At 37.4% G+C, this 144179-nt stretch overlaps 9 protein-coding genes, 2 long non-coding RNA genes and 2 pseudogenes across 18 annotated transcripts in view; 8 read left to right on the top strand and 5 right to left on the bottom strand.

Annotated features, from left to right (window-relative positions):
- Positions 1-2484: 2484 nt before the first annotated feature.
- Positions 2485-9607, bottom strand: LOC109059531 (F-box/WD repeat-containing protein 9-like). Its single transcript, XM_042721367.1, has 7 exons — positions 9267-9607; positions 8828-8949; positions 8525-8672; positions 6989-7733; positions 5687-5835; positions 5267-5597; positions 2485-3365 (listed from the first exon to the last, which is right to left on the bottom strand). Exons 2-7 carry the CDS (start codon positions 8932-8934, stop codon positions 3265-3267), a joined length of 1581 nt encoding a protein of 526 aa, XP_042577301.1. The 5' UTR covers positions 8935-8949; positions 9267-9607; the 3' UTR covers positions 2485-3264.
- A 7027-nt stretch (positions 9608-16634) lies between these two features.
- Positions 16635-19295, top strand: LOC109059515 (myeloid-associated differentiation marker homolog). Its single transcript, XM_019076707.2, has one exon. It carries the CDS (start codon positions 16955-16957, stop codon positions 17798-17800), a length of 846 nt encoding a protein of 281 aa, XP_018932252.1. The 5' UTR covers positions 16635-16954; the 3' UTR covers positions 17801-19295.
- Positions 19296-19468: 173 nt separating this feature from the next.
- Positions 19469-20883, top strand: LOC109059533 (myeloid-associated differentiation marker homolog). Its single transcript, XM_019076723.2, has one exon. The coding sequence runs from the start codon at positions 19737-19739 to the stop codon at positions 20595-20597; it is 861 nt and encodes a 286-aa protein (XP_018932268.1). The 5' UTR covers positions 19469-19736; the 3' UTR covers positions 20598-20883.
- Positions 20884-22192: 1309 nt separating this feature from the next.
- Positions 22193-26657, bottom strand: LOC109059509 (annotated as a pseudogene).
- A 2563-nt stretch (positions 26658-29220) lies between these two features.
- LOC122136483 lies at positions 29221-29978 on the top strand. The gene is made up of 3 exons (XR_006154164.1): positions 29221-29312; positions 29502-29631; positions 29731-29978. It is a non-coding gene; the product is annotated as an uncharacterized LOC122136483 (long non-coding RNA).
- A 4-nt stretch (positions 29979-29982) lies between these two features.
- On the bottom strand, positions 29983-36968 carry LOC109059510 (N-acetylglucosamine-6-phosphate deacetylase). The gene is made up of 12 exons (XM_042719676.1): positions 36778-36968; positions 35867-35985; positions 35474-35610; positions 35189-35328; positions 33881-33935; positions 33170-33382; positions 32996-33084; positions 32655-32799; positions 32426-32533; positions 31759-31827; positions 31523-31624; positions 29983-30634 (listed from the first exon to the last, which is right to left on the bottom strand). The coding sequence occupies exons 1-12, from the start codon at positions 36946-36948 to the stop codon at positions 30561-30563; spliced, it is 1422 nt and encodes a 473-aa protein (XP_042575610.1). The 5' UTR covers positions 36949-36968; the 3' UTR covers positions 29983-30560.
- Positions 36969-42405: 5437 nt separating this feature from the next.
- LOC109059534 lies at positions 42406-47492 on the top strand. 2 transcript variants are annotated; one of them, XM_019076724.2, is made up of 11 exons: positions 42406-42524; positions 44233-44325; positions 44404-44505; positions 44626-44683; positions 45730-45785; positions 45908-45991; positions 46059-46154; positions 46641-46730; positions 46824-46883; positions 46964-47044; positions 47126-47492. In XM_019076724.2, the coding sequence occupies exons 1-11, from the start codon at positions 42494-42496 to the stop codon at positions 47197-47199; spliced, it is 825 nt and encodes a 274-aa protein (XP_018932269.1). In that variant the 5' UTR covers positions 42406-42493; the 3' UTR covers positions 47200-47492. The 2 variants fall into 2 exon arrangements, with proteins under 2 accessions (XP_018932269.1, XP_018932271.1); XM_019076726.2 differs by lacking the exon at positions 44233-44325 and having other exon boundaries at positions 42417-42524.
- A 2234-nt stretch (positions 47493-49726) lies between these two features.
- Positions 49727-55168, bottom strand: LOC109059536 (elongation factor Tu, mitochondrial-like). The gene is made up of 10 exons (XM_042719671.1): positions 55035-55168; positions 54463-54509; positions 54013-54151; positions 53767-53933; positions 52498-52767; positions 52195-52327; positions 51966-52070; positions 50686-50837; positions 50478-50597; positions 49727-50388 (listed from the first exon to the last, which is right to left on the bottom strand). The coding sequence occupies exons 1-10, from the start codon at positions 55153-55155 to the stop codon at positions 50218-50220; spliced, it is 1425 nt and encodes a 474-aa protein (XP_042575605.1). The 5' UTR covers positions 55156-55168; the 3' UTR covers positions 49727-50217.
- Positions 55169-56238: 1070 nt separating this feature from the next.
- Positions 56239-121762, top strand: LOC109112423 (hsp70-binding protein 1-like). Of its 3 annotated transcripts, none has more exons than XM_042719673.1 (5): positions 56239-56254; positions 56418-56562; positions 56665-56851; positions 56929-57153; positions 57806-58800. In XM_042719673.1, the coding sequence occupies exons 3-5, from the start codon at positions 56668-56670 to the stop codon at positions 58066-58068; spliced, it is 672 nt and encodes a 223-aa protein (XP_042575607.1). In that variant the 5' UTR covers positions 56239-56254; positions 56418-56562; positions 56665-56667; the 3' UTR covers positions 58069-58800. The 3 variants fall into 3 exon arrangements, with proteins under 3 accessions (XP_042575607.1, XP_042575606.1, XP_042575608.1); XM_042719674.1 differs by lacking the exon at positions 56239-56254 and adding an exon at positions 121649-121762 and having other exon boundaries at positions 56370-56562; positions 57806-57961; XM_042719672.1 differs by lacking the exon at positions 56239-56254 and having other exon boundaries at positions 56363-56562.
- LOC109112019 lies at positions 70091-115785 on the bottom strand (annotated as a pseudogene).
- Positions 101037-108498, top strand: LOC122136482. Of its 3 annotated transcripts, none has more exons than XR_006154162.1 (3): positions 101037-101281; positions 107468-107609; positions 108064-108497. It is a non-coding gene; the product is annotated as an uncharacterized LOC122136482 (long non-coding RNA). The 3 variants fall into 3 exon arrangements; XR_006154161.1 differs by having other exon boundaries at positions 101038-101281; positions 107471-107609; positions 108064-108494; XR_006154163.1 differs by lacking the exon at positions 101037-101281 and adding an exon at positions 106043-106995 and having other exon boundaries at positions 107471-107609; positions 108064-108498.
- Positions 121763-124938: 3176 nt separating the features above from the next.
- Positions 124939-129821, top strand: pglyrp6 (peptidoglycan recognition protein 6). The gene is made up of 5 exons (XM_042719670.1): positions 124939-125084; positions 126105-126914; positions 128993-129194; positions 129275-129569; positions 129695-129821. The coding sequence occupies exons 1-5, from the start codon at positions 125030-125032 to the stop codon at positions 129707-129709; spliced, it is 1377 nt and encodes a 458-aa protein (XP_042575604.1). The 5' UTR covers positions 124939-125029; the 3' UTR covers positions 129710-129821.
- Positions 129822-132387: 2566 nt separating this feature from the next.
- The window catches only part of LOC109047439 (protein Wiz-like), a 19487-nt gene continuing 7695 nt past the window's right edge, over positions 132388-144179 (top strand). Inside the window, exons 1-11 of one of the 3 annotated variants that reach the window (XM_042719668.1) lie at positions 132388-132740; positions 133265-133419; positions 134413-134590; positions 135043-135127; positions 135282-135424; positions 135561-137048; positions 137881-138069; positions 138406-138855; positions 138991-139359; positions 141894-142037; positions 143945-144179. The exon at positions 143945-144179 is cut by the window's right edge and continues 341 nt beyond it. In XM_042719668.1, the coding sequence (XP_042575602.1) occupies positions 133315-133419; positions 134413-134590; positions 135043-135127; positions 135282-135424; positions 135561-137048; positions 137881-138069; positions 138406-138855; positions 138991-139359; positions 141894-142037; positions 143945-144179 (3386 nt within the window). In that variant the 5' untranslated portion in view covers positions 132388-132740; positions 133265-133314. Of the gene's footprint in view, positions 132741-133238; positions 133420-134412; positions 134591-135042; positions 135128-135281; positions 135425-135560; positions 137049-137880; positions 138070-138405; positions 138856-138990; positions 139360-141893; positions 142038-143944 lie in introns of all 3 variants that reach the window. The other 2 variants (XM_042719666.1, XM_042719669.1) reach the window with 2 other exon arrangements.

Below are 144179 nucleotides of genomic sequence, written 5' to 3'. Positions count from 1 at the left end.
GGGGAACAGTTTAGCGTATCGCGTGATCTAGGACATATTGCCCGCAACTAACAAGTGTTAGACACACTAGGTAAGTGGTGAGCGCCCTCTTTGTACTTTGGTTTGGTAGTTAGGGTAGTTTAGTTGAGGCGTCGCATACGCCGAAGATTTCGGGTTTGTTTTCTACCTTTTCTTTTGGTTAGTTAGGTTAAAGGGTTTTGAGAACTTAGTTTAGGACCTATTTGTGTTTTATTCATTTTGTTGATTTGGGCGCCGCCCTCATTCCCTGTTTCCCCTTAACTTAAAGTATTTTTCTTTGTTTTTTTGCTTTCTAATATATGCATTGTACATTTTGGAAATTAAAAACATTTAATTGGGGTTAAACACATAGTTGTGTCTGGTTCTTTCTACAATCTCCACCATCACAGCAATATAACTAAATGTTGTGTTGCAACCCATGGAACTTTAAAAGTTCGTAACATGGACTCATATGCAGTCCCCTACACAATATCTTGATATTTTTTTGATTTTGATATCTTTTTAAAAATGTTGAAATTTTTTTTTTTTAAAGAAAATTCTCAAGTTCCTTAAAACTGAAATTCACTCAAAACTCAGATAGAACACACTATTTTTGGAGTTTTGAATCTTAAATATTTTAATTGGATTACATCCGTACAGATTCAAATTTCAAGTATATTTGTATTGCGCTTTTTACGATACAAATCGTTGCAAAGCAACTTTACAGAAAATTAAGTTTCTACAACATTTAGTAGTAGTTTATCAGTGGTAACTGTCAGTTTATGTGCATATGGCAGACATGTACGGAAACATCAATGAAAGACGTAATCAGTAAAACAGACGATGAAGTACTCAACACAGATTACTGTCAGACTTTCAAAATCACTTTAAATTAAGAGTATAATCATTTAATTTTAAAGCTCAGCCACTACAAAATAAGACTTTAGCAGCTCTTTTTACTTTGAGATCATTCTGAAGTGAAATACAGATATAAAGTCGTGACAAGAAAATAGTTTAATAGCTATGATGCTGTTTTTGAAATCAAATCTTTGCATAACTTTGCATACTTAGTTTACTCTACAACAAATCAGACATTGGTATTTACATACAGGAGATAGAGGAGATGGTTAAGTGGTGCAATAAGCATAACTTGATCCTTAATGTTAATAAAACCAAAGAAATGATTTTTGACCCTAGGTCTATAGGCGATCAAAGCTTTATTATAATTGAAGGAGTACCGATTGAACAAGTAACAACATATAAATATTTAGGAATTCAGTTAGACAAACAGTTACAGTGGTCAAATCAAGTGGAGTATGTTTCCTCAAGAGTATGTCAGCGTCTATATTTCTTGAGGAAACTAAGAGTTCATGGTGTTGACATGGATATTATGTTATTATTTTATAAGGCAGCTATTGAGTCTATTGTCCGATATGGTATGGTAGCTTGGTTTGGTAACCTGTCAGTTAAACTAAAATCACAGCTCCAAACATTGATAAAAAAGGGCGGGAAAAATAATTGGACGAGGGCCACCGACCACTCTTAATGAGCTTTTTGAGGAGGCGGTGAGGAAACAAAGTTTAAAAATTACTAACGATCCGAATCATGTCCTCTACAGTGAGTATGAGATGATGCCCTCAGGTAGAAGGTACAGGTTACCAAGCTGTAGACTGAATAGGTTTCAATTTTCATTTGTACCACTTTCTATTAAAATATTGAATAAGAACAAATAAGGGGTGTGGGTTGGTGGTAATTATGTGTAGGGGATGTATGTTGTGTTATATGTATATTGTGTGCATCTGTTATACCGAATGCCCAAGATAAATTTCTCAATCAGGAGACAAAGGCAAATCAAATCAAATCAATTGTATCTTTTTGTTATGAGTGCTGTTTTTGAAATCAAATCTTTGACAGTTAATCTTAAAAAATAAAGCATACAAATAAACCCACCTATTCTGTGTACTAAACTCCTGGTGTCTCATAATTTAGAGCAGCCAATGCAATTTATAAAAGAAATCAATTAAATCTGTGTGTGTGTGTGTGTTGTGTGTGTGATGCGTGTGTAAGAGAAATATTCACATGTAACCCCTTTTGTAATCATTAACATATTCATATTTACTGCAATTTAATTACACATTTTTGTCAGTAACTTTAACTTATTACAGTTACATTTTGTAATTAAATGATGTAATTCTACTAGTTAGTCCCCAACACTGCAAGTGACCTTTTTTTCCTAAGAGTGTGTACAGTAAAGGAACATATAGCGTTAACCAAATAACAGATTTCCACCATAGCATTTTATCATTAAATTACGATTTTTACAGTGTAATGTATCTCGATCATATCATACCATACGCATGTGTGTGTGTTAGATTTCGTCAGCAGCAGAGCAGCTTGTTCAGTACTGTCAGGAGCACAGGAGAGCCGACACGCTGCTGACCGGGATCAACGCCTCCTCCAACCCGTTCAAAGACAAGAAGACCTGCGTCTGCAGCAGTCGCCCTTTTTATTTGAAGCGTTAAGAACGACATGCTGACAAATCCAACTGAATCATCAAATTTTGCATTTCTAAAGCTTTTTAAAAATCAAAGAGAATTTGGACATTTACAGGACATTCAGTCAGTCACAGAACAATACAACAGCACTGTCTGCAATAACTATTAATAATTCATAAATATAAATATTTAAAATTAGGATATTTAGTAGATTGCTCTGGTCGTGAAGTGCATACATTTTAAAGCATTGTGCCTCATTTGTAAACTGTATACTTGTGTAAGTATACTGACAAGTATAAAAAAACTGAACTTAAATCACGTTTTTAATAACTGAGTTGGTGTACTATATAGAGAGCTAAATACTGAAAAGCAAGATATTTTTTGATACTTGTTTGTACTTTACTATATTATACTGCATGTGTTTTAGAATTCACTGTATTTTCAGGCTTAGTATATTATTAGCATCAATTTTGTTGATATGTTCAAGAGATGATCACACAAATCATAAAAGTTGTTCCTGTGTTACGAGGCACTGAAATGTTTTGTACTCTGTCTGTGCAATCGTAGTGTGACCACTACAAGAAGAATGACAGAAAACTAGGAATGTCATATTTTTGTTTCTAGAATCACTAGAAACATGTATCAGACACCTAAAACATTCATTTTCATCTTTTTTTCTCATTAAAATTAAACAAATTAAAGCATAATGCATTGATAAATTCCTGGAAATGCAGAGTTGAGGAACTGTATTGGTTCTTATTGTTCCCTGCTATCATATGCTTTCAGACTCTTCGCATCTGTGCCTCCAAACTTCCACATTCATGTCACCAGAAGCGATGGCCAGTGTTCCTCCTTCAATACTTAACTGAGAAGAGAAAAAAATCATTAATTTATGATTTTATAAAAGAGCAATAGTGGTATCATCCAACAGAAATATTTATGAGACATACAGTAATGGCTTTGAACGTGGCTCAACCAATCAGATTTATGTGTTTATGAGTTGGGTCCTATGTTTATAATTCAAGTGCTATATAATGTGAAGCTCATTCTGCATTGATTACAGACATTCATTTGTTTTGAATAATCACAGGGTTTTTTTTTTATTATTATTTTTTTTTTTTGGTTTGCAGCCATCAAATTCTAAATAAAAACAGTATATGATGAAATGAGATTAAGTATCTTTCATTGGATAAAACTATTTGATTCAAAGGATTATCAAAACTAGGCATAAATAAATAATAACAAAAAGGTAAATGCACACCTGAATACTAAGGTTCAAGTTACTAACAAATTATATCAACAAAAACAAAGTATAACTGCATGACTTGACCAATAGGTTTTGTAGATAGATAGATAGATAGATTTCTGACATAATATAATTATTTTATGTATAAATAAAAGTTTTTGTTGAATTCCCAGAAAACAATAACTATAATGTAATGAACAGATCTAAGTTGATTTTTAAAAATGCAATAAAAAAGTCATACAGTAATAATAAAAAATATTTGTAAAATATCATTACAATTAAAAACTATTTTCTATTGTAATTTATTAGTGTGATGCAAAGCTGAATTTTCCGCAGCCATTACTTCAGCCAGCCAGTCTTCAGGGTTGGGAATCGAAAATCAATTCCAATTCCAGGATCCGACACTTGTTGTAAAATTTCAATTTAAATTCCTGTCTGTGCATCTTTTATTTAGGTGGCGAAAAGGGGCTGTTAAAAATGTATTTGTCTTTGAATCATTCATTCAAGTGATTCATTCAAAAACACTGATTCATCCAGTAAAGTAAATCTTGAGGGAGTCATTGAATCATTCCATTCATAAATTCCATGAGATTTCGTTGAATTGTCTAATATATTTTTCTTCAGAATTGTGAGAGAACAACAACCTCTGTTTAAAAAAAAAAAAAGTCGAAATTTATCCAGAATAGTACAGCTCTATTTTGTACACCAACAGCTCTTTATTAATTTATTAGTTTATTTGTAGAGATCTGTTTTTTGTTCATGGTGTTCTTAGGTGAAGTTGTATTTTCTATGTAGATATGTTTTTTTTGTTCTTGGTTTTTTTGTGCATATTGGTATTGTTGCTTGTTATGATTATGATTCAGAATCGATAATAAAAATCAGAATCCCAAACCTAGTCTTCAATGTGAAGAAACATTTCTTAATATTAAGAATTAGAAATTGAATTCTTATTATTAAGAACTTTTTCAAAGTTGTAAATAAAAACTAAAAATTATTAGAGTGCACCTTACAAGAAAAAATTTTTCATTTTTTTCTTCACAATTTCAACATGTATTACTTGCCATTTCTTTGTAGTTGTTTGTGTAATTTAATAGTGATCTCTGAGTGAAATATGTTCCTAAACCATTTTCCCCCCAGTGTATCAATGTTGAAAACAGCTTAACTGCTTAATATTTTTGTGGAAACAGTGATACTTTCATTACAGGATTCTTAGATGAATAGAAAAGTTAAAAGAACAGCATTTATTTGAAAACAAAAACAAATCTTTTGCAACATTATAAATGCCTTTACTGTCATGTTTGATCAATTTAATGCATATCTGCTGCAAAAAATATTAATTTCTTAACAAAATATCTGACACAATTTTTTTAAACACTAGTGTATAAGATATAAGATTTTGGTTATATCGCCCACTTCTATTACCACTTGAATATAAATATATAAGTTTTTGGTTATTTTGTAAATTTCTATTTCCACTTGAATATACAAAAAACAAGAATATAAAAAAAAAAAAAAAAAAAAAAACAACGATGGTGAAGGGTGAATAGTGTATTGGGTGGTGATGATGGAAGGTGGACCTGCATCCAATAAGAGATGTGAGCTGCCGATAAGCTTGGATAAAGATCACCTAAACTCTTTTTAACTGACAGAAGACTTGCCTTGATAGTGCGGTCAGAGGAGCACGTGTATAGAGCACCAGGAGAGTAGTGAACACCGGTGACCAGTGACCTGTGGACGGTAAACTGGGATACAGGTGTCAGGGAGCTGTTGTGCATGGAGAAGGTGTGCGCGAGTCCACGGTTATCCCCGGCCCACACCTCTCGACCGCTGTAGGACAGAGACAGCAGGTACGAACTCAGCTGTAGACGTGTGGAGAGGACGCAGAGAAGTGCATCAGCTGACTGTAACGTGATTTATTCTTTTATCTGTAGCTTGTGTTTGTGTATACCTTAACTTTCTGCAGGAGTTTTCCCGCCCTGCGGTCGAACAGAGCGACGGTTCGGTCTTTACTGCCTGATAAGATGTACTGGTCATCAGCCGCCAGGCACAACACAGCATCACCGTGAAGATGAAGACTCTTGACCAATGGATCTGCAGCTACATCACACGAATGAGGGTTGTCAGCAAATACAGTTACAAATGATTTCTAGTGTCTGAGTGGACTTCAAAGCGTATACAGCACGTGTGGTTTGAAATATACACCATTCAAGGTTGGAGACTTTTTGATGTTTTTGAAAAACATCTCTTATGCTCACCACGACTACATTTATTTTATAAAAATACAGTAAAATCAGTTATATTGGAAAAAAAAAATACAGTTTGAAATAACTGTATTCTACTGCAATATATTTTAAAATGTAATTTATGCCTGTGATGTAAAGCTGAATTTTCAGCATCATTATTCCAGTTTTCAGTGTCACATGATCCTTTTATTCTGCTATTTTTTTTTTTCTCAGTACAAAGCACAGAAGCTTTGATATTTTATTTAATGCAAATACATTTATATACATTTCTAATTGTAGCTAAATTGTGTAGCTAAATTTTTGGGCCCTCTGTACATGTCAAAAACAACCCAAATCACTTATTTTCTCATTAAACATTGCAACAGTCTTGTATCTCTAAGTTTAGTGTTTAAGTTTTAGGTATGAATATTAATTAACATAGATATTTAAAAAATGTGTGTCAAAAACAACCCAAATCACATGCATATATATATTTTTATATTTATTATTAAAAAAAAAACTTAATTGAACAAATAACAATAGCTTTCGGTATTATTAAAAAAAAATTTAAAAAATGTGACAATTTTGAATCACTGATATGCAGTTTTGCTATCATTAATATTATATTTTTAATATTATTTTTTGGTATTATAAATATATATTTTTTTTTATTATTTTTTTAATTATAGTTGTATACTTACTGTATATATTAAATTATACTTATATATTATACTTAAATATACTTAACTTATACTTAAAAAAACCTTAAAGCCTTATTACAACTGCTAAAACTAAAATACAAATAAATTAAAGCACATATCAAAATGACCAAACCTAAACTAAAATTTTAATGAAAACTGACATTATAAAAATTAAAGCTAATTCGAAATATTAACAAATACTACAGTAGTATATAAATAATACTAAATCAACACTTTTCACATGTGAATCATTCACAACCAATAAATCATCCACGATCAAACAAGGAACATGATTTAAGAAAATAAATATTCTGATCCTCGACTCACCTCGGGTGTCAAAGATGCTTAATTTTTGATCATGTGACCCGGCCAGCACCGTGTCCCTCTCACAGGACAGACATAATACTGCAGCTTTGCACTGGATGAGGCGCCGTTCTGCTCCTCCGGCTTCAAGATCCCAGAGCCTGATGGTGCTGTCAAACGAGCCAGACGCCAGCAGAGGTCCGCTGGAGGCCAGACACCACACCCAGCCCCGGTGGGTACTAATGCTCCCGCATCCCGTAAGAGTGTGCATCAGCTTGCCTCTGGGACCCTCTCGAAGGTCCCACAGGTTCACATTTCTGTCCCTAGAGCCGGACACACACAGCGCCTCTTCTCCACCCAGAAGGAGGACACAATTCACATCTGCAATGTGGCCAGAGGGAAGGATGATGTGCTCCAATGGCGAAGAAGTGCTGGATGACGCAATCAGATGGGGACTATCAGAGGCATTCTGGGATTGAACTTGCACGTTCTCTTCTCCCGCTTCCGCTGCACCGTTTAAATCCACATCCAGCTGCATATCTACCAAGTTCTCACTGTTCACGCCACCAGCTGCCTCTTCCTGTCTCTCTGCCTGATTCTCATGCCCGGTCCAGCAGCCAATCAGCTGCTCCATTTCCAAGCATGCCTTGGACCAATCAAAATCCTCCTTTGGCCCGACTGGGAAAGACGCTGCAGGACCCGAGAGTTTTTGAGCCCGAAGCTGCAACGCCAAGCGATCCTCACCAAGCTTTCCCAGCGTCTGACATACCTAAACACAGGCGAACAGTGAGCGTTCAAGAGGGGTTTTTTGAAAGAAATGAACACTTCCATTCAGCAGGGATGCATTAAATTGATCAAAAGTGACAGTAAAGACCTTTATAATGTTACAGAATATTTCCATTTCATGCTGTGCTTATGAAAAGGGTTGCCAGGTTTTCACTGCAAAACTGCCCAATTGCTACTCAAAACTAGCCCAATCGTGTTTTGCAGGAGAGGGGGGAAACCGCAGACTTTCTATTCATCAGAGGATCTTGAAACAAAATGTATCAGTTTCCACAAAAAACAAGAAGCAGAACAACTGTTTTCAACATTAATAATAATAAATGTTTCTTGAGCAGTAATTCAGCACATTAGAATGATTTCTGAAGAATCATGTGACACTGAAGACTGGAGTAACGATGCTAAAAATTCAGATTTGATCACAGAAATAAATTATTCAGTTATTTTAAATCGTAATAATTTTTCACAATATTCGCTGTTATTACTGTATTTTCGATCAAATAAATGCAGCCTTGGTGAACAGAAGAGACTTGTTATTATTGACCCCAAACTTTCAAAACAAAAGGTTTAAAGTTTATAGGGTCTCTGAACACAAAAACAATTGTTTATCATATAAAAGTAAGCAAACATTCTTAAAATGTATTATTATTAATAAAAATATATAAAAATGTATGAATATTAGTACGAACTGCATACTCATTTAATGAACGAAGCATGCCCTGAATAGAAGAAAATATCAATTTTGGCTTCTAAACGTCTCTTGGATTTGAAGATGTTTACCTGCGTAGGAGAATTTGTGAGGTTTTGTGCTGGGAGATGTGAGGCTATCTGGGTAACTATCTCCCATGGCAACGACAGGAGGCCTGTTCCATTGCTAGAAGGGGAGGGGCTTGTCTCCACAGCGCTGACGGGTGGCTCCAAATTCAGTCTGTGAGGGAGTACGTCACAATGCACAAGTCTGACTCTGACATTTAAAATAAAGTTTGCAAACATGCAGAGCTCAGGAAAAGGCACTGCAGTCAGTAATAAACCATACAGTAAACTATAATATACAGTGAATGTTGAAACAACTCTAATACAGACCTCTCGGGTAAGGAGTGTGAGGTGTCTGGGGTGAAGTGGGGTGGACTGGCACCAGCAGGGCATCTCTGCTTCTCCTCGTCCTCCAGGGCGACGCTCGTTCTCGACATCCACTGAATCACGTTCTGTTATCCACATTTATATTAACCAATTTACTCCAGAAGAGATCAGTACTACATATCTCACCCTGATTACCTCCAAGCTGAATAGTAACCAACATGGCAACATTATGTTCTTCTAAGCAACTAACATATGATAGAAAAGACAACAACAATTTGCTATAGATACAGATTATATATTACAGATGCCAGTTGTCGCATTTTTAGATGCTTACTGTAAAAAACGAATTAATTAGGAATAGATAAATGACCGTATAATGCTGTATATATAATAGACAATATAAACAGGATTTAGGTAAATATGAGATATGGTGGGCACATACCTTATTTTAATCGCAAATCCTTGTATTCAAAGGGTAAACAATCCACATTTCTAATCCACCTGGTTTTTGTCATGAATTATTGATCATTTTGATATGACACTGCACGATCATCTGTGTCTTTATATTCCCTTACGTATGCTAAAGATGAGCACTGATGTCAGACGAAAGAAAAATCGTAGAAAAGTGAAACGGATTTTTGATCATCCTCATCGGAGAAAATATGACTAACTTACAGTTCTGTTGACATCTCTGTGACTGGCACCAACAAAAACTTGTCAACACTACACTGCTCCGGCACACACTATTTGCGTCATCGGTGTTTCAGCGTCGCGCGTCGTTTCGTCTTCTTTTTCTGCTTCTTCTTGGGTTTTAACGACGGCTGGCACCAACGCAAGTAGGTGCATTACCGCCACCTTCTGCTCCGGAGTGTGGAACAGAGTTCTAAATTTTAACAACCGCGTCTTTCTTACAAAATCAAAGAATACTTTACTATTTATTTCACTTGCCCATTTTATTAAAACCTTAAAATCAAGATCCTGAATTCCATTTTTCCTTATTTCTACTATATTTTTTCCTCCATAGGCTACTACTACATTCAAGAAATACATGAGGTATTGTTTTTTCAACATGACATTGTTCCCTATTATTTTAAGAGTGCTATTTAAATTTGAGTGCCCTAGCAATATTCTCTTAAAGATAATCTTTTCTTTCCTTGACTTACCTATACAGTACACTTTATATTATGACTTACTTTGTTTATTAAACTATGAAGGAATCTACCCTTTTCCCCATTGTTCCACTTAACTTGCCATTCTTTAATCACTTTACTCCATATTAAAACCTTAATCTCTGATTTACTTTACAGTTTCTATCTGTAAAGCTTGCTCTGCTAATTTATGCACTTCTTCATTTCTTCATTTCTTCATTTCACTTCTTCCCCTTATTCCTGTGTGTGCTGGGACCCATATAAAACTGATTGATGTATCATTTTGAACAATTCTTGAATGTATTTGTAGGATGCTAAAAAGAATATCATTGACACATGATTTAAAAGATTTCAAACTCTTTAAAAATGAAACGGAGTCAAAACAAATTGAAACATTCTCAGGTTTGTGTTCTTCAACCCACTGCAATGCCAAGATCATTCCTATCATTTCTAGAGTATAAACTGCCAAATGATTTGAAGTTCGCTTTATTCCACTGATCATCACTGTCTTGAACTAAAAAAGCAGCCCCAGTTATTTGACGTTCTGGATCTTTTGAGCCATATGTATACACTTGTATAGGGGTATTGGACATATTGATGCTATTTACTTGTATTTCTTCTGCATATATTTTACTACTCCACCCAAAACCTGTTCTACATCTTTCATTTCGTTCCCAGCAGTTCCGTAAGATTTTTGTAGGATGTTCATCTTTATGCCACTGGAGGTTAGCCCAGTAATTTACAGTGTTGTGGAGCAGTAATCCCAGCAGTTCCGTAAGATTTTTGTAGGATGTTCATCTTTATGCCACTGGAGGTTAGCCATTCGCCAGAAATCAGAAGGAAAAATTTGATTTTTTAAGGTTTTATGGGTTTTGTTTTTACTGCTCCACAACACTGTCTCATCTTTTGAGCTTGAACTGTACGTTTTTCCAACAGTTTTTTTTTGTGGCAGAACCATATACCACACAACCTGTAGTGTATATTATATATATATATTTTTCCAACAGTTTTTTTTTGTGGCAGAAAATATCCTATTATATATGTGCTATATAATTATATATATATATAATCACAAAATAATTTTACATCACTTTAAGTGTGAGGGTTGTTTCCGTTCTCTTACTGAACGTCGTAGACCCCCAGTAGGTACAATTTCAGGGTTTTTTACTTCTGCAATTGATGTCACTTCAGGAATGGTAGGAGCACTAGATAATTCGGACAACAACCAACTGGAAGACTTAGTTTGCAAATTTTCCAGCTCCTTTTTCTCAGGAGTAACACCCAAAGTTGGTATTATGGAAGTACTGGCTGATTTGGGGACTTGAACATCAGTATCCTGAGACCCAATTTCAGCGTCACATAACTGAACATCCATGCTCGGTTGGAAATCAGTTAACATTTCTTTTTGTTGGCGACTAAATAATTGATCTACACGACGTCGCACAATTTGAGCATTCCCCAAAGCTACTGTATAAGATACAGGTCCTGTAATGTCGTGGATTACTCCATGCACCCATTTTGGTCCATACTCAAAGTTTTGGATATACACAGGATATCCAATCTGGAAATTACGAGATTTCACATGTTGATCATGATACTCTTTCTGAACTTGTTGTTTCCTTTCCATTTTACCAGTGAAGATGTATCTTATCTAAAGTGCAATGCAATTTTCTTCCCATCAGCAATTCAGCAGGAGACAGTCCAGTTATAGACTGGGGTGTAATATGATAATTAAACAGAGCTCTATGTAACTTGGTCTCCAGCGTGTTCCCCAAGCTTTTTTTCATTAGGTCTTTAAAAGTTTGAACTGCTCGCTCTGCCAAACCATTAGATGGGGGGTGATACGGTGGAGAAGTAACATGGGTTATTCCGTTCTTAGTCATAAAGTCTTTACTTGCTTCACTTACAAAACATTGGCCATTATCAGACACTATCATTTCAGGAAACCCATGTACACTGAAACTTTTTCGCAAACACTCCCAAGTAGCTGCTGTTGCTGTTGAACTTACAGGATAGGCATCAATCCACTTAGAATGAGCATTAATGATAATTAAGAACAATTTACCTAGAAAAGGGCCTGCATAATCCATGTGAATTCTCCTCCATGGTTGTCTAGGCCACTCCCATGGGTGAAGTGGGGCCCTCACATGGGATTTGCGCTGTTCTTGACAGACAGTACAAACTCTTACTCGAGTATCAAAATCAGTATCCACATTCGGCCACCATAGGTAGCTCCTTGCAAAACCTTTCATCTTGGACATGCCTGGGTGGGATTGATGCAACTGTTCAGACAAACCTGAACGTCCCTGTTCTGGAATAACAACACAGGCTCCCCACAGCACACATCCATCCTGAACACTGAGCTCTTGCTGTCTCTGTTTATAAGGTACAAATTCCGGGGTATCACTATGATCAGACCAGCCTTTAAGCACATACTCTTGACAAAACAGGATCTTTAGAAGTCCAGTGCTTAATTTGCTCTGTGGTCGTCAAGGGACCAGCTATACTCTCCAACATCAAGACATGCTCCTTCTCTGGTTCTTCCTCATAAGGTTGTGAAACAGGAAGATGACTGAGAGCATCAGCATTATCATGATCTTTACCAGCTCAGTAAAAAAATTACATATTCATAGGCACCCAACATTACTGCCTACCTTATAATTCGTTGAGAATCCATTTGAGGTAGAGCTTTTAATTCATTCAATAAACTGAGTAGAAGTTTGTGGTCAGTACAGATTACAAATTTACGACCATACAAATATTTGTGGAATTTCTTGACTCCAAACACAACAGCTAATCCTTCTTTCTCTAACTGGTAGTAGTTCTTCTCTGCAGCTGTTAGTGTTCTGGATACAAATCCAATAGGTCTTTCCCTTCCATCCCTCATACGATGTGCTAATACGGCCCCCCTCCATACACTGAGGCATCACAAGAAAGGATGAGTTCTTTTTTTTTCATCACAGTGGATCAAGACACAATTAGATTGCAACAACTCTTTGGATTTCTGGAAGGCTTTTTCTTGGTCTTTTTCCCAACACCAACAAACATCTTTCCTCAAGAGCCTATGCAAAGGAGCAAGCAGGGTAGAAAGATTTGGAAGAAATCAGCCGGTCAAGTTCAGCTTCCACCTTCTCTCTCATTGCAAAAGGTAATGAACGTGATTTAAAAAAAATTAGGCTTTGCACCACTGGTTACATGATTTTTGGCTGTGGCTCCTTTTAATGTTCCCATTTCTTCTCTAAAAACAAATTCATGTTTCTTTAAAATGTCTTGCAACATCTCTGAGCTTGTTCGGATTTTATTCACCTTTTCCCAGTCAAGATCTAACTCAGCAAGCCATGATCTTCCCAGCAAGTTAGGACCAGATCCTCCCACTAACACAACTGAGAGGTTTTTAACTAATCCGTTATGCTTGACTTGAACTTTGCTGGTTCCTAGAACATTCACTGATTGGCCTGTATAGGTATTCAAATTTAGAGAACTTGGTTTCAATTGAGGGAGTTTTTCTTTAACTTCAAGTCTGCCATATTCCACCTGTGATAACACAGTTATATTACATCCAGTGTTGATTTCGAATTTCACAGGATACTCATTAACAAATAAAACTTGAGTAAAAGGAGGCACAGGAGACTGGGCTGTTTGTATGCTTTACATGGTGAAAACTTCACACTGCTCTTCCTCTTCCAGATAATTAGCCCTCTTTAACTGTTTTCCTCTCTCCCACTTTACAGTTTTCTTGCCTTTGTTACTAGCAGTTTCTTTTGGTTTAATTCTGTACACTCTTTTCACATGTCCAATTTTACCACACATGTAACATTTTTCTTTGGATAATTTACAGTCTTTCGACATATGGTTAGTTCCACCACATCGATAACACATTCCTACCCCCTTTAAATTATTTCTTTCTTCAGTGTCCATCTTAAAAATAGTAGTACTCACACGATTTTCTTTCTCTCTGTGCAAATCTGCCATATCATTATTTGCAGTTTCAATAGCTTGAGCTTTCTTCACTGCAGTTTCAAAAGTTAATCCATCCTCATCCAGTAATCTTCTTTGTAAACTGTCATCATTAACACCACACACTAATTGGTCTCTCAGAGTAACTGTGAGTGTCTCCCCAAAATTACAATCTTGTCCAAGTTTTCTTAATTCAGCCATATACTCTACTATGCTTTCATCATGGTGCCCGTTTCTTGAATTAAACTTCCACCTCTGAACTATTTCAATTGGCTTTAGATTAAAGTGTTTTTTATTAAACTCACCAATTCTTCAAAACTCTTTGTACCTGGTTTGTCTGGACTCAGCAAATTCCTCATCAGTGTGTATGTCTGTGCTCCAACACAACTTTACAATATGGCTCGTTTCTTCTCTGTGCTTTCAACATTATTTGCCACAAAGAAATGATTTAATATTTCACGATACTCTTCCCATGATTGTGACTTACTATCAAATGGCGTCACTGATCTGACCATTCCAGCCATTGTTTCTTCAATCAGTCATTCCACGTGTTAGTGGAATACTTTGCAGGCAGCGTTTTTGCAAGAAGGCACCTCATGAAACTGATTTTGGACAGGCTTCTGAGGTAGAGTAATGGTTTAATGATCTACAGCAAAATATAGGGAGCTTTGGTGATAACTAAGTGGATATTTCATTACTGCAATATTAATTTCTCGCTAGAAATGACATAAAAAGTGGAAAACGTTGATCAAAAACATACATTTACACGCAAACTGACCACTGACCGCAACTTTCAGACGCCATCTTTATTTTTTGGTTTAACTGTCACAGAATGGAATGCACAGGATTGTGGGATATCAAAGGCAGCGAAGGATACATCTATGCTGCCTTCAAAAATCAGCCAGATGAAGGCATCTCAGGAGACAGGAACTGAAGCTAACATTCTAACATCTATATAGACCATAGCAGTGCTATATAGAAAGTTTTTAATGAAGAAAAACTTGCCCCCCATTCCACTCCACTTACACATCTCATGATGTTTAACACCTTCTGACATTTCTCCACTATTTTATTTATATGTTTAGCCCAAGTAAGTTTTGCATCAAAATAAATACCTAAAAACTTAAATAATGATTGAAGTTTCTAATGATTTCTCATACATCTTTAAACTTGCTTCTAGAATAACCCTCTTCCTAGAGAAAATTACTGTTTTACTTTTCTCCACTGAGAATTTAAATCCCCATTCATATGCCCATTCTTCTAATTTCCTAATTGCCTCTTGTATCCTCCTATTAATATATAAAATATTCCTTCCCTTTTTCCAGAGAGCCCCGTCATCTGCAAACAGAGACCTACCTATATCTGGTTCTACTTGATTAAATGAATCATTTATCATTATGCAACATGCCCAAACCGTTGGCAATTAAAACGTCTTACTGGTCCCGGTATATACTCTCTTACAATGTAGCTCATCACACCCATCATTACTCATTTTGGAATTTCATCCTCTTGAAATTCTATTACTACTGTTTCAGTGTCTCTTCTGTTTCCATATGCACCTGATTTAATCCTTTGCGCATTTATTATCTACCCTCCCTTTAAGTTACCTTTAAACTCTTCCATACCTATATTAAGAGGAACACAAAAAATTAACCCTTTTCGGCCCCTATTTTGACTTTTATCTCCAACTCTGTCTGTGCTGACAACTTTAATCCTTCCTATTTCCTTAAGTTTGAGAGTTTTATTTGCTTGCTCTTCTTTATTACATCCAACTAGCAAATTCTCATCAGAGAGAACTTTAGCGAAATCAATATTTCCTATATCTCTATTTACGATCTTTGTCAGTTTTAACGGATTAATTTTGCTTACCCCAATCTGATCTCCAAACCTTACATTGCACCTTATACTTTCTCCACTCTTTTCATCAGACTCTTCTACATCACTATTTTTCTTCTGTTTTTCTCCCCGATTACTCTTTACTTCTTTCCAGCAATTACCTAAAGATCTTTCACTTTCCCCTTCACTTCCTACATCCATACTCCCTTCACTATCCCCCCACTCAAACCTCTCTGCTCCATTCACAGAGCAGTTGTGCCTCACCGCCATTCCTTTCCGACTTCTCGCAGAAGCTTCCGCCATCGACCGTCAGGCCATTCTACACTTCCAGCCCTGTAGACATGGAACACAAAAGTAAAGTAACTAATGATACCTTTAATTAAACGATAACCCTTTTATTTTAAATTGGATCTTATCTTCATGTTAAACAAGACTGTGAATATATTGTGGGTTGTTAAAGAGATTATACCTATTATGTCTGTAAAAACAAATGTAATATCTCTAGTGGCAGTTCAGCATTTAAATCATCAAGAAAATGCTGTAATGCAAATGTGAAGTTGTCATAAAACATAATTTATGCTGTAGTGAATGCAAAATATCTGGAAACATGAGATAATGCAATATTTTAGGAGAGTTGCGAATTTTTTTTCCCATTGATATCAATAAAAAATATATAGGTATAGTTAAATGCACTGAGATTATTTACTCCATACTCATATATTTAACATTATATATTGAAGATGAAAATATATGGCTTAATTTTAAAATGAGACAGAGCCTTTCTAATAGTTTATGTCTGTGTCAATAGGTGTGATTTGACTCTGTACACAATTACAGGAAGTTCAGCACATTTTGTCTGTTTCTCCAGTACATCCCTGTTGTTTGCTTTTCTATTGCAATATTCAAATTCACTTCTACGATACAGTAGTTTCAGGGTCCACCCAGTAGAAGTTTCTAATGCTGCTGACAAGTTGATGAGTAAAGACAGAATGTGGCCACTCCCTGGACCGCTTTCCTTCTGGGTGAGGTTAGTATGTGAAGACTTACCTGGAGTTGATACGGAGAAAGCAACCGAAAAGACATTTAGAGAGTATGAGAGAGAGAAGTCAATGAGAAGACAACATTTTGAAGGCTGAAGGCATCAAAATCAAGGCTGAACATTTAATTTTAAAATTTAAGCGACATCATCATGGTAACCCTGAACACTAAATCTCTCACCGTGCCAGTGGGAATAATCCGCCTCTTTGAGTTCGCACTAACGCTCATTACCTTCAGCCTGGTGGCTTCTGAAGGACACGACAGCACTTCATTCTGGGCCTGGTGCATGTTCACCTGGTCCTTCTGCTGTTTCATCAACCTCCTCATCATCCTCCTGGAGCTCACCAGCCTCAACGCCAAGGTGCCCATTTCTTGGGATGACTTCACAACGGCTTTTGCGATGTTGTCTACGCTTATGCTGTTGGCCGCTTCGGTCATCTACCCCACGTTCTACGTAAATTACAGATATTCGGTCAGAATCGCAGCCACAGTGATGTCCTTCGTGTGCTTCGGCCTGTACTCAGCTGAGGTGGGACTGACCCGAGCCAAACCCGGGGAGATCAGCGGGTTCCTGTCCACCGTGCCGGGCTTGCTGAAGGTTCTGGAGGCGTTCGTGGCCTGCATCATCTTTATCTCTCTGAATTCGGTCTTTTACAACTGGTTCCCTGGTCTCCAGTGGTGTGTGGCCGTCTACTCGATCTGCTTCATCATTGCTCTCCTCATCATCATCCTCACCATCGGCAGGTTGTTGCCTCGAATCCCCATCCCGCTGGACAAATGTCTGATGGGGTACAACATACTGGCGGTTTTAATGTACCTCACTGCTGTGGTGATATGGCCAATCTACAGTTTCCAGAACAATCCAAGACCAGCAGGCTGCTTTGTCTGTTACTGGGATAGCCTGGTTGTAGTGTCCTGCATGACTGGCATCAATCTGATCGTCTACATCGTGGATACAGTTTACTCAGTACGTCTGGTGTTTGTTTCACCTGCCTAGAAAGTCACAATGGTTGTGTGATAAAGTGCTTGTGATGTAAGTTTTGTAACCATGTAACCAGATTATGGCATCAGCTCGGATGAGAAGTACAGTTGTTATACAGGCAGTTTTAAATATGCACATACTGATTTTGTTATCTTATTATTATATTAAACTTACTGAAAGTTTATTGATATTAATGCATTCTAAACAATGTTAATGAGAATTATGAAAAATAAAAAAATATGACAAACACATAATAAATAATCATTTAAACATGATTTATTATGTATCTATTTTGGTTTCACAGACTTGTTTTCTGGCATCATAACTGTAACATTTAGTGTCAGTGTAATTTTGACCTTTGATCCTAATGTTGACTCTCATGTTTCATATGCTTACAACACGGATAATGTTAATGTACTAAAGGTTACGTGGAGTGCTGAGAGATGTTGAAATTCTTAGTGAACAACATTCTCATCCTTAAAAAAACTCATGAATTTTGTTATCAGTGGTGTTTCAGGACTGGAGTAACCAACACAATCCACTGGAAATACACTCACTAACATTATCCACTTAGTTCCCTATAGATAAATCAAACCCACCCTATTTATTTTCATCCAGAATATATGGTTTCATTTAGAAATGCATGACAGTATAGAAGTAAAATGACTTGTGAATGCCATTTCATGTTGTCTGAGGTGATTAAATTACCTATTTCTTATAACCTCTCTGCTCTATTTCACATTCGATCAAATTATAGTTTGTCAGCTAGTGCAAGTATAATTTAATTTCCAATAACATTTCTATTTAAAACTAAGGATAATGTACAGTCAAGCTCAATGCCAAGTATCAAGTATTTTTTGCTGTTGTTTTTTGAGTTTTTAAAAGTTGTTGTTGTTGTTTTGTCTATCTACAATTATATTTTAACCTGGATTTTAACATGAAAATAGCAGCTGGCATTTAAAACAACACAAACTAGATTTGGTCGGATTAAATGATAAAACATTAGAAGAGGAAATCAAAATGAGATCAAGAAGTAAAGTGACACCTTCTGGTTGTCAAATGCTAGTGAAAATTTTTAATTTGATGGCCTCATAACTTTAATGTTTCATGTCATAATTCACCTTTTTATTTCATAATTATCACTTTATGTTATAAATTTGACTTGTGTCACCATTTTATTTCAACTTTTTGTCATAATTTCAATTAATGTCAACTATGACTTTTTTATCTCATAATTTCAACTTTTCATGTCACACTTTTGAATTTTTACCCAAACATGGTTAATTATTATTATGGGCTTCAGTATCAAATGAAACTGAAGATGTTGAGCAATGAAGATGAAAGCCGTAGAAAAAGAAAGAGTTCTGCAAGATTGTTTGCTTTACCTGTAAATCATTCTTGGTCTATATAACCTAGTACTCTACATCATGCTGTAATCAGGACAAGTAAAAGCATAATCCAAATTAAACGTTCCTGTAATTAAACCAAAAGGTATCTTGAGGTGGGACTGAAGCCAATAGGTGGAGGTGATTAGAAAGAACCTGGCTCTAGACCAGAGTTCAGGGTTTGGAATCAGCTCATAGGACAAAAGCAGACCAGCAACCAATGAGAACCAAGGGAAAGGTCATAAATGCGATAAGCTCGAAAAGGCTTCTGTTCTCTTGTCAACATGATCAAACATGTTTGCTGCCACATGAGAAGGAACTGAAGTTTTACTACAAAGGAGAACTTTTGGCTACTGGTTTTTAAAGAATCCCTGTGGAATAGAAAAACCAGAGGACAACGTGAGGAGAAAAACGAGTTTGACTGGATTTGTTATGGATTTGTTGACATTTGTGGCATGGTGAAACTGCACAAAGGTCCTCTGAAGAATGTAACGCAGTTTCTTAAAACCAGAAGCATTGGAAATCTGAAAAAACAAAGGCTTTGGGATTCCTGAAACAGTTTCATCATGTTGCATGTGGATTTCAGATCACTGATTCTGCCTATTGGCATAGTTCGGATGGTGGCGGTGGTTCTAACATGCATCTGCTTTGCATTGGCGGCATCAGCAGGAATCCCAAATGAAGCCAAGTCCCAATGGGCTTGGTGCATGTTCTGCTGGTGCTTCTGCTGTTTCACAACCCTCCTGATCCTCATTTTGGAGTTTACCAACCTGAACACCAAAGTGCCCATTTCCTGGGAAGACTTCACCATGGCTTTTGCTATGTTGGCTACACTTATGATGGTCACCATTGCAATCATCTACCCCACGTTCTTCGCCTGCTCCTCCTGCTCCAGGCAGATCGGGGCGTCTGCGGTGTCCTGGTTGTGTTTTGGGCTGTACGCCGCCGAGGTCTGGTTGGTCCACAAAAGGCCTGGTGAAACTAGCGGCTTTCTCACCACCGTTCCTGGTCTCCTCAAGATCCTGGAGACATTCGTCACCTGCATCATATTTATGTCTTTGAGTCCCGTCGAATATAGGAAGTTTCCGGGAACTGAGTGGTGCGTGGCCGTCTACTCCTTATGCTTCATTTTTTCATTGCTGATTATTTTCCTCACCATCGCCAAGCTGTCTTTCATCTTCCCATTTTCCTTTGACTATGTGGTCATTAGCTTCAACATTCTGGCCGTGGCTATGTACACTACTGCTGTTGTTATCTGGCCGCTCTATGCGTTTGAGAATAAGTCACGTCCAAAAGATTGTAAACGCTGTCCGTGGGATGATCTGGTGGTGGTGACCTTCATGACTGTCATTAACTTCTTAGTATACATTGGAGATATGGCCTACTCTGTTAAAACAGTATTCTTTACACAACATGGGCAAGAGTAACCCATGCCATATCTTTGGTTTAACATGAAAAAATAATGTATGTAACATGAGTAAGGATGTTATTGTATACGGAGCGGACATATTGACTGGATTTGCCATTCAAAGGTAAATATGGCCGCACCCTATTCAGTCACATTATGTAGAGAATGCATATGAGTTATTAATTCCCAAGTCGCACATGGTTAATATTTATTAGTATATCATGTTTCATGGGTTAATTTTGAAACCTATTAGCCTGCTACTGGTACAACAGTAAGGTATCGATTAAAGTCACTCCGCAATAATATACTTGACTGTAACTTTGTACAGTGCTTTTTATTTTTGTCTGTTGTTGTACATTTTCACAGAAAGCCGAAAGGTTGTATGATGTGAGAAATATTCAGAGACAATTAGTTTTTGAGATTTTGCAGCTGTTTTTAATCTAAAGCGTAAGTAGTGACACAAAAAATGAAGAAATTATTGAAGTTTACCATGTTGATTTTTTGATTGATATATATATATATATATATATATATATATATATATTATATATATATATATATATATATATATATATATATATAATGAAATCATATTTTTACCTTTTTGTCTGTGTTTCATTTGTTATAATATTAATGAATTTTTATGTTAACATTTTTTTTTTTAATTAGCTAACATTTTTATTAACCTTAACCTTGTCCATTAACATTGACATTTTTTGGCTTTTTAACGTTGTTGAAGAATCTTAATCTAACTAAAGATAATCTAATAATTAGGAAAGTTTTTGCATTAATTCATTCTTCAAACATTAAAGCAGAACAGGACAACAACAAAATTTTAATAAAATAATTTTATTAGAAAAAATAGTTTTTGATTTTTTTTATCTTACGTCACCCATTTGTTTGCCATACACTTTTGTAATATGAAACCTGTGTTTTTGTACATGAGTACACAGGTGTAAAAGTAAAAACAATAAGATCCTCGGAAAAGAGTTTGTTTTTACTAATGTCAATGAGAAAGTACAAAAAAAAAAAAAAAAATACATAAATATGGGCACAAATAAAGCCAGAGTAAAAGGAAACATGGAGGTTCAAACTGTTCCAAACAATATTCATCCATCCGTTAATATGGAACATAAATATTACAAAAATTCAATCCATAAAATATTTTCATAGTATCACAGGGATATTTGTAGCAATAGCCAAAATACATTGTATGGGTCCAAATTATAGATTATTATTTTATGCCAAAATCATTAGGATATTAAGTAAAGATCACGTTCCATGAAAATATTTTGTAAATTTCCTACCGTAAATATAAAAAAACATATTTTTTGATTAATATGCATTGCTAAGCACTTCATTTGGACACATTTTAAGGTGATTTTCTCAATATTTAGATTTTTTTGCACCCTCAGATTACCGATTTTCAAATAGTTGTATCCCTGCCAAATATTGTCCTGTCCCTAACAAACCATACATTAATAGAAAGCTTATTTATTCAACTTTCAGATGATATAAATCTCAATTTCGAAAAATTGACACTTAAGACTGGTTTTGTGGTCCAGGGTCACATCTGACCATTCACTGTTTAAAAACCTTAACAATGACATAAAACACAAACACAAACAAAAACCCTGAAATGAAACTGTAGAAAACAGATGACTGAATAGTTCATGCACCATATTGAGTATGTATTTGAAATGTTTTTGAAATGCAAAACTGCAAAGTTAAAACATTATGATTTCCAGTGTTATGTATACCAGCAATAAAATAGATCCTAATGCAGAGTGAAAACCAAAACATACAGACATTATGACAAAACTTACATTTTAAATCTTAATATGTGTAACAATGGTTTTCCAGTCTCCAGCTGAGAGAGACAAGAGGTAGAGTTCACTGTTTTATGTAAACGGGTAGATTTCAGCTGATTGTTCAGTTCAAGGCCTTAGCAGAGCGAGTCAGAGGTAAAAATGTGCCTGTATTTTGAGAGCAGCTACTGGTCCCTCTTTACTTTACATCTTAATACATCTACACACCATAAAACACACACTGAGTTCCATCTGATGATCTAAAGTGTCTCTCAAGGACGTCTGTGGGCTTCCTCTGCTCACTGGCTGCTCTTGAGGGTGACAATGGCATTGATGAAGAACTTGTACCAGGAGAAGGTGAAGCCTGTGGACAGAGCAGCTTTCAATAGACTGGGGGAGAGACCCTTAAAGAAACCTAAAATTACTAAATTACTAAAAAAAAAAAAAAAAAAAAAGGAAAACTAAATAAATAAATAAAAACAAATTAAAATGTAAAAAAAAAACACAATGAATATCACTAAATGTTTAACTAGAATAAAAATGATAACTGAAAATATAAAAATAAAAGCTAATTGGCTGAATAAGAAAACAAACAAATAAAGAAATAAAAGCTAATTCAAAATATTAATAAATATCATAATAGTACATACAAAACTAAAATAACACTGTTTAAAAAGCATGCTCTGAGCTTTAGATTTGATGTCCTGGGGCTCCAGAAGTTTCTTCAGGATATTCAGGATAAAAGAAAAACTGCAGGCCTGTGTATGGAAACACAGCCGCTAGGGTGGGTGTGAGGCCCCTGTAGAAGGTGAAGGGCCCTTCTGTGAGGAACATTGTGGCCACGGCATGTCTGAGGTTGCGATACAGCTGTACATATGAGAAAACCTTTGAATTGTGGGAAGTTTCTCATTAAAGCCTACCACAGAGTGGAATAATAAATGACCTTTTTTTTATTTGATTTCTATTACGCTTCGTCCACCCTTTCAGATGCATTCAGACACAGCACATTTAAAATATGTAACACGTCATATCACACTCCTGAGGTTTGATCCCTGACCTTGGGTTCGCCCTGAGCAGCGAAGCGTGTGTGGAGGGTGTCCAGCGGCTGGCAGGTGACGATAACGGAGCAGGCGGCCAAACCGCCACAGATGAAATGCACTCCTGGTGTCTGGCTCTTATAGCTCGTCTTCTTATGGACCAGCTCGGTCAAGGCTTCAAAACTCGCAAACTACCACAAAAAAAAAAAAGACAAAGAGAAACAATGAGGTTTAAGGGTATATATCAAATATCTACAATTGTGTAGGATAATGACAAATGCTTGATCTATCTTTCTAAATTACAAAATGGAATTGAATAGAATATAACAAAATTGATTAATTCCTTTATTTCTACAAGATCAAAGCAGAATATAATAGAATATAACATATATTTATTGTATTGCTACATCAACAGACCAGCATTATTCATAACTAAAACTATTAAACTATTTTATAGTTTAATGTATTATTGATATTTAATGTATTAATATTAATTTAAATAAAAAATTAATTATTTGATGTAAAAAATTTTTTTGTTAGATGGTGAAATATATTTTTTTATGTTTATGTTATTAAAATGACTAAAACAAAAACTGAAATAAAAATGAATTAGAAATTGAATAAATCAAATAAAGAAAAAATAAAGAAAAATGACACAAGCACATTTATATATATATATATATATATATATATATATATATATATATATATATATATATATATTCAAAATTAACAAATAAAACATTGAAATAAAAAAGAATGAAAGCTCAATTAAACATAAAACAAATAAAAAATGATAGAAGTACATAATAAAATCATTAAAATATTTTAATTAAAATGAAAATAAAAACTAATTTGAAATATGAATAACTACTATAGTAGTATATAAATAATACTAAATTCGGGACCAATTTATATTTATTTATCTCAACAGAATATAATAGAATGAAATAGAATAGAACAGAATATTTTTGCAACAAAATCGTTGCAGAATAGAAGAGAAGAGAAACTTTTTCTACCCTTACAATAGGATCAGTTTACAATTTCAAGTTCAATTTAAGGTCAAAAACATTTTTTATGTGGCTTAATAATTAAACAGGAAGATGATTCAGGCCTCATGAAAATGTTACATATATTATGAATACATATTATTTATCTCCACATACCTGAATTGCCCCATTAAACACAGACAGCAGCTGGGCAGGAATGTGACCTTTCCAGAAAGCATGAAGTCATTTACTGAGTAATATTAATTAAACACATGTATTTACTTGCATGTAATTACGCAATTTTTTTAATTTTTTTTATAAAAGTACATGTCACGTGAAACAAGGACACCTTAAAATTAAGTTTGCCATTATTTTATATTTTGTACTTTCAAAATATAAAAACGTTGACAGCAGTTGACATAAAACACAACTGCGTTTCAAAACCTATTGAGCTGCCCATCTAGACAGTACTTAGATGCTTTCATCTGGAAAGTGCCTATGATGCCCAAAATGTTGTCTTGGTAAACAGCTCTTTATGGTTTGAGACACAGCCAGTGTTGCGCTGCTACTACTAAAGTTACACACACTAAGCAGACCCTTACAAATACAGACTCCCGAAAACGTAAACATACCTTTCTGGTGAGCACTTTAGTGTGCACCGAGTTCCACTGTAGAATCTGCTCTTGGTGATGTTCTCTTATAAGTGCATAGCAGCAGTGTGATGTTGGAGGACCCCTCCACATGCTCCTTTGCTGGACACATGACAGAGCGAAAACCAAACAAATACACAAAAAAGACTATTTTTTTGTCTATTACTTGAACTTGAAATAATAGAAAACATGTAAATGCAAAGCAGATTAACAATTATTTAAATATGATAAAATAGTGTATATATATATATGTGTGTATGTATGTATGTATGTATATATATTTGTGTGTGTGTGTGTGTGTGTGTGTGTGTGTGTATATATATATATATATATATATATATATATATATATATATTTATATGGTGTTTATGTTAAGTATTAAGGACTTGTTGAGTTTTTTTCTTTCAAAAATATTGAAGTAATTTGTTATTATCATTTAAGTTTATTTTTTTTTCCTCATTAATGTACACACAGCACCCCATATTGACAGAAAAACACAGAGTTGTTGTCATTTTTGCAGATTTATTAAAAAAGAAAAACTGAAATATCACTTTGTGATTAGTATTCATTCAATTTGTTGTGAGAATTGTGTATTTAGGTCTGGTGTTGTGAATTTCTTCTGATCATCCTTGAGATGTTTCTCTACACCTTCATTTGAGTCCAGCTGTGTTTGATTTATACTGATTGGACTTGATTAGGAAAGGAAATTAAGGAAATGTCTGCTGCACTTAAGGTTCCTAAGAGCACAGTGGCCTCCATAATCCTTAAATGAAAGACGTTTGGGACGACCAGAACCCTTCCTAGAGCTGGCCGTCAGGCCAAACTGAGCTATCAGTGGAGAAGAGCCTTGAGAGAGGTAAAGAAGAACCCAAAGATCACTTTGGCTGAGCTCCAGAGATGCAGTCGGAGATGGGAGAAAGTTTGTAGAAAGTCAGCCATCACTGCAGCCCTCCACAAGTCAGGGCTTTATGTCAGAGTGGCCCGACGGAAGCCTCTTCTCGGTGCATGAAAGCCCGCATGGAGTTTGCTAAAAAACTGAGAAATAAGATTCTCTGGTCTGATGAGACCAAGATAGAACTTTTTGGCCTTAATTCTAAGCGGTGTGTGTGGAGAAAACCAGGCACTTCTCATCACCTGTCCAATAGAGTCCCAACGGTGAAGCATGGTGGGGGCAGCTTCATGCTGTGGGGCGGGTGTATTTCAGTTTTCAGGGACAGGAAGACTGGTTGCAATCGAGGGAAAGATGAATGCGGCCAAGTACAGAGATATCCCTGGACAAAAACCTTCTCCAGAGTGCTCAGGACCTTAGACTGTTCCGAAGGTTCACCTTCCAACAAGAAAATGACCCTAAGCACACCGCTAAAATACCGAAGGAGTGGACTTCACACACAACTCCGTGAACTGTTCTTGAATGGCCCAGCCAGAGCCCTGACTGAAACCCAATTGAGCATCTCTGGAGAGACCTGAAAATGGCTGTCCACCAACGTTTACCATCCAACCAGACAGAACTGGAGAGGATATGCAAGGAGGAATGGCAGAGGATCCCCAAATCCAGGTGTGAAAAAACTTGTTGCATCTTTCCCCAAAAGACTCATGGCTGGTATTAGATCAAAGGGTTGCTTCTACTAAATACTGAGCAAAGGGTCTGAATACTTAGGACCATGGGATATTTCAGTTTTTCTTTTTTAATAAATGTGCAAAAATGTCAAACAATTCTGTGTTTTTCTGTCAATATGGGGTGCTGTGTGTACATTAATGAGGAAAAAAAAAAGAACTTAAATGATTTTAGCAAATGGATGCAATATAAGAGTGAAAAATTTAAGGGGTCTGAATAATTTCCGTACCCACCGTACAGTATATATATACATATATATATACATACAAACTTTCATATGCATAAGGGTGGGAAAGTAATTAGAAGCAAACTAATACTTACAGTCATTAATTATTTATGAATGTTTACAAGATGAATACAAAGATTTTTATTTATTATATTCATTATTGAGAACATATTACCCCCCAAAAAACCTTTTTATCAATAAAGGAACATTTTTATTATACCAAAAAAATGGTAAAAGAATAGGTAAAAAAATGGTAAAAGCTTAACAATGTTAACTGGTTAAAAGAATAAAATAGAATAGAATAGAATAGAATAGAACAGAACAGAATAGAAAGGCGAGTACAACACTGAGATCAGAGATGTGAACTCAATAACACACACACACACACACACAGTGGGTAGGAGACTGAGATCAGAGATGTGAAATAAATAAAAAAAAAAACACACGGGGGTAGAGATTAGTGTAGGGTAAGAAAAAAATAAAATTGTAGTGTTGGTTTATTTTATTTTGTTTTTTTATTTTTGGTTAAGTTTGAATTTCAATGCATTTTTTTTTATCCTGAAAGCAACAACTATCAAAAAGCTACTTTTAATAATAGCAATAATATAAATGGCATTACACATTATAGCATACGTAGATTAATATTTATGTAATTCTAATGTATTTTTCATTGTATTTTACAGGTATGCTTATGCAAACCCAGTTATACTCAGAGGACTCACAGATAACACAGTAAGAGTTGTGGTTATACTGTATATCAGGTTTATTCTGTTATACTGTATATTCCTTTTCTAACAGTGCTGTGTTGTGATTGGTTGTTTCAGAAGTTCCGTTTCCTGTGTTCCAAATCCAATCTGTTGAGAGAATAGGGAGGGAAAAGGTCCGTCTCAGCACAGCCAATACACACTCATACAGGAAAGGCATGTGCACACTTTGACATATTTGCACAGTCTTTCCATGTGCATGGTCAATAAAATACACACTCATACAGGAAAGGCATGTGCACACTTTGACATATTTGCACAGTCTTTCCATAAGGAAGAACTCATAGCAGGCGCGCTTAAAGGTTTGAGGTTTTGACTGTAAAATGTCGTCTTGTTGTGTTTTTGGCTGCCAGAATAGAAGGAACAGCACTTTTGGTTCAAAACTAAAGTTTTCACCGGATCCCGGCCGGCATTCCTTCACAGAAATCAAGAAAGACACAATTGTGGTTTGAATGCAATACAGCGTACAGACTAGACAAGAGACGATCATAAATAATACTCGTGTTTGCTGTGCACACTTCATATTAGGTACAATAATATATGCATATGTACTGGTGTGTTGGTGGTTTTATCTAGTACAAATCAGCAAGTTTATGTTTTATAGGTCAAAAGTCGCCTACCTTCAGCGCACTAGCTAGCTTAAATGTTAAAACAAACATACAGCGATAGATGTGTGTGCCATCCTTTGAATGGTCTCTTAAAATAACACACATTGCTAATCATAGTTAGCCCAGCGATAGGTTACATTAGACAAATAAGCCTTGACAAAATTCCCCAAACCCACCCGAAAAGTAATTCATATGTTGTCTAGGAAATATCCAAAACTGGGTTAAAATGTTTCCAATGAGAACAAGATACAAGAACGACACCAGGCTTAGCTAAAAATAAATAAAATTAGGCTACTGTAATGTTATCCACTCGTCGTCATTATATTTTGGTCAGATAACCAGTTTGGTCAGTGAACTGAGTGATCAGCTGAATTAATTGATAAATGTATGCTAACTCCCACTGTTTTTTTTATTTTATTATATTTTTTTGTCACGGTCCCGCAGCGTCAGTGACTGTACATATTCGGACAGTTCCGAACCTTCTTCTGCATCCATGTTTAATAAATCCCTTCTAAAACGTGCTAGAGTACGCTTGTCAACATTGCGTCCGCGCCTCTTTTTGCCTCCAGCTAAGCCCCCCCCACCCGGAGACGTTGCAATGTTTACAAACTTTTAAGGGGTCTATATGAATAAAATCAAACTGACCTTTGGACTTTAGTGTTTGTTTTAAGTTTTTTTTATATTGATCTGTCTGTATAACTTTCGACGTTACTGTAAGTGTTCATGTTTCTGTGAGAGTTTGTGACGTTCCTGTTGACCCCTCAGCCTGAAAAACACACTAGGCAGTGGTCAGCTCTCTCTCTCTCTCATCTCATCTCTCTCTCTCTCTCTCTCACAGACACACCAAATCAGCTCATTCTACAAGCTTTCCCCACTGTACATAATTACTTCATAATGTGTGTCACACACACACACACACACACACACACACACACACACCAAATCCTTCACGGAGTGGCATTCTTTGTTTGAGGAGTATAAAGCACCACCTTTTTCTCTTCCACTCCTGCAGCCTGCATATAGCTTTGGGATTGCCAGTATGTACAAATACATACTCTCCTATCCAGCTAATAATTGTTTTTTGGAGTGCACACACTTTCACCCATTAAAGGAATAGTATAATGCATTGATTATTAGACCATGTAAGATGTAAAAATTTATTATTTACAGCTTAAGTACAGATGTAATTTTCCCTGTCTATATACTGATGTGCTTGTGTTCTCCAGCGTTGGTTTCTTTACCCCTGATGAGGCACCTGAGTTCCATCCCAACCACACCACTCTCTCCTGGGTGTCTCTGTCCTACCCAAACCTGGAGCTCCACCAGAGGCCCCTGTACTCCATACGACCCGAAGAGGTGAGGTTAACCCATTTACACACTTAAATAGTGGGCACAAACTGTCAGAGTAATGTCAAAATCATGTATTCCAGAAATAAAACCACATGTTTTGTGCAGGTGCTGTATTTTCCATATCGTTGGTGACACCAGCGTCTTCATTTTAACATTTCTGGGGTGAAGACTGATATGGTGGACACACACCATGTGCATTTGACTTGAAGGACCGGACAAGGATTCGGTGTTCAGAGGAGTTTGACTCAGTTTGAGCAAAACAGAAAGCCAAGCCATTCATCCATTAACTTGAGCAATGTTTTTTTTTTTAATAGAAGCTGCTTTTTATTGTGAGATTGAGATAATTTAACAAAAACATGCTTTGCTAGGTTTTATTGTTGGGTTTTTGAATGTTGAATTTTAAAGATGCACTGAACTAAACAGATAATCAATTCAAGTAAGCTGGATATCTTTAATACATTCATTATATGTGCGTCTTCCTCATTCAGACTCACAAAAATACATTTTTATCAATAAAGGAACATTTTTATTATAATGAAAAAAGGATAAAAGCTTAAAAATGTTAACAGGTAAAAAGAATAGAATAGAAACATTATTGAAATCAGTTGGTTAAACTGTCCAGTTTTACATTAGATTGAGGGCATTGAATTATGTAGGTCATTACTGAAATAACTGGACCCTTGAGATTTTTATTACTTTTGGGTTTCACATTTTTAAATGCCCCAAGATACATTCTGCTACAGTAGATGAGCATAAAGAGTGTCATAATAGTGCTTGAATATATATTTGGAGTAGTTTTTTATATTCAGGATGGAATTAATCAATAGATCAATCAGTTTAATGAGAATAACACCTTTTTGCTGATCCAAGTCCAGAGAAAGAAATTCTAACCAAAAAAACTCTTTAATGATCCCAGAAGAGTCCTCCAGATGATGTCACTTCCTCCAGACCTGCTGTCCAGCAATGTAGGTTTCCCTGACTGTCAGTGTGTCATCAAGCACTACAAAATCTACAAAACAACACATTACTGTGCATTTCATATCAAAAACACTTTATTGTGAGCACATCATCTATCCAGTGGACACAATAATGCCTTAACCACTAATAAATAAAATATAATATTTTTTAACTTGTACCTTTTAATTTATAAACACATCCAAGTACAAAAGAGTTATTTTAACTTCTGATAATATTAATATTTAACTGCTAATAACCCCCAAAATGTGCAATTAGGTCTTCATATATTCTAATATATGTAGTATATTCTTCTCTAACAAAGAGGATCACATTTGATGACATAAGGAAATCACAGCAAAGTGGAAATGCTGTGATATGCTATTAACAGATTAAATGTGCATGACATTTTTTGAATATAGTGTATAAGTTTAAAGGAGTAATTCACCCAAAAATGAAAATTTGCTTAAAATTTACTTACCGTCAGGTCATCCAAGATGTAAGTGAATTTTGTTTTTTTACCAAAACAGATTTGGAGAAATTTAGATCCTCTGCAGTGAACGGGTGCCGTCAGAATGAGAGTCCAAACAGCTGATAAAAACATCACAATAATCCACACAACTCCAGTCCATCAGTTAATGTCTGGTGTAGTGAAAATCTGTGTGTTTGTAAGAAACAAATCTATCATTGAGGCATGTTTGGACTCTCGTTCTGACGGCACCCATTCACTGCAGAGGCTCTTTTGGTGAGCAAGTGACGTAATGCTAAATTTCTCCAAATCTGTTCTGAGGAAGAAACAAATTCATCTACATCTTGGATGGCAGGAGAGTGAGTAGATTTTCAGCAAATTGTAATTTTTGAGTGAATTATTCCTTAAATAAGCAACTATGTCAATTATAAAAAAATAAAAATGTAAAACAAGCCCCAAAAGACGCATTTATACCTGCATCAGTGCCGTACTCCAGCGTTCCCTTCCTGTGACTGATGCCCAGCATCTGAGCAGGATGCAGCGATGCAGCTTCTAATGCAGCTTCTACTGTACAACCTACACACACACCAGTATAAAACCTCTATGATGGACACACATAGTCCTATAATGAAATAACCTGCAGCCAGTTCCTCGGGATTCCTATACAGTGAACATGCAAGTGTAATCAGACACACTCGACACACACTGACCTGATGCCTCTCTGAAGTGTCTCACACACATGTCCATGGTCGCAATGCTGCCACTCAAAGTTGTAGTGCCTGAAATCAAGAATGAATGAATAAAAACATGCTAAAAAAATTAGGGACATTTTTCTTGTATAGCACCTCAAATCTGCATAAACAAAACACTCAAAATCATCTTATAATTACGAGCAATAAATACCATGCAAAGCATTTCACAATTAAATAAAACATAATAAAATACATGATAAAATATCACAAAATAATACAATATAATATGGATCAATCAAATACACTGTAAGCCGAATATACACTAACATTCAAAGTTTGGGGTCGGCATGTTTTTAAAATAAATTTTTTTAAGAAATTAATACTTTCAATTGAGAAAGGACAGATTAAATTGAACAAAATTGACAATAAAGACCTTTATGATGCTACAAAAGATTTCTATTTCAAAGGAATGCTGTTCTTTTGAACTTTCTATTCATCAAAGAGTCAGCAAAGAATCAAGTGACACTGAAGACTGAAGTAATCCTGCATCACAGGAATAAATTATTTGAATTTATATAGAAAAGAAAAAAAGGTAAATAGAAATTGCCAAACTCAACACTACTTCAGCTGTCAATTTAAGGGTTAACTTGCTGCACACTGAAAGCAGATAGAAGATGACGCAGACCTGTGAGGTAAGCGTGAAGCCCCTGGATGTCTATCTGCTGCTGTCCGAGTGTGTGTCGACCAGGAGGAAGACCCATCGCCATCACAGCGTCAGTGACCAACACCAACCCTGCCACCAACACACATACACACACAAAAAACCTGACATGCATTTCATTAAACTATTTTGTATTGTCATATATAGTCTGTATTATGTACAGGTTTGTAGTTTTGTGTGTGTTTGTGAATACCTGCGGGATGAGCTCTGTGTGCGATGCGCAGTGCTGCAGGGTGTGTGTGTATCCCGTCTGCGATCATACCGTAGTAAACCGTCCGACCTGGTGGAACACGATCACTTGTGAGCAATCCCACAATGCCCGGGTCTCGATGATGAAACTATAACAAAACAAAATAGTATGCATTGTTCATGGTATGCATATTCATGTTTTAAAATGATTAAATGTATTTATTTTCATGGTATGGTAGCGTACTAGGAATATGATGTTATTTTAAACATGTATATGTGCCTGATAATTACTGAATGTGCATATGTGTGTGTATGCCTTTATATTAATGTGTGTGTGATACTAACAGGCAACATGGCATTAAATAAATGTGTAATGAACTTGGCTCCATGCTGCACAGCCTCTTCAGCCTGAGAGAGATCAGCCATAGAGTGACCTGGATAGAGAAACACTTCAGAAATGCTCAGCCAGTTGAAATATTAGTTAGAAATAAAATAAGAAATAAAAAATTACATACGCACCGAGTGACACCGCAATGCCTCTTCCTGACAGTTCATGGATTGCTGCCGCGCTGTTGGCTAGTTCTGGTGCGAGGGTTACCATGGCGACATTGTCCAGGTGCCCATAAATCTCCATCAGGTCGGCCAGGCCACCTGCTTTAAAAGTGCGGAGGAACTTCGGAGGGTGAGCGCCTCTCTTCTCTTCACTGATGAACGGCCCCTCCAGATGAATACCTGAAACAACCGGGAGTAAAATCATTATAAAAATTCTAATCAAATCAAATATGAAATAAAATATCAACACAACTAAAGAAATGTCAACACCAGTGTTAGTTTTTAAGAATTATAACTGAGGTCCTAATATAGTTTGTTATCAATGTTTGAAATTAATTTTTATTTTTACATTTTCTGTTTTCCAGTGTTAGTTTTTAAGAATTATAACTGAGGTCCTAATATAGTTTGTTATCAATGTTTGAAATTAATTTTTATTTTTACATTTTCTGTTTTTTTATTATTTCAGTTATTTTGGTAAATCAATTTAAACAAAAAAAATAGAAATGTTTTTATATGGTACTTTATTACAGTTAACATTTATTTTGTTTCAAGTAACAAAAAAGTTTTTTATTGTTTCAGTTTTAGTTTAATAATCCTGGTTAATTCACATTTAAATAAAGTAAATAAAGTCTATTTATCTTGTTTGCACAGTGCACACTACATCTGTGTACATCTTACCTAAAACTCCTGCCCCTTCAGGTCCTCCATCCTGAACTCTGAGCTCAGGGATGACCTGTGGAGAGAAACACAGCAACATTACTGGTGCTAATAGATCAAGCAGCACAACTTTTTGCAACACTGAAACTATTAAGAACTAAGCAGCAAATCAGCATATTAGAATGATTCCTGAAGGATCATGTGACACTGAAGACTGAAGTAATGATGCTGAAAATACAGCTTTAACATCACAGGAATAAATTACATTTTACAATACATTCAAACGGAAACAGTCATTTTAAATTGTAATAATATTTCACAATATGACTGTTTTTTACTGTATTTCTGATCATATAAATGCAGCCTTGACCATAATATTACTATTTTTACTGTATTTCTGATCAAATAATGCAGCTTTGACCACAATATTACTATTTTTTACTGCATTTCTGATCAAATAAATGCAGCCTTGGTCATAATATTACTATTTTTACTGCATTTCTGATCAAATAAATGCAGCCTTGGTCATAATATTACTATTTTTTCTGTATTTCTGATCAAATAAATGCAGCCTTGGTCATAATATTACTGTTTTTACTGTATTTCTGATCAAATTTACTGCATTTCTGATCAAATAAATGCAGCCTTGGTCATAATATTACTGTTTTTACTGTATTTCTGATCAAATAATGCAGCTTTGACCACAATATTACTATTTTTTACTGCATTTCTGATCAAATAAATGCAGCCTTGGTCATAATATTACTATTTTTTCTGTATTTCTGATCAAGTAACACAGCCTAGGCCAGAATATTACTGTTTTTACTGTATTTCTGATCAAATAAATGCAGCCTTGGTCATAATATTACTATTTTTACTGTATTTCAGATCAAATAAATGCAGCCTTGGTCATAATATTACTGTTTTTACTGTATTTCTGATCAAATAAGTGCAGCCTTGGACACAATATTACTATTTTTTACTGCATTTCTGATCATATAATGCAGCCTTGGTCATAAAATAACTACTTTTACTGTATTTTAGATCAAATAAACGCAGACTTGGTCATAATATTACTATTTTTACTGTATGTCTGATCTAATAATGCAGTCTTCATCATAATATTACAGTTTTACTGTATTTTTGGTCAAATTAATGCAGTTTTGGTAAGCATAAGAGCACAAAAACATAATTATTCCAAAACATTTTATTTTAGATACAGTCTCAGATACTATAAAATCTCAAGGAAAAAGAGCAGAGGTGTAATTGTGTGTGTGGTTGAGCATCCAAGAGACTAATGAAGATTGGTTATTGATGTATAGATTGTACCTTATGGTATATGTCTGATGGAGACGTGACAAGAGTCGGGCAGAAGGAAGTGACACCGTGTTCTAGAATCTTTTTGGCCACCAGAGCCACGCCTCCTCTGATGTCACTGCTGGCCTGGGAGAAGTCGATGCCATAGCCACCTATGAGTGAGAAGAGGGGAGGAGCTTAGCATTACAAGATATCAGTGAGAACACAGAGACTTTTACATAAACTGGTGAATGTAACAATGTCAACCCACTGTGCACTTCTATATTAGTCTTATGCTGGTTTTAGAGTCTGGTTTACCATTTATCTGTACATCTATGAATCCAGGTGCAATGATTTTATCCTCGCAGTCAACTTTGTGATCCGCAAAACCCTCCTCATCGAAGAACAGCTTCTCCGGGTTCAAAATCTTGCCCTCACGAACCCATAGGTCTTCCCTACAAACACAAAGATTTCCCTTCAGAATCACTGCAGAAAACGTGCAGATTTCACCAGGAGACAATTACAGCTCATAATGTTTCAACCAGCTTTTTATTAAGCATTATGTCATCCAACATTGTAAAGGCCAGTCTAATATGTGAGAATGCATGTGAATTGGTACTGTTTGCAACAGACTTCTTACGTTAAGAAAATTATAATATAAAATTATAATCATAATTGTAAAGAAATCAGAGGTGTGTCATCATATGTTACCACTGCAGCTTGTGATCCTTCAGTATCCTGCAGTTCACAAACTGTGTGATCGGGGCATCTGAAACACTCTTATTGGACGGCATCTCTCCCGAAATCCCTCCCCGACACTTAAAAACACCCTGTGAAGAGAAACCAGACCTGTCAGGTCTTGCTAGTGGATCCTCTTGGTTTGATTTTATCCACTGGACATCTTGACAACACACACACACACCACGTAAAAACAGAAAATACTTCCATAAGAAAACAAAACGTGATCATCATATATTGTGACAACTTAAATAATGTTTTGTTGTGATGTATTGTTTACAGTTTTGTAGTTTTGTTTTGTTTCCTTATTTGTAATTTTGATTTCATTTATTAATTGGACATCTCAAACCCAAACATACTTAATGTATTATATATAGTAATAATAAATTGTTTGTTTGATGCTTTCTGAAGGCAATATTCTATGATTACCCTATTCTTTAGCACCTATATAATTATGACAACGTCAATAATGTGCACTTTTCATATGTTTTATTAAAAGTGCTATACAAATAAACTGACTTGATATCCATGAAATACAATGACCTAACAATCAGTGCCCTTTTGAACACATTTTATCTCTTTTTATGACATAGTATTTAACTTTGTACTGTCAAACATATTTTCCACACAAAGAAACCTCCCTTGTAAACGGTCAACCAGATCTGTCAACATCCGCGTTAGAATTATTTTTGTTATTTATTATTATTCAGCACATAATGGCACCGGTTTTAAAACAAGTGGTGCTTTTACACTGTTAACGACACGCTGTTATAGATGAAGGTAAACAAAAACACCGGAAGTACGGATCAAACTCTTTATTCACACATCTTACAGATACCAGATCATGAGAGGGACACCGGCTGTAGTTTCATAAACACACTTACCTTTAATTCACATACTCTTACTCTGATGCTCCGCTCGTTTGTGTTCGCTAGGAAGTCCGTACAGCGCGTCACGCGCACAGTCAGCTGATGAGGAGGCGTGGCCAAAATACACGTGCTCCAATCGTGTGCCAAAACCGCAGACACAAATGATAAGAATGAATATGAATACATAAATTCATTTTAATTTTTAAAGTAAGAAGCTCAAAAATATCTAAAAACAATTATGCATGAACAATACGAACGCTGTAAAATTTATGATTTGTAAACATTTTGTTTTTAATAATATCCTTTGATATTATTATTATTATTATTATTATTATATTACTTATCCTAATGTACCCTTAGGCTGTATTTGTAATTGTATAAAACCATTAAAAACATAAATTAATTAATTGCATATATATATAGGCCTATATATATATATATATATATATATATATATATATATATAGATAGGCCTAAATATAATCATACTATGTTATTCAATTATATAATCATATATAATGTTTCATATATCATATATATATATATAGATATATATATATATATATATATATATATATATTATCTATATATTACATATATATATATATACTAGGGCTGTCAGTTTAACGCGTTAACGTGATGAATTAGTTCTGAAAAAATAACGCGATTAAAATATTTTAAGGCAGTTAAGGCACTGGCCCCAGAACTGTAATCTACGTCATCTTACATTTCATACAGTTGAGTGTTGACAAATATGATGCAGGACAACAACTCCATATATGCACTTATGCCCTAAAAATGCTAGATATTGGGGCAAAAAAATGCATCTGTATGAGTTTATGTCTCATATTTATATCATATGTTAAGCAATATCACACCAGCAGCGAGAGCAATATCACAGGATTTCTGTTTTTGTCACGAAGAACACTAGTGCACATGTGATTTTATACAACAGTTCAGTAGATAAGAAGTTAATATTGTGCAAAATTTAAACACAATGTTGTGCGTTTTGTTCAGTTTTGCCAAATAAAATATTACCTAAAAAGCCACAGCAGAACCATTGTCCGTCTCCGAGCAACACAGTGGTGTTTAGTTTCTGAATGAATCCGCGTTTTGAATGAATTCGTGTGAATAAATGATTCAAAGATCCGTTCATAGAGGGAGCCGTTTACTGGATTACTGAATGAATCAGCAGTTTGAACGAATAGACTCAAAGACATTTACCCCCATCTGCTGGTAGTGTTAGATTCTTCTTTAGGGTGCCATTTCATTTTATTAAATATATATATATAGTTCACCAAAATAAATAAATAAATAAATAAATTCTGTCATTATTTACTCATCCTCATGTTGTTTCAAACCTGAATGTCTTACTTTCTTTTGCACAACATAAAATAACGTATTTTGAATACTGTTTATAACTAAGCTGTTTTGTTCACTAGGCCTAGTGACTTTCATTTTATGAACAAAAAATACTGTTTCTCAAATTATCCTCTTTTATGTTCCATACTTTATGTTAGGCCACGTAGCCTAAACATTTAACACAAAAATAGGTTTAAATGATCTTTTGGGTGTATTTTCACAGCCAAATTTAGTTTGCGATTAATTAGATTAAAAATCCTCATCGACTGACAGCCCTAATATGTGTGTGTGTGTATGTGTGTGTACATACATACACACAGAGTTATTTTACTGTTTTTCATTTAGCAAAAAATCCAATAAATAGATAAATTCAGATGTTGTAGAAAATGGGATGTTAAACGGCGCAGTTAAAACTAAACCTGTCTGTATATTAATAAAACAAATAGGAAAATACAGAGATATTAATGACAACTACTGTACTTTTAGAAGAAATTATTAGAAGACAATAGTTTACAGAACATTAAAAACAACATAAAAATATTTCATTTCATGTCATAAGCAATTTAATCAACCACCTGTTTAAGAATTTTTAATTCACAAATTTATCACATTTGTCTTTATTTGCATTGATGGTTCCATAAAGAATCTTTAACGTCCATGGAATCTTTTTATTGCAGAAATGTTTTTTATAGTGGAAAGATTTTCTTTAGATTTTTAAAAATATTCTTCACATTGAGAAAAAAAAAGGTTATTTTAAGAATTGTTCGTTAAAAGTTCTTTGGAGAAATCAAAAAAATATATATATTTTTTCTATGATACCACTGGAAAAAAAAAGTTAATATTAAATAATAATAACAAACAAATTAAATTCTAAATGCATTACATATTAAAAATGTATCAATGAACTAACTAATTAATTAATTAATAATATTTTCTAAAGAGTGCATTTCAAATAATATCCTAAATAACTATTACCTCTAAAAAATCAAATGAATTTTGAGAGTAAATTAATTATCATGATATGTTAAAATCCTTAAAATGCTAATGACCTCTCTCTTGTTTGGGCTTCTCTATTGATATATGTTTCTGCATGTGTGTTGTTTTGGTCTGGTGCTCAAGCATCACCTCACTGAAGGCCACTCCGGCATGCTTGACCTGATGATTAGATTTATTAAACCACGTGGGTGAGGTGTGTGTGTTTGTGCATGTGTTTACTGTGTGTGTGAGCAGATGTTTTAAGGGGTGTCAGTGACGTAGATCATTAAGGCATAAACTCAGTGCTCGTTATAGGCCAGAGGTTGGGGTTTGGGATTAGTGATTAATTTTTTGTTTAGTGATGAGTTGTTTATTCAATGTTTGATTCAATTTTTGACGTTATGTGAAGTTTATGCGTACTCTGTCACGTAAACAGTCTCCATCCAAACCTTTAGTGTCTCATGGTCCAGAAACTACGGGGAATCTAAGATGTTTGTAAGCCATCAACAGCAAACTATAAATATGATTAACTGAGCCTGGAAATCTGTGCATTTACTATGTAATACAAGAATGTACAGTATATCTCGTAAGGCTATTCTGTGTGAAAACAGTAAGCTTAGAACCCCTTCTTAGTTTTATTACATGCATGACGATAAAATAATGAAAATAAAAAGAAAAAGAAAACATTCTGGGAATGTCAATTCATGGTTTTTCTCTGTAATTTATAAAATATTTTTTTTCTTTTAGACTCCCAAAAAACTGTACATTTAATAGTATGTTACTGTAAAATTACATAAATGTGCCACTATCTAAAAGGGAACTAATTTTTAACTGCATTTTTACAATCTTTTATTATCAGTATGTTCACAGTGAAATAAAATAAAATAGAAATATTAAATAAGAAATGTAAAATAAATAAAACCTATGTTGTATTTGCAACTAAATTAAATAAACTTAAGTGAAAGCAATAAAATTAACTGGGGGAAAAAATAAAAAATAAAAGCAAAAATGCAATTAAAACCAAAACTGAAATACAAATTAAACCTGCAACAGTAATAAAACAAAATATTAAAAATGACAAATGCACATACTGAAAAAAAAAATAACTATAAATTAAACTAAAATGAAAATAAAAACAAAAAATGTTAAAAGTAATTTATAAAATAGGGAATAATATGTAGTCCTAAAATGTATTATAAAACATACTAAAATGTATTAAACAACAAATGTGTTAATTTATCTACCATTATTATTAATTATTAATAATATTGATTATTATGTAGTTAATTTATTAAAGAGCTAAACCTGCCCTTTACTGTATATTACCCTTTCATGCATAAATTATTCAATTATTTTACTCTTAAACAAGAGAAAAATCACACCAATAACTTTTTTTTGTCAATATATTTTATTTTGATTGAGTTACATATCTGTGGACACCATGCATCAAAGGTGTAAAAAGTGAATCAACAGAACTTAATGTGTGGTCTTAAAAAACATGTTTTTAAAACATTTACTACAAGAAAATGGTATGAACATCAAACAACAAGCTATTTCATGACAGCACAGAAAAGTAAAGTGTAACAAACAAAAGGTAAGTGTGTGTGGGGTGTGGGTGGTGGGCTATTCATACACATATGAGCACAAATACAAACACAGCCCCTTAAAGCTTCTCTTTTGTTAACACACATTGTAAGCAATCAAAACTCTGAGTTCTTGTGGAGCAGCATTTTCATGTGAACTGAGCAGCTCTGAAACACTGAAAACACTGTAACTAACTCTCCCCCTCAATACCACGACTTAGGTGCCCTTGACAAGGCACTGACGAGAACACTGTCCCCGGGCGCCGCAGCATAAATGGCTGCCCACTGCTCCGGGTGTGTGTTCACAGTGTGTGTGTGGTGTTCACTGCTCTGTGTGTGTGCACTTCGGATGGGTTAAATGCAGAGCACAAATTCTGAGTATGGGTCACCATACTTGGCTGAATGTCACGTCACTTTCACACACACACACCCTCCCACCCAAACACCACACACGACACACACACACATTACACACACCAGTCCCAATGTAGTTTTCCCACCACACACTTGAGCACAATCATGCACTCATCTATACCTGCCTACACTTTTATATGACCTAATATAGCATTGCTATAAATTATACAGTCTGAAGTCTGTTTAATATTTCTGTTCAATAAAACCATTCAAGTGTTAATTATATCATAATTTAAATAAAACATATATAATAAGGTAGAATCTAGCCAGGCCCACCCCTTTAGTGCATGAAGTCCACTGTAGTGGACACAGAAAAAACATACAAGAAAAATATAATTAAAATCTGGATGAAAGTATTTCTGGCATCCTATTTAGCTGAAAAGTATTGTTTTGTACCTGTCTGATTTTCTGAAAATAAAAGGATTTATGCTAACATTTAGCACCTATGGTAACTGGTGCATCTCCTCTTTCCTCCGCCTTTTTGAATATATTATGCAATATCTCAAAACAAAAAAAGTGATACAAAGACAACAATTAAATGTAATCATAGACAACACTTTGGGGGTTCACCAGTTGGTGGTTGGGAAATGGTACTACAACTTAAATGTTATCACTGTAGTCAGCATTTGAAGTGGATCAAAAAAGTTCATCAAAGTTGTCTTAAGACAAGAACGCATTTTGGTTTTTGGTTTTAGGTTTTAGGACAACTTCGATGATAGGTTTTGATCTACTTCAAATTTTGACTAGGCTACTGTATATTTCTCCACAGAGGCAATTCCTTGGCACTATTGTAGCTATTTTTACAGTCATGCCAATAAAGCAAATTTTTGATTTTGACAGAGAGACAGAAAGAACAGTAGATAATCCTAAAATGTCAATGCACTTCAGGTTTATTAATTCTGTGATTACATTTAATTACAGTACAGTTTTTATTTAACATTTAGGTACAACACATTTTAATTCATAATTTTTTACGTTTTTTATTTACCTGTATGTAAGCACAGTGCAGTGTTAATGTTCAAACTGTGTATTTAAAATATTAAAGTGGCTGACAACCATAAATATTCTTATTAGGAATAAAACAGAGCTGTAGTTGAATAGTAAGGACTACTACGTGACTATTTTGATGTTGGTCATTATCGCGCTTCTTGGTATAAAAAGACTGAGAACCACTGAGTAACGTGAAAGTTTGTGAAAACAGTTATGTACATTGTGAGGATTGTTTACAACATATTTACTTTCTCACTTCTCCTTTTTTACATTTGATGTTTTTCTCTGTTACTCCTTCCTTTCATCTCTTCCGCCTCCTCTGTCCTTCTCCTCTTCTCTTTTACTGTCAGTTCTGGTTTGCCCATCTTTGCGTATACATCACGCGGTTTTCTTTCTGATGCTTCAGGATGAACACAACAGGCAAGGCCATCACTGAAGGTAAAGACAGAGGAGGAGTTAGTCAAGAGCTGATATTTCTCTGGATAACAGTTAAAATAATATTTGAAAAGAGAAAAAGGGGTTTCTATCACAGTAGTTCATACAGACCAATAGTTATGCAAATAGACTATGTGAATTGAAGCAATAGTTTTTGTAATTGCGGGTATGTGTAGATGTTTAAATATTTGAGCATATTAAACTACAACTTATATACACATGGAATACATTGAGTGTTGTTTTTGGTCTCTGCTAATTGCCATTTTTATATATATATATATACACACACACATTTCTGGTGCTGGATAGCTCTGCGTTTGGGTGCACGTTTGATGGTTAGAGTTTTAGCAGTGTAACCATCATTTCAGAGAAAATACAGTTTCTGGGCAGTGTGTAAAAGAAAGGGAACATGTGGCAGGTGCTGAGAAAACTACATGCAGTCCGTCCCTTGGGATCTGTCTGTGAGCGTGTGTGAAAAGAAAAAGAGTAAGACCGAAAGTGTGAGGGTGTCCGATGAAGCAGATCTAGATGATGCTGTTTTTCAAAAGAAATTTGACAAAACAAGTGACAAATCCACAATTCCATAAAAGACATTATATTCTTTTTAGAGAGTTTCTTTCTTGTAATTTCACTAATGAACAAGGTTTTTATTTTAAATCTAAAGAACAGATTCAATCTTTTTGTCTTAATTCAATTATTTTGATTCAAATGTTAAAATCACAGAATTAACAGCAACTTTTGTTTTTTAATTACTTTTAGTTAATCAAAATAATTGAAACAATTTCACCTTCCTTTTTAAAGTTAAAGATTCAACTCGATTTTTTAAAAGCAGTTTAAGTTGAAATTACTTAAAAACCAAAAGCCAATCTGAACAGCAACTGATTTTTATTCATTTATTTTAACTTTCAATCATCATTCGGGACAAATTTGGGCTATATATATATATATATATATATTATAATTTTTATTATTATATATATATATATATATATATATATATATATATTTTTTACAGTTTCCTTAATTGGAGTGGTTCAAGACAAGGCTTGGTTCAAGAAGTTGGCACCCATAGGAAATTCAATTATTTTTATTATAATTAAATATAACATAAAAATAAGCATATTTTACTTAAAATATGGTACTTTTAGAGGTAAATACATTTTAAAAAATGCATAAATTGATAGTTTTTATTTTATCGTCGACGACATCGACTTTTTTTTTTAAGTTAATATGACACCTATTTAAAAAAAAATAAAAAATGGGATCACAGCTGAGACCTTCGTGCCCAAATTTGTCTACGAAGGACAAATTAAGAGCTGCTATACGAAGGATGCTTGAGGGTTAAACAGAGGTTTGCCTAATAGTGATAGTGACCTGATGTTTTTGAGAATTGTTTCTAATATTATTTTCTTGTTTTTCTTGGTGTAAACTATTACACTTCAATTAACCGATTCAGATAGTACACTGGAAACATTTATTTACTTTGAAACAGTTTTCACTCAGAAATTGCTGGTAAATTTCATAAATAGTTAGAAAAAAATTACAAGATTTGATTATAGATTTGATTTGACATTTTGAGGTAGAAAGACTGAAATAGAATTTTCGTGTAAAATTTTAATTATTTTAATTACAGTGAGTAAATTTTTTTCTGTAATGTGTACATGGTATCTGATTATATCAACTGTGGAAATTCATTCATACATGTCCACAGGCTACAAAGAAGTTACCACAACTACGTTTGACAATGTGTCCTGCAGCAAATCTAATCTCGGAGCAGTCAAGAACCTACCTTCACATAACACAAGTATGTTTGTGTGTAGCATTACGTCATTATAAATCAGATGCTGATTCACTTATTCATTTATTTGTGTGTAATGTTTAGCATCTCGACCTGACTGGTTACTCTACACAGTTCCTGCGTCAGCCTTTCTGATTGGGATTGTTCTGTTCACGTACATCTGCAAAACACAACAGCGCAGGAACAGTAGGTGTACTGTAAACTCACCCAAACACATACACACACTGACGCAGAGAAATACTCAACACAAACTTCATGCTGACCGAATATAGATGATTGATCTAAACAAACACAATTTTCTTGCAGTGCCAACAAAGCAGAGGACAAACACAATTGGACATTTTGCCACGCACACCGAAATTGGGTGATGCATTTTGTGTTTTCCAATTCCTTTTTCTTTTCTTTTTACTCTCTTCTGTGTAAAATGGGTAAATGTTTGCCAAAATGTACACTTTTATCAGAAAAACTTAATACATTTTAATAAAATTGGTTGAAAATTTACTCAACCTCAGGCCATCCAAGATGTAGATGAGTTTGTTTCTTCACTTGAACAGATTTGGAGTGATGTTTTGTTAGTTTATTTGCTCACCAATGGATGCTCTGCAGTGAATGGGTGCCGTCAGAATGAGAGTCCAAACAACTGATAATAACATCACAATAATCCACAAGTAATCCACACCAGTCCATCAGTTAACATCTTTTGAAACGAAAAGCTGCATGTTTGTAAGAAACAAATCTATCATTAAGTTTTTTTTTAACTTTAAACCATCGCTTCTGGCCAAAATCCATAATAATCCATAATAATCAAATCCATAATCCATAACAATCCAGTGAAAAAATCCTTCTGTTGTCCTCTCACATCAAAATTCAAAAACATATTTGTTTAGAGCTGTTTTGGACCGTTTCCACTTGTAAGCAGCTACTTGATCTGCATATACATTGCATATTTCTCTCCTGATTCAGACAAGGCAATTTTTTCACTGGAGAAATCAATATCATGGATAGAGGACTCGTATTTTAGCAAGCAAAGGTTTAAAGTTAAAAACTATGTAATGATGTATTTGTTTCTTACTAAGAAGAAGGTTTTTTTGATAAAGAGATGTTTTGTGTTGGAATTTTTTGGTGTGGATTATTTGTGTTGTGTTTTTTTTGTCTGTTTGAGCTCTCATTCTGATGGCACCCATTCACTGCAGAGGATCCACTAATGCGCAAGTGATGTAATGCTACATTTCTATGAATCTGTTCCACATCTACATCTTGGATGACCTACGGGTGAATACATTTTCAGCTTATTTTAATTTTTCGGTGAACTTTACTATTAAATCAAGACATGCCCTTCATTTTTGTCCTGGAAACTTACAGTTAAAGAAGATGGTTATTTCATGTTTTTGAATGTGTGTGTTGTCACAGGCACACTGAGAGCGGTACTCAGAGGTGTATGGAGAATGCTGAAAACAACAAGAAGGGTAAAATACTACAGTGTTCAAATCTCAAATCATAGTGTTCAACATAATATGTCTATGAAAAAAATGATTGACGTACCACAAAAATAAACCCTAAAAAGCACAGTTGTTGCTTGTTTCGACAGATGAGACGCAGTCATATGAGAATGTAGAAGCAGCTATCTACAACAATCAAGACAAAGTCACATACTATGTTTCTGCAGATGAAGGTATATCCTGATCAACAGTAATTATGTGAGTGGTTTTACTGTGCAATTAAATGGGGGTTGGTTTTAGATTATCTTAACCCGGATGCAGTTGGGGAAGAGGAAGTGGCGGGACCACAGGAACATCACAACACCTTACAACTGCCTAGCAATTTGACAGATATGGGTGAGTGAGAATACAATACTTTATAATTTTTATATATAAAATATTACATTCAGTACACTGCAAAGCTTAGTTGAATTATAGTTAGATTTTTTTTTTTTTTTTTTAGTACTTATTATTATTTTTAAATATTACTATTTAGGTTTAATTTTTTACTTATATTCAACTTAAGTTTTTACTTTTTTATTTAATGCGTCAACTGGCATTTCTCATTTTCCTTTTGTTTAGGTTTTTCATCCAGTATTTCTATATTAATTTACTGGATTTTTTTTCAATTAACAAAAATGTTTTAATAATTTTAGATTCAGCTAACGATAATAACCCTGTATTTTACAGCTCTAAAGAGGACACTGGCAAAAAGTGTTCTAAAATTGTTCAAAGCATATTTATTTATTTAATTTTTTTTTTCCCCTGCTTATTAAAGCTCCTTTGTATGTAGGCTTAGTTTAGACAGGGTTGTGTTTGGGGTCTGATCTGATTTCTCTCCAGATGGAGAGTCGTATGAGAATATGGAGGAGTGTTTATATGCTCAACCTCGCAAACAGACACAGAAACTCCGACACGCCACTGAAGACGAAGGTGAGGGATCAAACACATGGATCTGATATACTATTAGCTTTAATAAATATTAGACAAATGAATGTGTGGTAATCTCTCTTAAATATGCCATAGACTACATCAATCCTGATGAAGATGGAAAACAAGATCTCGCTCTGGACCACGCAGACACTGGTAAAGATTTCACTGTGTGTTTATAGATGCACATGTACGGTATGACATACTGTAAGAACTGTCGTTTTCTTTCCTTCCAGAGTCGTATGAAATGATGTCCGGGCCAGACTGTCTGTACAACAACACAGGCTTTACAGCAGCCCATGGCACCACGGAGGATGGTGAGTGTGTGTTTATTATGTGTTGAAGACATGCGTGTCTCTTTACATGTGATTAAGTGTGTGTGTGAACGCTTGTTTCAGATTCATATGAGCTGATGAATGGAATCCCAGTCTCGTTGCAGACAGAGATGGATGGAGGAAGGCCGTGTGAATGAAAGAGATGCAGAGAAATAGACAACTGCAGTCAAATTGCAGTTAAAAGAGAGAAACTAAAAGAGTCCCTTTTTAAAATTTAAACCTCTGAGAGCAGCTACTGGATGACAGTTAATTATTATTTTTTATATAAATAGCCTATATCAATTATATAATTACATCAAAAACAAACTTGAGATTGAAATCAAAATGGACTATTTACTTGTTTCATAGACTTTTATTGCACAAGTAATCACTTCAAAGAAACAATGACACACAACCCACGTTTCACTATCCAATAAAATCCTGAATTTCACTCGAAATGTCACATGGCAGAATTTTAAAAGGTTGCAAATTTCCTCTCGCACATTTTTATTTTTTTATTTGTGTGTTTTTTTTTTACCTTAAAATATCAGTTTTTGCCTTCTGTTTCTTTCTTTTGGCATCCTTAAAGGCACAATATGTAATTTTTCGCAGCTAGAGGGCGTGTATTCAAAATAAACAAAGACCAGGTATCTTAGTTAGATGATGCCATGACTGAGTGTGGAATCATGGGAGTTGTGGTCTTCATCCCCACAGCCGAAGCAATCAGATGGGACTCGGGCAGAAATCATGTTCATGGATGAGCTAATGATTTATTAACATAGTAGTATGAAGCAGGGTGAGGCTGAAAGCGAAATGAGGCCCCTGAACGAGCGTGACACACGGCTTGAAAGCAGCGGAGCTTTTATTATGCTACAGTTGACCGCTTCCGCTCCTTCCGGTCGTGTGTATGTGGGGGAAAAAAGCAGCGCTGTTTTATACTAGATATATTTGAAAGTTCTGTTATAATGTTACTCTGTACGGTGACCGGTCTATTAAAACGCATAACATATTAAAGCATCTTTGGTTTTTAAAGCATGTTTGGTGTTTCGGAATTTGAGGGGTTATGGTGTTTTGGGGGTTGTGATGTTGTTGCGTGTCACTCGATAAAATTGCTTACTTCTCTGGATTTAAACATTCTTCGAAACATTTGGGATATTGTAAGTACACAAGTCAGCAAAATATATAACACTGTTCTAGTGTTTTTGGGATATTTTAATAAAAAAAATCTTACATATTGGGCCTTTAAGCGTCTGTTCTGGGTGTTTGTAAATTTGGTGAGGGGGTACGAATTTCCACGAAACCAGCGGACTGCTTTACGGCAGCAACAAATGCACGTGTACAGCCCATAGACTGTATAAAAACATGGACGTAGTGTCCGTGACGTCACCCGTGGATTCCTGAAGAGCGTTTCTGAAGCTCAAAGTGGGTGGAGAGGGCCATCGTCATCTTGGCAGAGCGTCACCGCGCGTCACTCCTGGGTAACTGAGAATGGGCAAAAAGGCGAGAGCTGGTTGCTGAAGCCACGCCCACCTAGCACCTGTCACTCAAGTGGCAACACCCTTAATTATGCAGAACTTTAAGGTTTAATATAATTTAAAGGGTTGGTTTTTAAAAAAAAATTACACCCCTCACTGTTGTTTTTAATGGAGGGATTAGCTATATTTAGCTATATAGACTTTTTTCAACCAGGCTGTAAACATGTTTTTTTTTTTCTGCTGTAAAGTTGGGCATTTTAACATGGGGAGTCTATGGGACTGACTCCCTTTTGCGCCAGCCTCAAGCGGCCAGTCGATGAATTGCAGTTTTAGTCACTTCCTTGTTGGCTTTACGAGAGCGCGAGAGGTTGCCGCTTGGTACAGAGATGGTCTATAATTATGACAGAGGTATATTTGCAACAGTGAAATCCACTTAGTTAACTATAGGGGTCTTCAAAGTCGCAAAAATATGCCTACACAAAAATACCTACAAGTTGCTTTTAAGATGTTCTGTTTAAACTGCTTTTAGTTGATGCGATCTGGGTGGAGAAAAATGTATATTGTGTTTAGAGATAAACTGGTAAATATCCCAATAATGTCAAGAAATTCCCTGGTCATATATTACTTCAAAATTTGAATTCATTAGCCTATTTAAATGTATTACTTCTAAATAATTAATGCAATTAACTGAATAGTAACATTTTACATATTTCTATTAATTTTAATTATATGATTTCTTCCATATTTATATGAAATTACATCACAGTACAATTTTTTTTATGCAGTTTTGTTTAAAGTCTCGATTTTGATGTATGACCATGACGTTTCTTTGTGAAATTCACCGTCTGGGTTACAATTGTCAAGAACTTCCTGAACATTGTTTATTGTTTTATTGCTGTAATAATATTCAAGTAAATGTCACAATAAAGACTTCATGAATGAGTTTACTGTCGAAAAGCAAATTCAAACAGATTCAGAACAGACCTAGCTTTTTCATATATTTTTTTTCTTACAATCATTCACCATCACACTCAAATGTTTTGATTTAAACATCGCACTTCAAAGCAATAACTTAAACATTCCAAAAATGGGCTTCTCGGCATTACAACATACACCTTAAAAATATACAACAGTCGCAACCTTTAATTATCACTGTACATGTTTTCTTGTTGAAAGATGGTTAAACGCAAAGCAGACACAAGGCTGAGTCTACAGACATACTGAATTCATTTTATTACATTTTTTAGACAGACAACAGGAAACCAGACAGCAAAAGAGCATAATGTGTGTCTGTAGATGAGCAGCATGAAATGACAAGCCAAGTACAGTTTACATTTGGAAACTTTCCTCAAATGTACTGTTTTTCACTTTGTGAATATCTGACAGCTGAGATGAGACAGAGGATAATGAAAGCAGAGCGTGTTGTGAACATTTTGATGTGCTGAAATGGACACAAATTATTCCACATTTCTAATCTGAGTGATACTTTTCTCGCTTCTTCATGTAGAAGAAGCACATTTGTTAAGGGTTTGCAAAGACATCAGCAATCAGGACAAAGACATCCTCCTTAGCAAAAGGATTTAATTTTGTGATATAAACAGGGCCGCAATTCAATTCTAGAGTGACATTTCTAGAACTTCAGTCCAAAAAGGCTTCGGACACCAGAGTCTCAAAGAGTTTCCTCTTTTCCTTTGGTCGTTCTCAGCCCCAGTTGTATTTGTCGTCCTCTGTCATGGGGAGGATTTCTGTGACTAGGCCCGTGCCGATGGTTTGGTTGCCGTCTCTGAGCGTGAACCTTTGGCCTCTGTCAAGAGCCATGGGCTGTCTGAGGGCCAGGATCAGAGACGCGTCCTCTCCCGGCATCACCATCTCCTACGCAGACAAGAGACGGAGAGAACACCACATTTAGAGTAAACATTTCTGGTGCTGATAAATTCAGTATTTGCACAGCTAAAACGTACCTTCCCCGGAAGCAGCTGCACTATACAAGCCATGTCCCAGGTGTGAGAGAACATGATCGGCATGAAGTTTGTGCAGAACGGCTTGTGTCTGCCGCCCTCCTCTTTGCTCAGGACGTAGACCTGAAGAAAGAGTTTAAACGATTGATTGGTTTGTGAAGTAAGACAGAGCTGCTGAACTGATGTTTATGGTTTTTTTAAATTCACACACCTGAGCTTTGACCTTCTGGTGTGGCTGGATGGATCCCGGTTTGCACATCACCATGCCTCTCCTGACATCCTCCCTCTTCAGACCGCGCACCAGAGCGCCCATGTTATCGCCCGCCTCTGCCCGATCTAGAGACTGATGGAACATCTCGATACCTGAGGGAACGAGCAAGAAACACAGAAAATCAGAGCGACATCAAATTCTGTGTAAAGCTGAATCACATCCCTCTGCGCCTAATCTCTTAGCAATTCCCAACTATGAGAAATTTGTAATAATAATTTTGTTGTTTTAATATTAATTATATCCTATTATAGTATGTAATGTTTTGAATTAGATTTTACTTATCAGTTAAAAATTTTGTTGTGCTTTTGTCATTAGATTTTTTTATAATTTATATTAAGCTTTAAATTATTTGCATTTTAGTTTTATATATATTTTAGTATTATTTATATAGTATTGTAGTAATATTTTAAATAAGCTTTTAGTTTAAACTTTAGTAATTTTATGTGCTTGTCATTATCCTTTTATTAGTTTTTTGTTAAATTTCTATTCAGCTTTAAATTATTTTTATTTCAGTTTTAGAACATCAACTTAAACTTATTTTATTTCAGTTAGTTGCCGAGGAAACATTTTTAAACTTTTCACCTAAAAGTTTTATTTTATTATTATAGTTTAAACACATATAAGACAACAACTGAAGTTACTTAATAGACACGTAATAATAATAATAATTATATTTGTTGCTTTAGTATTTGTATACTATTATAGTATTTAACAATTCTTTAAAATAGCTTTTAATTTAACAAATAATTTTACTACTTCAACTTCAATTTATTTTATTTCAGTTAGTTGCCAAAACAACAATTTAAAGCTTTAATATAACACTGATAATTTATTTGAATGAACAAAAAACTATTTTAATAGTTTTAGTTAATAAAAGGAACACCATAGGACCAGAATTCAAGGACATGTTCAGATTAATACAGGAAAAAAACAAAAAAACAAAAAAAAAAACACACTTTCTTTGTGTTTCCAGTTAGCTTGCCATAATAGTGGTTAATACATTCAATTTCAGGCTTTCACTTTTAAATATGTTAAAATATTTTCTCCAATAACATATTCAAATACTAAAGGGTGTTATTTTCTGCATCACAACACAAAGAGAATCAATGATGTTCAATGTTAGATCCATACCAAATACATTACCCATATTATGCACACTAAAGTACTGCCTATTAAGATGCCATGCATGTTTATGCACTGAGGAGGAAATATTTTCTCACCAGTGATGACGGACTTAAAGCAACGATTGTGTCCGAGAAATTCACATTCATCTCCTTTCTTGATCATCCCTCTCTCAAGTGTGCCAGTGACCACGGTACCTCGACCTGCACACAGGATTCGACACAGTTAAATATAAAAAAATATTTATTCATTTCAGAGATGAAGCAAAAAATAGCACAACCAATCACACAAATACTACATCTGCACTACCTCAAGAAGAAAGCACACCTGGAATAGAATAGACTCCCTCTACAGGCAGCAGGAATGGTTTATCCAGATCTCTCTTTGGCAAAGGAATATAATTATCTACCACCTCCAAAAGCTTCATAATGGAGTTTACACCCAGCTCCGGCTGTCTGTTCTGAACACACACAATCATAACAGCAGCACTGAAATTTGTGATTTAACACCGTTCAAAACACATCATTCCAGTCTGCTGATTTGCTGCTCAGTTCTTAATTATTATCGGTGTTCAACCATTAGTTGTAACAATATTACTGCATACTTAAATCACTCCATCTCTATCCTTACCTCTAGAGCACAGAGTGCCGATCCAATAATAACTGGTGTGTTTTCTCCGTCGTAGCCGTACTCTGTGAGCAGCTCTCTGATCTCCAGCTCCACCAGGTCCAGCATCTCCTTGTCCTCCACGGCATCGGCTTTGTTAACGAACACCACCACGTGCTCCACGCCGATCTGCCGCGCCAGCAGGAGGTGCTCACGCGTCTGTGGCATCTGACCGTCGGTCGCCGCCACCACCAGAATACAGCCATCCATCTGAGATGTGCCTGTGATCATGTTTCAGACAGAGACTTGCATTTATTATACAGATGTAATGATCGCGTATACACACACAATAATGTTGGGTTAGAGAGACTTTTTAAATGTTTTTAAAAGAAGTATCTTATGCTTGCTAAGGCTGCATTTATTTGAACATTGCGAAATATAATTACAATTTAAAAGAATTGTTTTCTATTTGAATAGGCATTTAAGTGTGATTAATTTTTTATTTTGTAGTTTTCTATTTGAATACATTTTAAAATATTATTTACTCCTGTGATCAAAGCTGAATTTTCAGCATCATAACTCCAGTCTTCAGTGTCACATGATCCTTCAGAAATCATACTAATTTAAAAAAAATAATATATATATATATATACTATATATATATAGATTATATATCTACATATATATATATATATATATATATATATACACATATATATACACATATATATATTTTTTTGTGGAAACCATGATAATTTTTTTTTCCATATTCTTTGCTCAAGTAAACAGCATTTATCTGAAATAGAAATCTTTTGTGAAATAAGTGTGATCAATATAATGCATCCTTGTTTAATAAAAGTAATAATTTATAAAACGGAGAGTTCCGGTCCTTGATTCTGATTGGCTGAGCCGCGTTCGAAGCTGTTCTAAATTACACTACAAACATACACCTTTGTTTACTTCTGTGTGTTGCTCAGCAACCACTTTGTCGGAACCACAGCTGTTTCTGAGGAACTACATTGTTTGGTGGAAGGATACTGTTTTATTAATATCATTCCACTTTATTTGCTCTGTTTTATTCTGTGAAACCTTACTACGCATATGGAATATCCATTTAATAAAAGCAATAAGTCTTAATAAGTCTCCGTTTCCCGTCGTGCCTAACAACGCCCCTTAGCTGTTATAAATTCACTGTAAACCATGGCTTCTTGGGGCTTATTGCTTTATTACTGTAAACCATGGCTTATTCTTTTGAATGGTAGTGTAGTCATACATGTGATCTGTGTGCAATACCTTGACGTAGTCAGCATGTCCGGGGCAGTCGGTGTGAGCGTAGTGTCTGTTGGCGGTGGTGTACTCCACATGCGAGGCGTTGATGGTGATTCCTCTAGCCTTCTCTTCAGGAGCATTATCAATATCCTCATAGGTCTTATAACGTGCACCGCCGGCCTCGGCAAGCACTGACGCAAACACATGAGGAAAATCCACTCAGCGCACCACTTCTGATTAATAAGAGCAAAGAGCAAGTCGTCAGCTTACCTTTGGTGATGGCGGCGGTCAGCGTGGTTTTGCCGTGATCAACATGACCAATGGTCCCGATGTTCAAATGGGGTTTACTACGAGAGAAAACCTTCTTCGCCTCTGCTGCGAAATTCCTTCGACTTAGAGGAACTGCACACTAAGGAGGAGAAAAAAAATATTCACAAATTTCAATATTACTTGTAAATGTTCCTATAACACCTTACATTAGCGGCATTATTTGTCATGCATTGCACTTGAAAATATATATATGTCATTTACACAAAAAGGGGTTTAATCAATGTTAGCTTTAAGTATAAGTTAATTTGGATTTAATAATTACGTAGTTTACAATATTTTGATTTGACTTTACTCTCTACGATGATCCCAAATAATACTATTACTCTAATGGATCTCAATGAAATCTTCTATTGTGTGGAGTTATGGACATTTGAAGATGAAAACACTCACCAGTTTATAAGAGCTGTGCAGTAAACTCGGGGAGCTCAACTGCAGAGCTGGAAAACATGAGGGGGGAAATGTGCTTTAAATGTCACACACAAACATAATAATTCATCTACATGAGGTTTCTACTGTTTTAAGACTCAGATACGAGTCCGAACATTACTTTAACAATGAAAACAATTAAAAACAGGGCTCATTATCACATTAATCAACCCACCCCAGACCCAATGAATTAAAGTCTCAGTCTCTTTGCACAGCTGTCAAAAATAGCGCGAGACTACTGAAACAATCCTAATCCATATCCCAGGAGACTAATCTTGACACAGGACAGGTTCTCAGTTATATGTGCATGCACAACCTGATGCATTACTGTCATTTAGGTCGCTGTATCTCCAGGGTACATAAGACAAGACTGAGGAACTTGACCTTGCGTACGGAGCGCCCGAGCATCTTCCTCTATCCACACTGACTTTCACATGTAAACGTATAAATGATAGACCCCGCACGTAAAACACTCATAGCTTGAAAACAATGTCAATGTCACGCGAAAGGAAAAAGAAACACATTTTGTAACTTACCGGAGAGGCACGCGCGGATACCCACGAGCGCAGCCATTTTGCGGACAGTGACACACGCATGCGCGGAGACGCACACATACGCCATCAACACTGGACGCGTTTTGCGCCGTACCGTAAACATTCTAAACAAAGTGACCGAAATTGAAATATAATAAATGAAAAGTCGGCTCTTAACATAAAAAGGCATTTCGGATCCCCCTGCAGCTAACGTAAATAATGTGACTGTATCCTTTGTTCTGTAATGTGACTGTAATAACCTTTGTTCTTTTGAGGAGAAAAACTTTTTAATGCATTTCCCATTCACATTAATGTTGTCTGTGTGTGTGTGTTAGGGCTGTGCAAAAAATCGAATACGATTTTCATGCACATCTCATCAGGAAAGACGCTCCTGTAATTAGTAGTATATCTCCAGCACGTGCGTTCAGATCAGGGTTGCCAGGTTTTCACAACAAATCCTGCCCAGTTGCTTCTCAAAACTAGTCCAAAACTAGCCCAATCGCGTTTCCAGGAGGTTCCCCGATAAAAATTGCATCCCGGGGTTAAAATGTAAGTTTTTTTGGCATGGTTGTCTTGGTAAAATTCTCATTTTAGGGGCTTAATATCACGTTATTGGTATTGGGGTCGCTTCAACCCGCGAACACGAAAAACAACAACAGACTTGGCAACACTGGTTGGCATTTACTACACAGAGCCGTAATTCACTGACAGTCTACACAAAATCGATGTTAAAAACCGCAGGCGATTCTTTGTCGATTTTGAAAGCGATTTTGTGTAGCTTTTCGGTGGACTACGGCTCTGTGTAGTAAATGCCGCTCCACCTGAACCGGGTTTGCCAAGTCTGCGGTTGTGTTTTTCCATGTCCCGTTTTTGGGTTTGAAGCGACCCCAATACCAATAACGTGATATTTAGCCCCCAAAATGAGAATTTTACCAAGGCAACCATGCCAAAAAACGTACGTTTTTAACCCCGGGATGGGATTGTTTTTATTTGTATCTGGGGAACCCCGGGATGGGGGGGAGGGGGGGGGGGAAACGCGAAAACGGGCTAGTTTTTGGACTAGTTTTTGAGAAGCAACTGGGCAGGATTTGTTGTGAAAACCTGGCAACCCTGATCTGAACGCACGTGCTGGAGATATACTACTAATTACAGGAGCGTCTTTACTGATGAGATGTGCATGAAAATCGTATTCGATTTTTTGCACAGCCCTAGTGTGTGTGTGTGTGTGTGTGTGTGTATATATATATATATATATATATATATATATATATATATATATATTTATACAATTTAACAATTTAAATTGTATAAAAATATATATAAAATTTATAAAGCATTTATAGACTTACAGAAAAAAAGATGTGTGATGCATCCTTTTCTCCTTAGATGGCAGAGGAAACAGGCATCACCCTCGTAATTTGAAAGATGTGCTTCAGATGGCTGTGGAGGCCGGTTCTGCTTCTGAAGATCCTGCTCCACGAGAACCCATGACGCAAGAGCTTGGAAAAACTCACAACACTCCTTCTAAACAGTAGCACCGACCACCGTGCAATCTCGCAGATTTACAAATGCATTCTGTTATGTTGATGTTAGTGTTGCATATTAAAATGCTTTCTCTTATCCGACTTTCTAGAGGATGGAGTTTCTGAGAGGAGCTCTTGCGGAAGTGTGTAAAGGACAGATGGATGAGGTCGAGCAGATGAAACGCTGTTTGGAAGTGCTGTGTAGAGATGAATGCAAGGAGAGAGGGAGCAAGGAGGAGGGAGAGGAGGCGCTGGAAATGCTTTCTGAGCTCTGTGAGAACTTGGACAATGCAAGAGGTATGTGTGTGTTTGCTCTTCAAACCCTTTTGGTGGCCTTATGTAACACGTGCATCACTTCTCTGTGTGTTTTTCAGATCTGATGAAGCTGGGCGGTCTGGATTTGTGTATGTCGCGGTGTCTCTGTCACTCCGAGGCTGGGATTCGATGGAGGGCGGCTCAGCTAATTGCCAGCTGTGCCCAGAACATGCCAGAGGTGCAGTTCTACCTGCTCAACCAGGGGGCGCTGCTGACGCTCCTGCAACTCACAGATCATGACGCAAACAGCACTGTTAGAGTTAAAGCACTCTACGCAGTGTCCTGTAAGTATAAATGTGCATAAATGTAGAAGTCTTGATTGATATTGACCAAGTTTTTACATTGAATATCAGTGACCGTATATGAACATTTTCATGACCATCTCAGGATTTAACAGTACTAAAATTTATTCTGAATTCATTTAATCTTGTTAAGAAGATATTTTTTGACATCTAAAATATATTTGAATTGAAATAAGCTGCTTTATATAGCTCTGCATAACAACGCAGATACAAGAACAGATTTATATGCATGTGCATATTTTTTGGGAAATTCTTTGAGAAGTTCTCCTGTGTGTACAAATATAAAATAACCCAAGCAATTAATGAAAGAAAACAACTGGCTTTAAAAGACTCTGGGTAATATTCTCTTTTGTTTTTGCGGATGAGGGACGTTTGATTTGACCAAACATTTCTAACATTTGACAGACAAGCTCATTTCAAAATACTGTAGCGTTTGGATGCACAATCTTTGATGTTAATGACAAAAAAACAGAACATTTTTGGTCTTACTTTTAAAAAGTTGATAAACCTAGTTATTTTTGGTTGGTGACCCAACATTGTTTTTTTTTTTTTTTTAATCGAAAAGCTTCCAGTAGCAAGTCTCCTCTTTATACTGTCTCTGGAATTAAGAATCTTCAACTCTTGACTCTTGCAGGTTTAGTCCGGGAACAGGAAGCAGGTCTGCGGGACTTCCTGTCACATGATGGCTTTTCTGTGCTGATGAGGGGGATGCAGTCAGACAATGAGAAACTGAGAACTAAATCAGCCTTCCTTCTGTTAAACCTTCTGACCAGTCATCCAGAACACAAAGGTAGTGCTGATTCTGGTCTGTTAGACCATCTAGAGTCGAGTTTGTATGAGTTACAGTTTCCATCACCCTGTTTTTATGCACATTTTGACGTATTGTGTCAGAAATGAGTGATGGAAATGTTGAAAAAAAAAAAAAAATCCCTTAATTCACAATAAAAGTTTTTACACTCACTTGAGGTGGTTTTTGAGTTGTGCGGTAAAAGAGTCAATGTGAAAACTCTAGGGCTGGTCCGAATACCATTTTTTTTTTTGAGGTTTAAAGCTTCGGTAGTAATCAACACCGAATATTTGAAGCTTCAGAGGGTGGGGGCTGAACATATTCTTCTCTCTAACACCAGCGGACGCAAGATGCTTTCGCGATGAAATACAATAGAACATATACTGTCTATACTGGATGCGGCGTGGCTGACAAATTTCAGACAGTAAACTGCTGCTTTGTTCTATTTATGACGTACTGACACAAATTTAAAATGATTTTCAATGGTCGCTTTGTCGTGTCCCTAGACAGACTTTAACGGCCCATTCACACAGGGAGCTGCGTCAACGCCTCTCGTTTACTTTGAATGGAGTGACGTCAAGCGTTGGTGAAATGAATTGTGGGTCCGTCGCGTCACGTTTGGTCCGTTGCTCATGGCAGAAGTTGAAAACTTTTCAAGCGCCATTGCAGGCATCCTCCAATCAGATCGCCTCATGCAAATACCCTAGCGCAGACGCTAGCCAATCGTGTTCATGCAACTCTGGAAAACTAATGTGATTGGCTGTTGTCACTATGATGGTCGCATTAGCACCAAGCTTCAGAAACGCCCTCCATCAAGAGTTAACGCTGGCGCCCCATTTGAATGGACCGTAATGGTCGCGTTCGCTGTAGACACAGGCAGGAATAAAGGCAGAAATCTCTGTGTGTCTGTCTGCATTTTATTATGTCGAGAAGTGTTCATACAATCGACTTCACGCATGGTGGGTGTGTTGCTGCGGGCCCAAGGGAGTGCAGTGTTGCATTTTTGTGCAGTATGGACACGCGACACGTTCAGAACAAATAAACTTTTAATAAAACTACAGAACAGCGCGAGCCAGAAGCAGCGCGCCTCACGCGGTCAGGGCTCATATGCTCCGAGAACAGAAACTGCACTAGTGATACAAAACACACAGGTCTGTTAAGAGTAGGGCTGTGAAATATTGAAGAAAAATGTGATACCTTGTTAAAAAATGTGATATTCGATATGCGATACGATATTGCTTAAAGTGTGTAAAATCAATTGCAATTATATTTTAAAATATTTAAAGGGGTCATATGGTGCGATTTCAATTTTTCCTTTCTCTTTGGAGTGTTACAAGCTCTTGATGCATTAAGAAGATCTGTGAAGTTGCAAAGACTAAAGTCTCGAACCCAACAGTCAACCACACCCCCAAAACGGCTCGTTCTAACACGCCCCCACATATCTACGTCACTATGTGGGAAGAGTTGCATAACACCGCCCAAATGTTCACGCAAAGAAAGAAGGCGTACCTTTTATTCTCGTTATAGTATTGTTGTTGCCGCCGCCATGTCGTATAGATGCTGTGTGTTTCGTTAAGAAAGCGAAACTACTTTGTTTGACCTTCCATAAGAGGACACGACTAGAAATCATGTTTATATAACGTTTATAAAGGGTTTTATGTTTATGTCTCGTTGCTCCGGCCGAACAGGGCATCACAATATGTTAAGAGGTGTAACATTTCCGTCACATGCTTGAGGCATTCGGCCAATCACAATGCACTGGATATTTGGCCAATCAAAGCACACCTCGCTTTTCAGAATGATGAGCTTTGTAAAAATCGACATGTTTCAGAAGGCGGGGCATAGAGGAGAAACAATAATGTACAGTATGTGGAAAATAATGTTTTTTTTTTTTACCTTAAACCGCATAAACACATTTCATTACATCAAATACACAAAATAATGTAATTTTTAGCAATGTCATATGACCCCTTTAAAAATGAAAATTATATAACCAATTTGTTTAACATTCTTTCTTGGAAAAGAAAGAATCACTATAACTTCTGAAAGTGACCAGCAGTGTTTTAGCATTACATAAAAAGTAATGTAACAAATCAGAAAATGTAATTTTAACATCAGTGTGAACATATGTAGCATATCAGACCCGAACCAGACAAATTAAAGATTTGATCGGGGGCATGATTAAAACATGAGACGAATTCCACAGAAAGGCAACAGGATGTTGTAAATCAACTCATAGCACCACAGTCTGAAGCAAGATAACCAACCAACTCTTTCACATAACAGCTTTCAACATTGACACCATTAGAACAATTATTGACAATTTCAATTCGGAGAAGAGATTGTCAAATTTGGGGCAAGTAATCCAGATTGATGGTCAAAGAGATGCACAGCCTGACCATCACATGTAAACCCATGATAGTAATCATGATCACAATATCTGTGGATTGACTTCCCCCCACATAGAAGAAAGAACCAGAACGAAATTCCTAAGGGGACTTTTAACCTCTGGTCTCCACAGAATGTCCTTATGTCAGAGAAGGACACACATGTAGATGCACCCAAATGAACTCAAAAAAGACTTCTAAAGGAATATCAGTCCATTGCTTAACTCCATATCATAATATGAAACCCAAACATTTGACTATCATGTTTCTAATCACTTATTGTGTATGTCTTTTTAATAACTATTGAATAGCTTAAGGATTCATATTCATGTTTAGTATGTGTGTTCAAATCTTCTTGCTTGAAATGTTTCTGACCATCAGTTATTTGTCAAATGTATCATATTCTTATCATAGGAATCTTGTCCAAAATTATACCCTGCAAGAGCGGGAAAATTCGGACCACATGATTGATAAGATAACATATGATTTATGAATGGGCAGGACAAACATTGCAACACTCCGAGCAAAGACAATATCTAATTGGTCAAGACAACATTTGAGGTGTGGCTGAAAGGCCAGTTTAAATTCTCAGGACACCATCAAATTCAGCTTTGAGCTTTTGCTTTTTAGCTTTTGCTTTTAGTCCTGCTTTTAGTAATCACTTTTAGCGTTCTTCGAGCGCTGTTACAGCGTGCTTCGGCATGCACGCCTGCTGCTACTTCGCCACGATGAGAAGAAACACCACCTAGTCTTGTCAAACTTTACTTCTATTATTTTACTTTAGTTTCTTTTCTTTTCCATTTGAGCGTTTGTGTCCTGAGTTAAATTTTGTAACATCGTGTCTCTGAGTCTGACCTCACGTGCCCGTCTAAAACTTCAACCAGCCCACAACTCCGCATTCGTCAGCCTACGCCCAACCACGGGCTTCCCAAGATGTCACAACAACGACTACTGAACTTCCAGCCAATCAGCAACCTCGGGAACCCCCGTTTTCAACGACAACAAAGGGAACCCCCTTTACACAGGCAACGCAAGTAACGCACTTCCAGGCGCTGATCTAAACTGGTGTAGCTGTCTAATATAATTTTAACCTCATTGAGGAACTCAATGCGAGGGTTAATTAAGTGATTGATGGTTGTTCATGTCTATGCAATTTCACGTATTGCTGTAAACTTGGGATTAAACATTTTCATTCTCTTAAACCCATTCTTTCCTAACTTTCTATCCTCCTGCAACTTTTGTGAATGTGCGTGTGCTTATGTGTTAGATTAGTTTATTTGTCTTAGATTTATCTAATAAAGCCTTATTCATATTGAAAAGAGAAGTATCTTGTGTTTTGTGCTTACAAGTTAATGTCTTAAACTGCTGATCTTTTTACTGTGCTAATTAATAGTGTTTTCACTACACTTTGGATATTAATATCCATTGCAGAGTTTGTTATACGGCTTGTTCAGTGAATCGCTGGCCATTTCAGTGATCACCCGTGAAACAGTGATTCTGTTCAAATTCCCCTTAAAATCTTAAATTATTCAATTTGAGCTAAATTTACCTGTTTTCCTTACACATACAAAAAAAACGACACTAATTTTATACCTTTGTAACTTTGCTTTTCATACACTTTAAGTACTTCTTCATATACCACAGCAAAAGTCTGAGAAAGTTCAAACATGATTAAAAGCAAGTGAACAGTCAGTAAAAAAAAAGAAAAAAGAAATACACAATTTACAAGCATAGACAAAATAAACAGTAGTATTCAGGAATAGAAATGTAATAAGTGTAAAATAACACTGCATTGTGTTCACTGTATGAATTAAATTTAGATTAATCATTGTTATAGCCGTTTAGTTGTTTGATTAACATTAGTGACATATTCAGCAGCACGTATTTATAGACTGCTGTCCCTTTAAATCCGACAGCATGGATCCAGTATGATACACATCAGTTCCCTTTCAAGGCGGTAACTCAACATTACGTCAGCTATGACATATATGGGAACTCCTCCCTTCTCCACTGTCGGTGAAATCTTATGGGCTAACGCCAGCTGGGGACAGCTGGCCAATTGACGCGAAGCATGCAAATACTGACAGGTCAGCGGGCGGTATAAAATGCATGGGCACGAAAATTACATCAGAATTTTTTTATTCATGCCAGAAGTCTTATCAAGTCATCGTGGAAGTTGCTTTAGAGGACTACTCACCCCTGTTTTTCCTCTCCGCATCTGATGGCTGATACATGCCAGATTTGCACGGGTCCCATTGACCTGCCTGACCTTCACCAGTTCTGTGTCACCTGCCTGGGCCTCGCCCACGTCGAGGCAGCACTCAGGGACGACACGTGCGCCCACTGTGCCGAGCTGCCAGTGCGCGCCCTCAGAGCCAGGAAAGAAGTGGCTTGGGCAACAGCAGGGATGAGGCCCACTGCTGCCAGCGAGCCGCTGGTGGGCCCTCCCCCGCCCGAGGACGAGTTCGACGCTGTCAACTTCACGAATGTTAGCTTCCTTCAAAGGAGCTGGTGAGTAAGACGACTCCATGTCGCTCTCGGCGTCGGAAAAGGATTGGGGGGTGGAAGCCCATGGGTATGTGCGCATGCCCCCCGTCGAGGAGACTGTTGCCACGCACCTGTGCCCGTCTTCCTCTGCATTGGGTTCGGACCGCAGCCTGCCTTCCAAGCCGTGCAGGTTCATGGCCCACCAGGCAGACAAAGCCTATGCTGCTGCAGGAGAGGCAGTTTCTGCTCTTTACGCTATGGCTATACTCCAGGTGTTCCAGGCAAAACTCCTTCAATCCCTCGACGGCAGCGCAGTCGGCGCTGATGTCATCAGGGATCTGCACGCGACAACTGATTGGCTTATCAGTATTCAGTGCTTCTGTTTGGCCTCGCCCTGGCCCCCCGCTCATTTTCAAAGTGTGTGGACACAGTGCTTTCTCCCCTCAGATCGAGCGGAATGTGCATCTTGAATTATCTGGACGATTGGTTGATTTTAGCCCACTCAAGAGATGTGCTAATCAGTCATGTGGAAACACTGCTTCACCATTTGGATACGCTGGGACTGCGTGTGAATATGCAGAAGAGCGTGTTTTTACTGAGTCGGACTATAACATATCTGGGAGTATGTTTGGACTCGATGGCGATGCGAGCCCATCTCTCTCAAGAGCGCATAGAGGCAATTTCTTCGACTCTGCATCATTTCAGACTGGGCAGGTCGGTTTCACTGAGGGAATTTCAGGGACTGATGGCGGCGGCTTCTTCATTGTGCCATCTGGGTCTGCTGCATATGCGGCCGCTACAGTTTTGGCTGAAGACTCGAGTTCCGTGGTATTCGGGTCTCAAGCGCATTACGGTCACTCACAGTTGCGTCAGCACTCTGAGACCGTGGAGCAGCCTGGATATATTCAGCCCAGGAGTTCCTTTGGGTATAGTGACGCAGCGCACCGGGGTCTGGACGGACGCATCAACTTCAGGCTGGGGAGCAGTGCCTGGGCGTACCTGCCTCAGGCCTGTGGTCGGAGTCACAGAGAAGGTGGCACATAAACCGTTTGGAATCGGAAACGGTGTCCTTAGCCCTACAAGCCTTTCGGTCGAAATTGGAGTGGCAACATGTACTGATTCGAACCGACAACACGTCTGTGGTCTCGTACATAAATCGGCAGGGCGGTGTGCGTTCCAGAGCTCTATTCAAATAGGCAGCGAGTCTCCTGTTGTGGGCAGACCGACACTTTCTCTCCATAAGAGCGGCGCACATCCCCGGTATCCTGAACCGTGGAGCAGACATGCTTTCGAGGAACGGTTTTGATGAAGGGGATTGGTGGATTAGATCAGGATCAGTTGTTGTGATTTGGGATGATTTGGTGTGGGCGGAAGTGGATTTGTTTGCCACAAGCGAGAATATGCTTGTGGCAAAGTGTGTGGACACAGTGCTTTCTCCCCTCAGATTGAGCGGAATGCGCATCTTCTCAGACGTTCTTCTCGATATCTCACTCCCCGCTGCCGGGAGATGCTCTGACATCGCGTTGGCCGGAAGCCAGGCTTTACGCGTTCCCTCCGGTGAAGATTCTGCCTATGGTATTGTGCAAAATCAGGGAGGAGAGAGTGTCAGTTATACTCGTGGCCCCGAACTGGCCGAATCAGCCCTGGTTCGCGGACCTGAGAGAGTTAGTGGTGGCTCCCCATTGCAAATTCCCCTCAGGAAGGACCTGCTGTCTCAGGCGAACGGCACGATATGGCACCCCAGCCCCGAGCTGTGGAACCTTCATCTACCAGGCGCCTCTATGCTCTGAAGTGGAGAGTTTTCACAAAATGGTGCCAGGACATTGGTATTGACCAGGGGACCTGTTCCATATCGGATGTTTTGCGCTTTCTACAGCACAGATTGGATTGCGGGAGTTTGCCATCCACGCTGAAGGTGTATGTGGCCGCTATTGCTGCTTTTTGTTCCCGGGTTGACGGGCAATCGATCGGTAAGCACGCTCTGGTAATCAGTTTTCTCAGGGGAGCGAGGAGATTGTGTCCTTCACGGCCGCCCTCCGTGCCACCGTGGGATCTAGCTTCTGTAGCTTATCTGTACTTTCGGTGAGTTAAGTTTCATTCATGTGTTGTGAACTGTAATAACCAGCTATACAGTAGTAACCATAGCTGCTAACTCTGTGTTATGGTTTATAAGGTTTATGCAGTTGTCACCGCAAACGCTGTTGACTTTGTGTAACTCTCATGCTTGAGTGCTCATTGTGTTGTGTCTGCCCTATTCAGTGCAGCCTTCGTGTTCATTGCATGAAGATATGCAAATTTTGTTAGGGTCGGAGCAGATGTTTCATTGGTCTAGTTCCACCTATCAGATGCGAGTACTCTTAGCGACACGGCTATTGGCTAGAACTGTCTTGCTTATGTGTGGGTGTGATTGACCCCGTTCAGGGCTTATCTTCACTGCTCTCTCACGGCAGGATTTAATACGGTTCCCATATACGTCATAGCTGACGTAATGTTGAGTTACCGCCTTGAAAGGGAACGCCTTCGGTTACTATCGTAACCTCGGTTCCCTGAGAGGTGGGAACGAGACATTACGTTAGCAGCCTTGGTTGCTGTTTGATCAGCTGTGCTATCGTTCAGTCGTGATTCTGACGTAATTTTCGTGCCCATGCATTTTATACTGCCCGCTGACCTGTCAGTATTTGCATGCTTCGCGTCAATTGGCCAGCTGTCCCCAGCTGACGTTAGCCCATAAGATTTCAGCAAAAGTGGAGAAGGGAGGAGTTTCCATATACGTCATAGCTGACATAATGTCTCGTTCCCGCCTCTCAGGGAACCGAGGTTACGATAGTAACAGGAGGCGATTTCTTTCTCAGCTGTTTACATTCATTTAAAACATAACTGACTGCGTTTACGAGAATGATCGTCGAGACAGGTATTATTGACATAACTCTGTGTGTATGTGTTTGTACAAATATGAGGAGATGCGAAAGATTGATCAACTCGGTGTTCATGCGCTGTCTCTGTGTGTATGCGCGCGATTTGAACGTGTGCGGCGGAACTGAAGAGATGCTGTGCAAGATGCGGCTTGTGCGCATGGCTTCAGCTGTGAGTCAGACAGCAAGACAAGATGGCAAAGAGTTGTTCTCTGCAACTTACTGCACTTAACTCTTTTTAACGTCAAGCAATTCTCTGCTATATGCGTTGAACTAAAACTTTGATTTTTTTTGCAACATTTTGATTTAAGTAGCCTATTATTAAAATGATTCAGATATTGCACGCTCTTGCGATATGCATATTGTGATATTTACATTTGAGATATTTTGATAATTTCGATATATCGTGCTGCCCTAGTTAAGCGCAATACTTTTAATATAGAAAAATTATTATTAGGCTGGGCTACTGTACGTTTTTTATAACTTCCGTATTGGCAAGTATTTTCCAAGCAAATTAAGTGCACGTTTGCATCATATGTAAATTACTGATTAACATGCCGGATAAAAGCAGTTCATTTTTTTTTATTCTAACAATATACTATAGGAGTGCTACTTACAGAAGTGATTTTTCAAACTTGATGTGATGTTGTGGTAGGCTAGTTTCAAATCGCATATTTGGCACACTGCCTTTGTCTTGTCCTCACTGAATTTAAAGTGCTCCCCCACAGCTGAGTTCTTCTGCATTTTTGTCTTCTCTTTCAGATGAAATGAATCACGACGTTCACTCATGGGCTATTCATATTCAAGGGCGAATGAGAACCATTTTGCGGGGGATGCCAGGTGTAAAAAAAAAAGAAAAAAAAAAAAGATTTGAATCTCAAAATTGAAAATCTAATGCCAAACCCACCGATCGAATATTCGAATATTCTGGTCCAGCCCTAGAAAAATCGGAGACATTTATTGTGTTTTGTCTGCTCGCTCTGGGGTGTAAGGAATTTATTTGAAAATGATTACATTAGTGGCTTCCTTTAAATTTCTAAAAAAAAAATAAAAAAAACATATAAAAAAGCTATAAATACTGTTCAGTTTCTTGCACAGACCGATCATTTTGTGTCTTTACACATCAATGTATCGTCACGAGCCACATGGTTTAATTTGGATTTGTCTGTGCATGTTTTTTTTTTCCTCTCATAGATTCTGTTACTATTGCCAAGCATTGTACGGCTGAGAGACTGCAACGGCTAAAGCTAAAAATCATAATTTGTGTTCTACTGAAGAAACAAAGTCACCTACATCTTGGATGCCCTGAGGGGTAAGCAGATAAACATCAAATTTTCATTTTTGGGTGAACTATCCCTTTAAGCTTACGATGCTTTTGGGAAATGCAGCCCTGGTTGATCTGTAGGCTACGGTGCCCCTAAGGTGACATGGTTGGTTCACTTAGTTTTGTCAGGACGGTTAGAGTGTTGGACTTGCAATTCAAGGGTTGTGAGTTTGAGTCTCGGGCCGACAGGAATTGTAGGTGGGGGGAGTGAATGTACAGCGCTCTCTCCACCTTCAATATCACGACTGAGGTGTCCTTAAGCAAGCCGAACCCCCAACCGCTCTCCAGGCGCCGCAGCAAAAATGGCTGCCCAATGCTTCGGGGGTGTGTTCACTGCTGTGTGTGTCCACTTAGGAAGGGATAAATGCACAGCACTAATTCCGAGTATGGGTTACGGTTCTTGGATGTTTGTTGTGTTATTTTCACTTTTTCACTTTTTAATAATTTGTGGGAAAGTGATATGTCGTGACCACAAGATCATTTTGTCGAGGGAACGACATCCATTTCTTGTGGCCACGAGTTTAATGTGTAAACAAACCTGTGTGACCATAGTGACCCGGGATTATAAGAGATGGATTCATAAATATTTTATTTTGAATTAATATTAATTTTGAATTAAAAATTATTATATTACTATAGAAATTATTAAATTATTATATTAACCATAGGCCTTGGTTACCAGGCTGTATTACATGCGATCGTCAGCATTCAAATAAAGTTTATCATAAATAAATGTAATATAAAGTACATAATATATATATATATATATATATATATATATATATATATATATATATATATATATATATATATAAAAAAAACATTTTTATCCAGCCTACAGTCTTGTAAATCTATTAACTGATCGTCTTTTCCCCATAATATTTGTATATTATTATTATTAGCCTATTATTATTGGTTATATTTTTATATTCGTTTATATACAGTGGGTACGGAAAGTATTCAGACCCCCTTAAATTTTTCACTCTTTGTTATATTGCAGCCATTTGCTAAAATCATTTAAGTTCATTTTTTTTCCTCATTAATGTACACACAGCACCCCATATTGACAGAAAAAAACTGAATTGTTGACATTTTTGCACATTTATTAAAAAAGGAAAACTGAAATATCACATGGTCCTAAGTATTCAGACCCTTTGCTCAGTATTTAGTAGAAGCACCCTTTTAATCTAATACAGCCATGAGTCTTTTTGGGAAAGATGCAACAAGTTTTTCACACCTGGATTTGGGGATCCTCTGCCTTTCCTCCTTGCAGATCCTCTCCAGTTCTGTCAGGTTGGATGGTAAACGTTGGTTGACAGCCATTTTCAGGTCTCTCCAGAGATGCTCAATTGGGTTTCAGTCAGGGCTCTGGCTGGGCCATTCAAGAACAGTCATGGAGTTGTTGTAAAGCCACTCCTTCGTTATTTTAGCTGTGTGCTTAGGGTCATTGTCTTGTTGGAAGGTGAACCTTCGGCCCAGTCTGAGGTCCTGAGCACTCTGGAGAAGGTTTTCGTCCAGGATATCCCTGTACTTGGCCGCATTCATCTTTCCCTCGATTGCAACCAGTCGTCCTGTCCATGCAGCTGAAAAACACCCCCACAGCATGATGCTGCCACCACCATGCTTCACTGTTGGGACTGTATTGGACAGGTGATGAGCAGTGCCTGGTTTTCTCCACACATACCGCTTAGAATTAAGGGCAAAAATTTTATCTTGGTCTCATCAGACCAGAGAATCTTATTTCTCTGTTTTTTAGCAAACTCCATGCGGGCTTTCATGTGTCTTGCACTGAGGAGAGGCTTCCATCGGGCCACTCTGCCATAAAGCCCCGACTGGTGGAGGGCTGCAGTTATGGTTGACTTTCTACAACTTTCTCCCATCTCCCGACTGCATCTCTGGAGCTCAGCCACAGTGATCTTTGGGTTCTTCTTTACCTCTCTAACCAAGGCTCTTCTCCCCCGATAGCTCAGTTTGGCCGGACAGCCATCTCTAAGAAGGGTTCTGGTCATCCCAAACGTCTTCCATTTAAGGAATATGGAGGCAACTGTGCTCTTAGGAACCTTAAGTGCAGCAGAAATTTTTTTGTAACCTTGGCCAGATTTGTCCCTTGCCGCAATTCTGTCTCTGAGCTCTTCAGGCAGTTCCTTTGACCTCATGATTCTCATTTGCTCTGACATGCACTGTGAGCTGTAAGGTCTTATACAGACAGGTGTGTGGCTTTCCTAATCAAGTCCAATCAGTATAATCAAACACAGCTGGACTCAAATGAAGGTGTAGAAACATCTCAAGCATGATCAGCACCTGAGTTAAATGAGTGTCACAGCAAAGGGTCTGAATACTTAGGACCATGTGATATTTCAGTTTTTCTTTTTTAATAAATCTGCAAAAATGACAACAATTCTGTGTTTTTCTGTCAATATGGGGTGCTATGTATACATTAATGAGGGAAAAAAAATGAACTTAAATGATTTTAGCAAATGGCTGCAATATAACAAAGAGTGAAAAATTTAAGGGGGGTCTGAATACTTTCCGTACCCACTGTAAATGTTTTGCTTCATTTCGATCTCTTTACTTAACGTTCTGATTACTTTTATTACAATTTAGAAACTAGAATCCATCATATAAGCTAAACGTCACAAATGTAACAACATTTTCTAAAGGATTTCTCAGAACTATTACCACTATCCTTGAGTTTCACAATTCTAAACACACATTCATCTTTTCACACCATGTGTTCCTGTTCAGTAGCAGTTAAAAACCATCACAACATGACCACAACCAGCAATTCTCAGCAAGTGAACACTAGTATGCAACATTTTCACACACCAGTGAATATTCAGGAGTTGTTTTCAATGTGCTGGCATTATTTTTATGTGCATACTAACTGTAATAATTTATGCAGATTACAGTATAATAATTGACATGTTAAACCGGATTGGCTCATAGGTCATGGTTCTTTTGTTTTTACTGTGACTGTGAATGTTTTAACAAAGCATCAGCTCCACAATATTTTAAAAGGCACTGTTTTTTATTTTAAAAAAGAAAATATGAACAGTTCAAAATATGAAAAACCTACAGAGAGTTGCAGCAATACAAGTCTTGAATAAATAATACACTTAAGAATAACGACAAACATACTTAAAAATGACATGTTCATGTGGTTGTAAAGCAGGCAAACATCACAGAGGCTACATAACATAGATGCACTAAGACTTATACTGTAAAAGATTGCAGTATATTACAATATTAAAGCAGAACTAAATAAAAACATTAAACTTTAACTTTCATGATACAATAATACTGAAAAGAAATATAAGATAAGTTTACATTAAACAAACAGTTTAGTTGAGTCACTGTGTTAACAACATAAAATCAGATAATTTTTTAGCAATTACAAAGAAGAACATGTATGTAATGTCAAACAATTCCTGTTGTGTAAAATGAAGTTCTGCACTACATGTTTTCTTATTGAATATCCTGTTTCACTCAGAAGTCCAAGGGTTTGAAATTCTGCTTCATGTTGAATCTAACAACCATTAGATGCAAGTCAAAGGAGGAGAGTGGTGCATGCACACAAACACAAATGTTAATTTGACCACATGCACATTCAGCCAAACAGCATTAATGATAATAATAATTGTTGATCAGTAAAATATGATTATAAGGACATGAAATAAATCATTCAGCTGTTATACCTCTCATCCTGCAGCATTTGAAGATCAGCACGACTGTCACTAGCAGATATGGACAAACTGTCAGAACAGAACTGAGTGTGTGGAGGACAGAGATCTGAGATTCTGAATGAGACGCTGAAAAAGAGACACACAAACACTTTATCAAGCACTATATCTGAACGAGAGCATATGTTTCTATGATGTTCTGATTAATCACTAGGACACAGGTGGGCAACTGCTTACTGACTCAAGTTAAAACTGTTAAAGTCTCTAGTTCTAAAAATGGGATGGATATATCTTTCATTTATTGAAAGAGCTTAATTTTATCTAATAATTCGACTTCAAGTGCCAGTAGCACAGATATAATTTTATATTACTAGCAGTTGTTTAATCAACCTGTTTCATGTATTGATTGCAAACTGCCATTGAAATGAATGAATACAGAAACAGACTCACGTTGTACAGTGATATTCACAGGATGATAGTTCTCTCCAGATTCAGACTGACACCAGTACACTCCAGTGTCTGATGTTCTGGTGGAGTTGATTGTACATTTAGATCCTGTTTGTGATCCCCACAGTGATGATGAACAATCTTCCAGCTGCTCATTGTCTGTGTATCTTCTCACTCTCCATCTATCAGAGTTACTCTGGTCCTCACAGCTCAGAGAGAGAGAGACAGATGTGAAGTGTTGAGTTCTGCTGGGACTGATGATCAGAGAGACTGGAGGAGAAACACCTGAGAAGACAATCAATTCTTCACAAACATACGGTGGACTGAGGAGGAAGTTTTGAATTCTGATACTTACAGTATGTGTTTATCGTACATCAACCTATGAAAAGATCAAGGAAAATGTGATTCCTACTGGTATTTGAACTCACCAGTGACCCATAGTGGTTGTTTGTTGCTGTAGGTTGTGATATAGACTGATTTTCCTCTCTCTGCTCTGCACACATAAACTCCTGTGTGATTCAGAGCAGCAGAACTGACAGTGTAGTTTCCTCCAGCTCCTCTGCTGCTGTCTGAGAGCAGCTGATAATGATTACTGTTGCCTGTAAATAGTGAAAATGTTCAGTTATCACCTCAAGGAGATATTTCTATCTGATCTGACCCCAATCAGTTACCCTAATTAAGATATTCAGGTTGTATACCAGGTATGGCTCATGGACCATGTGGCCCTCCATTACATATTTGGGTCAGAAGATGCAGATGCATGAATCTTCATGTCAAAATATGTATTATAATTTGTTTTCTTGCTATACCACGATTCACTATGGTGAGCCTTCAATACTGATTTCGATTTTGTGTTTGGTCAGATTTCACTGAAAATTTCAGTCTTCATTTGTTCTTTTGTGTTTATGTCATGTTTGTACACAGAACAGAAGGTCTGGCTACAACATTGAATATCTGGGTGCTGAAGGTTGTGTAGCTTGTTGCTACAATAAAGTGTTGTGTAGAATTTGAACTAGTGACCAATAGCTTTGTTCACTGCTCGGAAAACCCGAACTGTGGAGAGTCTGCAATCAAAAAGAGAAAGTAAGGAAGTCCGTGCCAGAATCAACAGATATGACACTTGACCTGAATGATGTTTTTACGATGATCACATGTAACTATAGAAATTTATCAAAACATCAGATTCATCTGCACAGATAGCAGCACCAAAGGACATCTCGTAACATGCAATTTTGTGTTTAAACCACAGTTGGTTCAGTACAGCTTCAAGTAATCATTTTGACTTGAGTAAAACTAGCTAATTTACACCACATGAAGCACATTATATTTTACCTGATGAAGCAGTTAGAGTGTACCAGCTGAATGTCCAGCCTGTAGAGGAGCCTTTAACCTCACAGATCAGAGTCACTGGATCTCCTTCAGTCAACCACTTCTGTGGAGAAACACTTAAAACTGCTCTGAGTTTATCTGAAATAGAGACATTCGTCATTATTGACATGTTAAACTTGTGTGTGTTTACTGTCAGTGTAACTTCATCACTGATGTTTGATGTTCGTGATCCTCCTCTCTCTGCTCCATAACAGGAGTATTTACCTGTGTCAGACTCAGTAACAGAACTGAATGTGTGTTCCTGATCACTGAAAACACTGTCTGAACCGTCTTTATACCAGCTGTACTTCCAGCTAGTGACTCCTTCACCATCAATGTCACATCTGAGAGTGACTGTCTCTCCTCTAAATACATTTTGATCAGGTTTAATGCTCACTTTGGGTTTTGGTTTTTCTGTACAACGATAACAATTTACATAGAAAATAATGTGTTGTTTTTCCTGTATAAACAGTTACTTTATTGTAAAACATGCTTAATCAAGATAGACTGAAGTGTTGTTCTTTATAACTGTTATAGTCACTTGTTCAGTGTCTTATGAATCACTTTTATGTGATCAAAAATGTGTGCCATATATTGTCACTGTTACTGGTTCACTGTAATTTGTGTAAAGTCCTCCTCTTTGTGCTCTGCACCTGTATTCTCCTCCATCAGAGACTTTAACTGAATTGATTGTTTTAGTTGCAGCTTCAGTAGATTCAGTGTTTGAGCCTTTTGTCCAGATAAACACCCATCTAACACATATTTGATCCACCTCACATCTCAGAGTAACTGAGTCTCCAGTGAACAGTGAAGTCTGTGGCCACACAGTCAGAGATGGTTTGGGTATTAGGGATGCTCCGATCCACCTTTTCGCTTCCGATACCGATTCCGATACCTAGGGTTCAGTATTGGCCGATACAGATACAGATCCGATACCAGTGAAGTTTTTTTTCATATCGCTCACTAGAGCAAAATATTTTAACCTTATATAACTAGAAAAAGTGAGGGATTGGACATAGACCTGAAGAGTCTTTTTATTTTTTATTGTGCCATTGTTTTTTCTCAAAAAGTGCAGATGTGCAACATGAGCTAGACTTGTATGAATTAAATTAAATTAAATATTGTGTGTTTGAGTCCTGTGATGTCCACTTCTCAGGGCACTTACGTTCGAACAGAACAAAGTCTGAAATGATAAGAGAAATGTGCAGAGCAGGGGGTGTGGGGACTGGAATTGAGAACTGCTGTATTAAGCTATCGTATGGCTTCAGAAGTAACAGAATAATTCACACAATCGAAATATATATATACAGTTATGGCCGAAAATATTTGCACCCTTGGTAAATATGATCAAAGAAGGCTGTGAAAATTAATCTGCATTTTAATCCTTTTGATCTTTTATTTAAATTTTTTTAACAAAAATCTAACCTTTCATTGGATAATAAGAATTTAAAATGGGGCGAAATATCATTATGAAATAAATGTTTTATCTAATACACATTGGCCACAATTAACGGCAACCTTTTATTCAATACTTTTTGAAACCTCCATTTGCCAGTTTAACAGCTCTAAATGTTCTCCTATAATGCCTGATGAGGTTAGAGAACACCCGACAAGAGAATCAGAGACCATTCCTTCATCCAGAATCACTTCAGACCCTTTAGATTCCCAGCTCCATGTTGGTGCTTCACCACACTCATTTTCTATAGGGTTCAGGTCAGAGGACTGGAATGGCTATAGCAGAAGCTTGCTTTTGTGCTCAGTGACCCATTTTTGTGTTGTTTTTGAGGTTTGTGTTTGGATTATTGTATGGTTGGAAGATCCAAACATGGCCCATTATAAGATTTCTAACAGAGTCAGTCACTTACTGATTTTTTATCTGTTGGTATTTGATAGAATCCATAATGCCATGTATCTAAACAAGACATCCAGGACCTCCAGCAGAAATATAGGCCCACAACATCAAAAATACAGCATTATATTTCATTGTACACATGGGGTACTTTTTATCCCTGTGTTCACCAAACACATCTTTAGTGTTTGCTGCTAAAAATCTTTTTTTAGTTTCATCTGACCATAGAAGCCAGCCCCATTTGAAGTTCCAGTCATGTCTGATAACTGAATATGCTGGAGTTTGTTTTTGGATGAGCGAGGAAAATTTTCCTTGAAACCCTCCCAAACAACATGTGGTGATGTAGGTGCTGTTTGACAATTTTTTTAAAGGTTTTCTGACCCCGAGACTCAACTATTTTCTGCAATTCTCCAGCCACTCAAACTCTCCTTCTCACTGTGCATTAGGACGATATAGAGACACGTCCACTTCCACGCAGATTTATAACATTTTCTGTTGAATGGAAATTCTTAATTATTGCCCTGATGGAGGAAATGGGAATTTTCACTGCTCTAACTCTTTTCTTAAAGCCACTTCACTAATTTGTGAAGCTCAATTATCTTTTGCTGCACAACAGAAATATATTCTTTGGTTTTTCTCATTGTGATGGATGATTAAGGGAATTTGGGCTTTGTTTTCCCTCATATTTATATTTCTGTGAAACAGGAAGCCTTGGATGGATAATTTCATGTTCATAATCATCCTGGAGTGCTCAAAATTGTGAATATGAATGGGAATATACTTCTGAGATATTTTACTCATAAGAATTTCTGGGGTGCCAATAATTGTGTCCAATGTGTATTTGAGAAAAACATTAATTTAATAATGATATTTCCCCCCATTTTAAATTCTTATTATCCAATGAAAGTTTAGATTTTTGTGAATTTGTTAAAGTTAAAGATCAAAAGGATTAACAATGCAGATTAATTTTCACAGCCTTCTTTGATCATATTTAGCAAGGGTGCCGATATTTTTGGCCATGACTGTATATATCGGATTTGGATCAGCCCTCTCTGACAGATACCTGATCTGAGAAAAATGCAGTATCGGAGCCGATACCCAATACCCGATATGAATATTGGATGAATATTGCTTTACTTTTTTCCTAGTTAACTTTAGCAGAAGATAAACCACTAAAAACATTAATATTTTTTAACAAGAGTGTCAATATATTTTTGTTTGTTAACGATTACCACAACGTCATCAGCATAAGCAGATAACTTAAAACCTGTTTCACAACCAGGGAGAGACACACCAGAAAGAGATCGCCTTAAATTATGTAAAAGAGGCTCTGCTGCCAAAGAATACAACGTACCAGACAGTGAACAACCTTGTCTTATTCCCCTCTGAACCTTGAAAGGACCACTTAAACCACCATTGACCTTCAATATACTCTCAATATCATTGTACAAGACTCGAATCATATTTATAAAACTAGAACTAAAACCAAAAGCATCTAATGTTTGCCACAAATATTGATGCTCAACTCTAACGAAAGTCTTTTCTTGGTCAAGTGAAATTAAAACATTTTCGCAGCCCAATGACTTGGAAAGATCTAAGAAATCACTAATTAAAAAATATTATCAGATATTAACCTGTTTGGAATGCAATATGTCTGATCAACATGAATGATATGCTCCATCACTTTTCTCAGCCTCAAAGCCAACACCTTGGACAAAATGTTATAATCTGTGCAGAGTAACGCCACTGGCCGCCAGTTCTTAATATCTTGCAAGTCCCCCTTCTTGGGGAGAAGTGTGAGAATTGCTCTCCTGCAGCTCTAAGGTAAAAGCCCTTTACTTAGACTGTCCCTGAGATCAAGCAGTAGATCCTCTCCCAGGACAGCTCAGAAAGCTTTGTAAAAGTAAACAGGAAGTCCATCGATACACGGAGCCTTGCCTATTTACAGGCTCTGTAATGCAGAATACAGCTCCTCAGCAGAGATCTTTGTATTCAACTCTGCCATAGCTTCCTCAGAAACCTTAGGCTACGTCTACATTAATCCGGATACATTTGAAAACGGTGTTTTCATTTTAAAATGCTCTCCGTCGACACACTAGCGTTTTCAAGTGTTTTCCAAAAGTGTCTCATCCACACAGAAACATCAGAAAAAGTTAAGTTCGCTTTCTGCGCGTGCGTAAAGCCTCAAAAAAGCTCACTGCAGATTATACACATGGAACAGACATGAAACGTTTTCATGCAGTTTTTCTGACAGGAAATTTTATATATTTCTATTTACAAAAAGAACTCACCATTTACTGACGCGTCCAGGTCGCACACACTCACGATTGTAGGCTACGTCTATATATCTATAATGCAGCGATCGCGAGTAAATTTGCTTTCATTTTGCAGGACTGTGATATGAAGAGTGTATAAAGTAACACATCTATAGCAATAGTGTGAAAGTGCATAGCACATAACATGCACAATACCAGTATAAACACGGATATCGGGTATAATATGCGTCACATGACTAATCTTGCGTCATCGTTTTCAAAAGCCTCCGTTTCACAGTCCACACTACAACGCGAAAACGGCGTTTTCAAATGTATCCACTTTGTAGAGCGTTTTTAAAAAGTTCCGTTTTCCTTGATAAAAACGCCGTCTCAGTGTGGAGAGAAAAATATGTGTTTTCAGAAGAAAACGTATCAGTGTGGACATGGCCTTAAGTAAGTCTCTATAAAAAGACCGTGCCACCTCAGGATTCTCTTGGAATTCCTTTTTGAAAAGCTTCTCATAAAAACCAGCTGCACATTTTCGGGTTTCTACAGACTCTTTAAGCAACTAGTACTGGATTGCAAAGAATGCATGAGCCTTTTCTGACCATTCTTTAGTTCAAGGCCAAAGAAAAAATGAGAGGGAGCATCCATTTTTACAATATTTTGATACTGTGACCTTGCACCTTGAGTAAAGAAACACAAAAGAGTGGATAGAGCTAACTTTTTCCTTTTAAGATTTTTTAAAATGTTCTCCAGCTCTTGTGGAGTCTGCCAATCCTTCCAATTCCTCTATCTCATTCTCCAAAACTTTCATACATTTAGTCATGTCCCTTGTGACATTGAGAGTATATTGTAAACAAAGTTCCTTTATTTTTCCTTTCCCTACAGGTGCATCTCAAAAAATTAGAATATCATGGAAAAGTTATTTATTTTTTTTGTAATTTAATTCAAAAAAGCAAACTTCCTTATATTCTAGATTCATTGCACAGTTTTTTTGTTTTAATTCTGATGGTTACAACTTAAAATTTAGAAAAATTAAAAATTCAGTATCTCAAAAAATTAGAATATTTTCTCAAAGATCAATCAAAAAAAGATTTACAAAACAGACATGTTCAATATCTCCAAAGCAGGTTTAATTATGCCCTCAATACTTGGTCGGGGCTCCTTTTGCATAATTTACTGCTTCAATGAGGCATGGCATGAAAATGATCAGCCTGTGGCACTGATGAGGCATTATTGAAGCCCAGGTTGCTTTGATAGGGACCTTCAGCTCCTCTGTATTGTTTTCCAGATGTTACTTATCTTCCTCTTCACAATACCCCATAGATTCTATGTGAGGGTCAGGTCAGGTGAGTTGGCTGGACAATCAAGCACAGTCATATCATGGTCAGCAAACCACTTGGAAGTGGTTTTGGCACTGTGGGTAGGTGCTAAAGTCCTGCTGCAAAATGAAATCAGCATCTCCATAAAGCTTGTCAGCAGATGGAAGCATAAAGTGCCTAAAATTTCCTGGTAGACAGCTGCATTGACTTTGGACTTGATAAAACACAATGAACCAACACCAGCAGACGTCACGGCACCCCAAATCATCAGTGATTTCAGAAACTTCACAGTGGACTTTGGATTCTGTGCCTCTCCAGCCTTCCTCCAGACTCCAGACCTTGATTTCCAAATGAAATGCAAAATTTATTTTCATCTGAAAAGAGGACTGTGGACCACTGAGCAGCAGTCCAGTTCTTTTTCTCCTCACCCCAGGTGAGATGCTTCAGAATTTTTTTTTTTTTTTTTTTTTTCTGGTTCAGGAGTTGCTTGGTTATAGGAATGTGACAGCTGTAGCCCATTTCCTGAAGAAGTCTGAGCGTGATGTGCTGACTCTGGTTCAGTCCACTCCTTGTGAAGCTCTCCCAAGTTCTTGAATCTGCTTTTCCTGACAATCTTCCCAAGGCTGCGGTCATCCCTGTTGCTTGTGCACCTTTTCCTACCATGATTTTTCCTTCCATTTTACTTTCTATGAATATATTTCGATACAGCACTCTGTGAACAGCCAGCCCTTTCTGTGGCTTACCCTCCTTGTAGAGGTTGTGGATGATCATCTTCTGGACAACTGTCAAGTCAGTACTCTTTCCCATAATTGTGGTTGCATGTTCTAAACCATCCCAGGAGGTACCCAGTATTTATACTCAAATTAATCAAACTAATCAAGCTCAAAATGGAATATTAAATTTTTTTTGAGATACTGATTTTTTTAATTTTCCTAAGCTGTAAGTCGTAACCATCAGAATTAAAATAAAAACTCTTGAAATATTTCAGTTTGTGTGCAATGAATCTAGAATATAAGAAAGTTTGCTTTTTTGAATTAAATTACAAAAAAATAAAGAACTTTTCCACGATATTCAAATTTTTTGAGCTGTACCTGTATGTCCCACCACTTTTGTAAAGAAGTGTATTCAGCTTTTGTTTTTTTATAACCACTCCAAAAATACTTTAAAGCATCAATAAAAACATTATCTGAAAGCAAAGACACATTGAAGTGCCAATAAGCACTATTACATTTCACATCCTTAACAAAAATGGAAACTTGAACAAGGGAATGATCTGAAAGGCCAAGTGGATGTATTGAACAGACTCTAGTGATGTTTAAAACAATAAAATCTGTCAAGCCTTGCCAGAGATAAAACATTATCCTTTGCATGAGTCCAAGTATACTGACGTTGAGTATTATGAAACAATCTCCAGACGTCACATAAATGATTTGTTTCAATTAGACTAATAAGACTTTTCATACTAGCTCTGTGGGGTTCAGTATGGTTCCTGTCTAGAGATGCATTTGCAGTGCAATTAAAATCACCACCCAAGAACATAATACTCATGCACATTACATTTATTAAGTACAGTGTTTAGAATGTTTAAAAATATTATCCTTTCAATGCCTATATTCGGAGCATATACACTGATAAAGGACATTTATCAGGACAGGTAGCCTGTATTTTTAATAGTCGACCCTTAACTATTTCTTCAGCAACACACGAAATAGGGGAAAAATCCTCCACTATTACTGCTCTTATGACTGAGAAAAACTTCCCCATCTCACCCCTTCTTCCAGTCAGTTTAATTTTCAGTTGTGATATGTGTTTCTTGTAAGAAAATAACATTTAATTTCCTAACTTTAAACAAATTAAAAAGAGAAATTCTTTTCACATCCTCTCTGGCACCATTAATGTTTAAGGAACCCAGCTTTATGTCACACATGACAAAAATAGTACTACAAATAAACAAGATAATAAAATAAACCCCAAAAAAGAAAAGACAAAACAACAAACACTTAATCATAATTTGCCATTTGTGTTTTAACTTTCACCATCAACTTAAGATGAAATATTTCCTGATCAGTAAAGGCTGATTGTGTGGTATGTTCTGTGTTTTTCATGAAAAACCTAGCTGAGCTAGGAAACAACCTCAAATCTGGAAAGAATTCATCAACTTTGAAAGATCTCATTCCTTTTGTTTTTTGCAAAAAGGTCTGAATTTTGTAAACACTTTCTGCATCCACTTGTGTATCTCCACATTCACTTTCACCCTCTTGTGTACTTGACATGTTTTCTTGTGACTGGGATGAGCAAGCCATTGTGACTTGTTCAATGTTTGATTTGTTTTCTAGGCTCTTCCTCTTGTTTGACACTTTAGAAAAATCATCATCCATCAAAACATCTTCCTCATTGACTAACACTGACTCCACTATAGTTGCTATGTGACCAACATTTATAACTCCTTCTGAGATATCTTGCACTTTTTAGGGGGAAGTCGTGGCCTAGTGTTTTGAGTTTTTTGGTACTATGACTAAGGTTGTGGGTTCGAGTCTCGGGCCGGCAATACCACGACTGAGGTGCCCTTGAGCAAGGCACTGAACTCCCAACTGCTTCCTGGGCGCCGCAGCATAAATGGCTACCCACTGCTCCGGGTGTGTGTTCACGGTGTGTGTGTGTTCTGTGCTGTGTGTGTGCACTTTGGATGGGTTAAATGCAGAGCACCAATTCTAAGTATGGGTCACCATGCTTGGCTGTATGTCACGTCACTTTCACCTTTTTCACTTTTTATTTTGATCACTCTGTTTATTATCTGAATCCTCCACCAACTCATCTCACTTTTAGCTCGATAATCTGCCTGTGAGACCTGCATAATCTCTCGCGGCTCAACCGGTGCAGCTGATCCGCCATCAGACCTAGCGGGCGCCGTTTACACCACATCTGCAGCCGGCCGGTGTTCTGAAATATTTGGTGTCTGAGATATTTGGTGTCCTTGGGTGGAGTGAACATGAATATTCATGAGTTTCCTGTTTTGCAAAAGCGACTGAAAATATTAGTGCGTTTTCACCAGATCACACAAGCTTCTCGACAATGTAATTATGTTTCAGCTTCAAACGAAGTTAAGCAAGCTTAGAATATAATTGTTTGTTTGTGTGCAAAATGTATAAATTGTTTCCTGTGTTATATGTTTATTCAACGATTACAGCCACTGATTTGCCAGAGGTAGCCTATCTTTAGAATACGCTACAAGTAAATGGGCCAACAGCTGTTAAATATTTTCTTATATTCCTCTGTTTTGCTATTAAAAGTATGTCGTTTGATAAGTATGTCATTTGAAGTGTGTAGCCCAGGGTTATTCAAATCTTACCTTCGAGGGCCAGTGCACTGCAGAGTTTAGCTCCAAGGGTAAGATTTGAATAACTCTTGAGGGTAAGATTTGAATAACTCTGGTGTAGCCTATATATGGTGGCATAATAAAACTGGATCACTGTATTGTAAGACTGTAAGGTGAGAAATAAGGAACAATATAAAGACTCTTAGGAATTAAATTTTTTTTTTTACTTTTTTTTTCTCCTTAAAAAAGGTGTCATATGGAAGTGCATGACAACCTACAACAAGATTGCAGTTCATGAGGAGAAGCCGTTTGTTTGTAATTGATGTAACTGTTACAAATAAGTAGAGTTTGCTACTTGCACTTTTGCCTGTTATTTTTGTCCTAGTTTGCAGAAGCACTTCTAATGGGGAAGACTTACATTTTCTCAAGTTATATATGAGGCTACTATTGCACACATACTGTACATGAAGACATGGGTAAACGTTCTCAGAATTAACTTTTTTTTTTTTTTTTTTGTTTTTTTAATCTGATGCAGGGGATGATGACCAACAAAATGTGTACTTTATCACTGTAATAGTTAAACAAATCAAATGCAAAACACAAACAAAAAAAATGTACACTATATGATACAAATGTTGTATTATTTGACCAGTTTTAAAGTTTAACTACATTTTGTTCCTGAAATCCATACTTTTGGAATCAAGATAATCAAAGGTAATCAAACCAAGCACAACCTAATAAAACATGTTTCATGGATAAAGGGTTTTGGCAAAAAGAACATGTTGAAGAACAATATTCTACTAATATAAAAACATGTGGATCATCCTTGAATGGCCTATTCTGCAATGGGTATAAACAATCTGGTCCCACTGATTTGGAAATATGTTTCTTCTCCCAACATTTAGACTGATTTCATTGAGTTTGTTCATGGTGTATAAATCTCTCTTTGCCATTAGTTGTTCATATAGGAATTTATAACAGGTTTTAGATCCATAAGAGATATTACTTACCACAGAAATACTATAACATGTGCTTGCTTGTGTTCATCAGTAGGCCTATCCCTAAACACCTATACAAAGTAGACACTTGTAGCTTTCACCCTTTTTTTTTTGTTTAAACATGACCATGTATTTTATATTTATACAGGTGTGTCGTAAATGTCATTTATGTAATGCCTTCACCACATCTGTTAATAAAACTTTAACAGAATCAGTTGCTGTCTTTATTCAGCAAAAGGAATCTACTTTTATCTTTGAAATTAAAATATATGAATTACTGTATGGTTTGATTTAGCCAATTGTTATTAAAATATAAAACATTTGAATTGTTTTAAGTTTGTAGAATATAAGTAAAACATTGTTAAAGTACTGCAAGGTTGCTGATTGCACAACTTGACCAGTCAAAATGATTTTCATCTGAATCTCCAATTCATCTCAAAGTGCCCCACAATGCAGTATATGGTTACATGGTTAAACAAATTTTCACAATATTGCCCTTTTTTTCTTTCTTTTTATTCTTCTTTTTATCCTTTAACTATATAGTACATTTTGTCCACTAAATGTATCAGTTTTCGCTTTGTTATTAAAAACTTTTTCGAATGATTGCGCAAACGATTAGGAATGGCACAGAATAATCATCATAATAAATTTCATTATGGCACAACAGATACATTTTGGCCAAGTTATTAAACAATACATTTTAGGGAGTCTCCAGGTAAAATAAGAATGTTATAAAAATGCTTAATAGTTGTAGGCTCATTTACTTGGAGCAAAGCCTGCCTCAGGTAAATAATAACGACAATCACTAACCATGACACAATCTGTAAATTATTTTGCATATTAACAGTTATACATTAAGTATAATGTCATTCTACGCTGAAACATACCTTCTTGAAAATCTTGTGTGTTTCAGTGTCAACACACTAATATTTTCAGAGTCGCTTTAACTCGAAACAGGAAACTCATGAATATTCATATATATTCCGCCCAGTGACATCAAATATCTCTGACACTGAATATTTAAGAACACCGGCCCTCGCATCTTTCATTCGGGCACAAGCGAATCGCGTGTCTCACCACTCCGCACCCAAAACACTTCATCAGTTCTGTAGTTACATGTAGGCTACAGTACAATCAAAATCTTCAACCTTGAACTTAAAACCAAGTTCAACTCTTCATCGTTTTTCTTAAGAATCGAACTTAAAGACACCACATGTTTAAGCTGAGGAGATTTTCAACTGATAGGAATCATTTTTATCAGTGACACTGATTTTCCATATCTCCCTAGCTCTTTTTCCAAAAGCTCATTTTTCAAAAACAGGGGTGCATTCGAAATAATGACCTTTTTACAGGACTTATCATTGACAGAACCGGTGAGTGTGTGTCATTAATGGTAATCTCGTTCTCAAGCAAACGGTTTACTTTATTCACCTCATCCAAAAAAATGACAACTGCACTATTCATCCTGGAAGCCAACTTAACTTAACTCAAAGCCAACAAACTCACCTACCGCGAGACTACAATCTTCTACAGAAGCTCCTTCAGGAGGAGACAATTTAATACCATGCCTGCGCGTTAACTTCTGAAAACTAAACTGCTCTCCTGCAGCCGCCGCCTCCAAGAGAGAACGAAAAACTTAAAACCACTAACAACAAAAAGAAGGGAGAAAGATAATGTATTTTTGTTTTTTAACACACTGCACCACACTCTCGAACAGCACTCGCCACGCTCACACCACTCACACACACGCAGAGAGAGAGAGAGAGAGAGAGAGAGAGAGAGAGAGAGAGAGGTAATGCTGAATCACTCCATTTCTATTTTTATTTTCTATTTCTATATTATATATTTCTATTTCTATATAAATATTGAATTTCTCTTGCTATATTTATTTTAAAACATATTATGTAATCAATACTTGGTGTACTGTACATGTAAATTGATACATTGTCACCAAGGAAAATATTGCTATACTCTGCTGTATCAATTTTTCTCCCCACCCCTTTTCATCATCACAGCAGAGAACTGTTTAGGAAACGTCAAGCCAACAGTCTGAACACAAACAGAGGAATAAATACACTCTTACTGTGTACTAGTGAATAACTGCTTAAGACAACAGAGACATTAACTATGAAAAACAAACCAACAGATCTGATTACAAAGCACAAAACTGAATGACTGAACAAACACACTGATCTACAACACAACAAAGTACATTTCTCTTCACAAACAGCACTAACTGCACACTTCCTCTCAAAATCATCTTTCACTCATAGATCATGGACTACAGCTGGGTTTGAAACTCTGAGAGCAGCATGAAAAGAAAGAAAAAAGCAGGAACACTAAATCACTTTATCCAAATCATAATATAAGAGCAATAAACATCTATAAATTATAGAGGAAGATTTCAGTAGTGTTTATTGATGTACAGTCTCACCTCTGACTGAGATCCAGCTCTTGGGTGACTCTTCTTTCTCTGGGTGTTTGCAGTAGTAGAAACCTTCATGTGACTTTGAGACAGTAGAGATGATCATCTCTGTAGTTTGACTCTGGATGAGTGATCCATCTTTATAGAAATCAGCTCTGAGGATTGGTGGGCTTGTATATGGATATAAACAGTGTAGAGTCAGAGAATCTCCTTCAGTCACAGGATGAACAGGACTCTCCAGAATCACACCAACTACAGAAACAGAGGAAATATGAGCTGACAAATAGTCAGAATATAGTATGAATACACAAACAATTTGATGAAAATAATAATTATAATAGTAATATTAGTAATAATAATTATAATGCATTTTATTTCGAGGTACCTTTCAAATGTAAAATCTTTATGAGCGAGTCATTAAGTTATGAATAATTTGTTTAACTTTTTTTTATCAATTTGTTGAATATTTTATTTTATAAATAGACTGCCGCAATTTTTACTAGAAACTGTTATTATTATACTAGTTATTTTATTTAGTTGCATGGTGGGAGAATAATGATATCTATTTTAAAAATAAAATATTGATTCAAAATATAGTTAATATAAATATGAAAAATAATACTTCTTTCTAAAGAAATTTGTAAAGTATATTTGCTCAATAATGTTCATAGCATTTTGAGTTTGTTCAATACTTTCTTTGAGTATGAATACATTTTTTTCATTCTCAGAGTTATTTTAAATAGGACAAGGACAAGCAAGATTAGATAAGTAATAAACTGTATTTCTAAATCAGTAAATCTGCAAATATTGTCCTAAATAAAGTCTGAATTTGCAAATTGTAATTTGTGGCCCTTCATGTTTTATGTAGTTTAAATGCGGTCCGCTTGGCCTCTGAACTTCAGTAGCTCTGGTCTAGCGGATTCGTTGTCATTTAGAAATAAGATTGTGTGATTGAATCAAAATCACAATCAGGCTCTTTAAATCTGAAACTTAAAACAAGGGCTTTGAGAAATGAATAAATACAGAAACACAGACTCACTGTGTACAGTGATATTAACAGGATGATAGTTCTCTCCAGATTCAGACCGACACCAGTACACTCCAGTGTGTGATGGGACGGTGGAGCTGATTGTACATTTAGATCCTGTTTGTGATCCCCAGCTTGATGATGAACAATCTTCTAGCTGCTCATTGTCTGTGTATCTTCTCACTCTCCATCTATCAGAGTTACTCTGGTCCTCACAGCTCAAAGAGAGAGAGACCAGTGTAAAGTGTTGAGTTCTGCTGGGACTGATGACCAGATAGACTGGAGGAGAAACACCTGAGAAGACAGTTTCAGCTACAATTTGAAAATCAAGTCAAAACAGTTTTATTGATTTAACACTTTACACAATGTGCAATGTTTCAAAGCAGCTTTTCATTAAAATATGACAGTTCTAATATCTGAAAATTCATAAGTCATCACTGAGTATTTGTAGTTAAAACTTCATAAACAAAATTACACAATTTAATATATTTGTCATTATGCTGTCAGCATTGGCAGTTCTACATTGAATTACACCCTGGGCGAGACCCCCTTCGAGCTATGTCCTCTGTAGTGGACACTAGGACTCAGTTGTTTAAAAAATAAAATGACATGAAATTATATGTATCGGCAAAAACAATTAAATTTTTTTCAATCACCAATAACTTTTTGGGTTTCAGGAATTTTTTTTAACAAAAATTTGTATAAAGATGATTCTCAACTATGTTATGAAAGATATAATGGAATGAATTAATACACCATTTTACTTTATGCAATATGTGGGTAAAATGGCCATAAATTAATATTCCTATTCAATGCAATGTATCTATACACTGTGTCTAATTTGGTGAAATTAGATCTCGTGTTTGTTGAGTTAAAACCAAATTATTGTTGAATAAGCATAGCAAGCATCATAGCAAAAAGGCTAACAAACTTACAGGGGTCCTATTATGTTCTTTTACAAGGTCTTGATTTTGTTTTGGGGTGTACTAACATGCTCTTATACTAGGTTGCTCGAAAAACACATTATTTTTCACATATTTTACATTATTACAACACCTCTCTCCCCAGTCTGGCATGCACGGCTCCAATAGTTCCTGTGGGAGCAGAAACTGTTGCGGTAGTGGGGAGAAACAGAAAAAGGCTCCTGCGGGAGCAGAGAAATACAGAAAAAATCCTGCGGGAGCAGACACTGCTGCTGCAGTGGATAAATACAAAAAAAGGCTCCTGCAGGAGCGGCTACTGCTGTGGTAGTAGGGAAATACAGAAAAGGCTTCTGCAGAAGCAGGCGCTGCTGCGGCATCTGAAAAGAGAAATTGGCTTCTGCGGAAGCAGGTGCTGCTGCGGCATCTGAAAAGAGAAATTGGCTTCTGCAGAAGCGGGCGCTGCTGCGGCATCTGAAAAGAGAGATTGGCTTCTGCGGAAGCAGGTGCTGCTGCGGCATCTGAAAAGAGAAATTGGCTTCTGCGGACGCAGGTGCTGCTGCGGCATCTGAAAAGAGAAATTGGCTTCTGCGGAAGCGGGCGCTGCTGCGGCATCTGAAAAGAAAACTCCAGCGGGAGTGGGAACTGCTATGGCATCTGAAAAGAGAAAATAGCTTCTGCATAAGTGAGCACTGCTGCAGCAGATTAAGATACAGACAAAGGCTCCTACTGGAACGGGAACTGCTGCGGCAGTGGGAAAATAATGGAATAGCTTATGCGGGAGCGGGGACTGCTGCAGCATCTGAAAAGAAAACTCCTGTGGGAACTGCTACGGCATCTGAAAAGAGAAATTGGCTTCTGCGGAAGCGGCTGCTGCTGTGGCATCTAAAAAGAAAAAATGGCTTCTGCAGAAGTGAGCACTGCTGCAGATTCAAATAAAGATGAAGGCTCCTGAGGGAATTTAGGCACGGCTCCTCCGGAAGCGGGAACTGCTGCGACAGTGGGGAAAGACAGGAAAGGCTTCAGCGGGAGCGGATATTGCTGCGGCAGTGGGGAATACAGAAAAAAGGGCTCCTGTGGGAGCTGACACTGCTGCGGCAGTGGGGAAATATAGAAAGGCTCCTGCGGGAGCGGGCACTGCTGCGGCAGTAGGGAAATACAGAAAGGCTCCTGCGGGAGCTGACACTGCTGCGGCAGTGGGGAATACAGAAAAAAGGGCTCCTGTGGGAGCTGACACTGCTGCGGCAGTGGGGAAATACGGAAAGGCTCCTGCGGGAGCTGACACTGCTGCGGCAGTGGGGAAATATGGAAGAGCTCCTGCGGGAGCGGGCACTGCTGTGGCAGTGGGGAAATATGGAAGAGCTCCTGCGGGAGCAGGAACTGCTGCAGTGGGGAAATGGAGAAAAAGGCTCCTGCGGGAGCGGGAACTGCTGTGGCAGTGTAGGAATTAGGTAAGGCTCCTTCGGGAGCGGGAACTGTGTGGAAATTAGGTAAGGCTCCTGCCCGAACTGCAGTGGCAGTGGGGAAAATGGAAAAGCTCCTGTGGAAGCGAGGACTGGGGAAAATATGGCAGACCACCTGCAGGAGCGGGAACTGCTGCGGCAGTGTAGGAATTAGGTAAGGCTCCTGCAGGAGCAGCATTGGCAGTGGGGAAATCTGGAAAAGTTCCTGCTGGAGCGGGTTGTGCTGCAGCAGTATGGGAATTAGGTAAGGCTCCTGCGGGAGCTGGAACTGCTGCGGCAGTGGGAAAAATAGGGAAAAAGTTCCTGTGGGAGCAGAGACTGTTGCTGCAGTGGGGAAATATGGAAAAGCTCCTGCAGGAGCGGGGACTGCTGTGGCAGTGGGGAAAACGGAAAGGCTCCTGTGGGAGAGGGCATTGCTGCGACAGTGTGGGAATTGGGTGGGGCACCTTCGGGAGCGGGGTGCTGCTGGGACAGCTGGAGTGGGGATGGGCTGTTATAGATGGATTAGGTGATGTTAAAGGGGGTTAGCTATGGTTGTTCAGGAGTTTGAGTGAACAGGGATGGACTGGCATTAAAGGGGTCGACTGATGAGGGTTTGGTGAGTTTCTGATATGGAATCGGTCTGACCGCACGTAGATCTTGAAGGCCTCTGCCTTTTGACAAAATCTGTGTCCTGATGTTGCTGGCTACGGGGGGTGGTTCCAAGGCGAGAGTGTTCAGAGGGATGGAGAGAAGGAGGGGCAAGGATGCAGGGGGGAGGAGGAAGGATAGCTGCCGGAGCCGCTTGCGGGGGCATGCTCACGCTTGGGATCAGTGTTAATTTAGTCAATGAAGACGAAAAATATTCATTAACTGACATATATTCATCCCAAGATAAAGACAGACTAAATCAAAAAATGCCTGTCAAGGTTAGCGCTGCTTGGGATGGCTCCAGGCGCAGAAGAAAGGGGAGGAAAGAGAGGGGGAATGGCGGGCATCGGGGGCCTGCGCCATTAGCGGAGGCATGCTCCCACTTGGGACAGCTCTGGGAGTGGAAGAGAGAGGGGAAAAAAAAGAGGGGAATGGCAGGCATTGGGGCCTAAGCCAAGGGTGTTTGGAAGGATGGGTAGGGCAGAACATAGAGAAGGAAGGGGAGCATGAGAGGAGGAGGAAAGAGAGGAGGAATGGCAGGCATCGGGCCTGTGCCATTAATGGAGGTGGCCTCACACTGGGGTTAGACTGTGGGGCTGACGGCCATGAGTAGGGGAGGGGGTTGTCGGAAAAGGGGTGTGGATGGGTCTGCACCGCTATCGGAGGCATGCTCATGCTAGTGTCTGCTATGGGAGCTGGAGGCCACTGAAAAGGAAAAAGGGGGTAAGTAGCAGCAGGAGGAAGGTCTGAGATGTGAGGGTCTGTGTTGCAAGCGGAAGCAGCTTCGCACTTGCTTCACGTGCTGTAGGCCACAGGAAGGGAATCCTGAAGACCCTGTGTGCAGTCTGCACTGCTAGCGGAGGCAGCCACATGCTAGCATTTGCTACGGGAGCTGGAGGCCACTGAACAGAAAAATGGTTATTAGTAGCATGAGGGAGCGGAAGAGATGTGGGCATGTTTACAAATGGAGGCAGCCTCATGTTTGCTTCAGCTGTTGTAGCTGTAGGCCGTGGGAAGGGGTTGGGGTGTGTGCTGTCTTGAAGAACCTGTGTAGCCTGCACTGCTAGCAGAGGCAACCTTATGTTAATGTCTGCTACGTGAGCAGGAGGACACTGAAAAGAAAAAAAGGAGGTTAGAAGTAACAGGATGGAAATACTGGGATGTGCGGGACAGTGTGGCAAGTAGAAGCAGCTTCATGCTTGCTTCGGCTGCTGTAATTGTTGGCTGTGGGAAAGTAGAAGGGTTAGTAACATTTGACGGGGCAAGCTAAAAATGCCTGGGTAGCCTACTGTGTTGCCGGTTTAGCAACTGATTGCCTGATTTGACAATTCCTCAAGCCTTGTCCACATTAATACGTTCCTGTTGAAAAGCATATTTTCCTCTCGTTTTGGCCTTCCAGGCTTTTTAAACGGTCTCCAGAGCGGATAAATTTTAGAATGCTGTTTTCACGTTGTAGTATGGACTGTGGAAACAGAGGTTTTTGAAAACGATGAAGCATGTTTAGTCTTGTAACACATCAGGGTTTCCCACACATTGATTTATTTGTGGCGGGCCTCCACAATATCAAAACTGACCGCCACAAATAGATTTTACAAAAGGCTTTGACTTCATTGAATAAACATGAGCACTGGACGTTTCAAAATCAAAAAACCGATGCGGGTGTTTTTATATCACTGTATTTCAGAAGAAAACCAACTGTATTTAGGAAATTTTCGATTTCATTTTCATTTCATTTTGCATGTAATGCTTGATAAGGCAGCGTTTGTGAGCGCTGTTTTGCAGCCGTCACCGGAGAATCCTGTATCTCTCCCGCTTTTAAAGCGCATCCTGCTGGCAGAAAATGAATTTGCATATATATGTCTATATGGGGGCGGGAGAGTGCTGCCACAAATAGAGTGTAAGGCTGTGGGAAACACTGCACATTGTACCAATAGACATGTTTATAGCAGTAACATTAATTTGCAGTTATGTGCTATTCACTTTCACGCTGTTTCTAAAGATATTTACTTTGTACTCTTTTCATATTGCAGTCCTAAAAAGACAACAGAAAATGTACTCACTGCGGCAAACACGAGGGCAGTTGCGTTTTAGATCAATTCTGAGTGAGCGCGCCAGTAAATGGTGAAATATTTCCATAAATAAATTGATCCTGCCAGAAGAATTGCATGAAAGTTATATCTCGAAGCGCAGATGTTTCGAAACACTGATCCAAAGCGTGATTCAAAATACCCATGTCACGTGATCTGGGCCGCATTAATGCACGGGCTTACCTTACCCATCATCGGGGCCCCGGGCTGGGGGAGGGCCCCGATGATGCCGGAAAATATTGTAATCGGATTTTATAATTCGTTGGCTGTCCCTTTAAAATTACGCTTTTATCGCTTTGCTTGAATGCACGTGCGGGCGTTGCAAGTCCTGCTCGAGAAGTGTCAGTCAAACCCTCTCACTCAATGAACCCTGAAATCATCAGTCACAGTGGGCATTATTTAATTGTCTGAAATCCAATAAAATTCATCATTGTCTGAAAGCATTCAGTTATTGGCCTGTATCGAACTCACGTGACATACTTACGTTGAATTCTTTATAAGTTAATTGCCGCCTATTCTAATGATGACAATAACTAATCTAATAGCTAATCTAATGTGACAGCAATGTCTCGTAAATATGACAGTGGTTCGCAAAAAAGAAAAACAGCACAAGATAAAGTAGAACGTCAGAACAGTTTGTTAAAAAAAATTCCGAAACTAACATCATATTTTAACGCAGGCCTAGGGAAAGATGAAGATTCTGCATACATGTAATTAAATAGGCCTTATCATACTAACATAATGATTTAAATAAAGCACTCTTGTTACTATTAAAGTTGCGTATGCCTTCAGAAGCAAACACTTAATTGCGCTTGATGTTCGTATCACTTCTTTAAAGCAAGATATTTGGGCACATTCCGTTTTTTACTAAAAAAAATGCATGAATGAGAAAATCGTGTAGGACGTGCTTGATGTTAAAACTACTTTTTAATCGCAGTAATAAGTAATGAAAAAGATCTCTGTACTCGTGTTGACTGACACACCCTAAGCGCGTGTGCAGAAAAAACCCTCACAGACACCATGCAATACTGAATTAAATTGAGAATGATTCCATGACAAATGCATTTTTAACAATTACTTGTTGCCACCTGGTGGGGTAACGTGTAATAGATTCAAACGGCCTAACAGTAAAAGGGGTGGAACCATAACTTTTAACGATTAATTATGCAGTTCCAATGGATGAAGGCAGGGCTCAACCCCGGTCGGGCCAGTGGCCCCCACAACAAAAAATTAATAAAAGTAAAAGACAAGAAAATGGCCCTATAAAATAAGCATAGATATCGTTTTCATTGTCTTTGTTACATTTAACCTCAATAATAGGTTAATGACAGCAAGCTACTAGATTAACTTATATTTTAAATATTGTAAGTAATAAAATAGTTAAAAATAATCAAATTACGAGTAATAGCATAAATAAATACAACAGAACAAACATATAAATGAAATAAATGGTGCTTTTCAAGTTTTTCATGTAGGTTTAAACAGGAGATTTTGAGGTACAGACATTGTAATCTAATGTATAACTATAGAATAGATTAAACTTTATTAAAAATTTATCAGTCAAGAGCAGTTACAGATGCATAAAAATGTTTTTAATGTTGAAAATATAAAACGTTAAATACTGTGGAATTATTAAAAAAATGAAGACACTTTAAACCTGAAATTAAATCCGCCAGTAGGTGGCAGCGAATCACTGTTAATGAGCAAATCATTGAGATTCAACCGAGCGGCAACCTCGCGCTCTCTCTCGTGAAGCCAATAAGGAAGTGACTAAAACTGTAATTCATCGACTGGCCGCTTGAGGCTGGCTGCAAAAGGGAGTCAGTCCCATAGACTCCCCATGTTAAAATGCCCAACTTTACAGCAGAAAAAAAACATGTTTGCAGCCTGGTTCAAAAAATGATTTTGGTCTATATAGCTAATTTTGCCCTTCATGACAACTGTGAGGGGGGTGAATTTTTTTTATAACTCTTTCGTTTAAATTATATTAAGCCTTAAAGTTCTGAATAATTAAGGGCGTGGCTACTTGAGTGACAGGTGGATTGCCGCTGCTGACAATGCCGTCGCGCTAGGTGGGCGTGGCTTCAGGAACCAGCTCCCGCCTTTTTGCCTATTTTCGATTATCCGGGAGAGTCGCGCGGTGACGCGCTGCCAAGATGGCGACGGCCCGCTCTGCACACTTTGAGCTTCAAGTTCAAAACCGCTATTGAGGAGTCTATGGGTGACGTCACGGACACTACGTCCATATTTTTTTACAGTCTATGGATTCAACCGATTCATTCAAGCAGCTGATTCACTCAGGAAGTGTTGCTCAGAGACGCAAAACAATTCTGTGGACTTTGGAACCATTTTCGTTGGGGAAATACAGCGAAACAGATGATTTGGTGTCTAAAATGTAAGTCACTTCATATTAAGTTCTTGTTTATTAAACTGTACGCTGAATAAAATCATCACATTTGTAATCATGCTAATATCTGGAGAAAAACGGCACTCTTTGTGTAATATTGGTTAACATAGATATTAAATTATTAATTATATGAAATATATACAGGGGCATATTTGAATTCTGAGGCATTAAGACTAAATCACGTGCACAAGTCTAACCTACTAGACTACGTCACGTAGTGCACAGAATGGGTGTGTTTTTGTTTGTTTTTTGTAAAGTAAGATGCATACTCGATAATATCAGATCGTTAAATCAACAATTACGATATCATAGACTACATATAACGCACACCCTACAGCACTGGCCCGATCAGGCAAGTGACCGTTCCGTCTACTGTCCCGAGCGTCATTCACACTAGCCTCGGGCAATCGGGCAGTCCTTATTGTCGAGCCCTGGTAGGGCCCCTCAAGAGGTAAAGCCCAGGGGCCCCTTATAGTCTTAATGCGGCCCTGCACGTGATTACGGCTAATGATGCCTCAAAGTGTTTCACAAGTGTTTCGACAGGTGGCATGGTCCGCCTAATCAGCGTTTGATTGACATGGTCGGGTACAGACCACACAATCGCACATCTGTATAAAAGTGAAGTCAACGCATCTTGACCTCTGGGTTTTTGTGAGAGGAGTGTGATTTTGAGATAGCGGAAATTTGGTGATATAGTGACATTTATAGTGCGATTTGTTTAGTTATATTTAGGCTTACATTTAAATTTACACACTGACTGATAGGCTAGAGACAGACAGAGTATACATATAGTGACACATTAATAGATGCATAGATAGAAATATATATAGACAGATTAATAGATAGATACATATATAGATTAATAGTGTTATGTCCCTAGGCGTAATTTTATTTTGTTGTATTTTGTGTTATTTGTGCGGTATTTGATTATTGCTGCTATGTTGATTACAGTTTGTCTTTGCAGTGTTTTGTTTTCTGTCTCTCTCTCTCCTCTGTGTTTTTAGCTTAATGAAGATCAGCTGGTCCTAGTTGTCATCAATCACTTGGTTGCTCTGATTGCTGGAGGTAGAGCTTGTGGATAAAGCTGGAGACTTCATCTGAAGTGGTGCCCTTCAGCTCTGCAGGTGGAAATGGGAGAAATGCCACTCGAGTTGAGAAGAATACAGCGATCTATGAATTATTGGGTTAATGTACAGGGCCATAATGAGGATCACCCAGCACAAATCACTTTAAAACATTGTTGGGAAAAGGAGAAGAGAGAGACAAAAAGCTTTGGGTAGACAGTTATACAAAAAGCAACAGAGTTAAAATTAATAGAATTAAAATTCAGTCCAACAGTACCATTGATAGGAGTACCACCTTGGATACTACCTGAAGTGAAAGTAGATCTTACGTTATTAGGAAAGAAAAATAAAGATAGGGGGTTTATTTTGAATTCATATACTATACAGGAATATATTAACAGTTACTACAGTTACATCCAGATTTACGCAGATGCATCAAAGAGTTTAGTGGATAGGAGTAGCGTTTATTGTTCCAGAGTTTAATATTACAATAGTGAAGAGGATTAGCGATAATGTTTCAGTATACACAGTAGAAATGCTAGCTATTCTGTTAGCAGTACAGTGGATAGAGGAAATAAGACCATTGATAGTTATTATTTGTTCAGATTCAACTTCATCATTAATCAGTCTACAGTGCAGTCACTCAGACAGCAGAGCAGATATTTTGTTAGAAATACAACAAACATTATATAGAATTCAAATGATGGGCATTGTAGTTACATTTGTGTGGGTGCTAGCACATATTGGAATCATAGGAAATGAAATGGCAGATAAGGCTGCAAAGGAGGCCACAAAAAGAGAATACATCGATGTGACAGTTAACATCAGTAAGATGGAAATAAAGAGCATTATTAAACAGAAGTTGAAGAAAATGTGGCAAAAGCAGTGTGAGGAAGAGAGGAAAGGACGGTGGTTTTACAAAATTCAGAGGAGAGTGGGAGAAATGAGATGTGCAAGAAGGACAAGGAGAGAAGAGACAATTATATCTAGACTTAGATTTGGGCACACAGGGTAAACAGCACTTTATTTAAAATAGGTAAGCATAACACCGGAAGATGTGAATACTGTGGGCAACAAGAGACGATAGAACACATCATGGTGCACTGTAAGAAATATGAGGGAAAAAGATGGGAAATGATCCGAAACTTTAGAATGGATAGAATAAATTTTGATTTAGTAGAAATTCTTAGAAAAAACTCAAGAGATAAGTGCTATGGAATCGTTTTTCATTATCTTAGAATAATCAATATGATTGAAAAGATTTGAGTCTTAATTTTTGTTTTGTTGATTTTGTTTTGTTTTGTTGATTCGGTTTAGTTTTATTTTGTTTTGAATAAAATAAGTAGTAGTCATTCAGATCCACACTCCATACCAGTTGGTGGCGGTAATGCACCTTTTCGTTGTGTGCCAACCGCCAAGAAAAACTGCAGAAAGAAGAAAAGAAGTGGTGCCCTTCTTGGCCTCTGCTGCTGCTGGAGACTTCTTTGCCTGAGCCCGGGGCACTGATCTGGGCTGGCGCAAGTCGGCTCTGAGCGGGAGGAATGGCAGGTGGACGTCAGCGCAAACGGAAACTGACTCCGTGTCAGGTGGATGGCAACAGCTGGGCTGGGAATGGTCAGGAGATGGAGGAAGGAAGTGACGGAGTAGTAAGTGAGACAGGAGAGGTGGGGAGCATTGGAGAGTTGGAAGACAGCGAGGGTAAAGAAGAGTGGAATATTAATCAAAGTAAAAAGAAAAAGAATAATACAACTGATTGTGGTGAAAGTGCATCTTTAAAGTATGGTGGGGGACAATATAAGGTATTTGTTAAGTTGGGGCAAGAAGGTACCACGTTCAGAGAGTGGAATCCGATACAACTTACAAAAGGTCTAAGTAAAGAAATTGGAGAGGTAAGGAGTGCAAAAAATATTAAGAAATGGACAACTTCTGGTGTTTTGTTAAAAACGAAGAACAACTCAAAAAAGCAGTTAAGATGAGTAAAATTCATGGTAAACTAGTGCAATGTTCAAAGGCTAATGACAAAAAGTTAGTCAGAGGAGTCATTACAGGCATTCCGGTAAATGTAGAGACGGATGCTATTATAGCAAACATTAAGCAGGCTAAAGTATGCGAAGCTAAAAGACTTAAAACTAAGAGATTTGGAGACATTTGTGACAGCTTATCAGTTATGCTTACTTTTGAAGGAGAAACATTACCAGATAAGGTTTTTGTTGGTTTTATGAGTTATGTGGTTAAGTTGTACATCCCTCCACCACTTCGATGTTATAAATGTCAACGGTTTGGGCATATCGCGGCTGTTTGTAAAGGAAAAAAGAGGTGTAGTAAGTGTGGAGGAGACCATGAGTATGATGAATGTGACAAAGCTCGCAATCAATGCTGCAATTGTGGAGGGGAGCACAGTGCAGCATACCAGGGTTGTGAATTTAGTAAAAGAGCCAAAGAGGTACAAAGAATTAAGGTAACTGAAGGTATTAGCTACTCTGAAGCAGTAAAGCTGGTCCCCAGAGTGAATGTAATACCAAAACTAAATGAGGGCATTGGAAATGACATAATAAATGAAGAGGATGAAGAGAAAAGGACAAGACAATTTAGTTGTCAGCAAACATGATTTTGTGATTTTTATGGTTGAAGTTATCAACTGTTCTGCACAGACAGCGAGTCGTACCGAAAGGATTAAAATTATTGTGAAAGCAGCTGAAAAATATTTGGGGATAAAAGGAATGGTTTGGGAAACAGTTAGGGATAACTTAAGTACAGAAACTCAGTCTACCCAGCACAATGTTGGTATAGACTAAATGGTGGTAAATGTATGCATACTACAATGGAATGCTAGAAGTTTAATAGCTAACGGCCAAGAATTTAAGAAATATGTAGATGAGTTAAAAGAGAAACCAAATATAATATGTGTACAAGAAACATGGTTGAAATCAGAGTTAGATTTTATTATTAAGGGATATTCAGCAGTAAGGAGAGATAGAGAAAATGGTAGGGGGGAGGATTAGTAACTTTTATACAAAATGGTTTAAGCTATGAAATCATAAATGTAAATGATAAGAATGAATCAATTATCATAAGGATATGGACAAGTAAAGGTTCTATAGATGTAATAAATTATTATAATCCTTGTGAGAAAATAGAGGGAAGTATTTTGGAAAATATTGTGGATCACCACTCAGTGAGGTAATATGGTGTGGGGATTTTAATGCACACAATACATTATGGGGGGAAGTAACAGTACAGATGCAAATGGTTTAGCTTTAGAAGAATATATTGATGATAAATGCTTGGTATGTCTTAACAATGGTGAGGGAACCCCGTTTGGGAACAGCATAAACAATACAGAATCAGTACTTGATTTAACTTTTGTATCCAGTGCAATAGCAGGTATTAGTACGTGGAGTGTAGATAAGGAAACTACAATAGGTAGTGTAGATAAGGAAAGTACAATAGGTCATTTCCCTATTCTAATTAAAGTTGGATCAGGGACGTGTCAAGAAAGGACTAAAAATATTCCAAGGTGGAAAATAGAGAATGCGAATTGGGAACAGTTTCAGATCATTTGTGCACTAAAATGTCTTCTTAAACTTAAAAATGAGGATAAAGAAATAGGAATAAATGAGTTTAATAGTGTATTAGTAAATGAAATAATATTGTCAGCTGAGGAAACAATACCTAAAAGTAAAGGAAATAGGAAAGGTAAGAATGTACCATGGTGGAATGATGAGTGCAGTAGTTAAAGCAGTTAAAGCAAGAAACAAAGCTTTTAAATATGTTAAGAAATATCATTCTCAGGATGCTTTGATAGAGTATAAAAGAAAGCAGGCAGTAGTTAGGAAAACAGTTAAGACACAAAAACGCAATTTCTGGAGGGAATTCTGTAATGATATAGGAAGGGATGTGAAGTTATCTGATATATGGGGAATGATAAGGAGGATGGGAGGAGTTAGAAGGAATTATGAATTACCAGTATTAAATAGTGGTGATAAAGTGGCAGTTACTAATTTAGAAAAAGCTGAAGTTTTAGCTCAAACATTTAGGAAAGTGCATAGTTCTGAGAACCTCACTAAGGAAGCACAAGTGAATAGAAGGAAAGTGTTAGAAAGTTTCCCAGATGTTTTAAAAAAGAAAGGACATTCGGGAAATCCATTAGATGTACCTTTAAATATGTTTGAGTTGAAAAAAGCAGTCCTTAATGCAAAACAGACTGCTCCAGGAAAAGACATGGTATGTTACAAAATGGTAGCAAATATGACAGATGAGACACTAGAAATAGTACTAAAATTTTTTAATAAAATTTGGGAAATTGGTCAATTTCCATCAGTGTGGAAACATGCAATTATAGTACCTATTTTAAAGCCAGGGAAAAACCCGTCTGACCCATCTAGTTATAGACCAATTGCTTTAACATTGCAGTTGTGTAAAATAATGGAAAGAATAATTACAGATAGAATGACCATTATTTAGAAAGCAATGACCTTTTTTCCCCATATCAGAGTGGGTTTCGTAAGGGGCGAAGTACAATGGATTCATTATTATGTTTAGAATCCGATATTAGGAAGGCACAGACTAATAGGGAGGTGGTAATAGCAGTTATCTTTGATGTAGAGAAAGCATATGATATGCTTTGGAAAGAAGGGTTATTAATTAAATTACAACGATTAAGAATTGGTGGTAGAGTATACAGTTGGATTTTGGATTTTTTGTTTAATAGGAATATTCAGGTAAGAGTAGGTGCAGAATTTTCTGAGGTATATACAGTAGAGAACGGAACTCCACAAGGTAGTGTATGTAGCCCATTATTATTCAATATTATGATTAACGATATATTCTCAAATATTGACCAGAAAATTGGAAAATCCCTGTATGCTGATGATGGAGCATTATGGTTTAGAGGCCGTAATGAATCTTATGTTAAATCAAAAATGCAAGAGGCAATTAAGGAAGTTGAAAAATGGACAAATAAATGGGGATTTAGATTATCAGTCTCAAAAACACGTCATATGTTTTTCAAAAAAGCATAAGATCACACCTGTATCCTTAAAATTGTACAGTCAGCCTCTTGAGCAAATGAAGATTATTAGGTTTCTTGGGATGTGGTTTGATGAAAAACTGACATGGAAGATTAATTTGGAAAAAATGGTTAATAAATGTAAAAAGATTGTTAATATCCTACGCTGTTTATCAGGACAAGCATGGGGAGCAAGCAGGGCATCTTTAAAAAATATATATTGGGCACTAATGAGGTCTGTCTTTGATTATGGGTGTATAGCATATATATCATCAGCAGAGTCTAATATCAAAACATTAGATGTCATGCAAGCTCAGGCTCTAAGGATATGTAGTGGATCTTTTAAAACATCCCCGGTATCTTCTATGCAAGTGGAAATGGGTGAGATGCCTTTGAGGATCAGAAGGGTACAACTGATGTTAGCATACTGGATTAATGTGAAGGGACAAGTTGATAGCCACCCAGCTAAAGCTATCTTAAAAGATTGCGGGGAACATGGAAAGTCCAATTACAAAAGTTTTGGGTGGATTGGCGATGTGAAAGCTGAGAATATTGGGTTACATAAATTACAGTACTGTTCAACGGTTTCAGTCCCTCCTATTCCACCATGGTTTTTCCCTATACCAGATGTAGATTTAGGCATTCATAAGGAAAAAAAAGTAAGTCAAAGGAAGTAGCAGTGAGGGATATTGTTAAATATTATCTGGATATGCATTTCTCTGACTACACATTCATATTTACAGATGGTTCTAAGGATCCAAAGACAGGACACGCTGGGTCAGCAGTATATATTCCAAAGAATGGGGTAGTATGTCAGGAAAGAATAACAGATAATTTATCAGTATACACAACAGAGCAGGTTGCAATTTTGTTGGCCTTGGAATGGGTAGAGGGAAATGAGTTAAATAATTCAGTGATTATATCTGATAGTTATTCAGCTTTAGAAAGCATAAAACTGGGAAATCTATAAGAAATGATATAATTCATAAAATTTGTATGGTTTTGCATAAGTTAAATGCAGGAGTTTAAAAATCAGGTTTCTCTGGGTACACCTGCACATGTTGGAGTGAAAGGGAATGAGGAGGTTGATAAACTTGCAAAACAACACACTGAAACACAATAGAATATTACAAGTTCCATATAGTAAATCTGAAGCTAAAACATTCATTAAAGCATATGCAAGATCAAAATGGCAGGGGTATTGGGTGGATCAAGATAAAAGGGAGGCATTTATATAATATACAACCAGAAGTGGGTATAGGAAGGACAGAATGTAGGAGTAGAAGAGAAGAAAGTATAATTACACGGTTAAGAATAGGACACACTGGGCTCAATTCTTCATTGAAGATAATAGGGAAACATCCAACAGGGAACTGCCAATATTGCAGTCATTTAGAAACTGTAGAGCATATTTTATTTCAGTGCACAAAGTACAGCCAAGAAAGAAACCAGTTTTTTTCAGTCTCTCAGAAGTGTTCAATCAGAATAATTTTACAATGCAAGGTTTATTAGGGAAAGCATCCAGTAACATTCATCAATTTGTTATTACGTTTCTTAGAGACACAGACTTAGCCAGTAGGATTTAATTTTTATTTTTTTTTTATTATCCAATAGCTCCTGATTCACACTCCAGCCCAGTCGGTGGCGGTAATGCACCGTTAAGTTGGTTTGCCAACCGCCATAAAAAAACAAAAGAAGAAGAAGAAGAAGAAGAAGAAGAAGAAGAAGACTTCTTTGCCTGCCCCAGACCATAGCGTGTGTGCTAATTGTCTGTTTGCATTGTTGTTGGTGTATACAATTTGAAACTTTGGAGAGTTGTTGTATACCAGTAAACTCCTAAGGTGACAGTTAAGTTGAATGTTTATTTTTGGAGCAGTAGGGAGGAGGATGCCATTTCTTTTATTGTCCATGTTTTCACCTGTTTTTGGCTAAAAAGGGAGTAAGGTAAGACTTTTGTTGTTTATTTTGAATTTTGTTTTGAGAGATTAGAAAGTACCCCTTTTGTAAGTTAGATCTGTTGTTGGTTGTTTTGGCCTGGTCCCCTCCTGAAGTTTTTGCTCTGTGCTTGTTTTTTTGAACTTGTTAAATAAACCAATTTTCTAGACTGTGCTGAAAGTCCCTGTGATTTTTCTGTGGAGTGCTGGGACAGGAGAGGAGATCCCCAGGTGGCTGGTAGAAAAGTTGTTGTCTTTTCTGTCTTGTTCATAAATTTCCTTGTTTCTGCCATCCCTGACCCTAGACAAGGGAGGCATGTAACAATTGGGGGCTTGTCCGTTTTTAACTACACAAATTTGAACTGCAGTATTTCTCGTTGTTGGATGTGTAAGTTTGCTTGGCTGCTTTAAACTTTTGTGCGTTAGGATGTCCTATGTTTTATTGGAAATATGGATTTTGATTTGATAAGGTTCACGCTGTGCTCCTTCTTTGGAGGAATACAACTGTTGTCGAAAAAAAGATCTGCTTTTGATAGCTGACTTTTATAACATGACAGTTTCTAAAGCTACAAGTAAACAAGTAATAAAAGATGTGTTGTATAGCAAATTAGTAGAGGCAGGTATTTTACCAGAACAAATACTGGTATTTTACCAGAACAAATACTAGAGCAGGGGGATGAGGCTGGCATTGGCACCGAAGATGACTCAAGCTCGGTAGCTAGCAGTAAGCATGCATCTTCTGTAGATTCTCAGTTAGCTCTGAAATTGAAAGAGCTTGATCTTGCATTAAAAAAGCAGGAGCATGAGACACAGCTGCTTCGGCTGAGAGCTCTTGAAATACAAGCAGATCGTGACATAAAGTTGCGTAAGCTTGAGTTAAAAGTGCAAACTCTGCGTAATCACCCTATTCCTATACCTCGTTCTAGGCCGCCTTCCTCTAGTGATAGCGTTGCATCTAAACCTGAATTTGATGTTGGCAAATACATCAAATTAGTACCACCTTTTCGTGAATCAGAGGTAAACTCTTATTTTGTTGCATTTGAGCGGGTAGCTGCAAAGTTGAATTGGCCGAAGGACGTGGGCTTTACTGTTGCAGAGCAACCTCGTTGGCAAAGCACAAGAGGTATGCGCTGCTTTGCCAATTGAGGAGTCATTAGACTATGACACTGTGAAAACAGCTGTGTCGAGGGCATACGAGTTGGTGGCCGGAGGCATATTCGACAAAAAGTTCAGGGGTGTGTTTAAAGCAAGCCAAACAAACTTTATGTTGAATTCGCAAGAGAGAAAAAAGGTGTTTTTTGAAAAGTGGTCTTGCTAGTAAGGTTACCACATTTGAGGAATTGCAAGAATTGGTCTTACTTGAGAATTTTAAAACTTGTGTACCGGGAAAACGTTGTTGTTCATTTAAAAGAACAAAAAGTGGGAAAATTTTCTGATGCAGCAGTGCTTGCCGATGAATTTGCACTTACTCACCGAACTCTCTTTTCCTCTGTGCATCAATCTAAAACTTCCCTGGCTACAGAATCTAGAGTTCAAGATGCACTCAGAGTGAATGTCAGCAAGACTAGTGATGGAGGGAAGTCGTCCTCAAAGAGCACAGATAGGAGGGTTGCTTTTGCTTTTACTGTCTCGATCCTTGTCATATGATTGTGGCTTGTAAGGCGTGGAAGCAGAAGGCCACAAATATAAAGCCTAAAGGTGTTGCATTTGTACAATCAGTTCCTGATTTGTTAGCTGCTGACACATCGTCCTATGGTCCTTTTCTTCTGAAAGCTTATGTGTCGCTAGCTGGTGACTCTGCAGATAAGTGTGTGCAGGTTCTGAAAGATACTGGTTCGGCTCAATCCTTCATGCTTGAGGATGTTTTGGCCCTTCTCTGATGTGTCATACTGGTGCAAATGTCCTTGTGTGTGGTATCGAGATGGGCCCTTGCATTAGCATTCCATTACACAAACCGTTTAACTTGAAGTTTGACCTTGTTACAGGCTTGGTTTAATTGGGTGTGTGTAAACGGTTGCCTGTAGACAATGTCGGCCTCATACTGGGTAATGACCTTGCTGGTGGTAACGTTTTTCCCTGTCCAATAGTTGTAAGCAAGCCAATAGTCTGTGATTTTTTTTTTTTCCCTGATCTCTCTGCAACACATCCTCTAGCTTTTCCAACATGTGCTGTTATGCGTTCTCAGTCAAGAAGCTTTCAAGATGTTGTTGTTGATCTCTCTGATTCTTTCCTGAGCGTGCAACCTAAACTGGTAGAGTGCAAGTTATCTGTTGAGGATGAAATGGTCTCTGAGCATGACACCCAGCTTCCAGTTGAACTTCATTCCATAGTGGGTAGGGAACATTTGGCTTTTGCCCAGAAGTTGTTATCTGTTGAGGATGAAATGGTCTCTGAGCATGACACCCAGCTTCGCAAATCTTTTGTTGACAAAGGTAGTGTACTTTTTGGGACGATGGGATTCTGATGCGCAAATGGCAGCCAAAGTTTTCAGGCGGAGGTGATTGGCAAACAGTATATCAGATTGTTTTGCCTTCCAGCTACCGTTCTCATGTGATCATGTTTTGAAATTGGCACACGCAAATGTTCTTGCTGGACACCTTGGTGTCACAAAAAAATTTCATTGTTAAACATTTCTACTGGCCTGGAATCAAATCTGCTGTCTCTCGTTACTGCCGGTCATGTGACATATGCCAGCGTGCTGGTAAACCAAATCAAACAATTCCTAAAGCGCTCTTCAGCCGATTCCTGTCATTGGAGAACCTTTTGAAAGGCTGGTGATTGATTGTGTAGGGCCCCTTCCGAAGTCGAAACATGGGCACCAGTATATTTTGACCATAATGTGTACTGCTACCTGTTACCCTGAAGCCATACCATTGCGCACATTGAAGGTACAAGTAGTTCTGAGAGAGGTCTTAAGGTTTTGCACAACATTTGGCTTGCCCAGAGTTATTCAAACTGACCAGGGGTCAAACTTCACCTCAAAGGTATTTGGACAAATGTTGAAATAGTTGGGAATAAAACATCACATGTCTAGTGCGTACCACCCTGAGTCACAAGGAGCGGTGGAATGTTTTCATCAAACCCTAAAAAGCTTTGCTCCGCACCCATTTTGTATCGAGACTGGAAAGGGACTGGGTGGACGGCTTGGCCATTGCTCATGTTTGCAGTGAGAGAGTCTGTTCAGGAGTCACTAGGATTTAGCCCTGCTGAGCTTGTGTTTGCTCATACTGTTTGTGGCCCCTTGAAGTTGTTAAAGGAGCAGTTAATAGGTAAGGATAGTGCACCTATTTCTGTGCTAGACTATGTCAGTTCTTTCCGGGAACGCCTGCACAAAGCCTGCGAACTGGCAAGAGCTCATCTTTCCATGTTGCAGTCAAAGATGAAGGTCCACTTTGACAAAAGAACAGTACAGTGCAGTTTTCAGCCGGGTGAGTCTGTTCTTGTGTTACTTCCTATTCCTGGCTCCGCTCTACAGGCTAAGTTTTCAGGGCCTTATGTCATTGAACAGAAATTGAGTGAAACGGATTATGTTGTAGGTACCCCTGATCGCAGACGCAAGATTTGAGTATGTCATGTTAACATGTTGAAGTCCTATGTTGCACATGACTCAACTAAACCAACAATACTCTCTGTGCCACTGAGTAAACCTTGTGTTACAGTAGTTCCTGACTGTGTTCCTGTTGATGCAGATTTGTTGCTGGCTGAACCTCAGACTCCTGGTGTGTGTCTGAATAATTCTGCCATATTGGGTAAAATTGATTCACATTTGTCATACTTGCCAAAAAGTCAGTGTGAAGATGTTGTAAAGTTGTTACAAAAATATCCCACGCTGTTCTCTGATATTCCAGGAAGAACCACAGTGTTATCCCATGATATTGATGTAGGTAACTCTGTCCCTATCAAATACAGCAGCCCCGTACAGAGTAAATCCTGCAAAACAAGAGATCATGAAGACTGAGGTAGACTACCTGCTTAAAAACGGGCTGGCTGTACCTAGCCAAAGTCCCTGGAGCTCTCCATGCTTGCTGGTCCCAACACCTGATTCTACCTTTCGTTTCTGTACTGACTATCGAAAGGTAAATAGCATCACAAAACCGGTTTCTTTTCCCTTGCCCCGTATGGAAGATTGCGTGGATAAGGTTGGTTCTTCAAAGTTTGTCACAAAGCTAGATCTATTAAAGGGCTATTGGCAGGTCCCTTTAACTGCACGTGCATGTGAAATCTCTGCATTTGTCACCCCTGACAACTTCCTCTAGTACAATTGTATGGCTTTTGGGATGCGAAATGCCCCAGCCACATTCCAGAGGCTCATGCAGAAAGTTTTGTCAGGGTTGTGCCACTGTGAGGCCTACTTGGATGACATTGTGGTCTATTCAGGTGATTGGGAAGGCCACATCTGTAGCTTGGCGAGTGTGTTTACCAAGTTGAATGATGCCAAGTTAACCCTGAATCTAGCAAAATGTGAGTTTGCTAAAGCTGTGGTAACTTACCTTGGGAAAAAGGTGGGTCAAGGTCGTGTAAGACCCATAACAGCAAAGGTAGCTGCTGTTGTTGAATTTCCTGCTCCCATTACCAAGCGTCAGTTATGCCGGTTTCTGGGAATGGCAGGATACTACCGTGGATTTTGCAAGAACTTTGCAACAGTGGTGTCTCCCCTTACTGACCTACTTAGTTCTGTGAAGAAATTTGTTTTGGACTCCTCAGTGTGAGAATGCTTTTTCTTGCTGCAAAATATCTTCTTTGTAATGCTCCAGTCTCTCTCTGCTCCTAATTTTTCTTTTCCATTTAAGCTACAAGTGGATGCAAGTGCTGTGGGAGTGGGTGCTGTCCTGCTGCAGGAGGATGGTGCAGGAGTAGAACATCCAGTCTGTTACTTCTCTAAGAAGTTCTCTAAGTGTCAACAAAACTACAGTACCATCGAAAAGGAAGCTCTCGTCCTGGTGATGGCACTTAAACATTTTGAAGTAAACGCTGGTGGTAGTTGTATACCTCTTGTTGTCTATACTGACCACAACCCTCTAGTTTTTCTCTCTTGCATGTGCAACCTCAATCAGCGTTTGATGCACTGGTCACTTTGTCTGCAGGAATATAACTTGAACATCAAGCACAAGAAAGGTTCGGAGAACGTGGTGGCGGATGCACTCTCTAGAGCCTGTGATGCTGATGGTGACTGATGACTGTATGCTACTGTACATGGGAAAGAAACCTTGGGTTGTAAATTTGGTGGTGGGGGTGTTACTACCCTAGGAGTAATTTTTTGTTGTACTTTGTGTTATTTGTGCGGTGTTTGATTATTGCTGCTATGTTGATTACAGTTTGTCTTTGCAGTGTTTTATTTTCTGTCTCTCTCTCTCCTCTGTGTTTTAAGCTTAATGAAGATCAGCTGGTCCTAGTTGTCATCAATCACTTGGTTGCTCTGATTGGCTGCTGGAGGGAGAGCTTGTGGATAAAGCTGGAGACTTCATCTGAAGTGGTGCCCTTCTTGGCCTCTGCTGTTGACGGAGACTTCTTTGCCTGCCCCAGACCATAGTGTGTGTGTGTGTTAATTGTCTATTTGCATTGTTGTTGGTGTATACAATTTGAAACTTTGGAGAGTTGTTGTATACCAGTAAACTCCTAAGGTGACACTTAAGTTGAATGTTTATTTTTGGAGCAGTAGGGAGGAGGATGCCATTTCTTTTATTGTCCATGTTTTCACCTGTTTTTGGCTAGAAAGGAAGTAAGGTAAGACTTTTGTTGTTTATTTTGTTTTGAGAGATTAGAAAGTACCCCTTTTGTAAGTTAGATCTGTTATGTTTGTTGTTTTGGCCTGGTCCCCTCCTGAAGTTTTTGCTCTGTGCTTGTTTTTTTTTTTAACTTATTAAATAAACCAATTTTCTAGACTGTGCTGAAAGTCCCTGTGATTTTCTGTGGAGTGCTGTGACAGGAGAGGAGATCCCCGGGTGGCTGGTAGAAAAGTTGTCTCTTCTACCTTGTTCATAAATTTCCTTGTTTCTGCCATCCCTGACCCTAGACAAGGGAGGCATGTAACAATAGAAAGATACATAGATATATTAATATAGATAGATACAGATAGATTAAAATAGTTAGATCAATAAAAATGGAGGCTCCCCAGAAGAGATGCCATACATCTGTGGTGTGGGAGCATTTCCATTTGGAAACCCCAAATAAAGTGAGATGTATATATTGTGATCAGCAGCTAGCCTACTGCAACAAAACATCATCCATGATGCGCCATTTGAGGAGCACTCATCCTGCCATTTTGCAGGGTGCAGACGATGGTAGCATTCCCCCTGTACCTAGGCCTGCTACTGACACTGCTGGGCCATCTAAGCAAGGTATGCATTGTTTGAAATATTATTATAATTGAAATATAATAACAAACTGTTGGGACACTGTTTAGAAAGTCCATAGCCCTGTTTCAACCTAAGCCCTACAACCTAATGTCCCAATCACAACTGCCAATCATGTTAAAAACAGCTTCATTGTGAATATAATATGTTGTCAATATAATATATTATTGTGTGAATATACATTTTATAGGTCTACATACAAGTACCCAATCTACAGCCAGTGAAGACATCATTTTGGTTTTCCTGATTGTTGTAGTTCTACATTCCATTTGATTTTTCTCTGCACACTGGCCATAAACATTCATAACATAACTTTGTTTATGAAGGTTTCCAAATAATGAACCTGTAGGCTACAGTTTCAGTCTATGTTATGCTATGTAATCTGATTCATGTAATATGCCGTCAGTGTAGGATTTGTTACTACTGTTTTCATCATCAGGCCCATCGTCGTCATCATCACCATCAACATCAGTAGAAACACCGGACAGTTTATGGGAACTTTTTGATAATCGTATCCATGAAACCCAGATGATACACAATGCTACAGCTGATGCCACAGTGGAAGTGAAAAAAATACCTCCATGATGTGTTTTTGCCCAGAACTCATGATCCCCTAATTTACTGGAAAGAGAGTAGTAATCTTTCCTCATTTGTAAGTCCCTGCTAAAAAATATCTTTGCATGCCAGCAACAAGTGTCCCATGTGAGAGGATTTTTTCAAAGGCTGGAGAAAAAGTAGGCTGAGTCCTTCCACAGCAGAGAAATTAATATTTTTGAATAAAAATCTCTAAAAAAGTGAAACATTGTGGCTTGATTTATTAATATTCATTTTTCATGACCAAAATAACATTATGCACAGTGAGAAGCCTACAGGTTACAAGCTTCACATATTAGAAAAATACAATAATAATAATAAAAACAATTTTTTTTAATGGCTCGTTGTCAAGGTTGTTTCAGATCAACACTTGCAAGTGACCACTAGGTGTCACCGTTGAGACGGGGGTGGGGTTTATTATTGGTTTGGAGACTATATGGAATATTTGATTTTTGGTTTTAATTTTTTCACGAAGCCTCGATCTGCCCACCACTATCTCTTCATTGGACGGAAAATTGGGTCCGTGCTAAGATAGCAACAGAGCGAACCGAATGCTGAAAGTCGAGAGAAAACGAAGATAGGACGTACTTGATTATTTATAGGTGTTTTCTCTTGAGCTGACTGGTAAACGGTGTAATCACTAATGATGAACTGGCCGTGTTAATTATCCGTGCACGCTCCTCCCGAAATTTGTTTATGAAACATAACATATAGGGAATATAGTTATCGAATGACACGAAAATTATTACAATGGTTAAAAAAATTTATGGCAAGTCTTGACCTTTTGGATGTATTTAATTATAAATATCTTTGTAATCTATAATAACATTAAATTTATTTCATATTTTCTCTATGACATTCTTGAATATTAAGACCGGTGTTACGGTTTAACTGGTTACCGTGTTATCTGGTGACCAACTTCCTGGTTCAGGTCTCCGCTCCAGATGTGATGGAACGACCGCAGCAGATTCGCCGATTCTTAAAGCACAAATGACGTGATATTAAGCTGTCTAATAAACGCAGACTTGCTCATTGCATGATTTTGATATTCTTATAAAGATTACAAGTTATTGGTATGATTGCCCGTAGCGGCTGAAGTAAGTAGGATAAACAAAAAATAAACAAAGTAAGTATGTGTTGTCGCGGTTTCGAACACGCGTTACAAGACGCGCGCGCGCGCGAGACGACAGTATTTAACCACCGAGCTACCGATCTACACTGATTCAGACCAACAGATCTCTGGATTGAAGACAGGACTCTCGGCGTCACATTGTGCAGCTGCTGAATCAAGGAAATGTGACCGTGTTAACTTGTGACCTGTGGTTTACCTATTATGAAAATAAACCATAGCAGAACGCTGACTACATTTTATGGTTTATGATGTTAAAGAACATTTCATGACGTCTCAGACAACTGTACATTTGTGGCTACTGTGGTTTAATTATAAACGCTATCGTTAACTTATATGTACCATAGTAAAATGGTACATTTTTTTTAGAGGCTGCTGATGTGTCATTACATCAATGTAACAACGTTACATTTCACTTATTTTCTCGTAGCATTACTTTGGAAACGTGATTTGAAGTGTAAACGTAGATTCTGCTAGCTGAAATACTGCGTATAAAACATTACTTCACTATTAAACGGTGTTAACTTGTTATCTGCGTGCACTAGCTGGTATTTTATTTGATTATACAAGTATTTGAAATATTAACTTTATTCTGTAATAAAAAAAAAATCTGTATATAAATGTAATACTTTGTACCTTTTCACAAGCAAAATCTCATAAGCATAATCTTATACGTTTACACTTCATTCAAATCAAGTCACGTTATAAAATTAATGCTACGAGAAAATAAGTGGAAACAACAACGTTAAGTTACATTCATGTAATTAGACGTCAGCATCACCTCTAAAGAAAATGTACCATGCTTTTACTATGGGTAAATATAAGTTAACGATAGCGTTTATAATTAAACCACAGTAGCCACAAATGTACATTTGTCTGAGACGTCATGAAATGTTCTTTAACATCATAAACCACTAAAATGTAGTCAGCGTTCTGCTATGGTTTATTTTCATAATAGGTAAACACAGGTCACAAGTTAACACCGGTCACATTTCCTTGATTCAGCAGCTGCACAATGTTACGCCGAGAGTCCTGTCTTCAATCCAGAGATCTGTGTCTGAATCAGTGTAGATCGGTGGTTAAATACTGTCGTCTCGCGGCGCGCGTGTCTTTAACGCGTGTGTTCGAAACCCGCAGACTTAACTTTTTATTTTTTTTTATTTATCCTACTATACTTCAGCCGCTACGGGCAATCATACCAATAACTTGTAATCTTTATAAGAATATCAAAATCATGCAATGAGCAAGTCTGCGTTTATTAGACAGCTTAATATCACGTCATTTGTGCTTTAAGAATCGGCGAATCTGCTGCGGTCGTTCCATCACATCTGGAGCGGAGACCTGAACCAGGAAGTTGGTCACCAGATAACACGGTAACCAGTTAAACCGTAACACCGGTAAAGTTCAGTCGCTGTATACAGAAACAGCGAGGTCGTTGGATGAAGCAATGACGATAAAACAATCCAGACAATGGTGACACGTGAGAAAAGATGGTAAATCCACATCGTGTCAGTCGATTGCAGTCTGCAGAGATAGAGAGTGTTATGGAATAAAATATTTAAAATAAAAACACACCGGAGAGCAGCGGCAGCCAAATCGCGCCAGCGTTCACCCAACCGGATACAGAAATGTGTACCTGATATGAATAAAACGTGTCTAATTATAATTGAAAGGATTATTATTGCCTCTTCCTTTGACATCAGTGTGTATTTTACAAACTCTAAATGTATTGTTTTTTTTTAGTACTTATATGTCTAAAACCTAAAATAAACATTATGTGGTTGAAAACAGCTCTGAGCGCGCCTGTCTCTGGCTCAGCGCCAGTCAACGCGCGAAAGCACATTTGAATTCAGTAGTTGATCACGTCATGCACTGACCGTTCTAATCACACCGGTGTGATCGACTGCAGTAGCCTAATTTACAGCAACCCAAACTCACAATGTCCAAGAGGAAGAAGGGAGGAGACATTAGAAACTACTTTAGCAAACAGCGCTGTATTGTAAGTGATGAACTTATTATGGAGGCTACGGTAAAATCCAGCAATAAGAAATATGTTTGCAAAACTAGCTATTCTAGCTGGCTAGCTAGTTAATCAGTCCATCTAATCAACGTTACATTATGATTTAACAGTAGGCCTGCTGATTACCTCTATTATCTAATGGACAATAACAGTTTTCAGGTTCAATTGCAATGACTCACTTATTAACTCTTTGACTCTCTGCCTCCTACTGGCAGTTGTAATTTCACATTTAAGGTACCTTTTCATTTTTTTTTTTTAAATAATTTCAAACATCAGTTTTCAATGTTTTATGTTTAAAATATCAAAACATTATTCATTTGTAACTGCAGGTTAAAGTATTCCATGTCCCACAGAGCTGCATTAAACAGTGTGTAAAAATATTTTTGTGGCTTTAGATGCAGCTTCTGTTTTCTCTGCATTGCCAAGATAAATTTTGTTGATACTGATTGCATTTGCTTGGTAAAATCCCAAATGCAAGTATTTGACCTAAAAGATGGGGCACACTTTTAGAAAAAAATGTTGTAAAGGTAAAAATATAAAATTCAGGAGTCAGCTGTCAGCACAATTAGAAATAAGATATCAGCACAATGACACACTCAGCAAAATATTGTCTATTTATCATTATCGATAAAATCCCAGAAATCGCAGAGATATAATTTTTTTGTCAATATTGAAACCCTTAATTTTTTGTGTGTGCCACCCCGAGATTTACTGTGGCCTCATCTGGCCACCCCTATTAAAATTTTCTAGGGGCGCCACTGTTGATAGTGTAGCCTACTGTAAGGATTAGGTCTCGGGTTAACATTTTTTGGCCATGTTCACTGCCAATTACACATACAAAACCTGCTCAGAAGTGACTTCTGCGTTTGTTGCTCGTTGCTCCTGCCTCATCTGCTGAAGCAGAGAGAAGCTTCAGTGCCTTGAGACGCCTGAAGACCTGGCTGCGCTCTTCAATGTCACAAACCCGACTCAACAGTGTGGCTGTTTGTAATGTTCACAGAGAGAGAATGTATAACTTGGACAAGAAGAAACTGTGTCAAGAATTTGTTCAAGTTACTGATCGGCGCATGCATGTTTTTGGGTCATTTTAGAATCAGTAATAGTTTATTTTAAGTTACTTTTTTGGACAATGTACATTGTTTCTTTCTGAATCTAAACTGCATTGCATGTTTTTTTGTGCAAATAAACCTTTAACATTTCTTGGTTTGCTTGATTTTTTAGAACATTTTAACCAAATGCTTTAAAAAGTGGTGGGGACAAAATCAGCCATTTGAAAAAGTGGTGGGGACATGTCCCCAGCGTCCCCAGTGTAAATGACACCTACTGTATGTGCACGGCTATGACTTCGCGCGCATTTTCGGTCTCTCTCGCTCTCTCTCGGACACAATCGCTCTCTCTCGGATACACTCGGTCTCTCTCGCGAACTGTCGCTCTCTCTCATGAACTGTCGCTCTCTCTCTCTCGGTGTTCGCATCACTTTTGTTCAGGCCGGCCCCGGCGCCTCATACACGGCAGCTTCTCAGCAAGCAGGGCGCCAATTTGCCAAATTCCCCACACAGTGAAATGATAGATAATAGGAAACCACTTAACGGCAGCGGCTCAGAAGATTATTATTATATTTTTTAACTGCTCGTGCCGCCCCCTATGTATCATGAAAAAATGCCGCCCCGTTCGCCCGGGCCAAGAACCGCTACTGTCAGCAAGCACACCAAAGAAAACTGTGACAACCAACAAAAACCTCAATAAGATGCTGGAGAAAAAAATCTTGGGAGAAAGTAGACTTGACTCAGGAGTCGGTTCAAACTAAACAGTGAACCTAGTAGTATTTATAGTTAGCTGAGCTTGTTGTATATCAATTAACTAAGATACAATTATAGGCATTTTATACTAACGGATATTAATCAAACTATAAAATGACTGATTGTTTATATGGTCAATCCTTTATCATCTGCTGATGTGCACATTGATCGAGATGTGGATATTAAAATCATAAAAAAAAAAATCATAATGGAACAATCTTTATTAAAGGGATCAAATACATTTATACACCTATTTGATTATTTATGTCTTTGCTAGTACAGACAATAGTTTAGCTTTGCATGACACCATTAGAATTACGTTTTACATTTACTCCATTTACACCAGGTTATAAAAATAGATGTTTATTATGATGCTATAGAGACAGTTAAGGCATCACCCATTCTCATTAAAAATAGGCGTTTCAAGGAAAATTTTCAGCACTGTCAAGGAGAATTTTCAACTGTAGGAAAATTTCAGCACTGTCTCATTCGTTCTGTGATTCAGTTTGAACTCACCAGTGACCCAAAGTAGCTGTTTGTTGCTGTAGGTTGTGTTATATGCTGGTTTTCCTCACTCCTGTGTGATTCGGAGCAGCAGAACTGACAGTGTAGTTTCCTCCAGCTCCTCTGCTGCTGTCTGAGAGCAGCTGATAATGACTACTGCTGTCTGTAAAAAGTGAGAATGTGCAGTTACCTCAAGAAATGATCAGTAATTTTTACATGAGTCTTATAAATTACATTTGTTGGTATAATCAGTATTCAGATTGATTACACATTTTTGAAACTCTGTAATATATTTTATGAAACCAGTTCATTCAGATGTTATCAGATGAAGCACACTATATCTTACCTGATGAAGCAGTTAGAGTGTACCAGCTGAATGTCCAGCCTGTAGAGGAGCCTTTAACCTCACAGATCAGAGTCACTGGATCTCCTTCAGTCAACCACTTCTGTGGAGAAACACTTAAAACTGTCTGGGGTCTATCTGAAATACAGAAATCAAGAGTGTACCAATAGAGTGTGTTAAACTGGTGTGTGTGTGTTATAAAGAGATAGATGAAGAACTCACCTGATACTGTCAGTGTTAACTTCATCACTGATGTTTGATGTTCGTGATCCTCCTCTCTCTGCTCCATAACAGGAGTATTTACCTGCGTCAGACTCAGTAACAGAACTGAATGTGTGTTCCTGATCACTGAAAACACTGTTTGAACCGTCTTTATACCAGCTGTACTTCCAGCTAGTGACTCCTTCACCATCAATGTCACATCTGAGAGTGACTGTGTCTCCTCTGAATACATGTTGATCAGGTTTAATGCTCACTTTGACTTTTGGTCTTTCTGTACAACAACAATTCACAATGAAAATAATGTGCTGCTGCTTTTACTGTCTGGATGAACACATTGTAAAACATAAATCAGATGAGACTGAAGTTTGGTTCTCTATAACTGTTATAGTCATTTATGAGAGTTATGTTTGTTTATATTTAATTGTTATTTAACAACATGAATTGTGAGTGAATGTAATAAATATATCTGTTGTTTTTGATAGATTTATGTTTTTGGTGTTTTTTGTCACACCTCAGAATTGTCACTTGAATAATTCAACTTGTTTAAAGTGCATTTATAATCATAATTAAATGTAAGTAATTCTCAGTTGGTTTGTAACAGTTACTGTAGAATCACTCGTATGTGATGAAATACATGAATCAAATTCACTCACCTTCAGTTTGTTCAGAGTGGATGTTTGAAATCAGCACTAAAACACAAAGAGAAAACTCATTATAGTGTGAACATGGTCAACTGTGTATTTTACAGCATCTTATAACTGGTCTAGAGCTAATTGGCTTCTGTACGAGTGTAATCCAATTAAAATATTTAAGATTCAAAACTCCAAAAATAGTGTGTACTTTCTGAGTGTTGGTTTTGTTTTGGTTTTCTGTTTATATTTTATTTTATTTAAATGTATTTAATAAGAGTTTATTTTATAAAATTTTATAAAGATTAAAAAATACTGGTATTTTATAGATTTGGTCACAGTAGAGAACTGTTCAGGGAATAAGAACAAAGACAAACTCTTACTAACTGTGTACTAGTGAATATTACAGCAACAGTGACAATAAGTGTAAAACAAACCAACAGAACTGATTCAACAAAGCACAAAACTGAATGAATGAACAAACACACTGATCTACAACACAATGTGAGTGCATTTCTCTTCACAAACAGCACTAACTGCACACTTCCTCTCTCAAAATCATCTCTCAGTCTTACAGTATATCCTGGACTAGAGCTGGGTTTGAAACTCAGAGAGCAGCGAGAAAAAAACAAAACAACAAAAACCCAGACACACTAAATAACTTGATCCTTTTTATAATAATAAACATATTAATATACATGAAATACACAGAGAGAATAGTACTCACAGAGCACAAGAGGAAGTTGTCTGAGCTCCATACTGACTGAATGATGACAGACAGTTAAAGACACAGACTGTGTTAAAGACTCAAGACTTCCTGAAACCTCCGGTCAGATCTTCAGAAACATCAGGACAGATTCAAGACATACAAATGTACCTCATGTGTGACAGAAAATCTTTTGATGTTTTTGATAATCTTGTAAAATGTTTTCACAAAATGTAAAGATTTTCTACAGAAATGTTGTCAAGAATCATTCAGTATCAAATTGAACAATAATTATTTGCTATTATGAAAAGTTATATTCTGGTGTGTTTAATGAACAAGGAAAATGAAACAATATTTTAATGTCTCTTTATTGTTATGGTGGTAATCGCTGTATTTATAATTATGTATTAATATGGAAATAAAGTGAACAACTGCTGCTCCTCCTTCTCTGGTTAGTGTGATGGAGCTGACAGAGAACAAACCAAACCACAACTATGAGTTCATATCTATCTATATATCTATCACACTCTGATACTGATAGTGTTTAGTTTGACTGATATATTTGTACCTATGAGCACAGTTTAATATTCATACACAAAGACGGGGTGTGCATTAAAACACATTTAATGATTATGATTTCAGTTCCTCTTAATGAATCCATATTCTTAACAATTTAATTATTGATTCTTATAGCTCCCAGACGTCTGTTCAATTGTGTAAAAGGTCATGAGTCTTTTATTGTCATTTGAACAGTTTACACATGGTTGTAAAAGCACTGTAGTGTGTGAGATACTGAAGACTCTGAACAACAACAAAAGCACAGCGATGCCAAACACAGAAGAACAATATAACATGACAACAATGTCTTGTCTTTCTTGCTTAAGTTTTTGATGTCTTTTGAAGGAACTATTTATTGTGTATTTACAAACACCTTTAATGACTTTTCACAGATTTTTTTACAATCATAACTGCAGACCTAACAAATGAAAATGTCTGATAAGAAGAAGAAGAAGAAAAGAACAGTCCACTGTATCAAAGACTTGAAAAACTTGAAAAGTGATATATTCAAGAAATGTTAGTAAAACTAAACACATAAGAATTTTAATAAGTGGTGCTTGAGAAGCATCAATATTACTGTTGATCAACATGGTTAAAGTTTATTTATTTGTTTTTTTTATCGCGGGGATTTGCTTCTCTTCTGGAGAGAGCAGTTCTTAGCGCCATTGAATTGACGCATTCGTCAGTAAAATACAGGTTTGTATACATTTTATTTTATCTATACAATCATTACTGTGCTGAATATCGTTCAATTTTATGCAGAGCAACATACAGGCTTGTATTTTGATTTGTATGAATCACCTTTAACGAGTGTCGCGGTCTTTTCGAGCGATTGAAAAGCCTGATGCTTTGCATAAAATAAACGATTTTATTCATAAAGATACAGAATACAAATATTCCCTCAGAGCTGTTTACTGTTTGTTTTGGGCAGGTTATAAAGGCAAGTATATTTCGGCTATGAGTGAAACGCAGGGGGGCGGCCTCAGGCGTGAGCAGCTCCCCGCCGAACACGACTCCAGCTCGGGCACGAGAACCAGCACGGCGCAGCGCAGTTACGGTGGAAACAGAACAACAGAGACTGGTTAATAACACGTAAATTACTTCTGTTTAACGTTTAATTTTTAGTTTTATTGTTTGTTAAACGAGTTTAAATATGGGCAATATGTGTAGCCTATTAAAAACGATATAAAAAATGCTGTAAATGATAATTAAAGGAAAATAAAGGAAGTTAACATGCAAACCAGTGGTTGTGTGCAGGGCCGCATTAAGACTATAAGGGGCCCCTGGGCTTTACCTCTTGAGGGGCCCTACCAGGGCTCGACAATAAGGACTGCCCGATTGCCCGAGGCTAGTGTGAATGACGCTCGGGACAGTAGACGGAAACGGTCCACTTGCCTGATCGGGCCAGTGCTGTAGGGTGTGCGTTATATGTAGTCTATGATATCGTAATTGTTGATTTAACGATCTGATATTATCGAGTATGCATCTTACTTTACAAAAAACAAACAAAAACACACCCATTCTGTGCACTACGTGACGTAGTCTAGTAGGTTAGACTTTGTGCACGTGATTTAGTCTTAATGCCTCAGAATTCAAATATGCCCCTGTATATATTTCATATAATTAATAATTTAATATCTATGTTAACCAATATTACACAAAGAGTGCCGTTTTTTCTCCAGATATTAGCATGATTACAAATGTATGATTTTATTCAGCGTACAGTTTAATAAACAAGACCTTAATATGAAGTGACTTACATTTTAGACACCAAATCATCTGTTTCGCTGTATTTCCCCAACGAAAATGGTTCCAAAGTCCACAGAATTGTTTTGCGTCTCTGCAACACTTCCTGAGTGAATCAAATGAATCGGGTTGAAGAAGAGACAGGTATAAGAGTATGTTCGTAGTTTACTTGATTCCAGGGGTTGACTCCTCAATAGCGGTTTTTGAACTTGAAGCTCAAAGTGTGCAGAGCGGGCCGTCGCCATCTTGGCAGCGCGTCACGCGCAACTCTCCCCGGATAATCGAAATAGGCAAAAAGGCGGGAGCTGGTTCCTGAAGCCACGCCCACCTAGCGCGACGGCATTGTCAGCAGCGGCAACCACCTGTCACTCAAGTGGCCACGCCCTTAATTATGCAGAACTTTAAGGCTTAATATAATTTAAACGGATGAGTTATAAAAAAAATTCACCCCCCTCACAGTTGTCATGAAGGGCAAAATAAGCTATATAGACCAAAATCATTTTTTGAACCAGGCTGTAAACGTTTTTTTTTTCTGCTGTAAAGTTGGGCATTTTAACATGGGGAGTCTATGGGACTGACTCCCTTTTGCAGCCAGCCTCAAGCGGCCAGTCGATGAATTGCAGTTTTAGGTCACTTCCTTATTGGCTTCACGAGAGAGAGCGCGAGGTTGCCGCTCGGTTGAATCTCAATGATTTGCTCATTAACAGTGATTCGCTGCCACCTACTGGCGGATTTAATTTCAGATTAAAGTGTCTTCATTTTTTTTAATAATTCCACAGTATTTAACGTTTTATATTTTCAACATTAAAAACATTTTTATGCATCTGTAACTGCTCTTGACTGATAAATGTTTAATAAAGTTTAATCTATTCTATAGTTATACATTAGATTACAATGTCTGTACCTCAAAATCTCCTGTTTAAACCTACATGAAAAACTTGAAAAGCACCATTTATTTCATTTATATGTTTGTTCTGTTGTATTTATTTATGCTATTACTCGTAATTTGATTATTTTTAACTATTTTATTACTTACAATATTTAAAATAATTAATCTAGTAGCTTGCTGTCATTAACCTATTATTGAGGTTAAATGTAACAAAGACAATGAAAACGATATCTATGCTTATTTTATAGGGCCATTTTCTTGTCTTTTACTTTTATTAATTTTTTGTTGTGGGGCCACTGGCCCGACCGGAGTTGAGCCCTGCCTTCATCCATTGGAACTGCATAATTAATCGTTAAAAGTTATGGTTCCACCCCTTTTACTGTTAGGCCGTTTGTATCTATTACACGTTACCCCACCAGTTGGCAACAAGTAATTGTTAAAAATGCATTTGTCATGGAATCATTCTCAATTTAATTCAGTATTGCATGGTGTCTGTGAGGGTTTTCTGCACACGCGCTTAGGGTGTGTCAGTCAACACGAGTACAGAGATCTTTTTTCATGACTTATTACTGCGATTAAAAATTAACATCAAGCACGTCCTACACTATTTTCTCATTCATGCATTTTTTTTAGTAAAAAACGGAATGTGCCCAAATATCTTGCTTTAAAGAAGTGATACGAACATCAAGCGCAATTAAGTGTTTGCTTCTGAAGGCATACGCAACTTTAATAGTAACAAGAGTGCTTTATTTAAATCATTATGTTAGTATGATAAGGCCTATTTAATTACATGTATGCAGAATCTTCATCTTTCCCTAGGCCTGCGTAAAATATGATGTTAGTTTCGGAATTTTTTTTTAACAAACTGTTCTGACGTTTTTGTGCTGTTTTTCTTTTTTGCGAACCACTGTCATATTTACGAGACATTGCTGTCACATTAGATTAGCTATTAGATGTAGTTATTGTCATCATTAGAATAGGCGGCAATTAACTTATAAAGAATTCAACGTAAGTATGTCACGTGAGTTCGATACAGGCCAATAACTGAATGCTTTCAGACAATGATGAATTTTAAATGGATTTCAGAAAATTAAATAATGCCCACTGTGACTGATGATTTCAGGTTCATTGAGTGAGAGGGTTTGACTGACACTTCTCGAGCCAGGACTTGCAACGCACGCACGTGCATTCAAAGCAAAGCGATAAAGCGTAATTTTAAAGGGACAGCCAACGAATTATAAAATCCGATTACAATATTTTCCGGCATCATCGGGGCCCTCCCCCAGCCCGGGGCCCTGGGCTTAAGCCCAGGTAAGCCCGTGCATTAATGCGGCCCAGGTTGTGTGGATTATTTTAGAAAAGTTTAGAGGATTTAAGTTAATCTGTAAACATTATTTAATGTATGAATTAAAAAATAAGATAGTAATATAGTAAAAATTAATAAACTTTATCTGGGTTAAATCAACCCCTTTGCTGGGTTAAATAAACAACCTAATTTGCTGGGTAAAATTAACCCAAGATGGGTTCTGTCCTGTATTTACCCAGCCCTTGGGTTAATAACAACCCAAATTGGGTTGTTTTTAACCCAGTGTTTTTTAGAGTGCATTTTCTAAAGGATTTCTCAGAACTATTAACACTATTCTTGAGTTTCTCAGTTCTAAACACACATTCATCTTTTCACACCATGTGTTCCTGTTCAGTAGCAGTTTAAAACCATCACAACATGACCACTGGCAATTCTCACCAAGTGAACACTAGTATGCAACATTTTCACACACCAGTCAGAACAACAGTGTAAGCACATGTGAATTCTTTAGCTGTGGATACGAGAAATGCATATTCAGGAGTTGTTTTCAATTTGCTGCCATTATTTTTATGTGATTACTTACTGTAAGAATTTATGTAGATTACAGTATAATAATTGACATGTAAAACCTGATTGGCTCATATGTCATGGTTCTTTTGTTTTTACTGTGACACTGCGAGAATGTTTTAACAAACATCAGCTCCACAATATTTTAAAAGGCACTATTTTTTATTTAAAAAAATATGAACAGTTCAAAATATGAAAAACCTACAGAGCGTTGCAGCAAAATAAAGTCATGAATAAAGAATACACTAAAGAATAACGAATAAACATGCTTAAAAATGACATGTTCATGTGGTTGTAAAGTAGGTAAACATCACAGAGGCTACATAACATAGATGCACTAAGATTGTTGTTGTAAAAGATTGAACTATATTACAATATTGAAGTAAAACAAAATAAAAACATTAAACTTTAACTTACATGATACAATAATACTGAAAAGAAACTGAAAAAGCAGTAATGTAAGATTGTGACACTGTCACTCAAAGACATGTTTTTACCGCTAAATATATATTAAGATGGTTTTATATCTATATATTTGAGTTTTAATGGTTTTACATGTTGTCTTAGCCATTTTAATCCTCTTAATTATTTAATATGTGTATGTCTTTAAAATGTTCATGGGTCTTCCTCAATCACATGACAGGAATAAGGAAGTAAACCAGTACAAAGTCAAACAATCCAGGGTCATTGATTCTGGTGCAGGTGCAGTTCTACCTGCTCAACCAGGGGGCGCTGCTGACGCTCCTGCAACTCACAGATCATGACGCAAACAGCACTGTTAGAGTTAAAGCACTCTACGCAGTGTCCTGTAAGTATAAATGTATTTTTCAAGAAGTTCTCCTGTGTAAAATATAAAATAATCCACGCAATTGTTAATTAAAAGAAAACAACTGATTTTAAATGAGTTTAGGTAATGTTCTCTTTTGTTTTTGCGGATGTTTGATTTTTGATTTGATTTATAATTTTTGACATTTGAGCTTATTTCAAAATACTGTAGCGTTTGAACACAAAGGTAGTGCTGATTCTACCTGATTCTATATGAAGTATTCTAATTTGTTGAGATTTGGTTGAATTGGTGGGTTATTGTTAAATATGAGCCCAAATCATCACAATTAAAAGAATCAAAGACTTAAACTACTTCAGTTTGTGTGCACTGAATTTAATACATGAGTTTCACAATTTGAGTTGAAAATCATATTTCCCATGTTACAAAAACAGCATTCTTCCATCTTAGAAACATCGCCAAGCTACGAAACATGTAACATGTTTCTGATGCAGAAAAGCTAGTTCATGCATTCATGACCTCTAGACTGGACTATTGTAATGCACTGCTAGGTGGTTGTCCTGCATCCTCAATAAACAAGCCACAGGTAGACCAAAATGCAGCGGCTAGAGTCCTTACCAGGTCAAGAAAATATGATCATATTACCCCAATACTACATTCTCTGCACTGGCTACCTATTAAGTTCCGTATCAGTTACAAAATATTATTACTTACTTATAAGTCCCTTAATGGTTTAGCTCCTGCGTACCTAACTAGTCTTCTACCACGCAGGTCACAAAACGCTGGACTTTTGATAGTACCTAGGATAGCAAAGTCCACTAAAGGAGGTAGAGCCTTTTCGCATTTAGCTCCCAAACTCTGGAATAGCCTTCCTGATAATGTTCGGGGTTCAGACACACTTCCTCTGTTTAAATCTAGATTAAAAACACATCTCTTTGGCCAAGCATTCAAATAACGCATCTCATGATTTTGGACTGCAGTTTTATCTGATCAAATGCGCAGTATTATTCTTTAGCTTGGGTTAAACTAATTAATTTTACTTGGCTGGAACAGCAGCTACGCTAATTATGTCTCTATTTGTTTCTCTGTTTTGCCACGGGATTTACATCCCGTGGTAACTAGGATTTACACAAGCTCCAGTCTGGATCCAGAACACCTGAGAAGAGATGATGCCAACCCCTCAGAGGACCTCAGATGATGCTAACCCTGAGACAACATACAGAACTACCACATTTTGCTATAAGTTTGATTGCATAATTGCTGTTAATAGTGTTAATCGTCTGTTTGTTTACGTCTTTTATTGATTTTTCTCAACATTTCTGCCGTATGCACATAAACTGACAGTCATCACTGATAAGCTACTACTAAATATTGTAGAAACTTAATTTTCTGTAAAGTTGCTTTGCAATGATTTGTATCGTAAAAAGCGCTATACAAATAAACTTGAATTGAATTGAATTGAATTACTGAAATAAATGAACTTTTCCAAGACATTCTAATTTATTGAGATGTGCTTGTATAAATGCTGGCCAGGACGTGTCCTGGGAAAATGCCACGTTTGGTCACCCTAGCTTGGAGGAACTGCTCAACCAGCGAGTGCAGGACCTAAGGGGGCAAGAGGAGAGCCTGGTAAACTATTGTTTTATCTGTTTCTCGTTCCTGTACTTTGTCCTATTTATTTTTTCCTGGCCTTATTTTTTTGTGATTTGTAGGTTCTTCTAAAGACAATCCATCATCAAAACTAACTTGTTTTGCCTCTGAAGTGACTTTCCTTCTAAGCTTATATCACCTAGGCCACACATGTAGATATGGGCAACATGGGTGGGAAAAATAATATAGATGCATTATGCAATGATATAGGCTGCCCTTGCCCTAGCCAATGCAGCCTTTCTAAAATCTTACACAGTGACTGAATGTTAATTAACATTAACATCATACAATTCTACCACATTAATAGCAAATAAAAATAGATTCCCCACTGTTCATTAACCAGTCAGAGTTTGGTATCGTAAACTAAAACTATTAAAAAAATTTGTATTGTTAATTGAAATAAAATATAAATATTTCCTTGACTACTAACTGACATAAGTAAAATAATAAGTATAAACAAATAAGTAAAGTTGTGTAATTGCTAAAACTGAAATAAAGTTTTGAGTTTGAATTCCCTCTCTGTTCAAGAGAGAAATAAAAATTAGAAATAGAATTTATGAAGAGATATACTTTTAAAAAGAGACGTTTAACTCTGAATATTCAGAGTTCAGTTTGGCTATGTGTGCTCTTGCATACTCGTATACCATGAAGTGTACACAAACACTCTTGAGTTATATTATGAATATGTACATTTTGTATAATATGTTAGTTTGTTATTGTAAATGACGTGCTGTGTAGGGTCAGCTTGTTTACTGTACCTCTTTACACCTGAACAACCAAAGCCATTATGTAGAACTTCACATCAATATCAAATATTTTGTAAATTTTAAAATAAATGTGATACAAGCCTCTGTCCAAGTTTAATTCTGATCTAAACAACAAAAACAACACATGGAAGTGAGTTCCAGGATTCAGAAGCATAAAAACACCTGCACAAATATCTGCCTTTTCACTGTTGCATAATCAGTTAAAACTATGATTCTGTGCTTCTGTGCTAATGTGAATTTTTGGACATTGTGTTTTAGTATTGTCCTGGGCTGCGTTTCTTCAAAAGCATCGTAAGCCTAAGTTGATTATAGCTCCATTGGTTTCAATGGGTCTACAATGTACTTAAGCTTACGATGCTTTTGGGAAACGCAGCCCTGGTTGGTCTGTAGGCCTATGTTTTGAAGAATCAATTGCAATATGTTTAACATGTAGCTGATTATAATAACGTAATATAAAATCTACATACTTTTGATCCTATGATAACTCAGAACAGATTAAAATGATCAAAAACAATTATTTTTGATTTATTCAGGGTATTTTGGACATTTTTTCCAAGTCATTTCAGTTGCTTCCCCAATTTACCTGAATTCACTTCTAACAAATAAGATTTAAACTTTTTCCAAACATGAAAATCCTCACTATTTTCTTCTGTTTGGTGAACTGGTTAGGTTGTTTACCTTTTGATAAAACATATCACAAAGTAAATAGAAGCTTCATCTATCAACACAGTTTCCACTTATTCACAAGAATAGCTTATTTTATTATTTGCTAGAATTATTAAACATATCTAAAAAGGTTACTAGGAATAAGAAAACATTTGTTTCTAAGATTACATAAAAAGGAAAGCTTTAAAACAGGTGTTATAGAATTTTTCAATTTTTCAGTCTCTTTGAAGTAAATGGTCCTTTAAAACCTTTTGACAATACAATAAACTTTTTTGATGATTTCCATTAAGAAGTTAACTCTTTTTTTTTTTGACATATGTCTTTTCTGGCTTTGTTTTGAAAATAAGTACTTGGGTTTCGGTTTGTTCAGCTGTAAACAGACTGAAAGCATCTGTCACTTTCTCAAAGCTAGATATTGTGTTTACATAAGCGTTAACATGTATTTATAAGGTGGGTGAGGTGCAGGATATATGCATAACCGGATTGAGTGAACAGATACTCTTCAGTGCTCTCGAGTTCGGTCATCATGGATTGGCATTTGCGTCTGCTTCTTTCTTTGCTTGTGGTGTTTGCTGCTGAAGGTAAGTCATATATTCAATGTTTTAGTCACTATGCTGAATAATAACTGGTTTATTTATGTGTAAAAGCACTAGATATATTTCCTACATTTTACCTATCCAAGTGCACACACACATCAGTGAGTAGTGAACAAACACCCGGAACATTGCTGTACGTAATCCCAGGTTTGACATCAATAAAAAATAAATAAGAATCAATGACATTTTACATCCATTGACATCAAATGTGTCAATACAGAAAGTTTATGTTTGTGTATATGTATAATATATTCAATTCAGTAATGTATTTTTCATTGTTCATTTTTGTGTATTTTTATAGTATTTAATTTTATTGGTTGGTTTCAGTAAATGAAAAAGAGAAATTCAGGTTTGGCTATGTGTGCACTTGCATACTCGTATGCCATGAAGTGTACACAAACACTCTTGTGTTATATTATAAATATGTACATTTTGTATAATATGTTAGTTTGTTATTGTAAATGACGTGCTGTTTAGGGTCAACTTGTTTACTTTTCCTCTTTAAACCTGAAAAACCAAAGCCATTATGTAGAACTTCACATCAATATCAAATATTTTGTACATTTTAAAATAAATGTGAAAGTGTTCTGATACAAGCCTCTGTCCAAGTTCTGATCTAAACCACAAAAACAAAACATGGTAGTGAGTTCCAGGATTCAGAGGCATAAAAACACCTGGACAAATATCTGCTTTTTCACTATTGCATAATCAGTTAAAACTATGATTCTGTGTTTTGAAAGTAATATTTGAAGTGAAACCGCCTCAATGTGAATTTTTGGACATTGCATTTTAGTATTGTCCTGGGCTGCATTTCCCAAGAGCATCGTAAGCTTTATTCTTTGGATTGGGGAGTGTTTTTTGGGGTCTGAAAGTCACAGTACAACAATAAACTCTTGATAGTTGAGTCCTTGTGATATTACTGCTTTAAATAGCTGTAGTTAAGGAAGAATGGTTACTATTAAAATTTTGTTGTTTTCTGTGTTTTTTCCTCTGGTTTTCCATCAGCCACCACCACAAAGCACATGAAGGACTTCATCAGAGCTGTGGAGAGCATTGAAGCTGTGAATCCAGATCTTCAGATGCTCGATGTGGTGAAAGGTCTACGTAAGGCTGCTGGGTTTGAAACCAACCTCATCAAGCAATACCTCGGTGACCTCAGTGATGCACATGACCTTGTGTCAGATCCATCAGTCACTTCCTATGTAAACGAGGTCATTAATCACAGCCTGTCAGAGTTGGGTAAGGAAAAAGGTGTGGTTCTCACGTTAGATGGTTCAAATGTGGCGTTGGCCCCAATGCTCCTCGGACTTGAGGCTGGGCTGCAGTCCACCGTCCAAGGCCTTTACCCTTTAAGCTTGACCCACAACCTGGTCGCCTCATTTCTACATCACGTCCACAATGAACAAACCACTCTTTCTTTTGGCACTAAAGGGTTCTGGGATAGCATTTCATCCCCAAAGGTCTACACTCTCTCTGATTTGCCCTCCTTGGCCACAGACGCTCTAATAATTGGAGGTATAGACGGGTTCATTCTCGGGTCAGAAGTTTCCACGTCTAACCATCGTGAGCGATCACTGAGTGACCTGCTGAAGAGTTACTACAGCCACCAGCCTGATGCCGCAGGGTTGGACGCATCGCCCCGTCTGATCAGTCAGAAACGAAGGATGAACTTCAAAAAGCTCGTCAGCTTCTCTTTGCTGAAAAGCCAGATGGTCCAGGCTCTAACAGTTCGACCCAACTTAAATGAGACTGAGAGGAAGAGGCTGGATGATGTTATAAACGAAGGCTTTGACCAGTTTGTCCATGTGTATGCTGGTAATTAAACATATTTATGTTTACCATTTTATACTGATAAAAATATTTTAAATATATATATATTTTTTTATATTAATACATTTCCTTAGTATAACTTTTTCATTCTTTTTCATGAAATTCTAAGCTGACTCTGTTTTATAATTTTAAACTACCAAGTAAATCAATTTATTAAGGACCAATGTAAACATACAGAATGATTTATTTACTGTATGTAAATCTTTTAATTATATATTTAAATAAATACATTTTCTTACATAATATAACTATTATTTTTTTTTTTATTTTTTTTGTTTTTTTTTGTTTTTTTTTTTAAGACTTATTGGTGCTGTATGTATCTTTTTGGCTGTACTAAAGCATAAACTTAGCATAATATGTTGCAGATTTTTTAAAAACATGCTAAGTTCACATACTTGTTTCTCTTAATAAATAAAAAAAATAGAGCAGCCATTCTAATTTGAAATGCACATTCCGTGTTGGGATGTGTTGTTTTTGTTTTGGTTTGTGGGATTCTGCCAGCTGCTAATTTACACAGTAGTATTTCGAAACCCTGGGTTGCCAGCTGTCGGAAAACACAGCATATTGTAGCCATGAAAGACAGCAAATGCATTTGATCAGAGATTGCAGATTCTACCTGTCCTAAAAGCATCTGCATCGATCTGCACATTGACCAGAGGCTGAGGAGACATGGAGCCAGGGCCACACTGCAGGCCTGGAGGGCCATGGTGGAGCTGGTGGCTCAAGGGTCTAAGGCGGGGACCCAGACGACCACACTTGACCACAGGCAGACCCAGAGGGATGGGGGAACCTCGTGCCATGGTGGAGACAAGGGCACATGAAGCCATTGTGGAGCTGAAGGGTGGAAGGTCAAGGTGGAGTCAGGGACTCAGTGGATGAAGGCGGAGAAAGGGGACCTCATGCCAAGGCAGAGCTGGAGACTGGAAGGCCCAAAGCGAATCAGAGCCCCCAGATTGAGCTGACTGAGGATGAGCTGAATAGAATAGTGCAAGCAGCACTACACACCCACATGAAAACAGTGGTGAAACTGGTATTTATCATAGCAAAGGCAACGTATCATATGAATTCCAGAGGATGGGAGCACCGGAGTTAATGCGGTTAGAAGAAATCTCTAGCATTAATTCTGATCATGGCTTGTCTTGAAAAACGAATAAAGTTTGATGTTCATCGTAGGAGAAGTCACACTGCAGGACTGTGTGCCAAATCTTCTGACACTGCCAGAATTTCGTCTGAGGTAAAATTTGATTGCAACGGTCATTAATCGGCTGTCGGTGAACGTGTCAAACCAGTGATCAAAGACTACAGATTTTAGTCTAGGATTATAGGAATCTTTTAGGATTTTCAAAATTTGTCTCAGACGACCAAATCATGGCCAAAATCGCACAGTGTGAGCCAGGCTTAACATAGATGTAGACAGGAAAATGGAACTCATCAACACAAGGAGTGTATATATACACAAGAGCAAGCAAGGAACTAATGAGTTAATTAATCAGAGGATTGTTATTTAATCACCTTCCATTGTCAGTTGCGCTTGTTCCTGTTGCGTGTCCTCAATCTGGCAACCCAGATGAGTCTGAGAAGGAGGCGAATGGAGAAACAGCTCTCTCCTCAATCTGGCAACCCAGATGAGTCTGAGAAGGAGGCGAATGGAGAAACAGCTCTCTCCAATATATTGAATTTGGACTTCAGTACCCATTTCAAAATTACATACTAGCGGGCCTTTGAAATGACGTTTTTTGCTGTACTTTTTACATCGATCTCACAGTAATTCGTACATATTTTATTTTGACCACACCTAACCCCATTTAAACTGTTATCATGTATGATTTATTGAGCATATACATTTTACGTGCACGTCCATTCTCCTGGGATCGAACCCATGATAGCATGATTGCATATCAAGCACTACCAACTGAGCTACACAAAACGCAATCACAGCCCACTGATGGGTCGTATTTCAGGGATTTGGACAAACGACCTATACGACAAACTTTTTATGACAAATTGAATTTAAGCACTACCAAGTAGCCCACTTTATTTATGACAAATTTGCAATCTGTCAGTAGTCATTTCAAGGTCTCAATGGGGAGCTGCAGCTTTCATTGGTTCTCCCTCCTATCTGTCTCTCCCTATGCCGTACCTTTTCATCCACCACACATATCAACCCTCCAAGCCTTGCACCACCTTTGATCAATGTGACAGTGACATGCGCTCCATGCAGCGCTACCACCAGCAAACCAATGGATGGTCTGACATTGGATACAGGTTAGGAAAGCCCCAATTTGGACCATAAAGCCCATTAGGCAGTCAATTTCTTATAATTGTCATTATTCGTCCCTCTATAGTTTTGTTGCAGGTTCTGATGGAAACCTGTATGAAGGCCGAGGCTGGAATTGGGTCGGTGCCCACACTTACGGGTACAACTCCAAAGGCTATGGTGTCAGCTTTATTGGAGATTATACCTCCACCCTCCCCATCAAGAGTGCGATGGACATGGTGAGGTATGACTTCACAAGCTGTGCTGTGAACAGTGGTGGATTGTCTTCATCATACTCCTTATACGGACACAGACAAGCTACTTCCACTGATTGCCCAGGAAACTCCTTTTACCGTGAAATCCAGACATGGGAGCATTACCAGGTAAAAAGATATACAAATGATTTGTGGGATTTACTATACTTACCTGGTTCTGACTTTGCAGAATGTATTGCAATAACAGTTCAGACCTTAACTGTGTCTGTGTGTTTCTCTGCTTTGCTCTACAGAGTTATTTGCCTTGAGGATTGTGGCATCAACAATGAATGCAATCACCTAATTGTGTCTCTGGAAATCAGTACATGTATTACATGTATCGGTCATAATAAATGCATAATAAATTACTTTTGAAAATCATATCTATTATTATTATTTGTAATGATACATTACAATACAAATTAATCTAGTCAAGTAGTCATTAATCAAGGCCAAATGGCAAAATCTAATTTGCCTTTAACTGTTCAAAAGTAAAGTCCCTTGTCCAAGTACATTATTGTGATCAGACACGTCACCACCCTAATTTACTAGAGATGCACCAATAGCTGATTAATTCAGAATGATATCTGCCAGTAGCGATAGTTTGATTTTCTTAAAGAAAAAAAAAAAAACAATAGCTGATTATTATACAGGGAACTACAATATTATAATATTACAGGTTATTATATTATATTACTATAATATTACAGGTTAAAATTAACAGCAGAAATTATATTTAACTTTTATTTCCAGATATAAATATTACACTCAAAAACTGAAATGTCTGTATACAATTTATTTGCATACAAGGTAGTTTTCATAATCACCTGTCTTCATGCCAAATTTATTCAAACATACATGTACAATTAAAAGTAAAGAAGCTCCTCATAAGGGTTTTTCATGCTAACTAAAGAACTGTGAACATTGGATAACTTTTTCTAAGGTATAATACAATGTTAAATGACATATTGTACACAAGCCATGATATTGGTGTCTTTCTGTGGACGAAAATACAACTTCGGCTGATTGAAATACATCAGCAATGACTCATCCAGGAAGTCACAAAAGATTCAAGGAAAACAGAAGGAACAACAAGCCTATCTTGCATTAATAATTCTATCAATATAGAATAAAAAAAATAATTATGCTCTCTACCACAACATCATGGAGAAGAATGTCTGGCCTTCAGTCTATAAGTTGCCAAATGGATTATACAGTGATCCAAAGCAAAGGAGTAAGACCACCACTGAATGGCTGAAAAAAAAGCTAAATTAGTTTTGTAGTGGCCTTCTCAAAGTCCTGACTTGATACCAATTGAGTTGCTGTGGCAGGACATTAAAGGAGAACTTCATGCTTGAAAATTCTCTAAAGTCGCTGGAATAAAATTCCACCACAAAGCTGTCAAAAGTGTCAAACCAGTTTTAGACACTCCTGAGTCCACTGAGATCGATGCAGCCATCCTTGCTTCAATCAAGTCTGTTCAGATCATTCCTGAGATGACCAGTCTGCGGTGGCTTTCCTTGTGTCAGTTAAACCAGGTCTAGTCACCTCTGGGGTTGGCTAAGACCACTGCAGCAATCTAAATCAGTCAAATCAGTTCCAGACACTAGAGTTGACTGAGACCGCTGCAGTCATCACGATGGCAGTCATTCCTGTGTTGACCTAGACCATTGTAGCCACCTCTGTCAATCAAGTCAGCTTAACTTAACCCTGTGTTAACTGATCAGTATATACACAGATGTGGAGAAGGAGGGAACATGCATCTCTGCTTACTGGCCTTCCTTGTGAAGTCTCAAGCCGTGGGTCCAGGAAGACTTAAGTCAAGAGACCTCAAGCCCTGTGAGTCCAGAGGTGTTTAGTTTGGTTGGCCTTGGTCTCAGATCCTCAAGTTACAGTTACAAAGCATTTTCCAGAGCCTTCCAGTCTATTTGACTTCCCTATAAATTGATGCCAGAGACTGTTCCAGCTTGTCATGCCTACAGAAGTTGTTCCTGTCAGTCATGTCCCAACATGTTCATGGAGACTATTCCTGTCTGTCTGTGGAAGTTTATTTTAGAAAGGAACATTAAAAAGATGAAAAAGAGGAATTTGGGAGGATCAATAAATTATGAATAACTTACTGCTATTGTGCTATTTTGTGTTTTATGTTAGATTTTGTTTTATTTTTGAAACTATTTAGTATGATATATATATATATATATATATATATATATATATATATATATATATATATATATATATATATATATATATATATCATACTAAATAGTTTCAAAAATAAAACAAAATTATTATATATATATAAACAGAAGAAATCAAGAAACAAACACTTTTCCACAGCACTATACACACAGTCTATTGTATTTGCTATCAAAAAGATATTTCATTATTTTATTATACCACAGCATAGATAGATTTGTAAATATACAAAATCATATTGGCTACATTTTCTGATTTTATTATATTCTAACAATGTAAAAAATAAGGTATTGATGTCTGATCAAAATAATGTACATGAACATCATCGCTTTTGTAAAAGAACTTTGTTTACGACCAAAAGTATTCAAGGAAAGTTTGATTTTGCCAGTTTGCCTTTAATTACTTGACAAGAATGATTTCTCATGTCAGTATTAGCCTACTATGTCATGAAAGTGACTGATTTTACACATTCATATAGCAGAATTATAACAGCTGACTTTTAAAAATCGTATAAAACATATTTTACGTATAAATAGCCTACTACATTTTTACATAAAAATATTTTATATTTTACAGTTTTATATATGTTTAATGTGTATTTAAAATTATTACATTATTTTACAGGTTTGAACTGATGCATTTTTCTTTCTTTTTAATCTTAAAATTAATGCTATTTTGTTATCCACGCTCTTGAAACTGAAGTAGTCCGCGCTCCGCACCGCACCGCACCGCGCACAAAGCAACGCCGCTGTTAGCGCACTGATCAGGTGTCGTTCATCTCTCAACCTGCTGTGAAAGAGTTACAGCGCGCCTGATACACAAACTCCTTTCCCCTCCCCACCAACGTCACCATCCCTCCGAAACTAACAACATGGAGTCCGGTGTTTAGAGTGCAAAGGCGGTCTTTAGCGTTTGCTAAACCTATATGCTTTTCCCGGTGCTCCTGAGGGAAGGCAGCGACGCTCCGGGACGCATAAAGCGCAACGCACACATGCTCTATAATAAGCGTCAGTGCCTTTGTGCCACTTGAATCCGTATAGGACATGGAGAGCGCGATGTGATTCATTGGACGCAGAAGATTCCAAAGACAGGCCGCTTTCCGTGAGTGTTGCACAATTCCATCCTCGCCGCACACATCCAGAGAGATGTTTGACAGATTGTGTTCATGGAGAAGGACGGCGTTTGCTGATAGTCCAGTCTTGACATCGCAAGTTATAAACGCATGCAAACGGCATAGACGAGCCCCATTATTTCGGGAGCCGGTATATTTTTTTCCCCCAGTAAAAACGGCCTCCTTCGATATTATCAGCATAGGAAATGAGGCATAATAAAATAGGTCAGGCAGAGTGACACTCCTCAGGAATTAAGCACAAAGATTTAGTTATTCAAATGCACTCTTTCAAAGGTTGGATAGCACAGAACACTATAGCTAATTAATCGCCAAATTAACCTCTTGAGTTGATAAACATCTTGCAAGTTTTCTTCTATAGGTTTTCTTAAAAGACCCCGTAATAATTTGATTTTGTTTTGAGGCTTCAGGTCCATGTCTATGCTTGCATAAGGTCAGATTGCATCTTAGTTGTTTGTATTTTTGTCCAGAAATGGAATTGCTCTTCATAATGTAGGACAGGAGAAGTGGACAGTAATTGCACCCAGGCTAGTGCACCAGGGGACCATGGAGCCTGAGGAGGATATCTCGACCACAGACCCCCAAGATCTGATGTCCAGCCAAGGGCTACTGCCGTCAACATCCACCTCCTTACTCAACTGCACCTTCCTGGTATAGTCAAGGCACCTACCAACTCACCTACTTATGCTGTGCCCTAAAAATATGCATACTTTTTGTGAAGAAAAATACATACTTTTGAGTATGCAGCATAAGAGTAGACACGCTTTCTGACATACTAGTTCATCATAATTGTGTTACTTAGTTACATGCATCCTGTCACTGTTTAAACTGCCCTGTCAATCACCTTCTCACAGTTTAAATCCTCCACATTAAGTTTCATTTAATTTCCTACCATATTATAAACGAGGCAGCATCGTGATCTGCCAGTCGCAGGACTGTTGTGCCGAGTGCTCTCATGTGTTTGCATAATGACACATTTAAAAACTAATGACCAAATGCATCTTTATAAAAGTCCACAGTGTTGTTGCAAATTAAATATAATGTGCATAACATTACATATATATATATTTTTTAATCAAGTTTAAATATTGATTATTATTCACTCGAACCCCTTTATCCGTCAGTCTCACATATTCGACATGTTTGTAGGTTTTTTTTTTTTTTTTTTTTTTTTTATGTGTGTGTGTGTTTGTCGATACTAATTTCAACATATATTTAAGACATGCTAATTCTATTTTGGAATACTTTTATTCAGGAAGGATAGTATGCAGTCGTTCCTTTTTGATTAATGTATTCACTTTTCCAATGAAAAAAGAAAATAGACTTATAGAAAATAAACAATATAACTTATTCAGGAAGGATAGTATGCAGTCGTTCCTTTTTGATTAATGTATTATACTATATATATATATATATATATATATATATATATATATATATATATATATATATATATATATATATACATACATGTGGGAGACATTGCTTTGATACAGTTTAATACTTTTCAGTTATATTTTATTTATTGATTCCTGTCTTTTAACAATCTGTGTACACCTTTGTGAGAATTGTGCAAAATTTTATTTCTTCCCTAAACAGAACTATGTAATGTTGGACTTGTTTCAACCCTCTGAACTCTCACAGGGGGGGTTATTGCATTGTGATGACATGGACAAGGGTGATGGAAATGGAGATTTAGATGGTCCAAAATGCTTTTTCCCCACACTGGAGCATTGTGGTAAAGTACAGAGAAGTCCACGATCTTCAGCCTTCCCCTCCTCTCTCACATGGGACTCAGACTCGGAGAAAGAAACCTTGGACGGTAATTTTCTCGTTGGTTCATTCTTACTTTCAAGTCAGTGAAAAATGCATGTCTGAATCATACACTCTCAGAAAAAAGGTACAAAAGCTGTCACTGGGGCAGTACTTTTTTAAAAAAGGTACACGTTTGTTCCTTTTAGGTACTAATATGTACACTTTATGAACTAATATGTACCTTTAAGGTAGCAATATGCACTCTTTACAGCTTTTGTACCTATTTTACTAAAAGTGTAAGAAACCCAGACCGACTAGAAATGAGAATCTGCAATGACTCAGACTTCAGTTTCAGACTGAACTATTCTGTGTTTGTACTGTGAACCTCATCTCTCTGTGAACAGCGTTAGTGGTTTTGTTTGTCTACATGCTGTAGATATAACTGTGAGTCTACTGCTTTCTGTTAAGTCATGTGTATATTGTTTGTGTTTCTGTGTGGATTCCAATGGTTTATGTCAGAGGAAGAACTTCAGCACTTTTCTAACCCTCATGGTCTGGCTGCTCACAGCCCAGGAAGTCCCACCTCTGGACAACAAGAAGACAGGTGAGATACAGATGATTATACGAGAAAAACGGGTTTATAGAAAAGTGCATTCATCAATTTTTTTTTTTTTTTTTTTTTACCTTTGAGGGGGGTTTGATGGAAAAAAAATATTAAGCTGTAACCTATTCATCCATTTTTATCCTTATTCTTGCAGATTTGACATTGATCTGTGCCAAGAACCTGTGGAAACCAAGCACTTATTTCTTGAGAAGATCCCACCTACCTCCCTGGAGGTGAAGAATCAAGGAGATGTTACATACAAGGAGATGAAAACTACAGACTCCAGCCTACCTAAACGTACAGCAAAACATAAAAAAAAGCTTAAAGTACCTCAACGCATGTTTTGATTGTCAATAACATCCTGTCATATAAAAAAATAAAATAAAAATAAAAATTAGTTATATCAATAAAGACTTTTGCTGTTTACTTGCAGTGGACCAAGACAAAGTGAGCCATCTACCAGATACTACACCAGAAGAGGGATGCCAAAAAGACAAGAAAGAGGAGCAGAAAATGCTTAATAGTAGAGGGCGGGAAGAGAAGATCACCAAAGAGCCAGATGTATACACCTTCCCAGGAGACTCTGAGCCAGAAAGTCCACCACCTGGACCTTGGGCGCACTGCACCTTCATCCAACGCCGAAGAAAAAAGAGGGCCATATTGAGGCCTTTCTCTGGCTTAGACACTTGGCAGCACACAACGGTAGCCGGCAGGAAGACCAGAGGAAAACCCTTGGGAGCAAAGGAGCGTAGGAAAACCACAAAGGTTGGGGAAGGGATGTTCAAATTTAAAGAGGAAAAGGAAGAGAAGGTACGGGGAAGGCAGAGGTCAGTAGTAGAGCACCAACTGGATGGAGACCTCTCCCAAGAGATTTTTACATGTGTAGAATGTAGCATTTACTTCAGAAAACGCATCCATTTACATGAACACATGCAAGAGCATGGCCAGGTTGGTAGATCTGGGAAGAAATGGCAGTGTAGAGAAAAAGACTCTTGGAGTGGACATCTTAATAAAAAAGCTTTTGAATGTATAGAGTGTGGTCTGGAGTTTGTAGACAAGGTACTCCTGCTAGATCATCAGCGATGCCATGAGGAGTCACGGCAGAAAATCCTTGAAGAGATTGGAAAATTAAAAGAGGGGGATAAGCGTGTGGCAGAGCAAGCTAGTTGCAGTAAGGCATCGGAGCCAGTCAACCAAGAGTCAACAGATGTTAGCCAGTTTGTGTGTCTTAAGTGCAACTTTAGCTCTGATTTGCCTCAAGAACTTGCTGAGCATGCCAAGACGCACAACACTCGAACAAGAGCTGGTGTCTATCGAACCTCACCCCGCTTTCAACAGAAGTCCTGCAAGAAAGGACCAGTTCAGTCCTCTGCAGATGTTACTTCAACTCTTGTCACATCACCTTTCAACAAGAGGTACCCCATCCGGGCATCCAAAAAATCTAAAGAAACACAGCCCAAAAGTGGCGCTTCACAGGTGGACTTCAGTTCGTTGTCTTGTCAAAGTACTTCTGCAACCCCAGGAGAGGCCACAGAGCAACCTGATAATACAACTCTGCGTGAAAATACAGACCCTGTGGAGGAGTTGAGACAAACAGAAGAGCCCAGGGCACTTGTGGATAATCCTGTGGAAGAGAATGTTCCACAACCTCAGCATCTCACGTCATCTCCGCCAAATCCGAGGGCTGCTCCACAGCGTAAGGATGTGGCATTCAAGAGTATAGGGAATAAACGCTCAGTCCGGGCCACGAGGGGTAAACTGGGGCGCACAAGAGCGAGTACAAGACTAGATCCTAAATCCACTCTTAATCCCGTTATGAAAAAACAAGTCCAAATCTCAAACCAGTCTGAAGATAAGTGCCAGAAAGAAGATATTCTAACACCAGAACCAGAACATGATCCAAAACAAGACTCCAAAATAGGTAAGTCAATAACAAGTTATTATACCAAGACCAGTGCATAGCCTTGTAGCTAAACTGGCAAGGTGGTAACAATGGCAAGACTTCAGTGCTCAGGGAACAGTGATATACACACTGTATAAAACTTGAATGCCCTAAAAATTGCTCAGATACACTATACTTTATAAAACTTGAATGCCCTACAAATTGCTCAGATACACTATACTTAACAATGTCATAAAATACTGATATATTTACTACTAAATTGTTGATGTATTTTCTTTATGGTATTTTTTTTTGAAATAATACTGTCATTAACCACCAAAATAGAACAATGAGAATTTGCCTTCACAATACCAATTACATACAGGCAAAATCTGAATAAAAACATTACCTGTACCGTCTTTTGTCTTGTAGTGAAGCATGCATATGTTTGTGTGCACTATATGTATTGTTGTGTCATTGTGATGCCTGGATTTGATGTGCCAGAACCATCCTTGAACCAAAATTTGTGTAGTGCAAATCCCTGTTTGATTGGCCGCTGGTTAAAGGAGTGCAGTGACTCTCCCCATTCCATTGGCCACTTATAATTGTGAGGTGTTACTTCCTGTTCCATCGGCCGATGCTCACTATTAGCCACTGCTGGTGGTGTACAGACTGTCTTTCTTAAATTTTTATTGTAGGAGAAGAACCTTTCCCAAACAGTTAACCCAGTCAGTGGCAATAGTCAGCAAGGACCAATACTTGAATGGAGGGCAAATGGCAAGCCTTGAAATTTTAGAAAATCATGCTTGGCCATAAACTTGGGGAAATCCCAGGTTTCACCCTGGTCTGAACCTGGTCCCTTCCCCTGCAGACTCTGTGGAGGTACCTGCCCTGGCCTTCCAGCTGAAGAGCAGCTTCTCAGCCAGCCTCCGAGGGGCAGCAGAGAGGCTGGGGTTGCTTGAGGGGCAGCAAGCCCAGCTAAGAAACGAGTTACCCCTCATCCTCATAGAATCTCTCAGCTCTGACCTCCAAATTCCCCTCTTATGCAGCAGGGTGATGGGTGAGTGATGAGCAGAGCCACTAAGATCTTAAACGGTTGCAGAGTAGCCAGGCCAAGCTGTTCCTTTTGTATACAATGAGCCCAGAAATGAGAATTGTCATCATTTACTTACCATCATGTTTTCCCATGGAACACAAAAGGAGAAATTCTGATGGACATTCACAACACTTTTTGTACTATTCCATTAACTCAGCTTGTCACCATTCTCATTGCATCCCACATACATTTTGTTTGCATTTGACCATTGAATTGTGCAATACTGGTCTTGAATGTATTTTTCTTTTTATAACTGTTGAACACTCTGTAACAATCCACATTAACCTCACCCCACCTCAGAGACGGAGCCAACGGCGAATGATCCAGATCCCAAAGCCAACTCCTCCTCACCAAAGAAGAACAGCAAAAAGCTTGAAGCACAGGAGGAGGAACCCAAACTCAAAGAAGACAAATCTGAGGAGAAGAGTGGAGAAGACACACTTGTTGCTGCAAAACTAGAGGATGATGATATTGATGACGACGAAGATGAAGAGGATGTTGTTAGTCGTCTTATTGATGCATTAGCTGAGGAAGATGACGAAGATGATGATGGAGAGGGGTTATTGAAGAGTGTGGAAAGAAAATGCCCTTATTGTCCAGATCGATTCCATAATGGCATCGGACTAGCTAATCATGTTAGGGGTCACCTGAACAGAGTGGGTGTCAGTTACAATGTTAGGCACTTCATCTCTCCGGAAGAGGTCAATGCCATTGAGAAGAAATTCTCCTACCAGAAGAAGAAGAAAAAAGGTGAGGATGCTTTTAAATGTAAATGTAGCCTATATTGTTAATGTTTCTTAACTTAATGTCTCATTAAAGTTTAGTTGCATACCACACAGAACCAAAGGCTTGTTTCAAAGCACATCTCTCCATTGCTACCTCTAGTTGCCAACTTTGACCCGTCAACCTTCAGCGTAATGAGATGTGAGTTCTGCAGTGCTGGCTTTGACACCAGAGCTGGTCTCTCCAGTCATGCCCGAGCCCATCTCAGAGACTTTGGCATCACCAACTGGGAAGTCACGGTTTCTCCCATTAATATTCTCCGAGAGCTTTTTGCCAAGCATCCAGATCTTGTTCTACCCACAGCACCCACACATACTCTCCAGTCAAGTGAAGAGCAAAACTCTGATGAGGAGCAAGAGTGCAGGAAAGACATGAAGGATGAGGAGAACATGACAGCAGAACCCACCACTCTTTCTTCTGACTCTCCAAAACGGTGCTGGAAGGAAGAGCACAATATAAGTGAACTAGAGGGTAAGAGGATGGGTTTTTCTTCTGCTTGATTTCTTAAAAACTTTTTAAAATTAAGCCACAAGTCATGTTATACTTCTTACTTGCAAAGTCTTGTTTTTTTTTTTTTTTTTTTTTTAATATTATAATATATAAGAAGTATTTAAGAGTCAGTATTATTTTTGTCACTACTCAAATGCAAGCTTTTTTGTAGAAATGGTAAGATGTTCTTTGATTTTAATGAAGCACAGGATGCTCTTTAAAACTTTGTAAAGTCATGCTGGATAATAAGAAGGTATTACAAACTTGTGGAGTCCATGCTAGTGCTTGCTGTTATCAAAGGAAAGGGTATATAGAAAATTGATTGCTTTAAAAATATGAAATTAAAATGGTTACAGTCATAATATCATTTGTGGTGGAAATGTAGGCCTACTGGATTAGCAAAAAATGCAAAATCATAGTGGGCTCAGCTAATTTTACTATATAGTGGTTTTACTTTTGATCACTTTTTTGTTTCCTAGTTATTTTTTTCTTGATGTTTAGATGTTTTAACTGGCTTTTCAAAGTTTAACAAGGCAATACATTAAGTGTGTGTTACTTACTCATGTTACAATTCTATTAAATAAATAGCCTTTACCTCATCTTCATTGTAGTCAGAAGTCAAAAAAAAAAAACTAAAGGAAAACTTAAAAGCATGTCCATGCGTTGGCATTTTTGTAATGCTGTCAAGGGCAGTTGTGAAAGCAGTTGTAAAGATTTTTATATGGTGCAGAACACTTGCTAATTTCTTAATGTAATCTTCATTAATATAATTGATGTCTGGCATTTAATATTTTGCCTAGTCTCCGCCTTTATTCGGTTCGTCACGCCTTGGTGCGTTAGTGCATGTGTGCGGGGCAAAATGGCTGCTTCCACCTCCCCGCAGACACAAACAATAGCGGAAAAATTGTCTGACTGTAGGTGCTGTAATAATTCCGATGCGCTGCAGCCGCTGAATGGTGAGTGCATGCACTTCCGCGCCGTGCATGAGAGATGCATATGATCGGAGCTTCGCCACTTTTATAGCTTGCATGGCATGCAATCGTGTTAACATTTAAGACAAGCTCCTGTTATACCCGATGTGCGTTTTAAACCACTGATGCCAGGAATGGTCCAGTGAGACAGAGTGCACCACGTACGAAAGCGACTCATTCCCCTGCTGCCTGAACAGTTTTTCTGAAAAGTCACGATATGACATTTTGCACTCAGGTGCTTAATAAAGGCAGTTTTTGATTTCCTGTCAAAATGACGGATCTTAATTCAATGCATGTCTTTATGATTCTCGAAATTAGGCTGAGTCTTCGCCATTTTACTTGAGGTGCTTTTATTAATGTTGAAATGGAGCGCGCCAGCTCTTTTTTTTTTCTTGGTTCTTATATCTTTTTCCGCGCACTTTCTCAAAAACATTTTTGAAAAGAAAATGTCAGCGCTACTTGTTTTCTTTTACGCTGTCCTGAATAAGTTGTTAAACTGTGGATTTTCGTGTTTAACTTATTGCATTTAATGTCTTTTTTTCTCTTTATTGTCTGGTTATTTCATGGAGTAGCCTGTGCCATTACAGTGAATTTTCATTTTCAGTCTGAGCAGAAAAAGGGCTGATGTTGCTAGAATTGTGTCTAGGACAGATCAAATGACAGAACAGAAACGCCCACCGCAGGAACGCGTTCACAGCTTATTATATTGAATATGCTGAGAAGAGCAAGACCAGCAGGAGCTTCAAAAGAAAATAACTGTGTGCTGCTTGAATGTAGACCTGCTGAATTTACCTCTGGAGTGAATAAAGTATCAGTCTGTATCGGTCATCTAAAATTAGTCTCAAAAAATCAAAATTAAACAACTTTAAGTCAGACAAACCTGTTGTTTTATAATATATTTGGTTGCAATTAAACTGTCAGTCATTAAGTTTAATTGCTGCCAGTAATTGCAATCAAAGAGCCGTGAAAGCTGTGTGCAGGACAAGACTTAGCAGGGTGCTGGGGTGGGCTATTGCCACCTCTAACATTTTCTCTGTGCAATATGGTGCTTGAGAGAGAGAAAAAAAGAAATTAGGTAGAAATAGTTGTTTAGTCACAGATGAATTTGTTACATTTATGGCAAAAGAATTGGGAGAATGTAATGTCATGATTGGACCAAAATATGATTGTAAATTGTACAGTGTATAATCTCAAAGAAAAAAAAAATTATGTGAATTTTAAGGGATATTAGAAGGTTGAAATTATGTTAAAATTCCTTTGCTGATATTGACATCAAACTATATATTTTGTGATTGCCTTAGAAGTTACTGACCTCATAATAAGGAAAATATTTAGCAGATGTCGTTTAACAGATCTTACAGAATCACCTGGCCAGGTAATTAAGCATACATTAATTCTAAATTTATATTTTTATTTATTCTGTGCATTAGATGAAGGTAAAGCTAGTTACAGTTTGTTTAAAGTAAACATTCATTTAAGACCTTGGTGGCTTTGACTCTACATTTAGCTAATTAAAAAATGTTGGCTCTGTCTATGCATATACAGATGGGGAGGAGGCAGAGGATGGGGAAGAGGAAGAAGAGGAGGCCCAAATGCCTGTTACAGATAAATTGGCTGCGAGTCCAGAAGAAAAGACCATGTTCTCTATAGAGGAACAGAGCCCTGAATCCAAAGAGACAGACACTATGGGTAATATGAATTTAAGTCTTTTAATCTACTTTCAAAATAGTAGCTCACCCAAAAATGAAAACTCCATCATCACTTACACACGTTATGATGTTGTTTCAAATCTGAGAATATTCTTTAAAAATTCACCTTTTGTGTCCCATAGAAATTCATACAGGTTTGGAATAACCTGATAGTGAGTAAATATGGACAGAAATGGTAATTTATGGATGAAGTGATCCTTTAAAAAAATCTGAATTTGCTAGTGTTAATTGCATGAACATGAGCATTTGAGCTGATTGGATGTTATGTTACATATATTTGTCCGTATTAGTCTGGTCAGTCACCTTGTCTCTTTACATGACATTTGACAAAATTTAGTTTTGATTTCCACAATGGTCTATTAAAGGGGTCATATGATGCGATTTCAAGTTTTCCTTTGTCTTTGGAGTGTTACAAGCTGTTCATGAATAGATAAGATTCCTAAAGTTGCAAAGACTAATCCTTTGTCTTTGGAGAGATACCTTAACACATTTTTACAGTGGACCATTTTGAGCTCAAAGTACGGTGGTACCTGTAGTGAACGCAAAAATCTAGTGATGCCTCTGTCCACACGCAGTATTCAAAACAAACATCAGAGCATTTAAAAAAAATTAAAATTGGGTTTTGCGTTTAAATAATTTCTGTGTTTTATTTCTCACCTAGTAGCCTGTAGTTTATAGTTTCAGTTCAAAACAGCTTCCCTCGTCAGATGCTCTGACAGAAAGGCTGCGTGTGAGGCTGAACGAGACGCACTGTTTAATGTGTTTTAGATGTGCTGTTTTCCTTAATGCATAACTTGCATGTCACAGCTATATTCTCCATCTGTAAATGTTTAAAAAGAACCATGGAAATATTTCCATTTTGCTGTCAGAAGTGCATGAGCTTTGCGATTCTCCGCTAAACTCCACAGACTTCATTTAGAATGAGCACCGCCACGCGCATGCAAGCCAAACAGACTCAGCGCAATGAAATAAGATAACAATAACTCTGACTAAAATATACATTTTGCTGTAGTTGCACAATAAATGTGACGTAGAATTTTAAACCAAGTAAGTGTATTTGTATGATGGCACTAACTGTAAAGTGTAATGGGGTAATCAAAATAGCCTTTTTACTCAATTAGTCTGTGCTTTTTATTATTTTAATTTTTAGTTTTCGAACTTCTACTTTAAAAGGATTATTTTTGTTTTTAGATAAATAGCAAAAATTAACTAAACAGTTATGATAAACAGTAATAAACAGTAAACATGTTTACCTCCACTTCACCCCCCTTGCCACTGATGATTCAAACGCGAGTTTTGAACAATGTAGAGCAGAGCTTGTTGTTTGTTGTTTCTCCGATCACAAATGCAGACATGGTTTTATGTTTACGTGGTGCAATGCTACACATAAAAATACAGTATAACTCATCATAATCCATAATTATGTCCCCACTGGATGCAACAAATGGCTCGTTTGTAATGGGTTTTAATGTATTTGTCTTGTCACACTGGTGTTCTGACCGGGACACGCATCACAGTATGGCATGGTCGTAATATTTCTGTCACATGCTTGAGGCATTCGGTCAATCACAACGCACTGGATAGCTGGCCAATCAGAGCACACCTCGCTTTTCAGACCGATGAGCTTTGTGCAAATCAACGTGTTTCAGAGAGGTGGGGCATAGAGAAGAAACAATAATGTACAGTATGTGGAAAATAATGTGTTTTTTGAACCTTAAACCGCATAAACATTTCATTACACCAAATACACAAAATAATGTTCTTTTTAGCAACATCATATGACCTCTTTAACTCTGCTTAGTGAATACATTGAAAATATTTGGTTAGCAGTCCCATCTATCAAAATGCATAAGATAGGTCCTGAATCACCATTTCTCTGTTTTCCAGGCTCTAACCTGTTGAAATGTGAGTTTTGTGGTGCTGCCTTTGAGACACGTCGTGGTTTGTCTAGCCATGCCCGCTCTCACCTACGCCAGCTTGGCATCGGCATGTCAGAGAACAGTGGCGCACCCATTGATCTCCTTTATCAGATCACTAAGGAACGCTCCATTGATACACACTTCACTGGCACCTCCCCTACTGTGGAATCTCCTAAGAAGCTCCAGCACCATGCCCCTATTGT

This window comes from Cyprinus carpio, chromosome B3, assembly GCF_018340385.1.
Source record: "Cyprinus carpio isolate SPL01 chromosome B3, ASM1834038v1, whole genome shotgun sequence".
Taxonomy (NCBI): Eukaryota; Metazoa; Chordata; class Actinopteri; order Cypriniformes; family Cyprinidae; genus Cyprinus; species Cyprinus carpio.
This window is presented reverse-complemented; position numbering and strand designations above follow the sequence as displayed.

What these genes read in the sequence shown, in the direction of transcription:
- LOC109059533 (XM_019076723.2), top strand. Translation starts at nt 19,737, where the DNA reads ATGTTGCATGTGGATTTCAGATCACTGATTCTGCCTATTGGCATAGTT.
- LOC109059531 (XM_042721367.1), bottom strand. Translation starts at nt 8,934, where the DNA reads ATGTCGAGAACGAGCGTCGCCCTGGAGGACGAGGAGAAGCAGAGATGC. An exon ending in TCACAAATTCTCCTACGCAG is followed by an intron (nt 7,734 to 8,524) that starts GTAAACATCTTC and finishes GCCTGTGTTTAG; the next exon opens with GTATGTCAGACGCTGGGAAA. An exon ending in ACTATTCACCCTTCACCATC is followed by an intron (nt 3,366 to 5,266) that starts GTTGTTTTTTTT and finishes TGATTTTTTTCT; the next exon opens with CTTCTCAGTTAAGTATTGAA.
- LOC109059510 (XM_042719676.1), bottom strand. Translation starts at nt 36,948, where the DNA reads ATGTATTCATATTCATTCTTATCATTTGTGTCTGCGGTTTTGGCACAC. An exon ending in AAGGATCACAAGCTGCAGTG is followed by an intron (nt 35,611 to 35,866) that starts GTAACATATGAT and finishes TTGTGTTTGTAG; the next exon opens with GGAAGACCTATGGGTTCGTG. An exon ending in GCTTCACGCTTACCTCACAG is followed by an intron (nt 31,828 to 32,425) that starts GTCTGCGTCATC and finishes TCTTGATTTCAG; the next exon opens with GCACTACAACTTTGAGTGGC.
- pglyrp6 (XM_042719670.1), top strand. Translation starts at nt 125,030, where the DNA reads ATGGATTGGCATTTGCGTCTGCTTCTTTCTTTGCTTGTGGTGTTTGCT. An exon ending in TGTGGTGTTTGCTGCTGAAG is followed by an intron (nt 125,085 to 126,104) that starts GTAAGTCATATA and finishes GTTTTCCATCAG; the next exon opens with CCACCACCACAAAGCACATG. An exon ending in GTTTGTCCATGTGTATGCTG is followed by an intron (nt 126,915 to 128,992) that starts GTAATTAAACAT and finishes GCAATCTGTCAG; the next exon opens with TAGTCATTTCAAGGTCTCAA.
- LOC109059534 (XM_019076724.2), top strand. Translation starts at nt 42,494, where the DNA reads ATGAACACAACAGGCAAGGCCATCACTGAAG. An exon ending in TGCTGAAAACAACAAGAAGG is followed by an intron (nt 45,786 to 45,907) that starts GTAAAATACTAC and finishes TTGTTTCGACAG; the next exon opens with ATGAGACGCAGTCATATGAG. An exon ending in TAGCAATTTGACAGATATGG is followed by an intron (nt 46,155 to 46,640) that starts GTGAGTGAGAAT and finishes ATTTCTCTCCAG; the next exon opens with ATGGAGAGTCGTATGAGAAT.
- LOC109059536 (XM_042719671.1), bottom strand. Translation starts at nt 55,155, where the DNA reads ATGTTTACGGTACGGCGCAAAACGCGTCCAGTGTTGATGGCGTATGTG. An exon ending in GACATGCTGACTACGTCAAG is followed by an intron (nt 52,768 to 53,766) that starts GTATTGCACACA and finishes GTCTCTGTCTGA; the next exon opens with AACATGATCACAGGCACATC. An exon ending in TGCAGCTGCTTCCGGGGAAG is followed by an intron (nt 50,389 to 50,477) that starts GTACGTTTTAGC and finishes TTGTCTGCGTAG; the next exon opens with GAGATGGTGATGCCGGGAGA.
- LOC109112423 (XM_042719673.1), top strand. Translation starts at nt 56,668, where the DNA reads ATGGAGTTTCTGAGAGGAGCTCTTGCGGAAGTGTGTAAAGGACAGATG. An exon ending in GAACTTGGACAATGCAAGAG is followed by an intron (nt 56,852 to 56,928) that starts GTATGTGTGTGT and finishes TGTGTTTTTCAG; the next exon opens with ATCTGATGAAGCTGGGCGGT. An exon ending in AGCACTCTACGCAGTGTCCT is followed by an intron (nt 57,154 to 57,805) that starts GTAAGTATAAAT and finishes TGACTCTTGCAG; the next exon opens with GTTTAGTCCGGGAACAGGAA.
- LOC109059515 (XM_019076707.2), top strand. Translation starts at nt 16,955, where the DNA reads ATGGTAACCCTGAACACTAAATCTCTCACCGTGCCAGTGGGAATAATC.